At 43.7% G+C, this 143274-nt stretch overlaps 7 protein-coding genes across 17 annotated transcripts; 1 reads left to right on the top strand and 6 right to left on the bottom strand.

The window, feature by feature from the left end:
- The first annotated feature begins 32439 nt into the window (after positions 1–32439).
- On the top strand, positions 32440–38777 carry LOC128459154 (BUB3-interacting and GLEBS motif-containing protein ZNF207). 5 transcript variants are annotated; one of them, XM_053444260.1, is made up of 11 exons: positions 32440–32581; positions 32876–33002; positions 33075–33213; positions 33668–33850; positions 34102–34177; positions 34273–34343; positions 34459–34613; positions 35733–35925; positions 36177–36315; positions 36580–36767; positions 37020–38777. In XM_053444260.1, exons 1-11 carry the CDS (start codon positions 32541–32543, stop codon positions 37025–37027), a joined length of 1320 nt encoding a protein of 439 aa, XP_053300235.1. In that variant the 5' UTR covers positions 32440–32540; the 3' UTR covers positions 37028–38777. The 5 variants fall into 5 exon arrangements, with proteins under 5 accessions (XP_053300235.1, XP_053300234.1, XP_053300236.1 ...); XM_053444259.1 differs by having other exon boundaries at positions 35733–35960; XM_053444261.1 differs by adding an exon at positions 34810–34902 and having other exon boundaries at positions 35733–35960; positions 36580–38777.
- Positions 38778–41145: 2368 nt separating this feature from the next.
- On the bottom strand, positions 41146–43983 carry LOC128459108 (zona pellucida sperm-binding protein 3). The gene is made up of 10 exons (XM_053444217.1): positions 43600–43983; positions 43407–43522; positions 43232–43335; positions 42981–43155; positions 42351–42468; positions 42178–42260; positions 41923–42092; positions 41610–41765; positions 41438–41506; positions 41146–41345 (listed from the first exon to the last, which is right to left on the bottom strand). Exons 1-10 carry the CDS (start codon positions 43981–43983, stop codon positions 41146–41148), a joined length of 1575 nt encoding a protein of 524 aa, XP_053300192.1.
- Positions 43984–50328: 6345 nt separating this feature from the next.
- On the bottom strand, positions 50329–53133 carry LOC128459107 (zona pellucida sperm-binding protein 3-like). The gene is made up of 10 exons (XM_053444216.1): positions 52750–53133; positions 52557–52672; positions 52382–52485; positions 52135–52309; positions 51507–51624; positions 51337–51419; positions 51086–51255; positions 50767–50928; positions 50599–50667; positions 50329–50528 (listed from the first exon to the last, which is right to left on the bottom strand). The coding sequence occupies exons 1-10, from the start codon at positions 53131–53133 to the stop codon at positions 50329–50331; spliced, it is 1581 nt and encodes a 526-aa protein (XP_053300191.1).
- A 5423-nt stretch (positions 53134–58556) lies between these two features.
- On the bottom strand, positions 58557–60996 carry LOC128459106 (zona pellucida sperm-binding protein 3-like). The gene is made up of 8 exons (XM_053444215.1): positions 60613–60996; positions 60420–60535; positions 60245–60348; positions 59992–60166; positions 59364–59481; positions 59192–59274; positions 58938–59107; positions 58557–58780 (listed from the first exon to the last, which is right to left on the bottom strand). Exons 1-8 carry the CDS (start codon positions 60994–60996, stop codon positions 58557–58559), a joined length of 1374 nt encoding a protein of 457 aa, XP_053300190.1.
- Positions 60997–62390: 1394 nt separating this feature from the next.
- Positions 62391–66981, bottom strand: LOC128459105 (zona pellucida sperm-binding protein 3-like). The gene is made up of 12 exons (XM_053444214.1): positions 66598–66981; positions 66405–66520; positions 66230–66333; positions 65977–66151; positions 65318–65435; positions 65141–65223; positions 64887–65056; positions 64580–64729; positions 64408–64476; positions 62853–63002; positions 62681–62749; positions 62391–62590 (listed from the first exon to the last, which is right to left on the bottom strand). Exons 1-12 carry the CDS (start codon positions 66979–66981, stop codon positions 62391–62393), a joined length of 1788 nt encoding a protein of 595 aa, XP_053300189.1.
- Positions 66982–71678: 4697 nt separating this feature from the next.
- LOC128458030 (zona pellucida sperm-binding protein 3) lies at positions 71679–74492 on the bottom strand. Its single transcript, XM_053442632.1, has 10 exons — positions 74109–74492; positions 73916–74031; positions 73741–73844; positions 73489–73663; positions 72860–72977; positions 72688–72770; positions 72427–72596; positions 72108–72269; positions 71940–72008; positions 71679–71849 (listed from the first exon to the last, which is right to left on the bottom strand). The coding sequence occupies exons 1-10, from the start codon at positions 74490–74492 to the stop codon at positions 71716–71718; spliced, it is 1515 nt and encodes a 504-aa protein (XP_053298607.1). The 3' UTR covers positions 71679–71715.
- Positions 74493–83934: 9442 nt separating this feature from the next.
- On the bottom strand, positions 83935–120309 carry LOC128458029 (trinucleotide repeat-containing gene 6C protein). 7 transcript variants are annotated; one of them, XM_053442625.1, is made up of 21 exons: positions 120204–120306; positions 118053–118169; positions 114822–114924; positions 113997–114018; positions 103947–104303; positions 95031–97544; positions 92412–92606; positions 91709–91881; positions 91524–91601; positions 91159–91377; positions 90630–90779; positions 90253–90372; positions 89922–90005; positions 89537–89777; positions 89284–89448; positions 88787–88963; positions 88239–88388; positions 86773–86991; positions 85953–86026; positions 85482–85621; positions 83935–85393 (listed from the first exon to the last, which is right to left on the bottom strand). In XM_053442625.1, the coding sequence occupies exons 3-21, from the start codon at positions 114882–114884 to the stop codon at positions 85015–85017; spliced, it is 5520 nt and encodes a 1839-aa protein (XP_053298600.1). In that variant the 5' UTR covers positions 114885–114924; positions 118053–118169; positions 120204–120306; the 3' UTR covers positions 83935–85014. The 7 variants fall into 7 exon arrangements, with proteins under 7 accessions (XP_053298600.1, XP_053298599.1, XP_053298604.1 ...); XM_053442624.1 differs by lacking the exon at positions 118053–118169 and having other exon boundaries at positions 120204–120309; XM_053442629.1 differs by lacking the exon at positions 118053–118169 and having other exon boundaries at positions 89323–89448; positions 120204–120309.
- Positions 120310–143274: the final 22965 nt, after the last annotated feature.

Genomic DNA, 143274 nt, shown 5'->3' with positions numbered 1-143274 from the left:
ATATATATATATATAGTCATACAATATATATAAAAACTATAGTTTGTTGCATTTATTAAATAATAGAACGACAATAAAGACAACTGTTGACATTTAACTGCTATTTTTACCTGTTACAAAATAGGAAAACACCAAACTCTAACCATGGCGTGGAGTCAAAGTCTGATCACACGCCATCAAAACACGAGTGTCTGTATCTTGGACATATTTGGTCCAATCAACTCCAAACTAGACATGTAAGACAAGGGTCGCGACCTGATGACATCTACAAAGACATCATGACTTAAAATCCTAGCGCCACCTGCTGGCTACAGGAAGTGAAGCGTTTATTGTTGCTGCAGAGCTTAAAACGCACGCAAGGCAGAGACATGCGCTTGGTCATCGATCGTTCTCTCTTCCCCGACCGCAACAGACTTGAAATTGCCTGTGCTTGACCACTCTTCCCCCAATTTAAAGCTGTCTGGTGCCGCACAACATTATTGATAACACAGGTTATAAAGTTATATATATATATATAAAAACTATAGTTTGTTGCATTTATTAAATAATAGAACGACAATAAAGACAACTGTTGACATTTAACTGCTATTTTTACCTGTTACAAAATAGGAAAACACCAAACTCTGACCATGGCGTGGAGTCAAAGTCTGATCACACGCCATCAAAACACGAGTGTCTGTATCTTGGACATATTTGGTCCAATCAACTCCAAACTAGACATGTAAGACAAGGGTCGCAACCTGATGACATCTACACAGACATCATGACTTAAAATCCTAGCGCCACTGGCTACAGGAAGTGAAGCGTTCATTGTTGCTGCAGAGCTTAAAACGCACGCAAGGCAGAGACATGCGCTTGGTCATCGATCGTTCTCTCTCCCCCGACCGCAACAGACTTGAAATTGCCTGTGCTCGACCACTCTTCCCCCAATTTAAAGCTGTCTGGTGCCGCACAACATATTTGATAACACAGGTTATAAAGTTATATATATATATATAGACATACAATATATATAAAAACTATAGTTTGTTGCATTTATTAAATAATAGAACGACAATAAAGACAACTGTTGACATTTAACTGCTATTTTTACCTGTTACAAAATAGGAAAACACTAAACTCTTACCATGGCGTGGAGTCAAAGTCTGATCACACGCCATCAAAACACGAGCGTCTGTATCTTGGACATATTTGGTCCAATCAACTCCAAACTAGACATGTAAGACAAGAGTCGCGACCTGATGACATCTACAAAGACACCATGACTTAAAATCCTAGCGCCACCTGCTGGCTACAGGAAGTGAAGCGTTTATTCTTGCTGCAGAGCTTAAAACGCAAGCAAGGCAGAGACGTGCGCTTGGTCATCGATCGCTCTCTCTTCCCCGACCGCAACAGACTTGAAATTGCCTGTGCTCGGGCCCGTTAGTGCTACAACGTAGCCCTAGTTATTATTATTATTTTTCTTAGCTTAAATGAATTGGCTTTTTGAGGGCTTTAATGTGCTCAAAAAGTTGTAGGAGTTTGCAGTAAATTCGAAGGCGGCGAAAATTTACGTATTCTGGAGTATTTTGAAAAGGGCGTGGCAAAATGGCTCAAGAGCGCCACCTACGGAAAAGCCCCTCATTTAGCATTCACCGATCTTCAAAAAAAACAAAGACTATTGTGTATCATGACTAGATGCACAAAAAAGTCCATCAGTGCATTATGAATAACGCAACAGGAAGCCCGCCAGTTTGACTTTAGTGGCCATTTTGGTCATATTCCATATTTTTGTTTTGAAGTACTCCTCCTACAGCTTTCATCAAATCAACTTACAATTTAGACGATCGTCATCACAACAAAATGGAGATCTAAAGTTATTGAAGGATTAAGTTTTAGCAAAACCGTCTGACCGTGGTGTGGCCTCAAAGTTTGATTAAACGCCATCAAAACACGGGCTCCTGTATCTTGGACATATTTTGTCCAATCGAGTCCAAAATATACACATAACACAAGAGTCGCGACCTGAAGACATCGGTACAGAAATCGTGACTTAAAATCACAGCGTCCCCTGGTGGCAACAGCAAATGTCTTGTTTTTCTATGTGTTACAGTTTGATTCACTACTCGTAGGGCCTTCATTAAATCAACGTAAAAATTTGATGCATGTGTTCAAAACAAGATGAAGATCTAAAGTTAACGAAATTGCAACTTTTCATAATACTGTGTGACCGTGGTGTGGCTTCCAGTTTGAGGAATGAAAACATCTATATCTGGCAGATGTGCTGCAATATTTAGTCACTAGATGGCAGTGTCAGACCATGGATTGTGTTATCTATGCATTAACAGACTGTGTTTACAGGGTGGCCAACTTTAGAGGAGAATTAAACCTTTTACAGCATTGCTCAAACTTTGGTTTTAGTCTCAATCGCTAAGTTCTTCCTTCATGACAACTCTGAGGGGGGTGTATTTTATTTTAACTCCCTCGTTTAAGCGATATAGATGTTTGAAATTCACGTGACGTCACAGTGTAAGCTGTGCTGTGTGTTGTGAGTTCGGCTTCAACCAGCTACAAGTGAACGCCTCATGAAATGGCTTACACCCACATACCCGGTAAATTACACACTTTGATGTTCTGCTCCTTCTCCTGACGGTCACGGTAACGATGTCTGCGCCTCCGTTTCTGTGGTAAGTCACGTTAAGTATTTTATTTCGATGTGATTCGCAGGGTGCCTTTGAATCAGCCGTGATAGCTATGGGACGCTAATCCGGGAGCTACATACCAGCTCAGTGTATATCAACGGGTTCGATGCGAATGCCAGCTGTTACCGAAACAACCGCCATGAACCCAGGTCCACCAAGCAGAGATAAGCGTTCGTTTATAAGGATGAATCTGAGACAGGAGACTGTGTGTCGGCTTGTTTTTCGCTAGCGCCGGAGGCTAACTAGCTCGCTAACAAGCAAGCTAACAATATCTTCGCATGGGTGCAGTAACTGTCCTTCGATTCGACTGGGGTTATTACCGACAAACACCGACATGAAACGACATGAGCGGGTCCACCCAGCAGATATAAGCGTTACTTTATGCGGATGACTCTGAGACAGGAGACTGTGTGTCGGCTTGTAAGTTACTTTCGCTAGCGGGCTAGCGATGCTAACTGAAACCTGAGAAACCTGAGTGTTTAAAGTCACATCTGCATTGCAAGAGCAGCTGTTCAAAGGAGCATTACGTGTCCTAAAGCTCTTTCTTCAGAGTAGTGTTGTAACGTGTTACAGTGAAAAGTAACCGTGTCTCCCACCTTCAGTATTTAAATCGTTAATCTCAGACAGACTTCACTGAATTCTTTTGTTAAATATGAGTAAATCATAGCCTTGTAACTTTACTAGAACAGACAGTGTCATACAGAATTGTAGGCTAATATGCACTACCTATTTCCTAAGCTGAAATGATTATGATCTGATTAACTTTGAATTAATATTTTATTATTACCATGTAAAAGTCTGTTAAGCAGATAACATGGCACATGTATGACTTAACATATCTGTGTATTTGTGTTCAATGTTCCTCTAGGATGTCCAGCGTGAGACACAACTTGAATCCAACCAGACTGAACACTGACTCCAGGTACAGACCTGTTTTCATTACTTACAAAGTATTGCACATAATACATAATGTGTTAAATTATAATGCAATACTTTTAATGTGAAATAGCTCCATACTAAACATTCATTGTCATGGTAGTGCACGTTTTAATCCAAAAGCATATTCAAATACATAGTTGAATATCCACCGAAAATAAGAATACACACTTTGTTCATATGTAACTCTTATAAATACTGTATAAGTTATATTTTGCTCCACAATTGAACTGTGTTAAAGCGGTTCACATGGAAAATATATGTTCAATTATGTGAAGGGTGATTTTCATTACTATTATACTAATGGAGATTTAGCACTTGCTACACATTGTAAGAGCAGCTGTGCAAAGGAGCACTACGTATCCTAAGGCTCTTTATTCAGAGTCACGGTGTTGATGTCCTGTCACGTGTTACAGTGAAAAATAACCGTGTCTACTAGTGTTTACATCGTTAATCTCAGGCAGACTTCCCTGAATTCTTTTGTTAAATATAAATACATTATAGCCTTGTAACTTTACTAGAACAGACAGTGTTCATAGAGAATTTGAAAATGATGTACACTACCTATTTCCTAAGATGAAATGATTATGATCTGATTATTTTTATGTTTCCTCTCATTTTATTAGGGACGGACGAGCCTGAAGGACACAGCTGTGATGACCAATTGACCATGTTTTGTCTCTTATGGCAAAGCAGAAATATTAAACACTGGGTTCTTATCTAAAGTGTATCAAATCAGAAAGCAAAAGATACACATTGTTGTTATACGTTTTTATTATTTTAACCAACCATAATGAAGATAGAAATGAATTCTTATCCATGCCACTTAGCAATGACTGCCACCACCAAACAGTTGCAGGCCATCTTTATTTAAGGGAGGAATTTAGAAGTGTTGTGTAGCTTCTGATGATGATGCAGTCGTCCACGTGTTGACCACCATGTTGCTGCTGACGACGTCAGGTGCTGCAGTTCCTCATCTATGAAGAGAAGAAACGCACTGTTAAAGAATGTTTTGAGTTGTGTATGAAGCACAACAGATTTCAGATAGAACCGTTGTACTGTGGTCTGGGTTTGTATCCTAATGGTTAAATGCACATATTTTTATCCAAGTCGCTTTTGATAAAAGTACTGAAAGAAATACGACATTGTAAAAATAGATAAAATGTCTTTCTACCTCATCTGTAATATTCAAGGTGATAATCTCCCACAGAGCTATTGATAACAGTCCACATCAAGTCTCTCCACTTCCCTCAGTGTGAAAACATAATTATATAATTAATTTGAGAACTGTTTACAACACTGATGTGTGGAGATTAAAATCATATCTAAACTGTCTAATTCACTGTAAAACTCCATGACATTCGCAGGCCATCTGTAGTTAAGGGAGCAACGTATGGAGTGATGTGTAGAGGGCAGAAACTTGGACTATGGGCAGAGAAGGTCTCTGGTTCGTCTCCGGTTTGACTCCACGGAGAGACAACAAAAGACAAACCTGGATTGATCTGTCCAAAAATCCAAGAGTCTCCCTACCCTCTCTAGTGCCCCTGAGCAAGGCACCTCACTCCCCCAACATCTGCTCCGTGAGCGCCGTACATGGTCGCTCACTGCTCTGTGTGTCCTGCACCAGATGGGTAAAAAGCAGAGATTAAATTTCCCTACCTGCATGAGTGTGCCTTTGCATGTCTGTCCATGTGTTTGGGACGAATAAATGGATCTTAATCTTAATCTTTTAATCTTAATCAGTTGTCTTCCAGTTGACCAGCATGAAGCTGCAAATCTCCACCATGTTGCTGCTGAGGACATCAGGAGCTGCATTAATGAGGAGCAGAAGCGCACTGTTATGAATGTTTTGTGTTGTGTATGAAGCACCACATATTTCAGATAGAACCGATGTACTGGGGTCTGGGTTTGTATACTAATGGTTAAATGCACATACTTTAAATCGCTTTTGATAAAACGTGAGAAAGAAATACAACATTGTACACAGATAAAATGTCTTTCTACCTCATCTGTAATATTCAAGGTGATGATCTCCCACAGAGCTGTTGATAACAGTCCACATCAAGTCTCTCCACTTCCCTCAGTGTGAAAACATAATTATATAATTAACTGGAGAAGTGTTTACAACACTGATGTGTGGACATTATAATCTTATCTATACTGTCTAATTGACTCTACAACTCCATGACAGACTAAATTAACGATGTGAAAATAGTAATGGTGGATATATCAGCCTGTATCAGAATAATGGTGAAACATAGTTATTATCACATGCAACTTACACATGTAGCGTATTGATATTAACTTATTAAAATAAAACAAAGTCACAGCCAAACATACGACTCTGCAGTTAACTTGCTTCAATGTTTTCATTAGACGTGTTAAATAAACTGTAACTTTTATAATAATTTTATATTAAAAAAGCCTTGAGGCATGTAAGTATATGGTGATAGTTAAAGCAATAGGTTTAGTTGTATGGTTTCAAGGTTACTTACCTCTAGTTCATAGAGCCTCCTGCTGGCTACAGGAAGTGAAGCAATAATCCTTGCCGCAGTGCACAAACGCATGCAACGCAGAGACGAGCGCTTGGTCATTGAACGTTCTCTCTTCACCGACCGCAACAGACTTGAAATTGCCTGTGCTCGGGCCCGTTAGTGCTACAACGTAGCCCTAGTTATTATTATTATTTCCCTTCGGGGGGCTTTTTCAGGGTCTAGACATGCTCAAAAAGTTGTGAAACTTTGCAGGAAATTCAAGGTCTGCGGACAATTTAGTATTCTGGAGTAATTTGAATTGGGCGTGGCAAAATGGCTCAACAGCGCCCCCTGGAACCAGCCCCTAGGTTTCCACATAAGCGATTTTCCCCAAAATCTAGACACTGGTGTAACGTGACTAATCATAGAAAAAACTCTATTGGAGCATTATGAAAAATGCAACAGGAAGCCCGCCATTTTGGATTTAGTGGCCATTTTGGCCAAATTCCACATTTTTACTTTAATGTACTTGTCGTAGAGCTTTCATCAGATCAACTTAAAAATTAGACGGGTGTCATCACAACAAGATTGAGAAAAAAAATGATCAACGGAATTTTTTTCCGTCACTTCGTGTGACCGTGGCGTGAAGTCAAAATTTGGTTCCACGCCATCAAAACACGTGCATCTGTATCTCGAACATACATGGTCCAATCAAGTCCAAACTAGACATGTAAGACAAGAGTCCCGGCCTGATGACATCTACACAGAAATAATGACTTAAAATCACAGCGCCCCCTGGTGGCACCAGGAAATGTCTTGTTTTTTGCTTGTCTTACACTTGGATGTATTCCTCCTCATCCACTGACCTCAACCATGTCAAACTGTACCAAATGGGTCTCAAGACATTGATAATGAAGGCATAAGATAACTGTGACTTTTCGTCAAACGCCATATTAATAGCGTGGCATCAAAGTTCATCACCTCGCCGTGAAACACGAAATTGCTTTAACTTCAGTGTTCATGGTTCTATCTCACTCAAACTACATGTGTGCAACAACATCCCCCCCCTGAAGATTTTCATATGGTTTTAAGGAATGGGCGTGGCAAAATAACTGACTAGCGCCCCCTAACGGGCAGCCCGGCACTACGCTTGGCCGACATGTACAAAAATCGATTTGGGCATGTGTCTTTTCATAACAAACAAATAAGTCTCTTGGATAGATATGCTAGACTAAACAGGAAGCCCGCCATTTTGGATTTAGTGGCCATTTTGGCCCTATTCAACATTTTTACTTTGATTTACTTGTCGTAGAGCTTTCATCAGATCAACTTCAAATTCAGATGAGTGTCATCACAACAAGATTGAGATAAAAACTGATTAAGGGATTTTTTCCCCTTCACACCGTGTGACCGTGGCGTGGCGTTAAAGTTTGGTTACACGCCATCAAAACACGAGCATCTGTATCTCGAACATACATGGTCCAATCAAGTCTAAAGTAGACATGCAAGACAAGAGTTCCGGCTTGATGACATCTACACAGAAATTATGACTTGAAATCACAGCGCCCCCTGGTGGCAACATGAAGTGACATGTTTTATACTTTGATGAACTGCTCCTGGCTGCTTTAAGATATACAGCTCAAATGAGCTCAGTCAAGTCATTGAATCAAGGTCAGAATTGTGACATTTCCTCAAACCATGTAAACATTGATGTTTGGCGAAGGATCATCCTTCGCCAAAGGACACGATGTTTTCATAATTCCACTGTGCATTGTCCTATCACTACCAAACTTCTGTCACATGATAAGAGTACAAGCCTGAACAGCTCTATGTGTCAATATTTCCTCAGTGTCATAGCGCCACCTACTGATTCACCAGGAAACAGGAAGTACTTTGTTAATCCACTCTGCATTATCCAACCGGCTCCAAACTACTGACCTATGATCACAATACTGATCTGAACAGCTCCACATATAAATATTAGTTCAGGGTCATAGCGCCACCTACTGATCAGTGTGAAAATTAAGTTGTGTTAACATTGTCCAATTGACACAAAATTGCTCACGCTACATCAGAGCGCCTACATGAACAGATATATATATGTCTGTGCGTAATAATAGTGATGGCGCCACCTACTGGCAAACCTACTGCCGCAGAGCGCAAAACGCATGCAACGTGGAGAAGTGCATGCTCGATCGATGATGTGCGCTTGGTCATCGATCGCTCTCTCCACCGACCGCAACAGGCTTCAACGTGCGGGTGCTCGTTTCTAAATGCTCCTGTGAATGTAAATAATAATCAATAATATTTTATTTGAAAAGTCAAGTAACAAAGGGAACTTCATTACTAGTTGCTGTAGGCGTATGCCTTGTAAATATTGCACAATTGGGGTTCTGCATTAATTGAACTTTAACAAATATTTGAACTATGCACAGAAATAACAGCACTTCCCACTTTCATAACATTATTGGTACTTTATTAGCAGGATTTGAACAGAAAAAGTTCCACTTTGAATAGAACACTTCCAATCAGGTAATCGACTGCATTAGAGTATATTAATTGTAATTAAAACTGTTAGCATTTCAAAGAAGAAAACAATTAAATAACAATTAAAGGCTTTCAAAAACCTCATCAATTTGAGATGAGGAAACACCAAAGGCAGGTAAACAGTGAAAGATAAAGATAAATATCCAAATACCAGAGATGAGGCAAAGATAAAGATAAATAAATGTTTTTTTAATAATCATTTAAAAAAATCAAGTAAAAATAAATATAAATACAATTCTGATATTTTTAGGACTGCAAAGCAGCACTGAGCGGGCCCGAGCGCATGCATTTTGAAGTGTTGCATCGTTTTGCCTGAAAAAAATAAATAATGACTGAGGAAATATCCCCACATAGAGCTGTTCAGGCTTGGACTCTGATGAGACAGAAGTTTGGTGGTGATAGGACAATGCACAGCTGAGTTATGACAACATCGTCTCCTCTGGCGACGGATGAACCTTCGCCGTACCTCAATGTTTACACGGTTTGAGGAAATGTCCAATTCTGAGAGAGAAAGAGACGTCAACTTTGCCAGACATAAAGATTCCTTTGATCGTTGAACACTGACACTGCAGGAGGGGAGTTCTTTGTTTACGGCTCAGCATGTGCGCAATGGTCTTCTGCGCAGAAGTTGCACAATGGGCTTTAAATATATTCATTTTTTCGTTCTTTTATTTTTAAATTGTCTTAGTATTTGATATTGTGCAATGAATAGGTGGTTGAAGTCCTGCCAACACGACAGCCTGCCAAATTTAAGCAATTACATTAACATTAAGGATTGGATTACCTGCTCATTCCCATACGCCTGTAGCCGCATCAGACGTTAAGTCATCGAGTGATTTAAAAAGTCTCTGTTCCACTATGGAAGCGATCCGTTCAACCTCAAGGTGGAGCTAAGCAAGGTTTGTAATGTCGACTTATATTTGACTAAAATATCCCGGAGCACCTACGTAAATTCAGTACCGTGGTCACTGAAGAGCTGGAAATAATGAATTTCCTGCAATGGTTTCTCACTCGCAGCTTGGCAGTGCTTGAATCGAGGCTTCACTGTCTCTTCTGGGTCCATAATTAGGTTTTGAATCAAAGTGAAATGTCTGAAAAAAGGTGTCGCAGATATCAACGTCCCCCTCAAGATGGATTGGAAACAAACCAGTCCCGTTTCCAAACAAACAGCTCGTTCAGGACTTGTTTCATCCATTTCTAATTCTTGAAGTATTTTCTGAGGTTGGGATGTAGATGTTTGTATTTTCTGTATATTTTCACTCGTTGAAATGAATGGGGAAAGTGCTCAATCTCCTTCATACTTTGACGCTTCATTCAAGATTCAAGATTCAAGATTTTTTTATTATCAAATGCACAACAATAACATTAAGCAGTCGCTGGCAGTGAAATGCTTGAGTCACAGGCTCTCTTCTAGCAATGCTCAAGTAATTACAACCTAAAAAATTAAATAGAAATAGTATAAAATAGAATAAAATAGAAGATATACTTTGACACTTCATTCAAACTCTGCACAGCGGCTTCTTCAGCTCAGTTTGCCAGGTCTTGTTATTGAAGAACAACAGCCATGCTTAATGATGTGATATGATATGTAGACGGGTTGGAATCGGGGTTGGGCTTTTAGGGCAGGGTTTAGGTTTAAGTTTAGCGCAGGGATAAGGGTTGGGGAGGGTTAAAATGAGTGCTGTCCTTTCTGGGTTCGGCTGAGACCGACTGAGAGGTGGGCGGGGCTTCCCTTTTGCAGAGCTGAGCAGCTCTTGGTTGTTCTGGAGGTTGGTGGGGGTATACGCGGCTCATGGAAATTAGAATGAATTTGTTTATGCTTCCTCCCAAGATCTGTGTGTTGCCTCTGCGGGTTGTGTTGTGCACGTTGCTGCTCATTCAGCCTGAGCTCATCGGGCTGTCGGAGCTGAACTTTTGTCTGCTCTTTTTTCTGCTTCGTCAAACCTTCCTTGAGCTCAACACAGTACTTATCGCGTGTGGCCCTTTCTTTTTCTGGAGCAGAGGAAGAGTGATAGTCTTTCTCCCGTTCTTTTTCAAGAGCAGAAGAAGATTGACAGGCTTTCTCCTGTTCTTTTTCAGGAGCAGAGGAAGATTGATTGGCTCTCTCCCGTTCTCTTTCAAGAGCAGATGCAATCTGAATGGTTCTCTCCTCCAAGATTGACCTTTGTGCTGTTTCCTTATGCAGGGCATCTTCAAGTTGGGCCAGTGTTGTTGTGCTCTCTGACCGATCCTTAGCCTCAAATTTAGCCATGATGTTCTCGTTCTCCATCCTTGGTGTGTGCATGTCGTTCATCTTACTCTCTGTGGCTGTTGAGGCTTTCTTTTGCTGCTCGTTTTGTTTTATTTCTCTCAATAAGCGGGTTTTGTACTTCTGGAGTTTCTCTTCAAGCATGGTGCAAGTGTCTCGGTCCTTCTTGAGCTGGATTAGAGAAAGTTCTCTCTTGAGTTGGACATCTTCCAGTTCACCTTGCAGCCTATTTTTATCCAAAGCCAGTTGGTGATTTTTACAAGTCAGAAGCATCAGCTCCTCTTTGTCCTTCTGCTGCTGGGAGAGGGCAGCCTCATAATCCTTCTGGAGTTTATTGTATTTGCCTTGCTCCTGTGTGAGTTTCAAGGCCCACTGGTTATCTTGAGCCAGCTCTCTCTTGGGGTCATCCTTAAGTTCACCTCGAAGCCTATTTTGCTCCAATTTCTGGAGATTCCGATTTTTATAAGGCATAAGCATCAGCTTTTCTCTGTCCTTCTGCTGCTGGGAGAGAGACACTTCCAAATCGTTCTTGAGTTTATTGTATTTGCCTTGCTCCTGTTTGAATTTCAAGGTCCGCTGGATATCTTGAGCACGCTGTCTCTTGTGGTCATCCTTAAGTTCAGCTCGGAGCCTCTTTAGCTCCAAAGCCAGTTTCTGATTTTTAGACGTCAGAAGCATCAGCTCATCTTTGTCATTGTGCTGCTTGGAGAGGGCAACTTCCAAATCCTTTTGGAGTTTATTGTTTTTGCCTTGCTCCTGTTTGAATTTCGCGGTCAACAGGTTATCTTGAGCACGCTGTCTCTTGTGGTCATCTTTAGGATCACCTTGTGGCCTCTTTTGCTCCAAAGTCAGTTGCTGATTCTTACAAGTCAGATGGATCAGCTCTTCTTTGTCCCTCTGCTGTTGGGAGAGGGCAGCCTCATAATCCCTCTGGAGTTTGTAGTGTTTTGCCCGCTCCTCTTTGAGGCCAGAGGCCCACTGGTCAACCTTCTCTTGCAGCATGGAAATAGCATTGCTCTTGGCTTCGGAACTGTTTTGAAGAGTTTCGATACTGATGTGAAGGGATTTGATTTCATTGTCTTGTTCAACAAATTTCCGTTTCATCATAGAAAGATCATCATATGCCTGTTTGAGTTCCTTAATTGTTTTCTGTCCTTGAAAGATTACCTCACAATTCCCCTTCAACTCATCTTTGAATTTCTCGACCAGCTCATCTTTCTCTTTGAGATTGCTTTTTTGCTTTTGAGGCTTTGCATATCTGTGCTCCTGGTCTTTCTCTGATCGCGTAAGATGAGCTGTTTGATCTTTTTCAACTTGCTCTTTCTTCGAAAATTTTGAAAGAGCGTGGTTCTCTTTTCGCTTTCTCCTTGGGGCTTCTTTCATTTCAGTCTCCGCTCTTCTTATTCTCAACTTCTCTTCAAGAGCAGCGTTGGCAGCTTTGTCCTTTTGGAGGTCTCTGTGCAGACCATCATAAGAACTTGATTCTTCAAACTGTGAAACATAGAACAATTATTGGTTTGTTGTTCATTCATTTAACTTCCTATTGACATGTTGTTTTATACTCATATGCTTATGTAGCCTAACAAAATTAATTATTCATTTATAATATTTAATGAATTATAAAAAATGCAGTCAACTATTGAAAGGGAGTCAATAATAGTTAAAATATGAGATATTACACAAAATGTAATTATTATTACAAATATTTTGTGTATAGGGTGTGAACCTATACACACTTACCTCCTCATAATTGGGGCTGTAGAGCTCCTCCTCAATTACTTCCTGGATCTTCTGCTCTGTCTCATCCACAATCTCGTCTTCTGTCTCCTCCTCCATCACCTCCTTGATCTTCTCCTCTGTCTCATCTACAATCGACTCTTCTGTCTCAACCTCTTCAGCATAAAATGTTTTTGGCATCTTCTTTGAGACACGCTGAAAGCTGATCTCCTCTGTCTCATCCACAATCTCCTCTTCTGTCTCCTCCTCAATCTCCTCCTGCATCCCATCCTTTATCCCCTTCTCTATCTCCTGGAGTTTGAAGCAATCAATCTCCTTCTCAACCTCTCTCAGAAAGTCCAGCTCTTCCACCATTAAAACGTTCCTTGTATCCATCACTGTCAATTTCTTTATCTTTTTAAAGAGAAAAACTTGACCTGCCGATGATTGAATTCGCTGTGATAAAACTTTGTATCCACCAACCGTATGTATGGTGACCACACTTCTTCTGTTCTTTGTTCGATGTTCCTTCATAGACAAAGATTCAAGGACTGTTCTATTAAAGGCACACTGTGATGTCATCACTATCAGATGTTTCTCTTTCAACCCTGCACACACACAAAATGTGGCTCTTGATCAAAGAAGCAGTCCAGTAGATGGCGGTAATACAGCGTAGATTGGTGGCTAACGCCTGTCAACCAAAGGGAATAAGAACAACAAAACTTGGCTAATTTTTCAGATACAATTCTACTCTTTTCCTTCTATAAAAAGCCTCAAAGACTTGTTTACAGAAATAATAAATGTTCCACAATAAAATAATCAAATGTATTTAAAATGTATTTAAGTTAACATGTTAACCTATGAAATTCATAAGACGTGTACTCGTTTGTACTCGATAACTTTACGTTTCTGTCACCACCCACCTCACTGACTCTCAGGCTTTGACTAGTTGTAACATTGTGATGTGACTGTGCTGATATTCAAGAATGTATATCAGCACATATTCATATATGTACGTAGTGCTAAATTAAATGTATTCATCTGCAGCCTTTATTTCTAAATGCTCCTGTGAATGTAAATAATAATCAATAATATTTTATTTGAAAAGTCAAGTAACAAAGGGAACTTCATTACTAGTTGCTGTAGGCGTATGCCTTGTAAATATTGCACAATTGGGGTTCTGCATTAATTGAACTTTAACAAATATTTGAACTATGCACAGAAATAACAGCACTTCCCACTTTCATAACATTATTGGTACTTTATTAGCAGGATTTGAACAGAAAAAGTTCCACTTTGAATAGAACACTTCCAATCAGGTAATCGACTGCATTAGAGTATATTAATTGTAATTAAAACTGTTAGCATTTCAAAGAAGAAAACAATTAAATAACAATTAAAGGCTTTCAAAAACCTCATCAATTTGAGATGAGGAAACACCAAAGGCAGGTAAACAGTGAAAGATAAAGATAAATATCCAAATACCAGAGATGAGGCAAAGATAAAGATAAATAAATGTTTTTTTAATAATCATTTAAAAAAATCAAGTAAAAATAAATATAAATACAATTCTGATATTTTTAGGACTGCAAAGCAGCACTGAGCGGGCCCGAGCGCATGCATTTTGAAGTGTTGCATCGTTTTGCCTGAAAAAAATAAATAATGACTGAGGAAATATCCCCACATAGAGCTGTTCAGGCTTGGACTCTGATGAGACAGAAGTTTGGTGGTGATAGGACAATGCACAGCTGAGTTATGACAACATCGTCTCCTCTGGCGACGGATGAACCTTCGCCGTACCTCAATGTTTACACGGTTTGAGGAAATGTCCAATTCTGAGAGAGAAAGAGACGTCAACTTTGCCAGACATAAAGATTCCTTTGATCGTTGAACACTGACACTGCAGGAGGGGAGTTCTTTGTTTACGGCTCAGCATGTGCGCAATGGTCTTCTGCGCAGAAGTTGCACAATGGGCTTTAAATATATTCATTTTTTCGTTCTTTTATTTTTAAATTGTCTTAGTATTTGATATTGTGCAATGAATAGGTGGTTGAAGTCCTGCCAACACGACAGCCTGCCAAATTTAAGCAATTACATTAACATTAAGGATTGGATTACCTGCTCATTCCCATACGCCTGTAGCCGCATCAGACGTTAAGTCATCGAGTGATTTAAAAAGTCTCTGTTCCACTATGGAAGCGATCCGTTCAACCTCAAGGTGGAGCTAAGCAAGGTTTGTAATGTCGACTTATATTTGACTAAAATATCCCGGAGCACCTACGTAAATTCAGTACCGTGGTCACTGAAGAGCTGGAAATAATGAATTTCCTGCAATGGTTTCTCACTCGCAGCTTGGCAGTGCTTGAATCGAGGCTTCACTGTCTCTTCTGGGTCCATAATTAGGTTTTGAATCAAAGTGAAATGTCTGAAAAAAGGTGTCGCAGATATCAACGTCCCCCTCAAGATGGATTGGAAACAAACCAGTCCCGTTTCCAAACAAACAGCTCGTTCAGGACTTGTTTCATCCATTTCTAATTCTTGAAGTATTTTCTGAGGTTGGGATGTAGATGTTTGTATTTTCTGTATATTTTCACTCGTTGAAATGAATGGGGAAAGTGCTCGATCTCCTTCATACTTTGACGCTTCATTCAAGATTCAAGATTTTTTTATTATCAAATGCACAACAATAACATTAAGCAGTCGCTGGCAGTGAAATGCTTGAGTCACAGGCTCTCTTCTAGCAATGCTCAAGTAATTACAACCTAAAAAATTAAATAGAAATAGTATAAAATAGAATAAAATAGAAGATATACTTTGACACTTCATTCAAACTCTGCACAGCGGCTTCTTCAGCTCAGTTTGCCAGGTCTTGTTATTGAAGAACAACAGCCATGCTTAATGATGTGATATGATATGTAGACGGGTTGGAATCGGGGTTGGGCTTTTAGGGCAGGGTTTAGGTTTAAGTTTAGCGCAGGGATAAGGGTTGGGGAGGGTTAAAATGAGTGCTGTCCTTTCTGGGTTCGGCTGAGACCGACTGAGAGGTGGGCGGGGCTTCCCTTTTGCAGAGCTGAGCAGCTCTTGGTTGTTCTGGAGGTTGGTGGGGGTATACGCGGCTCATGGAAATTAGAATGAATTTGTTTATGCTTCCTCCCAAGATCTGTGTGTTGCCTCTGCGGGTTGTGTTGTGCACGTTGCTGCTCATTCAGCCTGAGCTCATCGGGCTGTCGGAGCTGAACTTTTGTCTGCTCTTTTTTCTGCTTCGTCAAACCTTCCTTGAGCTCAACACAGTACTTATCGCGTGTGGCCCTTTCTTTTTCTGGAGCAGAGGAAGAGTGATAGTCTTTCTCCCGTTCTTTTTCAAGAGCAGAAGAAGATTGACAGGCTTTCTCCTGTTCTTTTTCAGGAGCAGAGGAAGATTGATTGGCTCTCTCCCGTTCTCTTTCAAGAGCAGATGCAATCTGAATGGTTCTCTCCTCCAAGATTGACCTTTGTGCTGTTTCCTTATGCAGGGCATCTTCAAGTTGGGCCAGTGTTGTTGTGCTCTCTGACCGATCCTTAGCCTCAAATTTAGCCATGATGTTCTCGTTCTCCATCCTTGGTGTGTGCATGTCGTTCATCTTACTCTCTGTGGCTGTTGAGGCTTTCTTTTGCTGCTCGTTTTGTTTTATTTCTCTCAATAAGCGGGTTTTGTACTTCTGGAGTTTCTCTTCAAGCATGGTGCAAGTGTCTCGGTCCTTCTTGAGCTGGATTAGAGAAAGTTCTCTCTTGAGTTGGACATCTTCCAGTTCACCTTGCAGCCTATTTTTATCCAAAGCCAGTTGGTGATTTTTACAAGTCAGAAGCATCAGCTCCTCTTTGTCCTTCTGCTGCTGGGAGAGGGCAGCCTCATAATCCTTCTGGAGTTTATTGTATTTGCCTTGCTCCTGTGTGAGTTTCAAGGCCCACTGGTTATCTTGAGCCAGCTCTCTCTTGGGGTCATCCTTAAGTTCACCTCGAAGCCTATTTTGCTCCAATTTCTGGAGATTCCGATTTTTATAAGGCATAAGCATCAGCTTTTCTCTGTCCTTCTGCTGCTGGGAGAGAGACACTTCCAAATCGTTCTTGAGTTTATTGTATTTGCCTTGCTCCTGTTTGAATTTCAAGGTCCGCTGGATATCTTGAGCACGCTGTCTCTTGTGGTCATCCTTAAGTTCAGCTCGGAGCCTCTTTAGCTCCAAAGCCAGTTTCTGATTTTTAGACGTCAGAAGCATCAGCTCATCTTTGTCATTGTGCTGCTTGGAGAGGGCAACTTCCAAATCCTTTTGGAGTTTATTGTTTTTGCCTTGCTCCTGTTTGAATTTCGCGGTCAACAGGTTATCTTGAGCACGCTGTCTCTTGTGGTCATCTTTAGGATCACCTTGTGGCCTCTTTTGCTCCAAAGTCAGTTGCTGATTCTTACAAGTCAGATGGATCAGCTCTTCTTTGTCCCTCTGCTGTTGGGAGAGGGCAGCCTCATAATCCCTCTGGAGTTTGTAGTGTTTTGCCCGCTCCTCTTTGAGGCCAGAGGCCCACTGGTCAACCTTCTCTTGCAGCATGGAAATAGCATTGCTCTTGGCTTCGGAACTGTTTTGAAGAGTTTCGATACTGATGTGAAGGGATTTGATTTCATTGTCTTGTTCAACAAATTTCCGTTTCATCATAGAAAGATCATCATATGCCTGTTTGAGTTCCTTAATTGTTTTCTGTCCTTGAAAGATTACCTCACAATTCCCCTTCAACTCATCTTTGAATTTCTCGACCAGCTCATCTTTCTCTTTGAGATTGCTTTTTTGCTTTTGAGGCTTTGCATATCTGTGCTCCTGGTCTTTCTCTGATCGCGTAAGATGAGCTGTTTGATCTTTTTCAACTTGCTCTTTCTTCGAAAATTTTGAAAGAGCGTGGTTCTCTTTTCGCTTTCTCCTTGGGGCTTCTTTCATTTCAGTCTCCGCTCTTCTTATTCTCAACTTCTCTTCAAGAGCAGCGTTGGCAGCTTTGTCCTTTTGGAGGTCTCTGTGCAGACCATCATAAGAACTTGATTCTTCAAACTGTGAAACATAGAACAATTATTGGTTTGTTGTTCATTCATTTAACTTCCTATTGACATGTTGTTTTATACTCATATGCTTATGTAGCCTAACAAAATTAATTATTCATTTATAATATTTAATGAATTATAAAAAATGCAGTCAACTATTGAAAGGGAGTCAATAATAGTTAAAATATGAGATATTACACAAAATGTAATTATTATTACAAATATTTTGTGTATAGGGTGTGAACCTATACACACTTACCTCCTCATAATTGGGGCTGTAGAGCTCCTCCTCAATTACTTCCTGGATCTTCTGCTCTGTCTCATCCACAATCTCGTCTTCTGTCTCCTCCTCCATCACCTCCTTGATCTTCTCCTCTGTCTCATCTACAATCGACTCTTCTGTCTCAACCTCTTCAGCATAAAATGTTTTTGGCATCTTCTTTGAGACACGCTGAAAGCTGATCTCCTCTGTCTCATCCACAATCTCCTCTTCTGTCTCCTCCTCAATCTCCTCCTGCATCCCATCCTTTATCCCCTTCTCTATCTCCTGGAGGTTGAAGCAATCAATCTCCTTCTCAACCTCTCTCAGAAAGTCCAGCTCTTCCACCATTAAAACGTTCCTTGTATCCATCACTGTCAATTTCTTTATCTTTTTAAAGAGAAAAACTTGACCTGCCGATGATTGAATTCGCTGTGATAAAACTTTGTATCCACCAACCGTATGTATGGTGACCACACTTCTTCTGTTCTTTGTTCGATGTTCCTTCATAGACAAAGATTCAAGGACTGTTCTATTAAAGGCACACTGTGATGTCATCACTATCAGATGTTTCTCTTTCAACCCTGCACACACACAAAATGTGGCTCTTGATCAAAGAAGCAGTCCAGTAGATGGCGGTAATACAGCGTAGATTGGTGGCTAACGCCTGTCAACCAAAGGGAATAAGAACAACAAAACTTGGCTAATTTTTCAGATACAATTCTACTCTTTTCCTTCTATAAAAAGCCTCAAAGACTTGTTTACAGAAATAATAAATGTTCCACAATAAAATAATCAAATGTATTTAAAATGTATTTAAGTTAACATGTTAACCTATGAAATTCATAAGACGTGTACTCGTTTGTACTCGATAACTTTACGTTTCTGTCACCACCCACCTCACTGACTCTCAGGCTTTGACTAGTTGTTACATTGTGATGTGACTGTGCTGATATTCAAGAATGTATATCAGCACATATTCATATATGTACGTAGTGCTAAATTAAATGTATTCATCTGCAGCCTTTATTAGGGCCCGAGCACCGAAAGGTGAGAGGCCCTATTGAAATTGTAAGGATTTTTATTATTAGGGCCCGAACACCGAAATCGGTGAGAGGACCTATTGAAATTGAAAAGATTATTAGGGCCCGAGCACCGAAATCGGTGGGAGGCCCTATTGAAATTGAAATGATTATTATTATTATTATTATTATTATTTTTCTTAGCTTAAATGAATTGGCTTTTTGAGGGCTTTAATGTGCTCAAAAAGTTGTAGGAGTTTGCAGTAAATTCGAAGGCGGCGAAAATTTACGTATTCTGGAGTATTTTGAAAAGGGCGTGGCAAAATGGCTCAAGAGCGCCACCTACGGAAAAGCCCCTCATTTAGCATTCACCGATCTTCAAAAAAAACAAAGACTATTGTGTATCATGACTAGATGCACAAAAAAGTCCATCAGTGCATTATGAATAACGCAACAGGAAGCCCGCCAGTTTGACTTTAGTGGCCATTTTGGTCATATTCCATATTTTTTCTTTGATGTACTTGTCGTACAGCTTTCATCAGATCAACTTCAAATTTAGACGATCGTCATCACAACAAATTGGAGATCTAAAGTTATTGAAGGATTACGTTTTAGCAAAACCGTCTGACCGTGGTGTGGCGTTAAAGTTTGATGAAACGCCATCAAAACACAAGCTTCCATATTTCAGACATAGTTTGTCCAATTGAGTCCAAACTAGACACATACGACAAGAGTCGCGACCAGAAGACATCACTGCAGAAATTGTGACTTACAATCACAGCGCCCCCTGGTGGCAACAGGAAATGTCTTGTTTTTAAGACGTGTTATGTTTTTATGTACTACTCGGAGAGCTTTCATCAGATCAACTTAAAAATTAGATGAGACTCTACAAAACAAGATGAAGATCTAAAGTTATCAAAATTTAAACTTTTCATCAATCCGTGTGACCGTGGTGAGGCTTAAAATCTTGATGTGCAAAATGAAAAGACCTGTTTTCATTTCAACCATGTATGTGTTTCATGGTCTTATACTGACCTCTAGTGGCTTTATATTGCCGGCACAACCTACTTGTACCGCAATATTAAGTCACTAGAGGGCAGTGTAGGATCATGGTTTGACCAAGGCACAAATTGTGTCACCTAAGGCAGGGGTAGGCAACCTTTACTATTTCCTCCACTCTTCCCCCAATTTAAAGCTGTCTGTTGCCGCACAACATATTTGATAACACAGGTTATAAAGTTATATATATATATATATATATATATAGTCATGCAATATATATAAAAACTATAGTTTGTTGCATTTATTAAATAATAGAACGACAATAAATGCAACTGTTGACATTTAACTGCTATTTTTACCTGTTACAAAATAGGAAAACACCAAACTCTGACCATGGCGTGGAGTCAAAGTCTGATCACACGCCATCAAAACACGAGTGTCTGTATCTTGGACATATTTGGTCCAATCAACTCCAAACTAGACATGTAAGACAAGGGTCGCGACCTGATGACATCTACAAAGACATCATGACTTAAAATCCTAGCGCCACTGGCTACAGGAAGTGAAGCGTTTATTGTTGCTGCAGAGCTTAAAACGCACGCAAGGCAGAGACATGCGCTTGGTCATCGATCGTTCTCTCTCCCCCGACCGCAACAGACTTGAAATTGCCTGTGCTCGACCACTCTTCCCCCAATTTAAAGCTGTCTGGTGCCACACAACATATTTGATAACACAGGTTATAAAGTTATATATATATATATAAAAACTATAGTTTGTTGCATTTATTAAATAATAGAACGACAATAAAGACAACTGTTGACATTTAACTGCTATTTTTACCTGTTACAAAATAGGAAAACACCAAACTCTGACCATGGCGTGGAGTCAAAGTCTGATCACACGCCATCAAAACACGAGTGTCTGTATCTTGGACATATTTGGTCCAATCAACTCCAAACTAGACATGTAAGACAAGGGTCGCGACCTGATGACATCTACACAGACATCATGACTTAAAATCCTAGCGCCACTGGCTACAGGAAGTGAAGCGTTCATTGTTGCTGCAGAGCTTAAAACGCACGCAAGGCAGAGACATGCGCTTGGTCATCGATCGTTCTCTCTCCCCCGACCGCAACAGACTTGAAATTGCCTGTGCTCGACCACTCTTCCCCCAATTTAAAGCTGTCTGGTGCCGCACAACATATTTGATAACACAGGTTATAAAGTTATATATATATATATAGACATACAATATATATAAAAACTATAGTTTGTTGCATTTATTAAATAATAGAACGACAATAAAGACAACTGTTGACATTTAACTGCTATTTTTACCTGTTACAAAATAGGAAAACACTAAACTCTTACCATGGCGTGGAGTCAAAGTCTGATCACACGCCATCAAAACACGAGCGTCTGTATCTTGGACATATTTGGTCCAATCAACTCCAAACTAAACATGTAAGACAAGAGTCGCGACCTGATGACATCTACAAAGACACCATGACTTAAAATCATAGCGCCACCTGCTGGCTACAGGAAGTGAAGTGTTTATTCTTGCTGCAGAGCTTAAAACGCAAGCAAGGCAGAGACGTGCGCTTGGTCATCGATCGCTCTCTCTTCCCCGACCGCAACAGACTTGAAATTGCCTGTGCTCGGGCCCGTTAGTGCTACAACGTAGCCCTAGTTATTATTATTATTTTTCTTCGCTCAGTGAATTGGCTTTTTGAGGGCTTTAACGTGCTCAAAAAGTTTCTAAAGTGTACAGTAAATTAGAAATGTGCGCAAGTTTACGTATTCTGAAGTATTTGGGAACGGGTGTGTCAAAACCGCTCAATAGCGCCACCTACGGAAAAGCCCCTCATTTAGCATTCACCGATCATCAAAAAAAACAAAGACTATTGTGTATCATGACTAGATGCACAAAAAAGTCCATCAGTGCATTATGAATAACGCAACAGGAAGCCCGCCAGTTTGACTTTAGTGGCCATTTTGGTCATATTCCATATTTTTTCTTTGATGTACTTGTCGTACAGCTTTCATCAGATCAACTTCAAATTTAGACGATCGTCATCACAACAAATTGGAGATCTAAAGTTATTGAAGGATTACGTTTTAGCAAAACCGTCTGACCGTGGTGTGGCGTTAAAGTTTGATGAAACGCCATCAAAACACAAGCTTCCATATTTCAGACATAGTTTGTCCAATTGAGTCCAAACTAGACACATACGACAAGAGTCGCGACCAGAAGACATCACTGCAGAAATTGTGACTTACAATCACAGCGCCCCCTGGTGGCAACAGGAAATGTCTTGTTTTTAAGACGTGTTATGTTTTTATGTACTACTCGGAGAGCTTTCATCAGATCAACTTAAAAATTAGATGAGACTCTACAAAACAAGATGAAGATCTAAAGTTATCAATATTTAAACTTTTCATCATACCGTGTGACCGTGGTGAGGTCTCAAAGTTCGACTAAACGCCAATATAAGCGAGCTTCTGTAACTTAGACATATTTTGTCCAATCGACTCCAAACTACACATATAAGACAAGAGTCGCGACCGGAAGACATCTACCTAGAAATCATGACTTAAAAGGAAAGCGCCCCCTGGTGGCATCAGGAAATGTCTTGTTTTTGTACATCGTGCGCTTTGATTTATTTGTCGGAGAGCTTTCATCACATCAATTTAAAATTTAGACGGGTGGCATCACAACAAGATGGAGATCTAAAGTTATCAAAGAAACAACTTTTCGACACACCGTCTGACTATGGCGGGGCGTCAAATCAGCTCGCCATGACACACGAAAACGCTTTAAAGGGGACATATTCACTTTAAAGGGGACATATTATTTCCATTTCACCACAGTTGATATGGTTCCTTGGGTTCTTAATGAAATGTCTGTAAAATATTTTGGTAAAAATACCCCGAGGATAATTTAAAACAGCACCTTTATAATCTGTCTAAAACAGACCTCCTCAGATCAACCTGTTTTGAAGGCCCCGCCCCCCTCTCACCCCGCCCCCATCTTACCCCACCCCCTTTCACCCCTCTCATCCCTCCCCCTTCTCACCCCTCCCCCCTCTCATGGAGGTGTAGGACATGTGCTTGAATGTGTTCTCACTACAGAATGCATTCAACATCTATAGAGCAGATTATGGGCCTCGTGAAAATTTACGTATTCTGGGGTATTTGGAAATGGGTGTGGCAAAATGGCTCAACAGCGCCACCAATGGTGCTTTCCCTCATTTACGGAGAAACACCTCATTTAGCATTCACTGATCCCCACGAAATTGAAGACAGTTGTGTATCATCACCAGATGCACAAAAAACGCGCTCGGAGCAATATGAAAAACGCAACAGGAAGCACGCCATTTTCGATTTCGTGGCCATTTTGGTCATATTCCATAATCTTTTACTTTGATATACTTCTCGTACAGCTTTCATCACATCAACTGAAAATTTAGACGAGTGTCATCACAACAAGATGGAGATCTAAAGTTATTGAAAGATCAATTTTTCGCCACACCGTGTGACCGTGGCGAGGCGTCAAAATGTGACTAAACGCCATCAAAACACAAGCTTCTGTATCTTGGACATATTTGGTCCAATCGAGTTCAAACTACACATGTAAGACAAGAAGCGCAACCTGATGACATCAACAAAGACACCATGACTTAAAATCACAGCGCCACCTGCTGGCTACAGGAAGTGAAGCGTTTATCTTGCAGCAGTGCGCAAATGCATGCAACGCTGAGACGAGCGCTTGGTCATAGAACGTTCTCTCTTCCCCGACCGCAACAGACTTGAAATTGCCTGTGCTCGGGCCCGTTAGTGCTACAACGTAGCCCTAGTTATTATTATTTCCCTTCGGGGGGCTTTTTCAGGGTCTAGACATGCTCAAAAAGTTGTGAAACTTTGCAGGAAATTCAAGGTCTGCGGACAATTTAGTATTCTGGAGTAATTTGAATTGGGCGTGGCAAAATGGCTCAACAGCGCCCCCTGGAACCAGCCCCTAGGTTTCCACATAAGCGATTTTCCCCAAAATCTAGACACTGGTGTAACGTGACTAATCATAGAAAAAACTCTATTGGAGCATTATGAAAAATGCAACAGGAAGCCCGCCATTTTGGATTTAGTGGCCATTTTGGCCAAATTCCACATTTTTACTTTAATGTACTTGTCGTAGAGCTTTCATCAGATCAACTTAAAAATTAGACGGGTGTCATCACAACAAGATTGAGAAAAAAAATGATCAACGGAATTTTTTTCCGTCACTTCGTGTGACCGTGGCGTGAAGTCAAAATTTGGTTCCACGCCATCAAAACACGTGCATCTGTATCTCGAACATACATGGTCCAATCAAGTCCAAACTAGACATGTAAGACAAGAGTCCCGGCCTGATGACATCTACACAGAAATAATGACTTAAAATCACAGCGCCCCCTGGTGGCACCAGGAAATGTCTTGTTTTTTGCTTGTCTTACACTTGGATGTATTCCTCCTCATCCACTGACCTCAACCATGTCAAACTGTACCAAATGGGTCTCAAGACATTGATAATGAAGGCATAAGATAACTGTGACTTTTCGTCAAACGCCATATTAATAGCGTGGCATCAAAGTTCATCACCTCGCCGTGAAACACGAAATTGCTTTAACTTCAGTGTTCATGGTTCTATCTCACTCAAACTACATGTGTGCAACAACATCCCCCCCCTGAAGATTTTCATATGGTTTTAAGGAATGGGCGTGGCAAAATAACTGACTAGCGCCCCCTAACGGGCAGCCCGGCACTACGCTTGGCCGACATGTACAAAAATCGATTTGGGCATGTGTCTTTTCATAACAAACAAATAAGTCTCTTGGATAGATATGCTAGACTAAACAGGAAGCCCGCCATTTTGGATTTAGTGGCCATTTTGGCCCTATTCAACATTTTTACTTTGATTTACTTGTCGTAGAGCTTTCATCAGATCAACTTCAAATTCAGATGAGTGTCATCACAACAAGATTGAGATAAAAACTGATTAAGGGATTTTTTCCCCTTCACACCGTGTGACCGTGGCGTGGCGTTAAAGTTTGGTTACACGCCATCAAAACACGAGCATCTGTATCTCGAACATACATGGTCCAATCAAGTCTAAAGTAGACATGCAAGACAAGAGTTCCGGCTTGATGACATCTACACAGAAATTATGACTTGAAATCACAGCGCCCCCTGGTGGCAACATGAAGTGACATGTTTTATACTTTGATGAACTGCTCCTGGCTGCTTTAAGATATACAGCTCAAATGAGCTCAGTCAAGTCATTGAATCAAGGTCAGAATTGTGACATTTCCTCAAACCATGTAAACATTGATGTTTGGCGAAGGATCATCCTTCGCCAAAGGACACGATGTTTTCATAATTCCACTGTGCATTGTCCTATCACTACCAAACTTCTGTCACATGATAAGAGTACAAGCCTGAACAGCTCTATGTGTCAATATTTCCTCAGTGTCATAGCGCCACCTACTGATTCACCAGGAAACAGGAAGTACTTTGTTAATCCACTCTGCATTATCCAACCGGCTCCAAACTACTGACCTATGATCACAATACTGATCTGAACAGCTCCACATATAAATATTAGTTCAGGGTCATAGCGCCACCTACTGATCAGTGTGAAAATTAAGTTGTGTTAACATTGTCCAATTGACACAAAATTGCTCACGCTACATCAGAGCGCCTACATGAACAGATATATATATGTCTGTGCGTAATAATAGTGATGGCGCCACCTACTGGCAAACCTACTGCCGCAGAGCGCAAAACGCATGCAACGTGGAGAAGTGCATGCTCGATCGATGATGTGCGCTTGGTCATCGATCGCTCTCTCCACCGACCGCAACAGGCTTCAACGTGCGGGTGCTCGTTTCTAAATGCTCCTGTGAATGTAAATAATAATCAATAATATTTTATTTGAAAAGTCAAGTAACAAAGGGAACTTCATTACTAGTTGCTGTAGGCGTATGCCTTGTAAATATTGCACAATTGGGGTTCTGCATTAATTGAACTTTAACAAATATTTGAACTATGCACAGAAATAACAGCACTTCCCACTTTCATAACATTATTGGTACTTTATTAGCAGGATTTGAACAGAAAAAGTTCCACTTTGAATAGAACACTTCCAATCAGGTAATCGACTGCATTAGAGTATATTAATTGTAATTAAAACTGTTAGCATTTCAAAGAAGAAAACAATTAAATAACAATTAAAGGCTTTCAAAAACCTCATCAATTTGAGATGAGGAAACACCAAAGGCAGGTAAACAGTGAAAGATAAAGATAAATATCCAAATACCAGAGATGAGGCAAAGATAAAGATAAATAAATGTTTTTTTAATAATCATTTAAAAAAATCAAGTAAAAATAAATATAAATACAATTCTGATATTTTTAGGACTGCAAAGCAGCACTGAGCGGGCCCGAGCGCATGCATTTTGAAGTGTTGCATCGTTTTGCCTGAAAAAAATAAATAATGACTGAGGAAATATCCCCACATAGAGCTGTTCAGGCTTGGACTCTGATGAGACAGAAGTTTGGTGGTGATAGGACAATGCACAGCTGAGTTATGACAACATCGTCTCCTCTGGCGACGGATGAACCTTCGCCGTACCTCAATGTTTACACGGTTTGAGGAAATGTCCAATTCTGAGAGAGAAAGAGACGTCAACTTTGCCAGACATAAAGATTCCTTTGATCGTTGAACACTGACACTGCAGGAGGGGAGTTCTTTGTTTACGGCTCAGCATGTGCGCAATGGTCTTCTGCGCAGAAGTTGCACAATGGGCTTTAAATATATTCATTTTTTCGTTCTTTTATTTTTAAATTGTCTTAGTATTTGATATTGTGCAATGAATAGGTGGTTGAAGTCCTGCCAACACGACAGCCTGCCAAATTTAAGCAATTACATTAACATTAAGGATTGGATTACCTGCTCATTCCCATACGCCTGTAGCCGCATCAGACGTTAAGTCATCGAGTGATTTAAAAAGTCTCTGTTCCACTATGGAAGCGATCCGTTCAACCTCAAGGTGGAGCTAAGCAAGGTTTGTAATGTCGACTTATATTTGACTAAAATATCCCGGAGCACCTACGTAAATTCAGTACCGTGGTCACTGAAGAGCTGGAAATAATGAATTTCCTGCAATGGTTTCTCACTCGCAGCTTGGCAGTGCTTGAATCGAGGCTTCACTGTCTCTTCTGGGTCCATAATTAGGTTTTGAATCAAAGTGAAATGTCTGAAAAAAGGTGTCGCAGATATCAACGTCCCCCTCAAGATGGATTGGAAACAAACCAGTCCCGTTTCCAAACAAACAGCTCGTTCAGGACTTGTTTCATCCATTTCTAATTCTTGAAGTATTTTCTGAGGTTGGGATGTAGATGTTTGTATTTTCTGTATATTTTCACTCGTTGAAATGAATGGGGAAAGTGCTCGATCTCCTTCATACTTTGACGCTTCATTCAAGATTCAAGATTTTTTTATTATCAAATGCACAACAATAACATTAAGCAGTCGCTGGCAGTGAAATGCTTGAGTCACAGGCTCTCTTCTAGCAATGCTCAAGTAATTACAACCTAAAAAATTAAATAGAAATAGTATAAAATAGAATAAAATAGAAGATATACTTTGACACTTCATTCAAACTCTGCACAGCGGCTTCTTCAGCTCAGTTTGCCAGGTCTTGTTATTGAAGAACAACAGCCATGCTTAATGATGTGATATGATATGTAGACGGGTTGGAATCGGGGTTGGGCTTTTAGGGCAGGGTTTAGGTTTAAGTTTAGCGCAGGGATAAGGGTTGGGGAGGGTTAAAATGAGTGCTGTCCTTTCTGGGTTCGGCTGAGACCGACTGAGAGGTGGGCGGGGCTTCCCTTTTGCAGAGCTGAGCAGCTCTTGGTTGTTCTGGAGGTTGGTGGGGGTATACGCGGCTCATGGAAATTAGAATGAATTTGTTTATGCTTCCTCCCAAGATCTGTGTGTTGCCTCTGCGGGTTGTGTTGTGCACGTTGCTGCTCATTCAGCCTGAGCTCATCGGGCTGTCGGAGCTGAACTTTTGTCTGCTCTTTTTTCTGCTTCGTCAAACCTTCCTTGAGCTCAACACAGTACTTATCGCGTGTGGCCCTTTCTTTTTCTGGAGCAGAGGAAGAGTGATAGTCTTTCTCCCGTTCTTTTTCAAGAGCAGAAGAAGATTGACAGGCTTTCTCCTGTTCTTTTTCAGGAGCAGAGGAAGATTGATTGGCTCTCTCCCGTTCTCTTTCAAGAGCAGATGCAATCTGAATGGTTCTCTCCTCCAAGATTGACCTTTGTGCTGTTTCCTTATGCAGGGCATCTTCAAGTTGGGCCAGTGTTGTTGTGCTCTCTGACCGATCCTTAGCCTCAAATTTAGCCATGATGTTCTCGTTCTCCATCCTTGGTGTGTGCATGTCGTTCATCTTACTCTCTGTGGCTGTTGAGGCTTTCTTTTGCTGCTCGTTTTGTTTTATTTCTCTCAATAAGCGGGTTTTGTACTTCTGGAGTTTCTCTTCAAGCATGGTGCAAGTGTCTCGGTCCTTCTTGAGCTGGATTAGAGAAAGTTCTCTCTTGAGTTGGACATCTTCCAGTTCACCTTGCAGCCTATTTTTATCCAAAGCCAGTTGGTGATTTTTACAAGTCAGAAGCATCAGCTCCTCTTTGTCCTTCTGCTGCTGGGAGAGGGCAGCCTCATAATCCTTCTGGAGTTTATTGTATTTGCCTTGCTCCTGTGTGAGTTTCAAGGCCCACTGGTTATCTTGAGCCAGCTCTCTCTTGGGGTCATCCTTAAGTTCACCTCGAAGCCTATTTTGCTCCAATTTCTGGAGATTCCGATTTTTATAAGGCATAAGCATCAGCTTTTCTCTGTCCTTCTGCTGCTGGGAGAGAGACACTTCCAAATCGTTCTTGAGTTTATTGTATTTGCCTTGCTCCTGTTTGAATTTCAAGGTCCGCTGGATATCTTGAGCACGCTGTCTCTTGTGGTCATCCTTAAGTTCAGCTCGGAGCCTCTTTAGCTCCAAAGCCAGTTTCTGATTTTTAGACGTCAGAAGCATCAGCTCATCTTTGTCATTGTGCTGCTTGGAGAGGGCAACTTCCAAATCCTTTTGGAGTTTATTGTTTTTGCCTTGCTCCTGTTTGAATTTCGCGGTCAACAGGTTATCTTGAGCACGCTGTCTCTTGTGGTCATCTTTAGGATCACCTTGTGGCCTCTTTTGCTCCAAAGTCAGTTGCTGATTCTTACAAGTCAGATGGATCAGCTCTTCTTTGTCCCTCTGCTGTTGGGAGAGGGCAGCCTCATAATCCCTCTGGAGTTTGTAGTGTTTTGCCCGCTCCTCTTTGAGGCCAGAGGCCCACTGGTCAACCTTCTCTTGCAGCATGGAAATAGCATTGCTCTTGGCTTCGGAACTGTTTTGAAGAGTTTCGATACTGATGTGAAGGGATTTGATTTCATTGTCTTGTTCAACAAATTTCCGTTTCATCATAGAAAGATCATCATATGCCTGTTTGAGTTCCTTAATTGTTTTCTGTCCTTGAAAGATTACCTCACAATTCCCCTTCAACTCATCTTTGAATTTCTCGACCAGCTCATCTTTCTCTTTGAGATTGCTTTTTTGCTTTTGAGGCTTTGCATATCTGTGCTCCTGGTCTTTCTCTGATCGCGTAAGATGAGCTGTTTGATCTTTTTCAACTTGCTCTTTCTTCGAAAATTTTGAAAGAGCGTGGTTCTCTTTTCGCTTTCTCCTTGGGGCTTCTTTCATTTCAGTCTCCGCTCTTCTTATTCTCAACTTCTCTTCAAGAGCAGCGTTGGCAGCTTTGTCCTTTTGGAGGTCTCTGTGCACACCATCATAAGAACTTGATTCTTCAAACTGTGAAACATAGAACAATTATTGGTTTGTTGTTCATTCATTTAACTTCCTATTGACATGTTGTTTTATACTCATATGCTTATGTAGCCTAACAAAATTAATTATTCATTTATAATATTTAATGAATTATAAAAAATGCAGTCAACTATTGAAAGGGAGTCAATAATAGTTAAAATATGAGATATTACACAAAATGTAATTATTATTACAAATATTTTGTGTATAGGGTGTGAACCTATACACACTTACCTCCTCATAATTGGGGCTGTAGAGCTCCTCCTCAATTACTTCCTGGATCTTCTGCTCTGTCTCATCCACAATCTCGTCTTCTGTCTCCTCCTCCATCACCTCCTTGATCTTCTCCTCTGTCTCATCTACAATCGACTCTTCTGTCTCAACCTCTTCAGCATAAAATGTTTTTGGCATCTTCTTTGAGACACGCTGAAAGCTGATCTCCTCTGTCTCATCCACAATCTCCTCTTCTGTCTCCTCCTCAATCTCCTCCTGCATCCCATCCTTTATCCCCTTCTCTATCTCCTGGAGGTTGAAGCAATCAATCTCCTTCTCAACCTCTCTCAGAAAGTCCAGCTCTTCCACCATTAAAACGTTCCTTGTATCCATCACTGTCAATTTCTTTATCTTTTTAAAGAGAAAAACTTGACCTGCCGATGATTGAATTCGCTGTGATAAAACTTTGTATCCACCAACCGTATGTATGGTGACCACACTTCTTCTGTTCTTTGTTCGATGTTCCTTCATAGACAAAGATTCAAGGACTGTTCTATTAAAGGCACACTGTGATGTCATCACTATCAGATGTTTCTCTTTCAACCCTGCACACACACAAAATGTGGCTCTTGATCAAAGAAGCAGTCCAGTAGATGGCGGTAATACAGCGTAGATTGGTGGCTAACGCCTGTCAACCAAAGGGAATAAGAACAACAAAACTTGGCTAATTTTTCAGATACAATTCTACTCTTTTCCTTCTATAAAAAGCCTCAAAGACTTGTTTACAGAAATAATAAATGTTCCACAATAAAATAATCAAATGTATTTAAAATGTATTTAAGTTAACATGTTAACCTATGAAATTCATAAGACGTGTACTCGTTTGTACTCGATAACTTTACGTTTCTGTCACCACCCACCTCACTGACTCTCAGGCTTTGACTAGTTGTAACATTGTGATGTGACTGTGCTGATATTCAAGAATGTATATCAGCACATATTCATATATGTACGTAGTGCTAAATTAAATGTATTCATCTGCAGCCTTTATTTCTAAATGCTCCTGTGAATGTAAATAATAATCAATAATATTTTATTTGAAAAGTCAAGTAACAAAGGGAACTTCATTACTAGTTGCTGTAGGCGTATGCCTTGTAAATATTGCACAATTGGGGTTCTGCATTAATTGAACTTTAACAAATATTTGAACTATGCACAGAAATAACAGCACTTCCCACTTTCATAACATTATTGGTACTTTATTAGCAGGATTTGAACAGAAAAAGTTCCACTTTGAATAGAACACTTCCAATCAGGTAATCGACTGCATTAGAGTATATTAATTGTAATTAAAACTGTTAGCATTTCAAAGAAGAAAACAATTAAATAACAATTAAAGGCTTTCAAAAACCTCATCAATTTGAGATGAGGAAACACCAAAGGCAGGTAAACAGTGAAAGATAAAGATAAATATCCAAATACCAGAGATGAGGCAAAGATAAAGATAAATAAATGTTTTTTTAATAATCATTTAAAAAAATCAAGTAAAAATAAATATAAATACAATTCTGATATTTTTAGGACTGCAAAGCAGCACTGAGCGGGCCCGAGCGCATGCATTTTGAAGTGTTGCATCGTTTTGCCTGAAAAAAATAAATAATGACTGAGGAAATATCCCCACATAGAGCTGTTCAGGCTTGGACTCTGATGAGACAGAAGTTTGGTGGTGATAGGACAATGCACAGCTGAGTTATGACAACATCGTCTCCTCTGGCGACGGATGAACCTTCGCCGTACCTCAATGTTTACACGGTTTGAGGAAATGTCCAATTCTGAGAGAGAAAGAGACGTCAACTTAGCCAGACATAAAGATTCCTTTGAGTTGAACACTGACACAGCAGGAGGCGAGTTGTTTGTTTACGGCTCAGCATGTGCACAATGGTCTTCTGCAGTTATACAAGTCCTGCCGACACGACAGCCTGCCAAAGTTAAGCAATTACATTAACATTAAGGATTGGATTACCTGCTCATTCCCATACGCCTGTAGCCGCTTTCACAGCGCTTCTACCTCCCGTGCGTCCCGGGGTTAGAGGATGATGGTGTGACGTTACTGTATTGTTTTACATTGCATGTGTCACGTCATGATAAATCAGTCTCTTGTACCGCCCTCTCGGCATTTAGCGCCCTAGGTAACCGCCTATGTCTCCTGTACCAGGACCCGCCCCTGGTTGATCCCTCATCTGAACCACAGAACTGCACCAGTTCTGATGTAGGCGGTTGGGTTTGCACCAATAGGGGGCGCTGTGGCGGGACCTCGGTGGGAGGAGGGAGCGACCATAGTAAGCGACGCCATCTTGCTCCCTCCGTGTTTCCCTCTCAGCCCGAGGTCCGTGTGGATGTAGCTGCTGTCAGCTGCTGTCTTGTCAGGTACAGGAGCCATGGGGAGGAAGAAGAAAAAGCAGATGAAGCCCTGGTGCTGGTATCCTTCTCTCACAGCCTCCATGTTACTGCCCTGTCTTGTTCTGAAGGAGTTGTGTTTTTAGAGCTAACCCGAGCCTCCATGGAGACGTGGACCCTGTGGAGCAGCTTCTCTACAGCCCCACCACGACAGTTGTAACTCGAGTCGAACCAGCTGGGAATAGAAAACATGGCGTTATTATGTCAAATCGCGTTGTCATAAAAGAAACCAAACACACGTCGTTGCGTGGTGTCCTGCGATGTGCTGCCGGGACTCGACCCTATGTTTACGTTTGCTTCCTTAAACTAACGTCAGGTACTGCAACCGAGATTTTGACGATGAGAAGATCCTCATCCAGCATCAGAAGGCTAAACACTTCAAGTGTCACATCTGTCACAAGAAGCTGTACACGGGCCCTGGACTGGCAATCCACTGCATGCAGGTGAGGAGACAACGAGAAGGCAAAGTGACTGAGTAGAGTTTGAGCTAAAAAAGCCTCTCATTTCTCGCATAGGTGCACAAAGAGACCATTGAGGGGGTTCCCAATGCAATCCCTGGCAGGACTGATATTGAACTGGAAATCTACGGCATGGAGGGAATTCCAGAGAAAGACATGGAGGAGAGAAGGAGAGTGCTGGAGCAAAAGAACCAAGGTATTGTCACCAAAATAGCCCATTATCTACTCGCCACTATGCCGACGGAGGGGTGGGTGAAAGATTTGAGTCCACAAAACACTTTAGGAGTTTCAGGGGTTAACCGCATTGCAGCCAAGTTATCACTTCTTCCGTGGCTCCAGGTAGGAGGATAACATTATTCGGTGAACTATCCCTTTTAGTTACCAGGGATGGCAACAGTTTATATGAAAAAAAGTGTTTATACATGATGATCACATAAATGTCATATTATTACTTCTATCAAGTTTAAAGACTGATGTATTTTGCCCCTAAGTGAAGGACATTACATCAATCTGCATTGAAACTTTGTATTACAACTAATGATTAAAGTTACATGGGAATAACAATTGAGGTTTTTGATCACCCTGACCATACATGTACTGTCCAGATATGGTCTATTCTGCCGATTGATTGTGCTGCTCCTTATTTTCAGAGACTCAGAAGAAAAAGCAGAACCAGGATGACTCTGATACGTTTGATGAGGATGACGAGCCTGGTCCCTCCTTCCAGCCGCCTGCTGCAGGTCAGACCCAGGCAGGCTACATGCCCCCTATCACCCAACACGGCATGCCTCCTGGCGCTGGTTTGACTGGGCTACAGCCTGTCAGCTACTCAGGTGAGAAACTTGGAATTAAGCAAATTATGTTGTGATTGTACAGATACAACATTCATGTTTGTTCTTACATGTCTTTACTTGACAAAGATTCCGATATCGTGATCTAAGAATCTGTCTTTCTGTTGCTGATGTGGAGCCATGTTTCCCATCCACTGCTCTGAACACTCCTCATTTTAGATCTCCACATGAGATTCACACATTATCTGTCATCAAGCATCAAACTTTTGTTAAACTGAATCTCTTTGTTATAGGAATGCCCCCTATGATTCCTGGTGGGCCACCAATGATGCCAGGAATGCCACCTATAATGCCAGGAATGCCTCCAGGGTAAATATTTGGCATCATTAATGAGGACTGTAATAAATAAACGTTTCATTTCCACCATGTATTTTAAACATACCCCCCCACACACACGTATTTAGGATGATACCAATGGGTGGGATGATGCCTCCAGGTCACGGGATGCCTCCAATGATTCCAGGCATGCCTCAAGGTAACCAATGCCCTGCCATTATACATCTTCATAATCACTCCATGAAATTTGCTCAATGGGAGTGATTGAAAACTGAAATACTGCTGTGGTAAACCTCCATGTTTCCCCTGGTCAGGTATGCCTCCTCCTGTGGTCCACCGTCCAGGAATCACACACATGGCTCAGGTCCCCCCTGCTGCAAACATGCTGGTCAGACCTTCTGTTCCTGCTGCCTCTGCCCCCTCAGCTCAGCCTGATGGCACCAAGCCTCTGTTCCCCAGTGCTGGACAGGTAAAATCTTTTTTTCCATCTTGTGTAACACTTTGATGCAGCAGAACATTAACTTCTCCTGCTCAATACAGGATGTTTGATTAGCCTATCTGTGCTCATACAGACTGATATAAAGAAAACTTAACCCCAAAATTCCTTTATCTAAAGGATAAGTTTATTTTTGTTTCTTATTCTTTACTTGTTTCCTGTACTACAGATGGGCAGTCGGGTTGCAAGTACAAGTACAGGGTCTCCAAGTGCAGACTCAGAGTCCGCCTCCCCAAAAGCTCTGTTCACTATCACAGCACAAGTACGCAGCTGTTTCCTCTAGTTTGAAATCCCGCAGCAAAATAGTTTGCCTGTGGTGTCTATGGGCAGATACATTATTTTTTTTTTTTTTGCCATAAAATCTCTTTATGTGTGTAGAAAATTCTCATTTAAGGTTTGGTAATTTCAGACACATTTATTTGCTTTTTCATTTGCTACAAATCTGCATTCATAAAACAGTACTGGCACTAATTTGCTTTGATAATTCGGCAAAATCTGTTGCATTATGCAGATTTGTAAAATGGGCTTCATTTTTCAGCAGGGCTGTTGGGCAGCACAGCACAGCATCCAGTTGTGTTATATACCTTTTTTTTTTGCAGGCTGAAAGAAATACGTTTTACGTTGGTCGTACATTACAGGGTTACCTTCCCATGAGTGGTGTGAACAACGTTTGGCCATAGATCGTACTAAGAACCTCTTTAATAGACTTTCAACAAGTTGAAAGGTGATGATAGGATCTAATTCTGGTAAAGAAACAAAAGTGTGAAGTGAGGATGTGAAAATCCAAACTGATCCACCAGTGGAAGAGGAAATACAAATTGCGCCCGACAGATCTCGAGTCATTCTCAACTGTCTATCATGATGTTTCACATTGACCTACTGCAGCCAATCACCAGGGGGATGAAGACACTTTGAATTCGCTTCTGAGGAGCAGTCATGACATCCTTCTTTATATACAGTATATAGTACAAACTATATCAATACCAAGCCCAAAGGGAACAACTTCAATCATGGGAGTAACCTCAAAGTATGACTAAAAGTTTCGTTTAATTTCAGCAGAGTCTCATGTGTTTTCCTCTCTCCCTCCATCAGAGTCAGCAGACAGTGTCAGGGTCCCCCCATCCTCCCCCGTCTACTTCCTCTGACCTCTCAAAGCCCACATTCCCCGCCTACACTCAGGCCACTGCAGCTGTGTCCAGCCCCAGTGGTGGCAGCAGCACAGTCTCCAAACCTCCCTCTACCTTGACCAGTAAGCCTGCCACCCTCACCACCTCCAGTGCTACCAGTAAGTTGATCCACCCTGATGAGGATATCTCACTGGTAAGTAGTCGTTGCTAGAACTGTCTCTATTTATTCTGTTAACAGTAGCTATTCAGTTTGAGCACCTGTTAATCATAGATGAAGCTTCTGTCAATATCACAGTGTAGAAAATATCACTTTCTGGAATTAAAGTCATTGATTCATTGACTGTATTTATTTATTACTCCTGGTTTGGTTAATTATCAAATTATTTCTCCTTGTTTTTGTTTCCTGTAGGAAGAGATAAAAGCTCAGATGCCCAGATACCAGCGCAGTGTTCCCCACCAAGGCCAGGCCACTGCTGCTGCCCCGTCAGCAGGTCCCATGGGTGGCATGATGGCCTCTCAGCAGCCCGGCATGAGGCATCCCATACCAAGTATATACACTTCTGTCTTAAGATCAGGAAAAACTTTTAGTTTTACATTTAGCTGTTGCTCCAAACTAAGGTTTATCTCTTTCTTGCATTGTTTACATCTGATCAGGTTAGATTTTGTTTCACATTGCAGGTTAGGGCTCGTAATAAAGAGTTTTGCCTGACATGCTTACCTCCTGTCTTCATCAGTTTTGTAGGCTGCCTCTACCTAAACCTTGTTTTCTACTAATGTTTGATTCAAAAGCCAACAAACCTGTGTTTCTGCAGGCCAGTATGGTGGTCCACCACAGGGGATGCCAGGGTACATACCAGGAGGAATGCCTCCATATGGACAGGCCCCTCCTGTGGTTCCCCCAGGGTACCAGGGAGCCCCTATAAGGCCGCCCATGGGAATGAGACCCCCTGTCATGTCTCATGGAGGCCGCTACTGAAGCCTGCCCTCCTCTCTTCTATAGGTTTGGACACTCAACCCTTTTCTAATGTCCTCAACTGCTAGTAGACAAACCAGTATTGGTATTTTTGAACCACGACGTACTGTGTATTCTACTACTGAGCTATGAAGAAGAGACACTGAATAAACAGAAATCAAAAGAGCTTAAAAGCATCACTGAGCGCATGGGAAAACATTTACACTGTATCTAACCAAGACTATTAACTGTTGTTTTAAACCGTCTCTGAGGCTTTTTTTCTTCTCATGTTTCATTTAGGTGTATAGAAGTGTAATAGATATGGTTCGTAGTGTTGTGAAGGCGCTGGAGTTACATGGGCAGTACCCATCATTTATCAAGGCAAGTTTAATGTACAGACATTTCTGTTCTAAGCTAAACAATGAGGCCTTCACAGCACATTGTGCTGTTGGACTTTACGTCCCCAACTTTGTTTGGTGAGGGCTTCAATTTACTGTCATGCATTCATTCTGTTTTGTGCTAATAATTTAATGAATAACTACCACCTTAACTTTAAATAGATAAAATAGTATATGTATCGTTGAAATACTGTACTGTAATAAAATGTGGTAAAAATGTAAGACTCTTCATTGCGGGACGTTAGTGAGAAAAGAGACGTCACAGCAGGTTTGTACTTCAACTACACAGTAACTGTTTTTGTTGTCCTGCAGATGAACAATGAAAACTAATAGAAATGCTTCATTGAGTTGCCCTGAAAATGCTGTTAAATGTTATCCTGTGACAATGAGCAGTGCATTGAAGTTATTTAATTATGCTCTGTACACGGCACTGGCAGACCGGCCTTTGAAACCCAGAGTGCATTGTACAGCTGCATAACTTCCGGGTCGCCATTGGCTCTAGTGCTAAAACCCAGATTTCTCTTCTCCCTGTAGCAATGCCATGGGGGACTGGCTGAGGCCCTGTCTCAGTGTAGCCCTGTTTCAGCCTGAGGCAAGTCTCACCATTTTCTGTCTTCTTACTCATTACCAGGGGCCCTCACAGCTTTCATGCTGTTGGATCTCTATGTCCCCAAACTTGCAGCAAGTTTGGTGAAGGCCCTTGTTTGTGTTGTTGCGTTCAGGTACCATTTCCTCCAGGCATGTTTGCTCATGTGGATTATAGTTTTTTTGTGCCATTGAACCTGTATCTTCATTATTTACCGGTGAGAAGCTCTGTTTGTATTTAGAAGCTATTTACTGAATGTGTAGAGCTTTTTAATGAAACCACTTCTTTTGATATTAACTAGTCCTACAGTCCACTGCATTTTACAGTCTGAGATACTGATGTCAAACAATTTGTGAGGTTGTCGAACACAGAAATAATCTGTCACCTGCAGCCATATGTTCATTAATGTGTTTTGGGGGAGTTTGTAAAATGGCTTTACCACTTAATCCTGTTTGTTTCATCAGCTTTCCCTACTTGATCATTTGAGTTAACTTCTTGCATGAAGGCGAATCCCTGCCAGTAACAGGTTAGTTAAAGCTGTAAGTACCACTGCCATTCATTTAATTACGTCAACCTGTGTTTTGTCTGCGTACATAATATGACATCTAAATGCTTCCTCGGTTCTTTTTGAAAAACAAGCCCACAATAATCAGTTAGCAGTTTACACGACTGGCAGCCAATTTTTCACTATGATGTCAAGGAATGTCTAACAAATCCTATTTTTTGCTGCAAATAACTTCAATTCAAACCAATAATTTGATTTATTTTACATAAGTTGCACAGGAAGTCTTCATCGGTAAGTATGGGCTCATAAAGATTCCCATATCGCAAGGAAAAAAGATCAGATTTTACCTGCTCAAGAATTTTTCTCCTTTTTTCTACAATTCATCTATAAACACGATAGCAGACTGTCTGGGAAGCTCTGGAAGAGTTAATTTAAAAACTGAAACTTAATCATGACTATTTGTTGTAGGATCTGTGCTGTGAAGCGATCTGCAAAGTTGTATTTCTCGATTTATGTGCCGATGTCTGTTTACTCATTTTCTTTGAATAAACCAGCTCCTTAACTCTGAATGTGTTTTTGTGATGTTTCCCCTCCACATTGTTGTTTTAGGGGGTCGTGAGGCTGTCAAATTTAGCGACAGACATTAATAGATGTAGTGTCTAAGTCCAGTGACTATATTACTAGTAAGCCTAGCTGAACTAGTTTTAATCAAGTGTCACGCTTTTGCTGAACAACTGCATTTTCCTCAAACTCCTCATGTGCAGAGATCTGACTCAAATCCAACACCTCGCTTTCTGTATCGGGACAATTTCCTCTATTTCCTAGAAATTTTAAAACATGACCAAGTATTTATGTTAAGTGGAAACATACAATAAAAACTGAACACTAACAGTGAATATTGCAAGATGTCAATAGATATTTATATATTATCAGAATGGTCACTTAATTTATTTTTACAATTCTTAATAGATTCTCTTTTTAGATCAAATGATAAATTAATTAACTTATTATAATTAAATGATCACCAATATTAATTTAATTTAATATAAATATATTAATAAACAACTAAATTCAGGTTTTTAAGGTTCATAAAAAAAATGGCTCACATCGAGATGAAATCTATACACATTAAAACGTATGCATCCACGTGACTCAGTGGTATTTCTTCAATGCTGGTTTGCTTGAGTGTTGACATATCACAAGACAGCTTGGCAAGACTTGATCATCTTTTGTAAAATTCCTTAGTCCCTGATATGACTTTAAAAAGTCAGGTCCGTTCATCTCTGCATAGAATTCCTGGAAGGTTTAAACAATTGGCCGCTCAACATCAGACGTGAGAAGGAAGAGGACAACAAATGATCCCCTGGGAAGGATATGACTGCAGATGCATGATACCACTTTCTGCAGTCGACTTTTTCTTGTTTTTATCCAGGTTTGTTCATCACAGGTTCGATCCCCACCTGGGAAATTGTTTTTGTAAGTTACGTGTTTATGTCGTAAGTCAATTTCATTTAACACAATTGTCTGATGTATTTATGGATTTTTGTTCATCCGTTTTGAAAAATATGACTGCAAATGTGAGGATTAAATTCATAAAACCATCCCCTTGAATTAATAAATCATGCATGTTTGGTGTCAAAGTACATTATCGCTAGGAAATGAAGTTGCAGGTCATTGTGTCCCTATTCTGCTGCCTGATCAGAACTTACAGGTTTGGTTAAGTTACTGTTAGACTGAGCAAAGCGGCGAGAAGGATATAAATGTGTTTCACATCTAGGTGGACACATATCGACATGTAAAACTATAGTTTAAAAAGGGACCAAATTGTGTAAAATGCATTTTCTGGGATTTTACTATCCGTAATGACTCGAGGGGGTCAGCAGGGAACCTCAAGGTATGAAGACAGTCACTCAGGCCATTCGAAGAAATATATTATTGAAACCTCGCGTTTCGTACTTCCTCCCCTGTATGACGTCATATGGGTTTGCACTGGCCCCATCCAGCCGATACCAGTCCAGGCTCCGAACTCAGCACCATCCGAAACAAGACACCAAGCAGACATGCAGCCGAAGAATCCCTGCAGCGTGGAGAACTGTGGTCAAGCCAGCCGACACTCGCAACTCTGTGGTCAAATCAGCCGACACAGAAATTCTACTGCACTCACTGATATGCCTGTGTTCAGGACCTCTCCGACTACCTACATACTCAATATCAAACATTTTTACTGAATAGATGGAGATTTTTCAGATTAAACTCCAACATTTCACTGTGGAATAGATCATTTCAGGATACTTCAAAGTTCTATAAAAGCACTTTGCTCAATAAAATCAGAGTGAGACGGATATGCCTGTTCAGGACCTCTGACTACCTACTGATTATCAAACATGTTTACTGTATAGATTGAGATTTTTCAAAGTAAAGTCAGGTGGATTGTTTTCTTAGTGCATCACTGAACATCCTCACTCAATATGAACCCTACAAAAGCAAAATAAGTTTCAATAATTTCCCCTGCATTAATAACCAAGTTGAGGCTCTGCATGCTTTACAGATTTTGATTTGGTACAATTTGAGCAACCACTGCTCCAATTTTACTAAATGGGAGGTTTTAGTCCATCAACATTAAGTTTACTATGCTGCGTGCGCTAAAGGAAAGTTTTGCACAGCAACAAACCCACTGAACACACCTCTAAACCTTTGGTTAATTTTTAGGATTATGCAAAAACTACTGGACAGAACCATCAAGTTTGGAAGAATGTTGAATGAGTCAAGTTGGATCCAGGATTGTTTGTCGATATAGTAAGAGGCGTTGTGACCTCTGATTTCCTGAGTATTAACTTTACCTGCCACAGAAAAAAAGTTTCAACTGAACACCTCTGTAAATCTTAAACTAAACATTAATACATCCAGAGTCAAAGCAAACATTTAGTAAGTAATAGTTTATTTTCTCTTTGGGTAATTCGTGTCAGATTCTGTAGCAGTTGCATTGGACAGAGTCACTTCCAGTTTAATCAGAGCGGTGGGGGGGACGTCAGTGGAGTCTGTTGTGGAGACGTTGTCCATCGCTGCACCGTTTGATTTCATCGTGATCTCAGGAGCAATCCTTTCTAGAGGTGCCATCTCATTTTCTTCATCTCCATCTGTAGGAAGAGAAGACTTGTCATGTTTATAAAAAAAAAAGAAAAAAAGAAAGGGAAACTTTGAGATTTAGTCAAGTCTCTTCAGGCTTTACCTGTTCCAATTTTGTCTTCTCCTTCCTCCACCAGGTCTGGTGTAGATGGACCACGGAGCGGCTTCAGATCTAGGATTAAAGTGGTTTGTTTTTTTAGCCATACAAATCAAACGTTGTGGCCCAACAGCTCAACATTGGTAAAGATAATGTTTTGATTCAGACACGCACCAACTCTTGTCGGTCACTCCACCTCTCCACCGGCTGCTGTAGAGGGAAGGTCTGCTGATTTGATTGAGAACAGGAGGGAGATCTTCCACAGGGAGAGGCCCACTCCTGGGTTTAGCAGGTAAGACCAGCATTGGACCCACACTTGCCTCCTGTTCCCACACTAAGAGCACAAATCCACAGTTTTACCAATGATGGAGGACCAAACCAGGGGAAAGCCTGACATCTAGTGGTAAACTCGATTATAGTGTCATCACAGGGGGAACCAAAACCAGCTAAGATCTGAACAATATGCCATTTTCCATTATAAGAGATCTTACCTATATTGGCCTTCAGTGGACTTCTCCATGAGGGTTTAGGTTCAGTTGGCTTCCCAAACCCACGGGGACTATACTTGCCGGGGCTGCTCGGCTTACTGAGGGTTTGGCCAGCTTCATTTGGGGTTTGACATTGTCCACATAGGAAGTCATTACTGTCAACTGAGCGCCATCTGAAAAAAAAAAAGAAGATTTGAGATTCTCAGCACACCCGCTGAACGCATTTGACATTTTCACACCAGAGCAGATATCACTTGCCTTCCGTTTATAAGAGTGCAGGCCTTATTCAGCGCTTCTGCGTCATTGACCGGTACGACATTCAGGTGACAGGTGACGTAGAGCTATGTGAAGGGGGGGGGGGGGGGGATAACAGTATTGAACAAACAATACGAGCGGTAATGTCTTACAACAGTTTTAAAATGTGATCTCACCTCTCCTCTGTCCTCATTATGAAACCTAAAGGCATCAATGACCATGCGGAGCTTGTCATCTTGCATTCTGGGTAAGAAGTGGGACCTCGAATCAGGAAGCTGGGAGTCAACCAAGCAACTAAAAGAAATCAATCAGGTCACCACACAAAAAAAGCCAAAGACAAACTTTTACATCCAGAGATCTTATGTTCAAACAAACATTGTTCCTACATTACTAAACTGCAAACATTTGAGGTTTAGGATTCAGTCCGGACACATCTAGTTAAATTTCAAACTGTGTTTGGTGGTTTGGCTGTTCCGGGACCTGCCGAAACATCATTTGTTCATTCTACCAGCACAATAATTCACCGTTTGAGGCCCTTAAAAAAAAAAACATTTAGTTTAAGAGCCTGCGAACTCCAAATGCACTGCACTAGCTGCTGTGTCATGCCTCAAACAGATGAAGGACGGGTTCCTGGAAACGTGCTTCACCTCATATCCAACTGACACTTTCAAGTACGTCACTAGATCTGGTGTCAGACTTCAGCTTCCTGTAGAGCCACAACAAGCTTCATATACCTTCTCACTCCAGACAGGACTGGAGAGTTCATCCTCCTTTTAAAAAATAGATTTTCTAATTAATGTGCTTACCCGTTATTAACGAAGATGTATCTGGGCACGGAGTAAATGTCCGGGTCAAGTGTAGCAACACAGCTGCTCACAAACACACGCAGCCCCATGTGATGTCCAGCTCGGACCGAGGCCTCGATGCTGATGGGCTCGCCGAGGAAAAACACGTTAGAGCCCCTTTCATAAAGCCAGTCATCTGCACAAAAAGAAAAGAAAAAGAAAGTCAGCATACAAGAAAAGGGAAAAGGTCACGTTAGATTTAAAAAACCCACTGGTCATGATTCTCAGGTTGAAGTTCAGGGTCTCCACTGCAGCTTGTGTCGACATGAAGGGGATCCAGGTGGGTGTGAGGGAGGAACTGGACAAACTGTACTTCCTGCAAAACGAAAGACGAGTTTTAGAGCGACACGTTGCACGGTGAGGTTGTAAGAGTCGCTGTAAACAGACCTGTCATAGTGACACTCAATCGGAACGACAGCGTCCTCCATCCGAATCAGCCCGTCCGGAGAGGCCTCGGGGGAGTATATGAGGAGGTTTGTGTAGACCAGGTTGTCGTCAGTCATCTGTGGATCAGAGATGTGTTGAGAAGCAGAAGGTCAAACATGTAGAGCTGCCTGAAATGCTACAAACTAACGGTTACCCAGTGTTTGGTGCCGCAGTCCATGAGGCTGACAAAAATCCTGTACTCTTCTCGTGAAATGCCCACAGCTCTACAGTAAGCATTGTTCTCCACCCCGAGGCGCAACTCGTGCCCTTGAACAGGAGCTCCGACTCCAAACAGGTCGGCTTGGATGGTGATCTCCATTGAGTCCGGGTGGCAGGTCACTCGGACGGTGTTCACCTGCTCCGGTTCCTCAGCTGGAGCCTTCGAATGCTCGGGCCCAGTGAGCTGGGAGCTCTGGCTCTTCGTGAGCTCGGGGGTCTGAAGCGAAGCAGCATGCTGCGTGTGAAGTGTCGGTGGGAAGGCCACAGACGACTGAACGCAGAGGCCGGACAGGAGGAGCACGAAACACAAGGACGCCATGGAGGTCACTCAAAAAGGGGCAAACTAGCTCAGACTGCACACACCCACCGCTCTCACCCACTGAGCAGCAGAGGAGCCTTTTAAACCTCCTGCAGACAACGAGCCTCAGCACGGCACACCTGCAGCCACTCATCCTACAATCAGCTCTCAGTCACTCAGGCCTGAGACACAACATCTGAATGGAGTCGAAGGGGAACCACACTTGATGTATACATTTAAAAATCTACAAATACTTCCTCCCCTGTATGACGTCATATGGGTTTGCACTGGCCCCATCTAGCCGATACCAGTCCAGGCTCCGAACTCAGCACCATCCGAAACAAGACACCAAGCAGACATGCAGCCGAAGAATCCCTGCAGCGTGGAGAACTGTGGTCAAGCCAGCCGACACTCGCATCTCTGTGGTCAAATCAGCCGACACAGAAATTCTACTGCAGTCACTGATATGCCTGTGTTCAGGACCTCTCTGTGCTCTCCTACATATTGAATATCAAACATGTTTACTGTATAGATTTGGAGATTTTTCAAAGTAAAGTCCAACATTTCACTGTGGAAGTGATCATTTCAGGATACTTCAAAAACACTAGGCTCAATAAGCTCCGAGAGAGACTGATATGCTGTTTTCAGGACCTCTCTGACTGTGGTATGATGGAATAATAGTGTAAGGGATGCTTTTATTTTGTAGTAACAGGATGTGAAGGAAGACCTGGGTGAGGCTGATGGACAGACCGGTAACATGCACACGGGTGTTCTGCTGTTAATAAGGTTTAATAAAGACCGACTTCGAATACGTCGCTGTACGAACCTCATTATAACCATAACTTGACATGGTGTCAGAACTGGGCGACTTGTAAGCAAAAAAAAAAAAAAAAGAAGGCGAGGAGAAAGTATCGTTTTGGCGGAGGAAGAGGAGCCGACCCGGCAGATATGGCGCAACCTACACCAACTGCTACGTTCACAATACAACCTCCAGAGCCATTCGACTTTACCAAGCCTCAAGAATGGGAGCGTTGGATTAGGAGATTCGACCGCTTTCGGCTTGCAAGCAATTTAAACGCGACGTCGGAGGAAAACCAGGTAAACATGTTAGTGTATTGCATGGGCGATGAAGCTGAAGAGGTGCTAAGGGGGCTAACGCTAACTGCAGATGAGAGGAATAAGTACACGGATGTCAAGGCGGGCTTTGATACATTTTTTGTGCCTAAAAAGAATGTCATATACGAAAGAGCCAAGTTCAATCTGCGTGTGCAACTGCCGGGAGAAACGGTGGATTCCTTCATCACTGCACTATACGGATTAGCTGAACACTGCAACTATGGACTGTTACAGAAAGAGCTGATCCGCGACAGGTTAGTGGTCGGGCTGAGAAACGTCTCATTGTCAGAAAAGCTACAGCTAGACAGAGACCTAACACTTGAAACTGCTATAACAAAGACAAGACAGTATGAAGAAGTTAGAAGACAGCAGTCTGACTTAAGAGGAGAAAATGGCGGTGCTAGCCAGTGTTCAAATGTTGACGCAGTGCATGCTAAAAGCTACAGAAAGCCCAAATTTCCCTTTAAGCCTCAGCCACAAGCACAAACACCAAGCAGCTATAAAGCTAATTCATGGCCACAGCCAGGACCAGAATGCCCTGCTACAGATGCTGTGTGTCACAACTGTGGAAAAAAATGACATTATGGCAAAGTGTGCAGAAGCAGTGCAACATCTCTGAATGCTGTCACTACAGAGGAAGAAGAGAGCTTTTTCCTGGGAGCCGTGGATACTGGAAAAGACCCGTGGACAGTGCAGCTACAAGTACGACAAAAAAACGTGTGCTTTAAAATAGATACTGGTGCTGATGTCACCGCCCTGCCAGCCAAGGTGTACCATGACCTTACAAGGGAGCATGATGTGAGGCGTCTGGCAGTGCCGACACGCCCATTGGTTGGGCCAGGTGGCAATGTGCTCTCTGTCCTAGGTGTTGCCAGAGAAACACTACGCAGAGGCAAAAAGACAGCCACAGAGGACATTTATGTGGTAAAAGACCTGCACACTGCACTGTTGGGAAGGCCTGCCATAGAACAGCTCCAGCTTGTGTGCAGGGTTGACAGCATCACCATGGACTCAGTGAAACATCTGTATCCGAAACTGTGTAGCGGCTTGGGTCTTGTTCGGAGGCCATATGCAATTAAATTAAAGCCAGAGGCTGTGCCCTTCTCTCTCCACACACCACGCAGAGTTCCTCTGCCGCTTATGGGAAAAGTTAGGGAGGAGATAGACCGTATGGAGAAGATGGGCGTAATCACCAAGATTGAGGAGCCGACTGATTGGTGCGCCGGGATGGTGGTGGTGCCTAAAAAAGCAGGCAATGTCCGCATTTGTGTGGATTTCACAAGGATGAATGAATCAGTATGCAGAGAAAAGTTTATCCTGCCTTCTGTCGAGCACACTCTGGGCATGCTAGCTGGGGCAACAGTTTTTAGCAAATTAGATGCTAACATGGGCTTTTGGCAAGTACCACTGACAACAGAGTCTGCCAAATACACCACCTCATCACGTCTTTTGGGCGCTACTATTTTAACCGGCTACCCTTCGGCATAGCTTCAGCCCCAGAGCACTTTCAAAGGATGATGATAACAGAAGTGACCGGTGGCCTGCAGGGGGTACTGTGTCACATGGATGACATCCTAGTCTGGGGACAGACACAGGAGGAGCACGATATGCGGCTGCATGCGGTGCTAAAGAAGGCACAAAAGGCCGGCATTACGCTCAACATGGACAAATGTGAGCTCTCACGCCACACAGTCAGATTCCTGGGTCATGTGATTTCAGCAGATGGAGTGAAACCAGATCCTGAGAAGACGAGAGCAGTCCAAGAGATGGATGCACCCAAAAACGTCAGCGAACTCAGGAGTTTCCTGGGTATGGTCAATCAGCTGGGCCGCTTCTTGCCTAACTTGGCTGAAAAAGACAAAGTGCTACGAGACCTGCTGTCCAAGAAGAACCACTGGTACTGGGGGACAGAGCAGCAGGCCGCCTTTGATCAGTTAAAAACAGAGCTGTCATCCACACCGGTGCTCGCACTATACAACCCAAACAGTGCACTAAAAATCTCTGCTGATGCCTCTTCCTTTGGCCTGGGGGCAGTCCTGCTGCAGAAGAGCGATGCCATGTGGTCTCCTGTGGCATATGCGTCCAGGTCAATGTCACCAACAGAGCAGCGCTATGCTCAAGTAGAGAAGGAGGCATTGACTGCAACATGGGCTTGTGAAAGGTTCAGCTGTTTCATTCTGGGCAGACCATTCGAGCTGGAAACTGACCATAAGCCGTTGCTGAGTCTCCTGGGAGGGAAAGCTTTGGATGACCTCCCACCAAGAATTCAAAGATTTAGGATGCGACTCATGAGGTACAACTATACAGTCAATCATGTCCCTGGCAAAAGCCTGTGGACAGCCGACACCTTATCTCGTGCTCCTATGAGAGCCGCAAGAGCACACACAGATGCAAGCCTACTAGAGGACACCAACATCTATGTAGACTCTGTCATCAGCAACATTCCTGTCAGTGGAGATTATCTAAGTAGCCTACGTGAGCACCTGAAGGTAGACAGCACATGCTCTGCTCTGATACAGTACTGCACAGACGGCTGGCCAGACAAAAGCCAACTACAGGGAGAGCTGAGACATTACTGGGCTGATAGAGCAGTGCTGACTGTGCACGATGGACTGCTGCTGCGGGGCACGAGGCTCGTCATTCCATCAGCCTTACAAGGTGCAGAGACTACATGAGGGACACCTGGGGGTTACAAAGTGCAGGTGCCGGGCCAAACAGACAGTATGGTGGCCAGGACTCAGCAGCCAGCTGAATGACATGGTGCTGAAATGTAGAACCTGCATTCAAGAGAGACGGAACGTCAAAGAGCCACTGTTGCCAACGGAGATGCCAGACAGACCCTGGCAATCCTTGGGAGCTGACCTGTTCACGCTGAAAGGCAAGTCCTATCTACTAGTAGTAGATTATTTCTCAAGGTATGTGGAAATTGCGCTGTTGGCACCCACAAGGTCCACAGATGTGGTAGTGCACCTGAAGTCCATGTTTTCTCGTCATGGAATTTGTGAATTTCTTAAAAGTGACAATGGGCCCCAGTTTTCTGGTAGCCACTTTAAAGCCTTTGCAGCAGACTATGGCTTTGTGCACATCACGAGCAGCCCCAAGTTTCCTCAGAGCAATGGGGAGGCGGAACGTGCGGTGCAAACCGTGAAAAACCTGCTAACAAAGGCATCAGATCCATATCTTGCCTTGCTGGCCTACAGAGCAACCCCTCTACAGAATGGCTATAGCCCAGCTGAGCTGTTGATGGGGCGCCGCCTCCGCACTACAGTTCCTGCCCTTCCGACCCTGCTGAATCCAGTTTTGCCTGACTACAACGCACTGGAGACCAAAGAAAGGGAGAAGAGGAGGAACGACGCAAGATCCTTCGACAAGAGACACAGAGCGAGAAACCTGGAGCCACTCGTTCCTGGGGAAGATGTGTGGATCACCGATGCACGAGTCCAGGGCACAGTGCTATCTACACACAACACCCCTCGCTCTTATATCGTCCAGGTGCCTCAGGGCACATTGAGGAGGAACCAGCATCACTTGGTGCCACTGCAGACCAACAGTGGGGTAGTCGACGCTGATGAGTCACCGGGGGGAGAAGATTCACTCACACCAGAGCCAGCTCCACCAGTGACAACATCTCCCAGCAGAGAGGGCCCCGCCACAGAGACTGTGCGGACCAGGTGTGGGAGAGAGGTTAGAGAGCCACAGAGACTTGATTGGTGATGTATTGATTTGTTTTCAAAACAAAAAAAAAAAAAGAAAAAAAAAAAGAGTGAAATGTGATTGTGAAATTTACCTGAAACCTGAGAGTTTACGTTTTGAAGAACTCAGCCTGCTAAAGTAACAGTTCATAGTATAGTAAAGTGTAAGTTACTTATTTCTATTTTACATGCTTGATACAGGGACAGATCAGGGACAGGTCTTCCAGCAAAAGGGCACAATAAACCCCTTAAGACCTTCAGAGACAAAGGTAGTCCACCCTTTGTTCTCAAAGAAAGGGAGATGTGGTATGATGGAATAATAGTGTAAGGGATGCTTTTATTTTGTAGTAACAGGATGTGAAGGAAGACCTGGGTGAGGCTGATGGACAGACCGGTAACATGGGGTGTTCTGCTGTTAATAAGGTTTAATAACCTTATTAACGAGGAGAGGCGGTGGTCGAGTGGCAGAAACTTGGACTATGGGCAGAGAAGGTCTCTGGTTCGTCTCCGGTTCGACTCCACGGAGAGACAACAAAAGACAAGCCTGGATTGATCTGTCCAAAAATCCAAGAGTCTCCCTACCCTCTCTAGTGCCCCTGAGCAAGGCACCTCACTCCCCCAACGCCATACATGGTCGCTCACTGCTCTGTGTGTCCTGCACCAGATGGGTAAAAAGCAGAGATTAAATTTCCCTACCTGCATGAGTGTGCCTCTGCATGTCTGTGCATGTGTTTGGGACGAATAAATGGATCTTAATCCTAAAGACCGACTTCGAATACGTCGCTGTACGAACCTCATTATAACCATAACTTGACTACCTACTGATTATTAAACATTTTTACTTAATAGATTTGGAGATTTTTCAAAGTAAATTCCAACATGTGTACAATCCAATCAGTTCATTTCTTGATATTTCAAAGTTCTATAAAAGCACTTTGCTCAATAAGTTTAGAGTGAGACTGATATGCCTGTGTTCAGGACCTCTGACTACCTACATACTGAATATCAAAAAATGTTACTGTATAGATTTGTCAAAGTAAAGTCAGGTGCATTGTTTTCTTAGTGTATCACTGAACATCCTCACTCAATATGAACCCTACAAATGCAAAATAAGTTTCAATAATTTCCCCTGCAGTTATAACCAAGTTGAGGCTCTGCATGCTTTACAGATTTTGATTTGGTACAATTTGAGCAACCACTGCTCTAATTTTACTAAATGGGAGGTTTTAGTCCATCAACATTAAGTTTACTATGCTGTGTGCGCTAAAGGAAAGTTTTGCACAGCAACAAACCCACTGAACACACCTCTAAACCTTTGGTTAATTTTTAGGATTATGCAAAAACTACTGGACAGAACCATGAAGTTTGGAAGAATGTTGAATGAGTCAAGTTGGATCCAGGATTGTTTGTCGATATAGTAAGAGGCGTTGTGACCTCTGATTTCCTGAGTATTAACTTTACCTGCCACAGAAAAAAAGTTTCAACTGAACACCTCTGTAAATCTTAAACTAAACATTAATACATCCAGAGTCAAAGCAAACATTTAGTAAGTAATAGTTTATTTTCTCTTTGGGTAATTCGTGTCAGATTCTGTAGCAGTTGCATTGGACAGAGTCACTTCCAGTTTAATCAGAGCGGTGGGGGGGACGTCAGTGGAGTCTGTTGTGGAGACGTTGTCCATCGCTGCACCGTTTGATTTCATCGTGATCTCAGGAGCAATCCTTTCTAGAGGTGCCATCTCATTTTCTTCATCTCCATCTGTAGGAAGAGAAGACTTGTTTATAAAAAAAAAAGATTTATAAGATAGTCAAGTCTCTTCAGGCTTTACCTGTTCCAATTTTGTCTTCTCCTTCCTCCACCAGGTCTGGTGTAGATGGACCACGGAGCGGCTTCAGATCTAGGATTAAAGTTGTTGGTTTTTTTAGCCATACAAATCAAACGTTGTGGCCCAACAGCTCAACATTGGTAAAGATAATGTTTTGATTCAGACACGCACCAACTCTTCTGTCGGTCACTCCACCCCTCCACCGGCTGCTGTAGAGGGAAGGTCTGCTGATTTGATTGAGAACAGGAGGGAGATCTTCCACAGGGAGAGGCCCACTCCTGGGTTTAGCAGGTAAGACCAGCATTGGACCCACACTTGCCTCCTGTTCCCACACTAAGAGCACAAATCCACAGCTTTACCAATGATGGAGGACAAAACCAGCGGAAAGCCTGATATCTAGTGGTAAACTCGATTATAGTGTTATCACAGGGGGAACCAAAACCAGCTAAGATCTGAACAATATGCCATTTTCCATTATAAGAGATCTTACCTATATTGGCCTTCAGTGGACTTCTCCATGAGGGTTTAGGTTCAGTTGGCTTCCCAAACCCACGGGGACTATACTTGCCGGGGCTGCTCGGCTTACCGAGGGTTTGGCCAGCTTCATTTGGGGTTTGACATTGTCCACATAGGAAGTCATTACTGTCAACTGAGCGCCATCTGAAAAAAAAAGAAGATTTGAGGTTCTCAGCACACCCGCCGAACGCATGACATTTTCACACCAGAGCAGACATCACTTGCCTTCCGTTTATAAGAGTGCAGGCCTTATTCAGCGCTTCTGCGTCATTGACCGGTACGACATTCAGGTGACAGGTGACGTAGAGCTATGTGAAGGGGGGGGGGGAAATAACAGTATTGAACAAACAATAGGAGGGGTAATGTCTTACAACCGTTTTAAAATGTGATCTCACCTCTCCTCTGTCCTCATTTTGAAACCTAAAGGCATCAATGACCATGCGGAGCTTGTCATCTTGCATCCTGGGTAAGAAGTGAGACCTCGAATCAGGAAGCTGGGAGTCAACCAGGCAACTAAAAGAAAGCAATCAGGTCACCACACAAAAAAAGCCAAAGACAAACTTGTACATCCAGAGATCTTATGTTCAAACAAACATTGTTCCTACATTACTAAACTGCAAACATTTGAGGTTTAGGATTCAGTCCGGACACGTCTAGTTAGATTTCAAACTGTGTTTGGTGGTTAGGCTGTTCCGGGACCTGCCGAAACATAATTTGTTCATTCTACCAGCACAATAATTCACCGTTTGAGGCCCTTAAAAAAAACCATTTAGTTTAAGAGCCTGCAAACTCCAACTGCACTGCACTAGCTGCTGTGTCACGCCTCAAACAGATGAAGGACGGGTTCCTGGAAACGTGCTTCACCTCATATCCAACTGACACTTTCAAGTAAGTCACTAGATCTGGTGTCAGACTTCAGCTTCCTGTAGAGCCACAACAAGCTTCATATACCTTCTCACTCCAGACAGGACTGATGAGTTCATCCTCCTTTTAAAATAGAGATTCTCTAATTAATGTGCTTACCCGTTATTAACGAAGACGTATCTGGGCATGGAGTAAATGTCCGGGTCAAGTGTAGCAACACAGCTGCTCACAAACACACGCAGCCCCATGTGATGTCCAGCTCGGACCGAGGCCTCGATGCTGATGGGCTCGCCGAGGAAAAACACGTTAGAGCCCCTTTCATAAAGCCAGTCATCTGCATAAAAAGAAAAAGAAACAGTCAGCATACAAGAAAAGGGAAAGGTCACGTTAGATTTAAACAACCCACTGGTCATGATTCTCAGGTTGAAGTCCAGGGTCTCCACTGCAGCTTGTGTCGACATGAAGGGGATCCAGGTCGGTGTGAGGGAGGAACTGGACAAACTGTACTTCCTGCAAAACGAAAGACGAGTTATAGAGCGACACGTTGCACGGTGAGGTTGTAAGAGTCGCTGTTAACAGACCTGTCATAGTGACACTCAATCGGAACGACAGCATCCTCCATCCGAATCAGCCCGTCCGGAGAGGCCTCGGGGGAGTATATGAGGAGGTTTGTGTAGACCAGGTTGTCGTCAGTCATCTGTGGATCAGAGATGTGTTGAGAAGCAGAATGTCAAACATGTAGAGCCACCTGAAATGCTTAAAACTAACGGTTACCCAGTGTTTGGTGCCGCAGTCCATGAGGCCGACAAAAATCCTGTACTCTTCTCGTGAAATGCCCACAGCTCTACAGTAGGCATTGTTCTCTACCCCGAGGCGCAACTCGTGCCCTTGAACAGGAGCTCCGACTCCAAACAGGTCGGCTTGGATGGTGATCTCCATTGAGTCCGGGTGGCAGGTCACTCGGACGGTGCTCACCTGCTCTGGTTCCTCAGCTGGAGCCTTCGAATGCTCGGGCCCAGTGAGCTGGGAGCTCTGGCTCTTCGTGAGCTCGGGGGTCTGAAGCGAAGCAGCATGCCGCGTGTGAAGCGTCGGAGGGAAGGCCACAGACGACTGAACGCAGAGGCCGGACAGGAGGAGCACGAAACACAAGGACGCCATGGAGGTCACTCAAAAAGGGCACTCTAGCTCAGACTGCACACACACACCGCTCTCACCCACTGAGCAGCAGAGGAGCCTTTTAAACCTCCTGCAGACAACGAGCCTCAGCACGGCACACCTGCAGCCACTCATCCAGCAATCAGCTCCCAGTCACTCAGGCCTGAGACACAACACCTGAATGGAGTCGAAGGGGAACCACACTTGTTGTATACATTTAAAAATCTACAAATACTTCCTCCCCTGTATGACGTCATATGGGTTTGCACTGGCCCCATCCAGCCGATACCAGTCCAGGCTCCGAACTCAGCACCCTCTGAAACAAGACACCAAGCAGACATGCAGCCGAAGAATCCCTGCAGCGTGGAGAACTGTGGTCAAGCCAGCCGACACTCGCATCTCTGTGGTCAAATCAGCCGACACAGAAATTCTACTGCACTCACTGATATGCCTGTGTTCAGGACCTCTCTGTGCTCTCCTACATACTGAATATCAAACATGTTTACTGTATAGATTTGGAGATTTTTCAAAGTAAAGTCCAACATGTGTACAATCAAATCAGTTCATTTCTGGATATTTCAAAGTTCTATAAAAACACTTTGCTCAAAAAGTTCAGAGTAAGACTGATATGCCTGTGTTCAGGACCTCTCTGACTACCTACATACTGAATATCAAACATGTTTACTGTATAGATTTGGAGATTTTCAAAGAAAAGTCCAAAATTTCACTGTGGAAGTTATCATTTCAGGATACTTCAAAGTACTTTAAAAACACTAGGCTCAATAAGCTCCGAGAGAGACTGATATGCTGTGTTCAGGACCTCTGACTGCCTACCTACTGATTATCAAACATTTTTACTGAATAGATTGAGATTTTTCAAAGTAAAATCCAACATGTACAATCAAATCAGTTCATTTCTGGATATTTCAAAGTTCTATAAAAGCACTTTGCTCAATAAGTTTAGAGTGAGACTGATATGCCTGTGTTCAGAGATGGGCAAAAATACATCAAAATGTATTTTGATACAAAATACCCCTCAAATAAATGTATCAAAATAAAATACAAAATACTGGTGCCAGAAAATGTAACAAAATACAATACATGTATTTTGTAATTAAAATATAGGAAATACTTTTTCTGAATTTTTTGTTTCCTCACAATTTGGTATAGCAGAGCATTCAGGTTTGGGCTGTATAATTTACACAAAGCTCTGGTGAACCCCACAAAAAGGAAGAACAGTCACGGAATGTCAGTGTAACTAAGCAGAGCTAATAAAAGACAACAACTTGATTGATTATGTATATATATATACAGTGGTGACTGAAATTATTATAACACCATTAGGATCTGACAAAATTTACCTTTTTTTTACCTCCAAAACATGATAAACTGGACAGATCTATTGTACATTCAAAGGAAAGCCTTTGGCTTGAGTTGCAGAAGGCATGGGATAAAATTAGGGTTGAAGTTCTTAGGAAATATATTGACACTATGCCAGAGAGATGTGCTGCTAAAAGGTGGACGTACCAAATATTAAAGTTAAAAGTGGATAAAAACAGTAGGACTCACTTCATCTGTTATTTGGTTGTGCTCCGAGCGACCATCTGCGTGTTTCATGAAGATTATTACATTAAATCATGATTTGGAGGCAAAAAAAAGTCAATTTTGTCAGATCCTAAAGATGTTCTAATAATTTTGTCCACCACTGTATATATATACAGTGGAGGAAATAATTATTTGATCCCTCGCTGATTTTGTAAGTTTGCCCATTCACAAAGACACAAACAGTCTATAATTTTAATGGTAGGTTTATTACAATAGTGAGAGATGGAATATCAAAAGGAAAATCCAGGAAATCACTTTAAATAAAATATATAAACAGACTTGCATTTTATCGAGTGAAATAAGTATTTGATCCCCTGCCAACCATCAACAATTCTGGCTCCCACAGACTGGTTAAATACTCCTACTCCTTAGATACACTGAAAAAAACATGTTACCTGCAGCAAAGACACCTGTGTGTCAATCAGTCACCAATCACCTGTATAAAAGACACCTGTACATGCATTCATCAGTCAGACTCCAAACTCTCCACCATGGGCAAGACCAAAGAGTTGTCTAAGGACATCAGGGACAAGATTGTAGACCTGCACAAGGCTGGATTGGGCTACAAGACCATAGGCAAGAAGCTGGGTGAGAAGGAGACAACTGTTGGTGCGATCGTTCGAAAATGGAAGACGCACAAAACAACCATCAATCGTCCTCGTTCTGGGGCTCCTTGCAAAATCTCACCTCGTGGGGTATCACTGATGATGAGGAAGGTGAGAAATGATCAAAGAACTACACGCGAGGAGCTTGCTAATGATCTCAAGGCAGCTGGGACCACAGTCACCAAGAAAACCATTGGGAACACACTACGCCGCAATGGATTAAGATCCTGCAGTGCCTGCAAGGTCCCCCTGCTCAAGAATGCACATGTACAGGCCCGTCTGAAGTTTGTCAATGATCACCTGAATGATTCAGAGAAGTCTTGGGAGCAAGTGCTGTGGTCAGATGAAAACAAAATTGAGCTCTTTGGCATCAACTCGACTCGCCGTGTTTGGAGGAGGAAAAATACTGACTATGACCCCAAGAACACCATCCCCACCGTCAATTATGGAGGTGGAAGCATTATGCTTTGGGGGTGTTTCTCTGCTAAGGGGACAGGACGACTTCACCGCATTGATGGAAAGATGGACGGGGCCATGTACCGTAAAATCCTGAGTGACAACCTTCTTCCCTCCGCCAGAGCACTGAAAATGGGTCGTGGATGGGTCTTCCAGCAGGACAATGACCCAAAACATACGGCCAAGGCAACAAAGGAGTGGCTCAAAAGGAAACACATTAAGGTCATGGAGTGGCCAAGTCAGTCTCCGGACCTTAATCCCATCGAAAATCTGTGGAGGGAGCTGAAGCTTCGAGTTGCGAAGCGACAGCCTCGAAACCTTAAGGATTTGGAGATGATTTGCAAAGAGGAGTGGACCAAGATTCCTCTTGATACGTGCACAAACCTGGTAATTAACTACAAGAAACGTCTGACCTCTGTGCTTGCCAACAAGGGTTTTGCCACCAAGTACTAAGCCATTTATTGGCAGGGGATCAAATACTTATTTCACTCGATAAAATGCAAGTCTGTTTATATATTTTATTTAAAGTGATTTCCTGGATTTTCCTTTTGATATTCCATCTCTCACTATTGTAATAAACCTACCATTAAAATTATAGACTGTTTGTGTCTTTGTGAATGGGCAAACTTACAAAATCAGCGAGGGATCAAATAATTATTTCCTCCACTGTATATATATATTTTAATGGGTAAACAGCCCAAAAACAAATATTCATCACATATGAATAGCATCACCCATTAGGCCTATGTATACTATAAAAGCAAAAAATAGAATTAAAACTAGTTTTACACAGGTAAATAGCCTAAATAAATTACTGTACATAAAGTTCTGCACAGAAAAATAACTAAACAAGTGAGTAGCCTACTTACTTCTCTTTTACTGAACCTTGGCCAGTGACATGGTAGCCTACTAATTTCTCTCTTACATTGAGTAGTGGCATGGTAGGCCATAGTTATATATTAGTGTTAAGTGTAATATTCACACTGACATATTTATGACATAATAATCCTTCCATTTTGGTTCTTGAGACCCAACAACTGATATGGCATTATGACATTCACATTGAGAAGATAAAGCAAAACTTGTAATACAGTGCAAGATTAGATGGGCAGACGTCTCTAGATAAGGTTATCATGAACATACAAGCTCCCAATCTCCCTCTTCCTATAGCTAGCTACTCAACTGATAAATTAACTTGCTAAACACTAGTTATGCACTAGCATAGCCAGCATGCTAGCTTCATTAGCATGTTAGCATCGATCACTACGTTGATATTAAAACCATCACCAATAGGCTATATAATGTAGCCAGACCCTGAAATAAGTTATACATCCAAGCTAGTTGACATGTCACACTCAGATAAAATGTTTACCTTGCAAGACCATCTGCTGCACTTGAAGATCTGAAGACTGAACTTGTGAACTGCTTTTTGATTATTGGAGAAAGTATTTTGAATATTTAAAATACTAAATTACTCAACTCTATAGTATTTTGTTACTAATTACATTTGATTTTTATCGGCAATATCAAATACAAATTACAAAATACGTATTTCAAATACAAGTAATTGCAATACTGCCCATCTCTGCCTGTGTTCAGGACCTCTCTGACTACCTACATACTCAATATCAAATATTTTTACTGAATAGATTTGGAGATTTTTCAGATTAAACTCCAACATTTCACTGGAATAGATCATTTCAGGATACATCAAATTTCTATAAAAAACACTTTGCTCAATAAGTTCAGAGTGAGACTGATACATCTGTGTTCAGGACCTCTCTGACTACCTACATACTGATTATCAAACATTTTTACTGAATAGATTGAGATTTGTCAAAGTAAAGTCAGGTGCATTGTTTTCTTAGTGCATCACTGAAAATCCTCACTCAATATGAACCCTACAAATGCAAAATAAGTTTCAATAATTTCCCCTGCATTAATAACCAAGTTGAGGCTCTGCATGCTTTACAGATTTTGATTTGGTACAATTTGAGCAACCACTGCTCCAATTTGACTAAATGGGAGGTTTTAGTTCATCAACATTAAGTTTACTATGCTGCGTGCACTAAAGGAAAGTTTTGCACAGCAACAAACCCACTGAACACACCTCTATAAACCTTTGGTTAATTTTTAGGATTATGCAAAAACTACTGGACAGAACCATGAAGTTTGGAAGAATGTTGAATGAGTCAAGTTGGATCCAGGATTGTTTGTCGATATAGTAAGAGGCGTTGTGACCTCTGATTTCCTCTGTATTAACTTTACCTGCCACAGAAAAAGTTTCAACTGAACACTTCTGTAAATCTTAGACTAAACATTAATACATCCAGAGTCAAACCAAACATTTAGTAAGCAATAGTTTATTTTCTCTTTGGGTAATTCGTGTCAGATTCTGTAGCAGTTGCATTTGACAGAGTCACTTCCAGTTTAATCAGAGCGGTGGGGGGGACGTCAGTGGAGTCTGTTGTGGAGACGTTGTCCATCGCTGCACCGTTTGATTTCATCGTGATCTCAGGAGCAATCCTTTCTAGAGGTGCCATCTCATTTTCTTCGTCTCCATCTTTAGGAAGAGAAGACTTGTCATGTTTATAAAAAAGAAAAAAAAAGAAAGGGAAACTTTGAGAATTAGTCAACTCTCTTCAGGCTTTACCTGTTCCAATTTTGTCTTCTCCTTCCTCCTCCAGGTCTGGTGTAGATGGACCAAGGTGCGGCTTCAGATCTAGGATTAAAGTTGTTGTTTTTTTTTAGCCATACAAATCAAACGTTGTGGCCCAACAGCTCAACATTGGTAAAGATAATGTTTTGATTCAGACACGCACCAACTCTTCTGTCGGTCACTCCACCCCTCCACCGGCTGCTGTAGAGGGAAGGTCTGCTGATTTGATTGAGAACAGGAGGGAGATCTTCCACAGGGAGAGGCTCACTCCTGGGTTTAGCAGGTAAGACCAGCATTGGACCCACACTTGCCTCCTGTTCCCACACTAAGAGCACAAATCCACAGCTTTACCAATGATGGAGGACCAAACCAGGGAAAAGCCTGACATCTAGTGGTAAACTCGATTATAGTGTTATCACAGGGGGAACCAAAACCAGCTAAGATCTGAACAATATGCCATTTTACATTATAAGAGATCTTACCTATATTGGCCTTCAGTGGACTTCTCCATGAGGGTTTAGGTTCAGTTGGCTTCCCAAACCCACGGGGACTATACTTGCCGGGGCTGCTCGGCTTACCGAGGGTTTGGCCAGCTTCATTTGGGGTTTGACATTGTCCACATAGGAAGTCATTACTGTCAACTGAGCGCCATCTGAAAAAAAAAAGAAGATTTGAGATTCTCAGCACACCCGCCGAACGCATTTGACATTTTCACACCAGAGCAGATATCACTTGCCTTCCGTTTATAAGAGTGCAGGCCTTATTCAGCGCTTCTGCGTTATTGACCGGTACGACATTCAGGTGACAGGTGACGTAGAGCTATGTGAAGGGGGGGAAGAAATAACACAAGTATTGAACAAACAATACGAGCGGTAATGTCTTACAACAGTTTTAAAATGTGATCTCACCTCTCCTCTGTCCTCATTTTGAAACCTAAAGGCATCAATGACCATGCGGAGCTTGTCATCTTGCATCCTGGGTAAGAAGTGGGACCTCGAATCAGGAAGCTGGGAGTCAACCAAGCAACTAAAAGAAAGCAATCAGGTCACCACACAAAAAAAGCCAAAGACAAACTTGTACATCCAGAGATCTTATGTTCAAACAAACATTGTTCCTACATTACTAAACTGCAAACATTTGAGGTTTAGGATTCAGTCCGGACACGTCTAGTTAGATTTCAAACTGTGTTTGGTGGTTAGGCTGTTCCGGGACCTGCCGAAACATAATTTGTTCATTCTACCAGCACAATAATTCACCGTTTGAGGCCCTTAAAAAAAACCATTTAGTTTAAGAGCCTGCAAACTCCAACTGCACTGCACTAGCTGCTGTGTCACGCCTCAAACAGATGAAGGACGGGTTCCTGGAAACGTGCTTCACCTCATATCCAACTGACACTTTCAAGTAAGTCACTAGATCTGGTGTCAGACTTCAGCTTCCTGTAGAGCCACAACAAGCTTCATATACCTTCTCACTCCAGACAGGACTGATGAGTTCATCCTCCTTTTAAAATAGAGATTCTCTAATTAATGTGCTTACCCGTTATTAACGAAGACGTATCTGGGCATGGAGTAAATGTCCGGGTCAAGTGTAGCAACACAGCTGCTCACAAACACACGCAGCCCCATGTGATGTCCAGCTCGGACCGAGGCCTCGATGCTGATGGGCTCACCGAGGAAAAACACGTTAGAGCCCCTTTCATAAAGCCAGTCATCTGCACAAAAAGAAAAGAAAAAAGAAACAGTCAGCATACAAGAAAAGGGAAAGGTCACGTTAGATTTAAACAACCCACTGGTCATGATTCTCAGGTTGAAGTCCAGGGTCTCCACTGCAGCTTGTGTCGACATGAAGGGGATCCAGGTCGGTGTGATGGAGGAACTGGACAAACTGTACTTCCTGCAAAACGAAAGACGAGTTATAGAGCGACACGTTGCACGGTGAGGTTGTAAGAGTCGCTGTTAACAGACCTGTCATAGTGACACTCAATCGGAACGACAGCGTCCTCCATTCGAATCAGCCCGTCCGGAGAGGCCTCGGGGGAGTATATGAGGAGGTTTGTGTAGACCAGGTTGTCGTCAGTCATCTGTGGAATAGAGATGTGTTGAGAAGCAGAAGGTCAAACATGCAGAGCTGCCTGAAATGCTACAAACGAACGGTTACCCAGTGTTTGGTGCCGCAGTCCATGAGGCCGACAAAAATCCTGTACTCTTCTCGTGAAATGCCCACAGCTCTACAGTAGGCATTGTTCTCCACCCCGAGGCGCAACTCGTGCCCTTGAACAGGTGCTCCGACTCCAAACAGGTCGGCTTGGATGGTGATCTCCATTGAGTCCGGGTGGCAGGTCACTCGGACGGTGTTCACCTGCTCCGGTTCCTCAGCTGGAGCCTTCGAATGCTCGGGCCCAGTGAGCTGGGAGCTCTGGCTCTTCGTGAGCTCGGGGGTCTGAAGCGAAGCAGCATGCTGCGTGTGAAGTGTCGGTGGGAAGGCCACAGACGACTGAACGCAGAGGCCGGACAAGAGGAGCACGAAACACAAGGACGCCATGGCGGTCACTCAAAAAGGGGCAAACTGGCTCAGACTGCACACACACACCGCTCTCACCCACTGAGCAGCAGAGGAGCCTTTTAAACCTCCTGCAGACAACGAGCCTCAGCACGGCACACCTGCAGCCACTCATCCTACAATCAGCTCTCAGTCACTCAGGCCTGAGACACAACATCTGAATGGAGTCGAAGGGGAACCACACTTGATGTATATATTTAAAAATCTACAAATACTTCCTCCCCTGTATGACGTCATATGGGTTTGCACTGGCCCCATCCAGCCGATACCAGTCCAGGCTCCGAACTCAGCACCATCTGAAACAAGACACCAAGCAGACATGCAGCCGAAGAATCCCTGCAGCGTGGAGAACTGTGGTCAAGCCAGCCGACACTCGCATCTCTGTGGTCAAATCAGCCGACACAGAAATTCTACTGCACTCACTGATATGCCTGTGTTCAGGACCTCTCTGTGCTCTCCTACATACTGAATATCAAACATGTTTACTGTATAGATTTGGAGATTTTTCAAAGTAAAGTCCAACATGTGTACAATCAAATCAGTTCATTTCTGGATACTTCAAAGTACTTTAAAAACACTAGGCTCAATAAGCTCCGAGAGAGACTGATATGCTGTGTTCAGGACCTCTCTGACTACCTACCTACTGATTATCAAACATTTTTACTGAATAGATTGAGATTTTTCAAAGTAAAATCCAACATGTACAATCCAATCAGTTCATTTCTGGATATTTCAAAGTTCTATAAAAGCACTTTGCTCAATAAGTTCAGAGTGAGACTGATATGCTGTGTTCAGGACCTCTCTGACTACCTACATACTGAATATCAAACATTTTTACTGTATAGATTTGTCAAAGTAAAGTCAGGTGCATTGTTTTTAGTGTATCACTGAACATCCTCACTCAATATGAACCCTACAAATGCAAAATAAGTTTCAATAATTTCCCCTGCATTAATAAACAAGTTGAGGCTCTGCATGCTTTACAGATTTTGATTTGGTACAATTTGAGCAACCACTGCTCCAATTTTACTAAATGGGAGGTTTTAGTCCATCAACATTAAGTTTACTATGCTGCGTGCGCTAAAGGAAAGTTTTGCACAGCAACAAACCTACTGAACACACCTCTAGTTACCTTGGGTTAATTTTTAGGATTATGCAAAAACTACTGGACAGAACCATTAAGTTTGGAAGAATGTTGAATGAGTCAAGTTGGATCCAGGATTGTTTGTCGATATAGTAAGAGGCGTTGTGACCTCTGATTTCCTGAGTATTAACTTTACCTGCCACAGATAAAAGTTTCAACTGAACACTTCTGTAAATCTTAAACTAAACATTAATACATCCAGAGTCAAAGCAAACATTTAGTAAGCAATAGTTTATTTTCTCTTTGGGTAATTCGTGTCAGATTCTGTAGCAGTTGCATTGGACAGAGTCACTTCCAGTTTAATCAGAGCGGTGGGGGGGACGTCAGTGGAGTCTGTTGTGGAGACGTTGTCCATCGCTGCACCGTTTGATTTCATCGTGATCTCAGGAGCAATCCTTTCTAGAGGTGCCATCTCATTTTCTTCATCTCCATCTGTAGGAAGAGAAGACTTGTCATGTTTATAAAAAAAAAAGAAAAAAAGAAAGGGAAAATGAGATTTAGTCAAGTCTCTTCAGGCTTTACCTGTTCCAATTTTGTCTTCTCCTTCCTCCACCAGGTCTGGTGTAGATGGACCACGGAGCGGCTTCAGATCTAGGATTAAAGTCGTTTGTTTTTTTAGCCATACAAATCAAACGTTGTGGCCCAACAGCTCAACATTGGTAAAGATAATGTTTTGATTCAGACACGCACCAACTCTTCTGTCGGTCACTCCACCGGCTGCTGTAGAGGGAAGGTCTGCTGATTTGATTGAGAACAGGAGGGAGATCTTCCACAGGGAGAGGCCCACTCCTGGGTTTAGCAGGTAAGACCAGCATTGGACCCACACTTGCCTCCTGTTCCCACACTAAGAGCACAAATCCACAATCAGCTCTCAGTCACTCAGGCCTGAGACACAACATCTGAATGGAGTCGAAGGGGAACCACACTTGATGTATATATTTAAAAATCTACAAATACTTCCTCCCCTGTATGACGTCATATGGGTTTGCACTGGCCCCATCCAGCCGATACCAGTCCAGGCTCCGAACTCAGCACCATCTGAAACAAGACACCAAGCAGACATGCAGCCGAAGAATCCCTGCAGCGTGGAGAACTGTGGTCAAGCCAGCCGACACTCGCATCTCTGTGGTCAAATCAGCCGACACAGAAATTCTACTGCACTCACTGATATGCCTGTGTTCAGGACCTCTCTGTGCTCTCCTACATACTGAATATCAAACATTACTTAATAGATTTGGAGATTTTTCAAAGTAAAGTCCAACATGTGTACAATCAAATCAGTTCATTTCTGGATGTTTCAAAGTTCTATAAAAACACTTTGCTCAAAAAGTTCAGAGTAAGACTGATATGCCTGTGTTCAGGACCTCTCTGACTACCTACATACTGATTATCAAACATTTTTACTGGATAGATTGAGATTTGTCAAAGTAAAGTCAGGTGCATTGTTTTTAGTGTATCACTGAAAATCCTCACTCAATATGAACCCTACAAATGCAAAATAAGTTTCAATAATTTCCCCTGCATTAATAACCAAGTTGAGGCTCTGCATGCTTTACAGATTTTGATTTGGTACAATTTGAGCAACCACTGCTCCAATTTTACTAAATGGGAGGTTTTAGTCCATCAACATTAAGTTTACTATGCTGCGTGCGCTAAAGGAAAGTTTTGCACAGCAACAAACCCACTGAACACACACCTCTATAAACCTTTGGTTAATTTTTAGGATTATGCAAAAACTACTGGACAGAACCATGAAGTTTGGAAGAATGTTGAATGAGTCAAGTTGGATCCAGGATTGTTTGTCGATATAGTAAGAGGCGTTGTGACCTCTGATTTCCTGAGTATTAACTTTACCTGCCACAGAAAAAAAGTTTCAACTGAACACTTCTGTAAATCTTAGACTAAACATGAATACATCCAGAGTCAAAGCAAACATTTAGTAAGTAATAGTTTATTTTCTCTTTGGGTAATTCGTGTCAGATTCTGTAGCAGTTGCATTTGACAGAGTCACTTCCAGTTTAATCAGAGCGGTGGGGGGGACGTCAGTGGAGTCTGTTGTGGAGACGTTGTCCATCGCTGCACCGTTTGATTTCATCGTGATCTCAGGAGCAATCCTTTCTAGAGGTGCCATCTCATTTTCTTCATCTCCATCTGTAGGAAGAGAAGACTTGTCATTTTTATAAAAAAAAAAAAAGATAAAAAAAAGATAGGGAAACTTTGAGATTTAGTCAAGTCTCTTCAGGCTTTACCTGTTCCAATTTTGTCTTCTCCTTCCTCCACCAGGTCTGGTGTAGATGGACCACAGAGCGGCTTCAGATCTAGGATTAAAGTGGTTTGTTTTTTTAGCCATACAAATCAAACGTTGTGGCCCAACAGCTCAACATTGGTAAAGATAATGTTTTGATTCAGACACGCACCAACTCTTCTGTCGGTCACTCCACCGGCTGCTGTAGAGGGAAGGTCTGCTGATTTGATTGAGAACAGGAGGGAGATCTTCCACAGGGAGAGGCCCACTCCTGGGTTTAGCAGGTAAGACCAGCATTGGACCCACACTTGCCTCCTGTTCCCACACTAAGAGCACAAATCCACAGCTTTACCAATGATGGAGGACCAAACCAGGGGAAAGCCTGACATCTAGTGGTAAACTCGATTATAGTGTTATCACAGGGGGAACCAAAACCAGCTAAGATCTGAACAATATGCCATTTTACATTATAAGAGATCTTACCTATATTGGCCTTCAGTGGACTTCTCCATGAGGGTTTAGGTTCAGTTGGCTTCCCAAACCCACGGGGACTATACTTGCCGGGGCTGCTCGGCTTACCGAGGGTTTGGCCAGCTTCATTTGGGGTTTGACATTGTCCACATAGGAAGTCATTACTGTCAACTGAGCGCCATCTGAAAAAAAAAAGAAGATTTGAGATTCTCAGCACACCCGCCGAACGCATTTGACATTTTCACACCAGAGCAGATATCACTTGCCTTCCGTTTATAAGAGTGCAGGCCTTATTCAGCGCTTCTGCGTTATTGACCGGTACGACATTCAGGTGACAGGTGACGTAGAGCTATGTGAAGGGGGGGGGGGGGGGAAATAACACAAGTATTGAACAAACAATACGAGCGGTATTGTCTTACAACAGTTTTAAAATGTGATCTCACCTCTCCTCTGTCCTCATTTTGAAACCTAAAGGCATCAATGACCATGCGGAGCTTATCATCTTGCATCCTGGGTAAGAAGTGGGACCTCGAATCAGGAAGCTGGGAGTCAACCAGGCAACTAAAAGAAAGCAATCAGGTCACCACACAAAAAAAGCCAAAGACAAACTTGTACATCCAGAGATCTTATGTTCAAACAAACATTGTTCCTACATTACTAAACTGCAAACATTTGAGGTTTAGGATTCAGTCCGGACACGTCTAGTTAGATTTCAAACGGTGTTTGGTGGTTTGGCTGTTCTGGGACCTGCCTGCTTGTGTGGAAAAGAATGCAGACAACGAAACATCATTTGTTCATTCTACCAGCACAGTAATTCACCGTTTGAGGCCCTTAAAAAAAAAACCATTTAGTTTAAGAGCCTGCAAACTCCAACTGCACTGCACTAGCTGCTGTGTCACGCCTCAAACAGATGAAGGACGGGTTCCTGGAAACGTGCTTCACCTCATATCCAACTGACACTTTCAAGTACGTCACTAGATCTGGTGTCAGACTTCAGCTTCCTGTAGAGCCACAACAAGCTTCATATACCTTCTCACTCAGACAGGACTGATGGGAGTTCATCCTCCTTTTAAAAAATAGATTCTCTAATTAATGTGCTTACCCGTTATTAACAAAGACGTATCTGGGCATGGAGTAAATGTCCGGGTCAAGTGTAGCAACACAGCTGCTCACAAACACACGCAGCCCCATGTGATGTCCAGCTCGGACCGAGGCCTCGATGCTGATGGGCTCGCCTAGGAAAAACACGTTAGAGCCCCTTTCATAAAGCCAGTCATCTGCACAAAAAGAAAAGAAAAAAGAAACAGTCAGCATACAAGAAAAGGGAAAGGTCACGTTAGATTTAAACAACCCACTGGTCATGATTCTCAGGTTGAAGTCCAGGGTCTCCACTGCAGCTTGTGTCGACATGAAGGGGATCCAGGTCGGTGTGAGGGAGGAACTGGACAAACTGTACTTCCTGCAAAACGAAAGACGAGTTATAGAGCGACACGTTGCACGGTGAGGTTGTAAGAGTCGCTGTTAACAGACCTGTCATAGTGACACTCAATCGGAACGACAGCGTCCTCCATTCGAATCAGCCCGTCCGGAGAGGCCTCGGGGGAGTATATGAGGAGGTTTGTGTAGACCAGGTTGTCGTCAGTCATCTGTGGAATAGAGATGTGTTGAGAAGCAGAAGGTCAAACATGCAGAGCTGCCTGAAATGCTACAAACGAACGGTTACCCAGTGTTTGGTGCCGCAGTCCATGAGGCCGACAAAAATCCTGTACTCTTCTCGTGAAATGCCCACAGCTCTACAGTAAGCATTGTTCTCCACCCCGAGGCGCAACTCGTGCCCTTGAACAGGTGCTCCGACTCCAAACAGGTCGGCTTGGATGGTGATCTCCATTGAGTCCGGGTGGCAGTTCACTCGGACGGTGTTCACCTGCTCCGGTTCCTCAGCAGGAGCCTTCGAATGCTCGGGCCCAGTGAGCTGGGAGCTCTGGCTCTTCGTGAGCTCGGGGGTCTGCAGCGAAGCAGCATGCTGCGTGTTAAGTGTCGGTGGGAAGGCCACAGACGACTGAACGCAGAGGCCGGACAAGAGGAGCACGAAACACAAGGACGCCATGGCGGTCACTCAAAAAGGGCAAACTGGCTCAGACTGCACACACACACCGCTCTCACCCACTGAGCAGCAGAGGAGCCTTTTAAACCTCCTGCAGACAACGAGCCTCAGCACGGCACACCTGCAGCCACTCATCCTACAATCAGCTCTCAGTCACTCAGGCCTGAGACACAACACCTGAATGGAGTCGAAGGGGAACCACACTTGATGTATACATTTAAAAATCTACAAATACTTCCTCCCCTGTATGACGTCATATGGGTTTGCACTGGCCCCATCCAGCCGATACCAGTCCAGGCTCCGAACTCAGCACCATCTGAAACAAGCAGACGTGCAGCCGAAGAATCCCTGCAGCGTGGAGAACTGTGGTCAAGCCAGCCGACACTCGCATCTCTGTGGTCAAATCAGCCGACACAGAAATTCTGCTGCACTCACTGATATGCCTGTGTTCAGGACCTCTCTGTGCTCTCCTACATACTGAATATCAAACATGTTTACTGTATAGATTTGGAGATTTTTCAAAGTAAAGTCCAACATTTCACTGTGGAAGTGATCATTTCAGGATACTTCAAAGTACTTTAAAAACACTAGGCTCAATAAGCTCCGAGAGAGACTGATATGCTGTGTTCAGGACCTCTCTGACTACCTACCTACTGATTATCAAACATTTTTACTGAATAGATTGAGATTTTTCAAAGTAAAATCCAACATGTACAATCAAATCAGTTCATTTCTGGATATTTCAAAGTTCTATAAAAGCACTTTGCTCAATAAGTTTAGAGTGAGACTGATATGCCTGTGTTCAGGACCTCTCTGACTACCTACATACTGAATAAACATTTTTACTGTATAGATTTGTCAAAGTAAAGTCAGGTGCATTGTTTTTAGTGTATCACTGAAAATCCTCACTCAATATGAACCCTCTCATCTCATCTCATTTTCGTCCGCTTATCCGGGGTCGGGTCGCGGGGGGAGCAGCTCAAGCAGGGGGCCCCAGACTTCCCTTTCCCGGGCCACATTGACCAACTCTGACGGGGGGATCCCGAGGCGTTCCCAGGCCAGTGTTGAGATATAATCTCTCCACCTAGTCCTGGGTCTTCCCCGAGGTCTCCTCCCCACTGGACGTGCCTGAAACACCTCCCAAGGAAGGCGCCCAGTGGGCATCCTTACCAGATGCCCGAACCACCTCAGCTGACTCCTTTCTAAGTAAAGGAGCAGCGGCTCTAATCCGAGTTCCTCACGGATGGCTGAGCTTCTCACCCTATCCCTAAGGGAGACGCCAGCCACCCTTCTGAGAAAACTCATCTCGGCCGCTTGTACCCGCGATCTCGTCCTTTCGGTCATCACCCAGCCCTCATGACCATAGGTGAGGATAGGAACGAAGATCGACCGGTAGATCGAGAGCTTTGCCTTGCGGCTCAGCTCTCTTTTCGTTACAACGGTGCGGTAAAGCGAACGCAATACCGCCCCCGCTGCTCCGATTCTCCGGCCAATCTCACGCTCCATAGTACCCTCACTCGCGAACAAGACCCCGAGGTACTTGAACTCCTTCACTTGGGCTAAGGACTCATTTCCTACCCGGAGTAAGCAATCCATCGGTTTCCTGCTAAGAGTCATGGCCTCAGATTTAGCGGTGCTGATCCTCATCCCAGCCGCTTCACACTCGGCCGCCAGCCGATCCAGTGAGTGCTGAAGGTCACAGGCCGATGATCCAATGAGGACCACGTCATCTGCAAAAAGCAGTGACGAGATCCTCAGACCACCGAACTGCAACCCCTCCCCACCACGACTACGCCTCGATATCCTGTCCATGTATATCACAAACAGGATTGGTGACAAGGCGCAGCCCTGGCGGAGACCAGCACCCACTGAGAACGAAACTGACTGGCTGCCGAGGACGCGAACACAGCTCTCGCTTTGGGAGTACAGGGATTGGATGGCCCTGAGGATAGACCCCCTTACCCCATACTCCCGCAGCACCTTCCACAGTTTCTCCCGGGGGACCCGGTCATACGCCTTCTCCAGATCCACAAAACACATGTAGACCGGATGGGCATACTCCCAGGCCCCCTCCAGGATCCTTGCGAGAGTGAAGAGCTGGTCCGTAGTTCCACGTCCGGGGCGAAAACCGCATTGTTCCTCTTCAATCTGAGGTTCGACGATCAGCCGAACCCTCCTTTCCAGCACCCTGGAGTAGACTTTACCAGGGAGGCTGAGAAGTGTAATACCCCGGGTATTGGCACACACTCTCTGGTCCCCCTTTTTGAACAGGGGAACCACCACCCCGGTTTGCCACTCCTTTGGCACTGTACCCGACTCCCACGCGATGTTGAATAGGCGTGTCAACCATGACAGCCCCTCAACACCCAGAGCCTTTAGCATTTCTGGCTGGATCTCATCAATCCCTGGGGCTTTGCCACTGCGGAGATGTTTGACTACCTCAGTGACCTCCACCAGGGAAATTGACGACGAAACACCATCAACCTCGAGCTCTGCCTCCAACATAGAGGGCGTGTTATTCGGATTCAGGAGTTCCTCAAAGTGTTCCTTCCAACGTCCGACGACCTCCTCAGTTGAGGGCAACAGAGTCCCATCCTTACTGTACACAGCTTGGATGGTTCCCCGTTTCCCCCTCCTGAGGTGCCGGATAGTCTTCCAGAAACACTTTGGCGCCGACCGAAAGTCCTTCTCCATGGCCTCTCCGAACTTCTCCCACACCCGCTGCTTAGCCTCCGACACGACAGCAGCTGCAGCCCTTCGGGCCTGTCGGTACCCTGCAACCGAGTCAGGAGTCCTCCAGGATATCATATCCCGGAAGGCCTCCTTCTTCAATCGGACGGCTTCCCTGACCACCGGTGTCCACCAAGGTGTCCGAGGGTTACCGCCCCTTGAGGAGCCTAAGACCCTGAGGCCACAGCTAGCCGCTGCAGCTTCAGCAATGGAGGCTTTGAACACCGCCCACTCCGGCTCAATGCCCCCAACCTCCACAGGAATGCCAGAAAAACTCCGCCGGAGGTGTGAGTTGAAGATACCTAGGACGGGGGCCTCCTCCAGACGTTCCCAGTTCACCCGCACTACTCGTTTGGGCTTACCAGGTCTATCCGGAAATTTCCCCCATTCCCTGATCCAACTCACAACCAGATGGTGGTCGGTTGACAGTTCCGCCCCTCTCTTTACCCGAGTGTCCAAAACATGCGGCCTCAGATCAGATGACACGATCACAAAATCGATCATTGATCTTCGGCCTAGGGTACTCTGGTACCAGGTACACTTATGAGCACCCTTATGTTCGAACATGGTGTTTGTTATGGATAATCCATGACTAGCACAGAAGTCCAATAACAAACGACCGCTCGGGTTCAGATCAGGGAGGCCGTTCCTCCCCACCACGCCTCTCCAGGTGTCTCCATCGTTGCCCACGTGGGCGTTGAAGTCACCCAGCAGAACTACGGAGTCCCCTACTGGAGCCCCATACAGGACTCCATTCAGGGTCTCCAAGAAGGCCGAGTACTCTGAGCTGCTGTTTGGTGCATACGCACAAACAACAGTCAGAGTTTTCCCCCCTACAACCCTTAGGCGCAGGGAGGCGACCCTCTCATCTACCGGGGTAAACTCCAACACCGTGGTGCTCAGCCGGGGATTTATGAGTATCCCCACACCCGCCCGGCGCCTCACGCCCTTGGCAACTCCGGAGAAGAATAGAGTCCAACCCTTATCCAGGAGTACGGTACCAGAGCTGAGACTGTGCGTGGAGGTAAGCCCCACCAGATCTAACTGATAGCGCTCCACCTCCCTCACAAGCTCCGGTTCCTTTCCCCACAGCGAGGTGACGTTCCACGTCCCCAGAGCCAGCTTCTGCCGCCCGGGTCTGGTCCGTCGAGACCCCTGACCTTCGCTGCCACCCGACCCCAACGAGTCTTCCCACAGGTGGTGGGCCCATGAGATGAAGAGAGGGGGGGTGCCACGTAGTTTGTTCGGGCTGTGCCCGACCGGGCTCCGTGGCAAACCCGGCGCTCGCCATCGAGCCCTCCCCCCCATCTCCTCTTTTTTCAATATTCATTGAGGATTTTTGAACCATTCTTAGTCTGGCCCCTCACCTGAGACCACTCTGCCATGAGACCCTACCAGGAGCACAAGGCTCCAGACAACACAGCCCTCAGGTTCACGCAAACCTCTCCACCACGATAAGGTGACGGTGTATGAACCCTACAAATGCAAAATAAGTTTCAATAATTTCCCCTGCATTAATAACCAAGTTGAGGCTCTGCATGCTTTACAGATTTTGATTTGGTACAATTTGAGCAACCACTGCTCCAATTTTACTAAATGGGAGGTTTTAGTCCATCAACATTAAGTTTACTATGCTGCGTGCGCTAAAGGAAAGTTTTGCACAGCAACAAACCTACTGAACACACCTCTATAAACCTTTGGTCAATTTTTAGGATTATGCAAAAACTACTGGACAGAACCATGAAGTTTGGAAGAATGTTGAATGAGTCAAGTTGGATCCAGGATTGTTTGTCGATATAGTAAGAGGCGTTGTGACCTCTGATTTCCTGAGTATTAACTTTACCTGCCACAGAAAAAAAGTTTCAACTGAACACCTCTGTAAATCTTAAACTAAACATTAATACATCCAGAGTCAAAGCAAACATTTAGTAAGCAATAGTTTATTTTCTCTTTGGGTAATTCGTGTCAGATTCTGTAGCAGTTGCATTTGACAGAGTCACTTCCAGTTTAATCAGAGCGGTGGGGGGGGACGTCAGTGGAGTCTGTTGTGGAGACGTTGTCCATCGCTGCACCGTTTGATTTCATCGTGATCTCAGGAGCAATCCTTTCTAGAGGTGCCATCTCATTTTCTTCATCTCCATCTGTAGGAAGAGAAGACTTGTCATGTTTATAAAAAAAAAAGAAAAAAAGAAAGGGAAAATGAGATTTAGTCAAGTCTCTTCAGGCTTTACCTGTTCCAATTTTGTCTTCTCCTTCCTCCACCAGGTCTGGTGTAGATGGACCACGGAGCGGCTTCAGATCTAGGATTAAAGTAGTTTGTTTTTTTAGCCATACAAATCAAACGTTGTGGCCCAACAGCTCAACATTGGTAAAGATAATGTTTTGATTCAGACACGCACCAACTCTTCTGTCGGTCACTCCACCTCTCCACCGGCTGCTGTAGAGGGAAGGTCTGCTGATTTGATTGAGAACAGGAGGGAGATCTTCCACAGGGAGAGGCCCACTCCTGGGTTTAGCAGGTAAGACCAGCATTGGACCCACACTTGCCTCCTGTTCCCACACTAAGAGCACAAATCCACAGCTTTACCAATGATGGAGGACCAAACCAGGGGAAAGCCTGACATCTAGTGGTAAACTCGATTATAGTTTTATCACAGGGGGAACCAAAACCAGCTAAGATCTGAACAATATGCCATTTTCCATTATAAGAGATCTTACCTATATTGGCCTTCAGTGGACTTCTCCATGAGGGTTTAGGTTCAGTTGGCTTCCCAAACCCACGGGGACTATACTTGCCGGGGCTGCTAGGCTTACCGAGGGTTTGGCCAGCTTCATTTGGGGTTTGACATTGTCCACATAGGAAGTCATTACTGTCAACTGAGTGCCATCTGAAAAAAAAAAAAAAAAAGAAGATTGGAGATTCTCAGCCCACCCACCGAACGCATTTGACATTTTCACACCAGAGCAGATATCACTTGCCTTCCGTTTATAAGAGTGCAGGCCTTATTCAGCGCTTCTGCGTTATTGACCGGTACGACATTCAGGTGACAGGTGACGTAGAGCTATGTGAAGGGGGGGGGGGAATAACACAAGTATTGAACAAACAATACGAGCGGTAATGTCTTACAACAGTTTTAAAATGTGATCTCACCTCTCCTCTGTCCTCATTTTGAAACCTAAAGGCATCAATGACCATGCGGAGCTTGTCATCTTGCATCCTGTGTAAGAAGTGGGACCTCGAATCAGGAAGCTGGGAGTCAACCAAGCAACTAAAAGAAAGCAATCAGGTCACCACACAAAAAAAGCCAAAGACAAACTTGTACATCCAGAGATCTTATGTTCAAACAAACATTGTTCCTACATTACTAAACTGCAAACATTTGAGGTTAAGGATTCAGTCCGGACACGTCTAGTTAAATTTCAAACTGTGTTTGGTGGTTAGGCTGTTCCAGGACCTGCCGAAACATCATTTGTTCATTCTACCAGCACAATAATTCACCGTTTGAGGCCCTTAAAAAAAACCCATTTAGTTTAAGAGCCTGCAAACTCCAACTGCACTGCACTAGCTGCTGTGTCACGCCTCAAACAGATGAAGGACGGGTTCCTGGAAACGTGCTTCACCTCATATCCAACTGACACTTTCAAGTACGTCACTAGATCTGGTGTCAGACTTCAGCTTCCTGTAGAGCCACAACAAGCTTCATATACCTTCTCACTCCAGACAGGACTGATGAGTTCATCCTCCTTTTAAAATAGAGATTCTCTAATTAATGTGCTTACCCGTTATTAACGAAGACGTATCTGGGCACGGAGTAAATGTCCGGGTCAAGTGTAGCAACACAGCTGCTCACAAACACACGCAGCCCCATGTGATGTCCAGCTCGGACCGAGGCCTCGATGCTGATGGGCTCGCCGAGGAAAAACACGTTAGAGCCCCTTTCATAAAGCCAGTCATCTGCACAAAAAGAAAAGAAAAAGAAACAGTCAGCATACAAGAAAAGGGAAAGGTCGCATTAGATTTAAACAACCCACTGGTCATGATTCTCAGGTTGAAGTCCAGGGTCTCCACTGCAGCTTGTGTCGACATGAAGGGGATCCAGGTCGGTGTGAGGGAGGAACTGGACAAACTGTACTTCCTGCAAAACGAAAGACGAGTTATAGAGCGACACGTTGCACGGTGAGGATGTAAGAGTCGCTGTAAACAGACCTGTCATAGTGACACTCAATCGGAACGACAGCGCCCTCCATTCGAATCAGCCCGTCCGGAGAGGCCTCGGGGGAGTATATGAGGAGGTTTGTGTAGACCAGGTTGTCGTCAGTCATCTGTGGAATAGAGATGTGTTGAGAAGCAGAAGGTCAAACATGTAGAGCCGCCTGAAATGCTACAAACTAACGGTTACCCAGTGTCTGGTGCCGCAGTCCATGAGGCCGACAAAAATCCTGTACTCTTCTCGTGAAATGCCCACAGCTCTACAGTAGGCATTGTTCTCCACCCCGAGGCGCAACTCGTGCCCTTGAACAGGAGCTCCGACTCCAAACAGGTCGGCTTGGATGGTGATCTCCATTGAGTCCGGGTGGCAGGTCACTCGGACGGTGCTCACCTGCTCCGGTTCCTCAGCTGGAGCCTTCGAATGCTCGGGCCCAGTGAGCTGGGAGCTCTGGCTCTTCGTGAGCTCGGGGGTCTGAAGCGAAGCAGCATGCTGCGTGTGAAGTGTCGGTGGGAAGGCCACAGATGACTGAACGCAGAGGCCGGACAAGAGGAGCACGAAACACAAGGACGCCATGGCGGTCACTCAAAAAGGGCACACTGGCTCAGACTGCACACTGGCTCAGACTGCACACACACACACCGCTCTCACCCACTGAGCAGCAGAGGAGCCTTTTAAACCTCCTGCAGACAACGAGCCTCAGCACGGCACACCTGCAGCCACTCATCCTACAATCAGCTCTCAGTCACTCAGGCCTGAGACACAACATCTGAATGGAGTCGAAGGGGAACCACACTTGATGTATATATTTAAAAATCTACAAATACTAAATAAAATTGTACATATTGTAATCAGGCGCGTTGCATTGACTGGACATGTTTTCTGTTTAGTTGCGAAAAATAGTCATTGCATTTATTTATGGGGGTGTTCACACTATAAAGCCCCCATTCATTGGAAAGTACCTAGTGGCGTCACGGTTTCTATAAACCACAGAACTGTTCACCTGAACTTCTGACACATCCTGTGATACAGAAAGAAGAAACTGATAATCAGTTGAAATGTTTCACCCAATCTGTGACAGAGCCCTCAATACAGAGATAGTTTTATTGCAGGAACAATGTTAATACTTAAAACTTAAACTTTTTTAATGAATGGGGTGTGTTCACAGTGGTTGGAAGCCTTTTGTATCTCAAGCCCGACATCCTGATCGTGTCTCAGACCAACCCCAGTGCCGTTACTGCAGTTGAACTCTTCCTCTTCCTGCTCTGAGGCAAAGAACAATAAATAGAGTGAGGTTGACCCCAGTCAGAGGAGCTGGAGGAAACAGACGGGGCTCATTATGACTTAGCTCCGGTGCGTCTCACTGCTTTCTCAACTGAAAAGGGCTGTAAAGATGAATTTAGCATGCTCTCTTATTTTCATGCAGCTCGTTGAAGGTAAGAGAATTTTCTTGTTATAAAATAATGTAAACAGATTTACTCTGTGATATGACACAAATTATATTCATCAACAAATGACAATTCACCTCATAGGGTTTAACAATCTGTACAAGGTGTGACGTCCTCTGTCCTGAACTCGACAAGAGTGAGGAAAGACTACGACGAACCCAGGGGCCCTAATATTCTTAAAGGGTTGAATCTTCATCTTGACTTTAAAAACATATTCATCAATTGCGTTTTATCTACTGGGAGACAACTTTTTTTCAGCACTATGCATTATTGATCTTTAACTAAATGTAGATGCCCTTGAGTTAGTCTAAAATGTTTTAAATACTAAAACAACAAAGCAGCGGGCAAATTAAATTCTGAACTGATGATGGCGCTAAAAGGAAAAGTCAGGTTGTAAACAAAATATATTACAACTCATCCTCTTGGGACCATGAACACTGTTGACAGCATTTGATGTCGTCCCTGTAACGTAAGCATTATGCAAAAAATTTTTTATGGATTATCATTCCACTTTATGTGTCAGGGAAGAACTAGTTTTTCAACATTTCCCTTGATTTCTTAGACAATAATTCATACTTCTGAAGTACCATCATCAGTGTGTGTAATTTGTTGCAGATCCAAGTAAAAATCTGGATCTAGAGACTTTAAACATGTTTGGTAGAGGTTTCCATTCTTCTAGTTTTCAAACTTTGACCTACTGATGGTTCGAGAGGAAATAAACTGATCACCAAAGTGAGAAGGTGCTGAGAGCAAGTCTCATGGACATCGATCTAATAGATGACAAAACATTTGACTTTCGGGCCAGCGAGTCTTGGTCAATGAGTGACCAGAGCTTGATTTGGATTACTCTTTCTCCTCCAGCCTCTGCAGAGCTGATCTTCAGGCGTCTCACGGAGAACCAGTCACTGGAGCTCTCCTGCCCCCTTCAGCGGGACCTCGGCAGCCTGAGGGGCCTCCACCTGTACCACCGCGGGGCCCAGAGCCAGACCACCCTGCTGTCCATGGCAGAGGGCGGCGAGCTCAGGGTGGACCCAGAGCGCAGGGGTCGTCTGCAGCTGGGTGGAGGGCTGGACTCCCCGCGGGTCAATGTGACCATCATCCACTTACAGCCTAGCGACACGGGACTGTACATGTGGGAGCTGAGCTTCAGGGGGGAGGACCTCTTGCTCAGTAACACACAGCTCTTCTTGCTGGTTGAAGGGGGAGGTAAAACATCACAGTACTCACACACTGCTGCGCTTCAGTTGAACTAAACTTAAACTACCCCCTTGTACTGGTTTGTGCTGCAGGGAGGCCGTGCCAGTGCTCTCCCAGTTACCCCCCACTGCTCCTCACCATCTTTGCAGCAGCAGGACTCATCGGGCTCACACTCAGTTGGCTGGCCACAGACAGATGTGTGAGTATTTACACTTTGGCTGATATTTCACAAATCCTGAGTGTCTTTGTGAAGTACCACTGCTGAGTGTGTGTCAGGTTCCACTTATACTTTATTGTCTTATTTGTGTTTGTTGTATTTCCTCATTTAGATTTTTATGTTTTAATTCAAAGTAATCATGAATTTACTTAGTCTGCTAAACTGGAGGTTGGATTTTTATTGAATATGATTCAATGTTTTGCTCTGGGTTGTTTAGCTGTTTTATTCCCATGCAATCTGTAACTTTGTTTAAATGAGAAATAAAAGTTTTATCGGGAACCTTTCAGGTTCTTCAAAATGTCTCTTATCTACTCCTGATAAAAAGGCTGAGCTCAAACTTCAAAGTAATTATTGCCAGGACTTCAATATGGAAACAATCTATTAAACATGCACAGCCATTTGCAGAAATCTAAGTTAAATTAAATGAATGCCCCGTGTTCTAACTTTTTTAGTGATTGAAAACTGATTAAATTAAACACCTGGGTCTCAAACTCACCTGTCAGTTACAACAGATGAATCCTCTTGGAGGTAAAAGATCTTTAAGCATCTATTCAAACAATACACAAAAGTCCAACTTTATACTATAGTATATATTGTAGTACTTTCTGGGTTTGGACTATTTGGTCAATTGGACTTGAATAAACAACTTTGGGGTTTTGGGGAATATGTGATGGGTATTTGTCACAAATGTCTGACTTAAAAATTTGATAGACCACAGGAGGAGACAGCAGTAGGTGGATCAATTAATTCACATGAATGTTGTCTTTCATTATTCAGCTGAGTGATGAAGAAGTGCCTTCTAGAGTAAAAACTCACAGGAGCTTGAGGCCCTGATCAGAAATACACACACAATTTAATAAATGAATTACAGAAGCTTGTAAGTGTTCCACAATGAGCAATAATGTGTTTCTGACCATGAATGAAATAATGTTGTTTGTAGCTGAAGGCGAGGCGTCATCACAGACCACAACCTCCCGCTCCCATCTATGAGGAAATGGCCAGGAAGCAGCAGAGCGCCGCGGTGCCCCAAAATAACCAGGAGGACCCGTCCCACCTGGAGGAAGACAACTTCCACTTGTACGCTAACCCCAACATCCGGCAACCACAGGACAACTACTACGCCTGCCCGAGACAGCTCTCCCTCAGAGCCTGAGCCTACTGAAGGCTTTGAACTAATGGTGCGGTACAGGAAGTGACACGTGACCCGAGAGCTGCGGCCCGTGCAGTGGTCCTCCCAGTGCGGAGCAACAAAGGAAAGAGAGACGAGAAGGCAAATAACCAGATGTCACGTTTTTTAACAGCCAAGAAAAACGATGCTATTTTATTAATATTTGAAAGAAGCTCCATAGTTCATGAAAACATTTGTTTCGGTGCATGTCATTTAACAATCACATTCTATGAGGAGAAAGAGATATACAGAGAGAAAAATAAAACATTACAAGCCACTGATTTCTCATTAAATCTCAGTACAGACATTTTTACTTAATATTTCAAAAACAAAAAAGGCAAAAAACAAAAAAAAATAGCCCTAATCCCACCCTCTGAAAAACCTTGACAACTGAGGAAACAACCAAAATAGAAGGTTGACAGGATAGGATCGAATCCCACAGTGCTAACGAGTGAGTCGCTCATTGGTTTTAGGAATACACAGCATGGCAATGTAGCGCTAGATCGATCTGAATCAGGGGGAAGGAAGCTGGAGGCAGAGAGCTCGACATCCATCACCGCTCCACCCACCTCCCTGCCTCCACTTCCTTTAAAAAGAAATAAACAACTAAATAAAACCCCACATTGGTTCCTCAAAACCCCTGCGATAGATTCGGCCCCTTAAGAAGTAAGCCTGGAAACCCCCTATCTTCCACCCCCACCCCCCAAAACACTTGTGCATAGTTTCATGATCCTTTTACAACCAGCTCATGTTTTACAAACATTCTCCGAAAATGTGAAAAGTTCCACAAATGTCTGATTTATCTATTAATAATAATAGTAATAATAATAGTTATACCCGCTGTGGGAGAATGAAAGAGAGACAAGAGAGAGAAAGAAGAAAGGTTAATGCACAATGTTCCTGATTCAGTCAGGACGGGACCTCATAAGAAAACACAATAAAGATTCAAACATACAGCATTTTGCATGTAATTCACTGTCTCTTTTTTTAACAATCAAAATCATTGACAAAATCATTTTTTTTAAATGTAAAGCAATTTTTATATATAGTTTTATATATAAAGCACTCCATTTTCATTTAAAGTCCATTATTTGGTTATTATGTAACTGCTACGGATTTAGAAACAAAAGGTATTTTCTCTTCTTCTGAAATCCATAACTTTCAGTGCTTAAAATTGTTTCTTTTAAATCATCCTTTTCTTTTAACTCATCATAAAAATGTACATTAAAATGGCGTGGAGTTGGTACTCTGGAACCCTGGCCTTCCTGAGACAAGATCCACTTTTTCGTGTGTGTGCAAGATAGTGAGCAATTATGTCATTTTTTTTTTCTTCTTTTTTTCTTTTCTATAAAGGAAAACAAAAATATATATATAATCAACATAAAACATACAGGCTTGAGACAGTCCATGAAATCAAACATCGACACAGAACAAAGAAGGTTAAACAAAACAAGACAACACTGTTCAATCCCAGAGTTCTGAAAGTAGCACAACACACCTTCATTCTGTGAAGTGTTGTGTTGCTTTTTTGTTAGTTTTTCCCCCGTTTTAAATGGAAGCATTTGTCCTTTTGTTTTTCCAACATTCCCATGGTTTATCTCCTTTCTGTCGCAGGTTTTTCTTTTATTGAACTCCAGAAAAAAACAAAGTGTTTGTAAACTGTCAGTGGCCTTGCAGTAAAAAAAAGAAAAAAAAGACGACGACATGAGTGAAAACAGAACAAAAGCTAACAAACCAAAAAGGTAGGCACCTCTGAAGTGAGCCCTAGAAGCCAAGGCTCAGTCTGATGTCTCGTCCTTCACTCTCTCCGTTGCTCAGATTTGGGAGAGGTGAAGTCTTTCTACCCCAAACAATGGCCACAGGTCTGCAAAATACTTTTTTTGCTGCTTTTTTCTTTTTTATACATATGTGATTTTTTTTTTGTCTTTTTCTTTTTTTCGGTTTATTGTCTGAAAAATGGTGCAATACTCAATAATGATCCATACTTTCTTGGATTACTCCACAATGAAAGCCACTAAGGTAGATAAACATTACATTTTAAAAACACACTTATTTTAGTCCTTGAGTAAACATTTACACGTGAACTGTCCCCGTCCCCCCTCAGTACTTGTATCATGTTGTTCGTTTAGCTGGATGAGGGGTGAGGCCGACGCTCAGTGCAACGCTAGAGGCTAGTAACAATTAACATCAGAATATATTTTTGACGAGCAAAAAGAAAAACAAACAAACAAAAAAAAAATCAACAACATAAGTATACTGAATTGAAAAGAAACACGAGGCGGACATTTCCTCCGCTGTAATCACAAGCTCTCACACGTTTTTCACCTCACGCTCCGAACATTCATACAACATACAGTACAAGCAGCCTTGTGCAAACACTCAAATACAACAGATGTAAATTTGCCTTTATAATCGATCTTTGTTTTCAACAACACTTGTATTTCAAATTTGATTCACTCTGAACCGATGTTATCAAAAATCTCTTTGAGTGTATGAATGAGACAAAAAAACCACTAGAAAAAGTGTTCACATTACATTATTGGCGCTTCTTTTGATTCAAGTATTTGTTTTCATTATTTTGTATTACTCTGATATGTTTATGATCTTGTTTTCTGGGAAATACAATGTTGAGGAGGATACACAGGGTAAGGGCTGAAGCCAGGGCGGGGGGGGGGCTTAGGTCAAATGGAAAACAGAAATCTAGTCATACACACACATACACCCATTATACACATTATATGGTTGTATAGCGTATATGAACTAGCATGTGCATATTCAACCCAGGCCTTTGTTTTTTAAAGAGATTTGCTAATTCAAACCCTTTTGGGGGCCCTGCCCCAGAACCCTTGTCTGATCTATGATTGAGAAGCATATTTTGCTCAAGCTCCAGTTGCCTTTGAGTCAATGTGACTTTAAAAAAAGGGAGAGCGTCCGGTTTCCAACACTACACAGGTAGATAAGGGAGCAGCCGAAGGGTGTGGGGAGGGGCAGGGCTCTCAGTGCTGGTGCTAAGTCAAGAAATCCAGGGCACGTCTGAGACTCGACCTCCGTCCCGGTCACCCATCGTCCGTCTCTATTCAACTCCGCACTTCAACGCCAGTTCCTTGATTAAAGTCCAGTGTGGAGTAAATGCAGGAACAGACAAATACACAAACAACACAGGCAATAGTGATTGTTTTGTTGAATGACGCGAGTCTTAAGCAACTCTGGAAGAGGGCGAATCCCCTAAGTTTTAAGACTTGGTACCGAACTTGAGGTTTGTCGCTGTTTCTACTGATACGCTGGGTCCCTGCTCGGACCCTGACCCCAAAGCCAGATGTGCAGAGATAACCTGTTATATATTTGCTGGAGCGACCTTCAGGTTGGAGGTCCAAAACGAAACCTCCCGGATACAGCTTCCCCACGCGAGGCCCAGACGGCGAGCCTCGACGGGGGGAGAAGGCGGCAGCTTGCAGAGACACAGAACACAGACATCTCAGCCTCAAAGTGCACAGCTGAAACAGACCACTTTTAGTTTTAGTTTTTTTTTGTAGTTTCTAGTTTTTGCGAAAAACCTTGATGCTAAAAAAAAGATAATGTTTTTGGTTTTTAAAGAGATGTACCCGATGTGACCCATATACAGTGCACAGACACATACAGGGACCACCCCACCCCCTCCTCGTACTCTTCTTGCAGCCTGGTTCTCCCCTATATTTCCAGTCCCCTATTGGTGAAAGACCAGCACCATTCTTCTGTCCTGCCCTTCTACTCCTCAAGACTCCTACAGCTGGAGATTGTGGTGCACGTTCCGCCAGCGATAAGAGGAACTTCAGTCTCATCACACTAAAGATAAATTAGGATATGGCAAAGTGGAAGTAGATATTGGAAAAATTGGTTGGCACAAGACTGAAGAAGTGACTGTTTGCCAACCACTTGTGCCTCCAGCAGGTCATTTAGTGTTATCGAGTAGCTCTGTCCACACAGTGGGAGACTAAACCCTTGAAGAGTGGTGGTGGGGGTGGGGGGTTTCAAGGGAAGCTGCCTGGTAGTAAAGGTTGAGAGATAAGTGAAGATTGGCAGATGTGGGCGATGGCTGTGATTTTCTAGATGGCTGCGAACGAACACCTCCTTGTCTTTGCATAGAAATGGAAGGCTGTTATCAGTTGAGGTGGTTCTAAGCATAACTGAGTGCTCCCAGAGTTAAACATAAAGCACCAGCGTGAGTGAGGAGCGTCAACATTAAAAGGAAGTGTGTGTGTTTTTTTAAAAAGACGACAGAGTCGAGGTTTGGTGCCCCAGGATGGACGGGGGAAGTCGGCTCACCATCCTGGACAGAACCTTTGATTACACAACCTTTCCCACTTGATTTGACTCGCTCCAACATTAAGACCTCCCCCCACCTTGCTTTTCCACTGATATCTGCAGTGTTTTGTACGGCCCTGCTGCACGACTGAGGTGTACCTCTGATCTACACACTGGCTCTGCCTCTGAGGCAGTGGGAGGGGCAGGAGAGAAGCTGAACACTGCATAAAGACCAATATTAAAAAGCCATGAATTATCATCAGAAGACAATCATTAACTATATCATCAATTATAACAGCAACAATATCAGCAAACTTCTTAGAACAATAAAATCAAAAAATGCACACTGGCAATTCTATAAGTGAAAACCAAAAAGAAAATAACACAAACACATCAAGCGCCTCCATCTCTGGCTAAAGTGAACTTTGCAGGAGAGACAGAGAGAGTGGAAGTGGAGGTTGCTGAGGACAGACTGGCGCAGTAGTAGTAGCAAATGTAATACATGTGGGCCAGTTCTGAAAGAGCTGCTCTTGGCCTGGAGGCCCGAAGGGTGGGGAGGGGGGAGGGGGAGCGGAAGAGGAGGGAAGCCAGTCTGTAGGGACCCGCAGGGAGGCAGCGCGCAAGGGTGCAGGGGGGGGTGAGGGCTGCCGCAGAGTACTGCGCTCTGCAGCAGGCAGGCACTCAGTGGCCACACTATCACACAGGTTGGCTCCCTGCTGGACCCAGTAGAACATTAACACGTTGAGAGTTTCCAGACACCAAGGCTAAAGAGTTCGATGCAACAGTATGCAATGTAACAGTGATATTTACTTTGATAGAGAGGGTGAGGATGAGCGCTTCAGGGTCTGTCCCTGCTGCAGCCATCATCGGTGAGTTAGTTCTTTCTTTGTATTTTCCCTTCACTTTGCTACTTTGCTGTGTTAAACATCCTTCTTGGTCCCACGACTTGAGGGGAGAAGGACTGACCAAAAAAAAATCTTCACATCCATGTTAAGTTAAAAAATAAGTATATCGAGAAGCCACTGAGCAGATTTTTTCTTTTTTTTGTCTTTGTTTTTCAGTTTTTACATGCCAGTGTTGCTTCTCCTTTCTTCTATTCGTTGGCATTGAGGGTGTAACGAGCTGCGGGGCTCTTGCTAAGTGCTATGATAGACCAACCAATTCACAAAATCTTTGCTTGATCCTCTTATACCGATGCAAATTTGGGCGAAAAGAAAAAAAAAGGTCTTCTGGGTAAAAAGAAAAAAAAACAGGCTCATCTCATTTTGGTTTGATGCCTTCTCATCAAGCACACACACCCACGCACGCTCACACTAACACACACACACACACACACAGTCACACACACACACACTCACACCTGTCCCTCCCTCTCCCCAACATAGTCACTGGCATAAGTGTGGAGAGTAAGCTGGCTGAAGAAGTGCTTTTGGGTACATGTCTTTGTGGTTGAAGATGGTTCAAGACCAGCTTGCTACTCTCCTGAGTTCACACACTCGTGGGAGGGGGGATGAAGGTGAGTAGTGGCAGTTTTGGGGTGGGGAGGGTCGGGAGTTGCGGGGGGCAGATACAGCTTTTGCAGTTCGATCATTCCTTATAGTCTCCCCTCTTTCCGAGAGAGGCCACGCTAGGGTGCTTGGACGGTAGAGTCTGTGGCTTATATTGCACATCACTTGAAATGGTTGTTTTTGCGGGGTCGGAGTGGATGGGGGGTGGGGGGGTTGGGGTGGGGTCGTTGATTACACACCGTTTTTGATTTTTTTTTTTTTCTCTCTCTCCACTACATCAGTGAGAGGGTCAGAGACAAACTGCGAGGTTTCCCCACAGATGAGTTGAGGTGCGCTGAAGTGTTTGTCTTTACAGTTCCATAGTAATAGCAGTGGTTCATTGTGTCGTCCTCCACGTCCATAACTGTCTGTACAAGCGTTGACCCCCCCCAAAAAAAAACATATGCCCCCCACCGAGTACGATTGACAGACACATCTGAATAATTTCATTAGCTTTGTTTGCAATGGTTCAAGAAGAAGAGAGAAAAAACAATACAAAAATAAATGGCTTGAACAAGGCGAACAGAGTTGCATCATTCCCTTTGAGCGAACTGAGGAACTCAATCTGCTTGCAAAAAAATGCACTGAAGTCGTGAGCTGTGGTTGCTTACGTTAAAGAGCAGCAGCAGCATGTACTTTCCACTCAGGTTTCACTGGCTCAGAAATAAGGGTGTGCAAGTGTCCGTATGCTTCTTCACCAAGTACAGAGTGAATGAGGATAGCAGGGCAGGAAAGAGGTTAAGGCTAATATTAGTGCTGAGAGGAACAAATGTGTCGAGTCTGGACCAGCTGAAAGTTCGACCACCACTCTGATTGAAGGGTTTTACTTTGGGAATGATGCCTTTTCCACGGATCTCTGAGGTGCAGTATGATTCGCCTCAAAAGGCAGAGAAGGATTACGCAGGTCTAAAGATGGCGGCGAGATCTCGAAAAAGTTCATGTCTGTAAAAAGTACTCTTTCCTCGTTGAATGAAAAGACTTCTTGTGTCTCCAAAAGTAAAAGCTGAACACTGTGACCAAAATCCCTCGCTGAGATTCACATAAGAACTGCAACTGAAATGTCATTCAAAACTTAAAGGAGAAGAGGAGGCTGACGAGGGTGAGCAGCGAGGATGTAGCCTCGTCCTCCTCTTGTCTCTCCTTTTCATTTTTTGCACCCACACTGATTATCTCCACATTGATTTGAAAGATTTTTGCTCCTTGCTGTTGGTGTTTGTTTTTTCGCCCGGGATCTTCCGTCCTACATGGACTCTCCACTCAGCAGGTCCCCAGGCAGCAGCGTATTGATTGGTGTGGGACTCCCCATGATCCGTCCATCCTCTCCACTTGGGGGTCCCCACAGGTTAGAATACTGTGGCACGCCACCCCAAAGCAACTCCCCGCCTGTCTTTGCTCCGCCTCCAAGGCCACCGCTGCCGTTGTTGTTGTTGTTCCAGTGGGGCGAGTGACCGATAGGATGAGGGGCTCCGGACCCGGTCCCACCCATCCTTGTCTGATTGGAGCCTGGAGTGGCCTGCCAGCTGGTTGTTACGCCGAGCGACTGGCCCTGTGCAAAGAAGCGGTTCACTTCCTCCTCCCCAGCAAACTCTGCCAGGATGGTGGTGTTCCCGAGCACGCACCTAGAGAGTGATAAGAGGGAAAACAACAAATAAATAAAAGTTGAAAATCCCACAACCCAAATTTGAGGCAATGCATTGGTGAACTTACATGTGCAGGGACTTCTGAGCCTTGGCAGCCTCATCCTTGGAGCTGTAGCGCACCACAGCGTTGCCCTGTGTTAGGTTGAGGTGGAATGTGATGAGGGGGCCGTGCTGCATGCACAGTGTACGCAGTGTCGAACCATCAATCTGAAAAACAAGGATCATACCCGTCAGTGACAGATGCAGTTGAAAATGCTTAAAGGCTAATTTATGTTCAACTTTAGATACAAATAAGGAAAAGGACAGAAGGATTCCTCTGTGTTTTCATTCGCATGAAACAGAAACATAGAAAACCAGAAATCCAGGGGTGCAGTGGAGGTAATAGTTCAAACGTAAGAACCATAGGAGACAAGGAAGGAGTTTCACCAAAGAATTCAAATGTATTTAATGGCTTTTCAGACCACTGCGGTTTGGTTACATTGTTCAAAAGGCAGCATAAATGAGCTTTAAGGAAGAGCATCGGATTGTACACTATTACCTGTGGAGTGAGGTTCCTCAAAACCAGCCAGCTACTGGTCCTGGTGGAGCTGTCTGTACTCCACGTGGTACCTGCTGTGGATCAAGACATAAGGTGGAAATTTGTTAACACAAAGTTTATCATCTCCACGAATCGCTGAAACAAAAAATCTGTCACTAAAACTGAAATTGAGGTGTTGATTTCCACTGAGAAAATAAAAAACCACAGAGTGTCAGTTGACACTTCTTCACCACAACATGAATCTTACTAGGGTGTCGGCAATACTGTCTAGGCTACACATTGAAAATCAGCGTGTGGTCGTACGCCACATCAAAGTGCTGCTCACTCTTCGAGTGTGTTCGCACTGTTAACTTCATAACCGTATATACAGACACGCCATGCCTCCATTATACGACCTTAACGCATTAGGTGAGTCCATAAGAAAGGTCTTACGTGTTGTGTCTGAGCTATGCAGTATGCTTCAACTCGTTTCAGTTTTAGAAATGTATTTTTACATGTTTTTATTTTATCATCACCATATGTTAAGTGTGTCTGTAAGTCTTAGCTGCCACATTGTGGAATGCCAAAAAGTCCCTCAGAGTTGCAAAAATGTTGAATCTAGTAAAATAATGAATAAAGTTTTATAGATTCCATGAGTGATCAAGTGATTATTAAATTTAAAATTAATAAATGCAAATGTAAGATTTTGGCAAAAATGACAAACGTATCTTTGATAATGGAGCCTTGTTAGATTGTTCTGCTAACTGAGAGATAATGAACCCGTTTCATTATATTATCAGTCTTTCAGTTGCTACAACTAAATATTTCACAACATTAATACCTGAGGTGTAAGAGCTGCTCCAGCCTTGGGCCAGACCCAGGGAGTTGCCCCCCCACGTTGAGGAAGGCTTGCTGTGGGTGAGGCCAGGTGGGGGACGTGAAGGGGCTATATTGCTGCTCCGGGGCCCCTGAGGGACCTTCCACAGCTCGTGGGACAAGGAGGCCTGGCTATGAGAGACAGGGCCAGAAGACCAGGTAGATTTCATCTCTGACAGTTTTCCTGGTTGGAAAAAAGGGAGGGAAACGTTGGCATTCAGAACTAAGTGACAAAAGCATGCATGCACAAAAAGGACACACGCACGCACGCACGCACACACACACACACACACACACACACACACACACACACACACACACACACACACACACACACACACACACACACACACACACACACACACACACACACACACACACACACACACACACACACACACACACACACACACACACACCAACCAAGGGAGAGCGTCCTGCAGAGCAAAATAAGTGCCTCAACAGCAGGGATACATCAAGACGGATTGACATATCCACTTCCCCCCACTATACAGAAATGAAGCTAAAATATGACAGCAATAATAACTAAGTCCTATGAACTGCAAAACAGGTTTCTACTATTCTTCAAAATATGTCACTAACAGAAATTTGATTCACTCAGACTGGTGTCATCAATTTCAGTCCACATCCAACAGTCACAGTAAATCAAGGAAAAACAACAAGCTACACCCTTTTCACACTTTCCATGCCACACACAGGGAGGAAGGAGAAACACCAACACCATGTGGGGAAATATCCACGAGGGGCAAAGTTCACTGGGAGAAATCTCGAATGAGGGTCAGAATTAATCAGGAGCATTGGATTGAATGACTTGAGGCTCTGGGTTTGACAGTAACAGGAGGGAGAGGATTTGCAGCAATCGAGCCACTACAATGTGGGGGGGGTTACAGCTTGACCGTGTACCTTCATCGTCCATCTCCGGGGACGACAGACTGAACGAGCTAGTGTAGGCACTGACTGGCCAATCAGTGGAGGGAGGCAGAGCCTCGATCTGAGATGAAGTGGGAGAGGAGCCTAAGCCGATACCAGCCACACAAAAAATAGACAGACACAAACAAATAAGGAAAAAATAGCAGAGAGAAAATGGAGTAAAGAATAAAAGACACTACAAATGATGATAGTCAGCTCATTAAAAAGAGAAGAATATAAACTGGAAAATGACAGTGACCACAGAGGAAGTTAAAAGCAGGAAAATAAAGAACAAAACAATAAGAAGCAGGCCCTCTCTGTAGGCAGCAGCTACATGGTATTGTCACTTACAATACACACGGACACACTTTTCTTTAAATTTATTTTTAGATTATATTTCCCTCCTGTTTGACATGGTGTGTTGCTGTGTTGTGACATAAGGTGTGACTTATCACACCCTCTGTCACTTTTGTCTCTAATATACTTTGGTTCTGCTCTCACCTCCACTCCTGTCCCGTAGCAAGTAGCGGTTGACATCTTGGATATTGGTGTTGATGGTGGGCCCACTGGGGACACTGCCAGGGGTCATGTTGGGGTCATTCTCAGGGTCGATATTCTGCAGACCCTTCCAGGGAACACCGGGGCAGAACTCTGAAGATGAGAATTAAAGTGTTTGCTGAAGTTTTACAGTCAGGACATAAATAATAACCTGACAAACCAGAGTGTAAAAGTAAAGAGCACCCATCAACGTGATGTATATTATTATCAGTTAGTGACCAGACATCCATCTTTCAGTTAACTGGATCATTCACATATATTTGTAAAACCATTAAATGTTCATAGACTGTGTCATTTTTAGAATCAAACTTACACGTTTCAGTATTTATGACAAAGTAAATCAATAAAACAGCGAATTGACCCAGATGTAACACTTCACATTGGGAGCAAGGAACACAGCAGTAACTATTGCTAACATAGCTTCCAACTCGGCAAACCACATTAAACAGCATCTGACATTGATCCACATCCGACTCCCTGAAGTTACTAACCTGGCGGCCAGTTGATATTGGTCCCATTGGCCATCTTGTCATTGTTACTTTTGCCCTGTCCCCAATTGTCTGCGGGGACCAGGGGGCTGGTAGGAGAGTCTGAGCTGGACATGAGGTTGTAGGGACTGTAAGAGTCCTCCAGCTGTGGGGGTTTACCCGGGGGACCCAAGTTGGCACCTGAGACAAGTGAACAAACAAAAACTTTAAGAAGCTGATATGAGTGAAATATTTATGGATTTTGTTACCCATCAAGAAAGAAAGATCTATAGAGCTGTATGTTAAGTTTGTGATGCTTCTCTGGTCTGGGTCTCCTGGGCTGAAGTGGGCAGACTTATTGGCTATGTGGCTAACTTGAACTGTAAAAGGAGCTTAAGATTTCAATTAGGAATAAAAATGAATTTACCAAACATAGCGTTTTAGTTTTGGTTTATTGTAAAAAGTCCTGTCTACATAAATGAAAACTCTTTAACTACACAGGACTCCCTCTGCCCTCTCACCATGCTTGCCCAGGCTGGGCTCTAGAAGAGAGGAGTTACCAGAAAGGCTTTCGATGGAGTTCGGGTGCGTCCACTGCGACAGGCGCGATTGGGGTTGGTGGGGTTCCTTCATAGCCAGACTTCCCACCTCCATACAGTTTACATTCATGTTTGGATTCAGTCCGGCTGAAGAGAAGACACAACAGTGAACTGTTACTACACATGTGCAGCATTGTCAATTTCACATCCAAAGAGCAAGGCTAATGCCACTCACAGAGAGAGTAGGGGCTGTAGGTGTTAGGAGATGAGTGCAGCTCTTTGGTCTGCAGGTCAGGGAGGCCTGGAGCGTGGGGGTGACCTGGAAATGAATCCAGGGGGGATTTGGTCCCACCAGGATGCAGGCCCGAGTGGGAGGGAGGCGGCTGCTGTTGCTGATGCTTCATCAGCAGGGCCTGGGCCAGCTGACGCTGGTGCTGTTGGATCTGCTGCTGCATGTTATTGATTGTACGTGCAACCTGCGGCACACATGAGATCACAAAGGAGAGAATTTTAGGAATTAGAATGAAATATTTTCACATTATTATTAAGTCAGGTTTATTTAAAGAAAGTAACATGTGACAGTGAGCTGGATAGGAGTGAAGGTTAGGAGGGACACCTACTTGCTGCTCTTGTTGTCGAATGGGACCAGAAACATTGCGCTGCGCCTGCAACATCTGCTGCTGAATTTGTAAACGCTGGTATGCCTGTGTATCAGGTATAAGCACGGTTTCAATGTCAAAACATGTCAGCATATCTGTGCACCCAGATTCTAACGCACACAAAAACAATAAATGGTTTAATCTAAATGTAGTTTGGAAAATTGCTCTTAATGCATTCAGGGCTAATCACTCAGGGTTTGTGTTCAACGTTATGCACCATGTGCCATATCTATGCTAGTTAAGATAACTGTTCTTTCTCAACTAAAAGCAAACAAGGTTGAATGAAACTCACCAGTTGCAGCTGGTAAAGTTGATTCAGAAGGGTCATATGTTGAGGGTTTATTGGTGAGGTTAAAAGTGCAGGATTGAGACCAATGTTTTTTGCTGCAAACTGTAAGAGCTGTGCTTGAACCTGTGGGCAAACATTAAGAACAGAATCTTAACTAAATTAAAACGTTACAGAAAATGCCTGTTTGCTCGTGTTTGGTGTTTAATCTGCCCCTTTACTGATGTGTATTAAAAAGGTCTAAATTGATATATAATAAATGGGAAACTCAAATCAGAGAGGTTTTTAAAGACCGTAATCTGATTATAAAATATTCATCCTTGTCACATGTTCACGAGTATCTATTTCTGTATTTGTGTGTTGGTGTGTGTGCGCGTGCTTACCTGAGGGGAGAGAAACTGAGGCACTTGAGCACGTACACTAGGCTGAGAGGAGCTGAGAGGCGGCACTGGCGGCTGAGGAGGCTGCTGCGTCTGCTGCATGGTCCGGGCTTGTGCTGCTCCACCGCCGCCAAACATTCCACTCTGCATCTGCTGGATGAGGGTAGAGAGACTCTTAACTTCTGCCTCAGTCACACGCATAAGCTAGGTTCATTGCGATTATTTGGGAAAATATGAAGAGATTTTGACTTCTCTTTAAATAAGGAAAAGATTTATATTCATATTCTTAAATCCTTTTCGTGTAAAATAACGACAGCTTGTCTCATATGTTTTTATGACTTAAGATCTTACGTTTGTACTTGGCGTCTCTCTTTATTGAATAATATTCTCAGGGATCCCATTCAAAAAGACTCATTTAATATATTCTACAGTGCTTGTGCTGCTATTCTGCATCAAAAATTAAAAACTATTTCAATGTGTAGTACATATTTTAAGCAATTATTTATTTTAAACCGATGAGTGCCCTGCTCACCTTATCCATGAAGGGCATGCGGGGGTCTGCGGAGGGGTCTTTGGAAAGAAGCGGGGGCCGAGGGCAGCTCATGGGCTTGTTGATGAGCCCGTTGTTGTAGTCGTGTCCGGCCATCCCCATCCCCCGCTTGTCCAGCTCCGTCTTCTTCTCCAGCAGGGCACTCATGGCCTGGTCTAGGTTCAAGTTGTTGCTCTTCAGAGCCTCCTCTGCTGGATCCCTCTGTAGAGAAAACACAGAAAGCTTCAGTGTTAGGAGAAGACGAAAGCAAACATGACAGATATTTTTAAGTGCCAGAGGGCTAGTTTGTTTGTCCAGTAGTTGGTACTAGAATAGATTAACAGCAGTTTATAGTCAATTCAACTCACAGGGAAGCCCATGTCTGTCAACTGTTTGATGAGACGATTCATGATCCAGGCCTCTTCTTGCTTTCCTGGGACCTTCACCTGGAGGAGATGATGGAAAATGATTATTACCACACTCATAGTACTTCACAATGAAATTCTTTCCCCCATACAAGACCATACAATATGCAATTTGCTATGCTTCACACCTTCTGTGGGACCTTTTTGGATGTATTGCCCCAAGAGTTGCAGGAGGAGTTGCTCTCCTGGGAGGGAGCAGTATTCCACATGTCTCCCTCCTCAGCATCCCACTGACCCCCTGACAGGCTCAGCTCCTCACCTCCACCTCCACCTCCCCATCCGTCTTGCATAGGTTTGGGGGCTAAAAAAACACACGGGAAAATTTGTAGATCAACCAATGTAAAGAACAAATATGTAGCTGTACTTTAACTTTACAAATGATAACTTATAATGTTAGCTTTTACTTGGAATAAACTTTTGAAGCTCAAGTTACTGTTATTGCAAAACAAAATACATCGTAAACTTATACAAGTATAAACTTATCCAACATAACAGTGATTCTCAAGTTCTCAAGCCATCTTGCCTTTTGGGTGAAGCCTTGAGTTTTAACATTTTAAAACATAATAAAAAAACAAACATGAGATTAACACCAGTCTCTGATGAAAAAGAAAGAAAGTCATAAATCCAAGGGGAAAATGTAATTTGACTGAAATATTTGACAGCCACTAGGGGTCAGTGTAGATTTCGCTGCAAAATCTTGCTTCCCCTGTGCCAAATTGATGTCCTTGACTTGACTCATCAGGAGAGAATACGTGTTTTAAGCAACAGAGGCTCCATTATTCATCAAGAGGTATACATAATCATAAAACCATAAAGGGTTCAGCTATCTACCAGGTTTGCAAGATGCAGATGTCATTGCTGGGTTGCCCCTGCCATAGCTGTCCTGGTTACCCTCACTCCAGCCTCCACAGCTACCAGTTTGTTTGTTCCAGGCAGACGTCCCATTGTCCATGCTGACCGGAGGAGGTGCAGGTTCCCCCCAAGTGCTCTCCGACTTTGTGTGGGAGCTTGGTATTTCTCCCCAGCCTGGAGGAGAAACAAGGACAATGACTTGTCAGTTAAAAATACTTAATCATACTTAAACCAATATTAAAAAACAATCAGAAAAAGGGAAGCTTTATGTATAATCAACTTTTTATATGAATTCTGGCGATTCTTGTGTGACTAATTTCTCATAAAAGGGCAGAAGGCAACATTGGGGGAAGATTGAATGATTGGGAAACTATAACAGTAGGGAAAACTATTTTGTTATTATTGTTAAATCTATCATTGACTGCAACTATCTAATAATTATATAAGTCTGTCTGTATGTGGAGTTTCACTTATGAGATTTGTATTCATCATATCTTGATATCCGTTCATATTAATACTACTTATATTTGAATAAACTTTGAATGAACAGGTGACAAGTGCTGTAGCAGTGGTGGCTGGGATTCTCTCAAAGCAAGTTCTTTCATGACAACAAAAATAGTTCTCCTGTTGTATTGAGCTTCTTCAATCTTTGAATAAACAGGTGACTGGTTATACGGACTGAGTCCTGCAGCAGGTCTTTAGTTGCCTCTGCTCAACTACTGCACGTCAGTCTCACAGTGTCAGAAAGAAAGCTGCAACCAGCATCACCACAGCCCAAACAAACAGCCCCTTCCAAATGGGCATGTTTACAACGGGCACTGCACTAGTTTACTAGAAATATCCGGAAAACGAAATAAACAGCAATTTCTTTTCAGAACTACAAATCAAGTGCCATTTCTCAATCTAATGTTGCAGTGCTTCCAAAGTGTTAAATTGACTACAGATAATTCAATATCAATACCAGCATTGGAATGCCTCCGATACTGCGGAAATTGCCTGGCGAGTACGTGAATCTTTGTATAGATCTGATACCAAGTCTTTAAAAGTATTACCTTTACCCAGAAGGTCAATTTCCGCTACAAAACAGTTAGAATGAATGCCATAGAACTTCCTTTTACTATGCCTGTATTCGTTTTTCAAAGGCTTAAACCTGAGCCAGGCCATACAACAAACAAACACATCTCAATGGCAAAGTATAAAAAAATGGAGTCAAGTTGTTTGTGCCGGCTCATGTTAGCATACATTTCTGCTTAATAATAGTATGAGTCGCTCTCTTCAATTCAAAATTCTGCAGCAATCAATCTAAAACAAACCGTCTTCATCACGGCCCTTCATTAATGAAAGTCCTTCTCTGTTGCTAAATGGCTGTCTACTCACTAAGGTTATCTCTCATGTGTGATAAGATGTTTCCTGTTTAGTTGATATAAACTGGGCCTCAAGTCTAATTGTGCCACTGGTAAATACCATCTCCACATCTATCCTCAGCTTGTGAGTGTGAAACAGCAGTCGTGCAGGGAGGCAGAGACCTGGGCTTGGCATAGAAGGATGGCTGACAGAGGGAGGAGATTCCCATTTAAAATCTGGCACAGCCTGGACCCTTTTGGTGTTGGTGGCAAAGTGGTGTCTCCGGGCCTGTTTCAGTGCCAGACTCAGTTTACACCTCAGTTTACACCTCTCTCTGGAGAGGTCAAGTCGAAAACACTGCTCAGAAATTATTTAATTAACTTCACCCCGTTTTGTAGGACTACCTGAAGTGCCACACTGACACACTTGCACAAACAAAATTTATAATTTTCTCGTTTGTTATCTTTAAATGCCATTTTTCTGCCCTCAATGATGAATATTTAAGGGTTGTGCTTATTTATTTTTCAACCGGCTATATATGCACAACATCCAGCAAATATGAACTTAGCATGCAGGGTCAAGTGAGGGACAGCAGGGGGCGTCTGAACCCTCTCAGTTCTCAGGGGCTTGCTCCAGCCCCTCCCCTCAACTACTGACAGATGGTGTCTCCCATATAATCACACACTTCCGATCCGTCTCAAACTGTTTGTGGTGAATCGCTATTTTCACAAGGTACTTTGTAAACAGCATTCTTTTTCTACCTATGGGTGCCCATGTGGGGTTTCCAGGGTGACCTGCACACAGACGTGCACGGTGTTGTGAAATGTGAGGAGCCTCGTGGAGGAGGCACGGCTGGCACTGCTTAACTAATTTGGATAGTCGCTTAGAAATAAATCCAAGGAGGGCAAACTAGGTCAAGAATTTACCTTTAAGTGGATCAACGGCTTGGAGCTTAACAGTGCAGTGTGCAAAAACCTAACCAGCTTTCATGTTTGACACCTTTATTTTAACAATTAAAAAGAAAAGAGAAACTGAGATATACATACTAATATATAGTCCTGATATAATTAAGCTTGAGTTACATTGATCTGAAATCTAATGGCCTTTAAACTGACCGGTATGAACAGTGAAAAATCTGTGTCTGTTATAGCCTTTGAATCTGACCCATTTAGCCATGTGGTACTGTTAAATCAAAATAAAATGAGTAAATTACACAATTACACATAACACAGTCACACAATTTTGTTGTTTTACCTTGAGTTATCAGGGGAGCCCTGTTATGAGATGGCCCAGGCTGGTGTGGCACAACAGGGTCCATTGGCCCACTGGTGGGCCCTGGGTTTAGAGAATTTTGACTGTGATTCTGTAAAGGTGCAGGTGGCCCGTGATATGGGTGATTCTGAGAGTGGTGATGGTTGTTGTTTGGAACTGGGGGATTATTGCCTCCAGTGGGAACTTTAGCCTGGGAATTTCCTGGATTATTCTTGTCCCACAAGTTGACAGCCTTGTTGTAGACACCAGGGTCACCCCAAGCTGAGGTCCCATCATCTATCTCCATTTTCCGTCGGATTGAAGGTGGGGAGGGCTCTTCCCAGCCTGTAGGATCAGCTGAGGATTCCTGCTTACTGCCACTCCGACCTGCAGCTTGCTTCACTGAGTTTGAGCCACCCCAAGAGCCTACGCCCCCTCCTCCACTATTACCACTGGGCCCATCCTGAGGCTTGCCAGCCCATCCTTGAGGAGGGCCACTGGGTCGCTGGGAAACTGGTTCTGCCCAGCCACCATTTCCTCCAGCTCCAGATATCCCTGATCCTGAAGCTGGCATTCCCCAGCCTCGTGGCTTTTCCTTCCAGCCTGCTGCCTCGCCTTCCCAGGCAGGGTTGGTGGGACTTTTTTTGCTCTCTTCTGGTTCTCCCCAATCACCAGTGTTATTGCTGCCTCCACTATTGCCCCAGCCGTGGGAGGCTTTTTGTTGCTCTCCCCAGCCTTGGGATGTTGCCTTGATGTGAGCATCGTCCCACCCACTTGGCTTCTCCTCTCTCCATGACTGACCACCATTCTTAGGTACACTGGTGGTGGGGCCTCCTGCTGGAGAGTTCCCCCAGCCACTGGGGGCAGCTGGGGGCTTAATGTTGTTAGGTGGCTCTCCCCAACCAGAGTTGGGCTTGTTGGTAGCTGCTATGCTTCCACCCCAACCTGAAGCTCCCTGAGAACCAGGCACATCATTTTTGCTCCCAGGGTCACTCCTCTGAGTGGGGCCCATGCTAGTGTTGGAGGGCCCCTGGGAATTGTTTGGAGTGGTTGGGCCAGAGCCCCGTGATTCAGTGGCTGCATCTTTCTTGCGTTTACTCTCAACCATATCCCACGAGGTGTGCTGGCGAACAGGGGTCTGTCCCCACCCAGTGTTACACAACACCCTGGGGTCCAGATCCTGTGCAGGGGGCAGAGGAGCTGGATTATCTCTGGATGAGTCTCTGCATGGGGGATGTCCTTCCATGCTGTCACTGCTCCCTTCACTGGCAACAGCTGTGCTCACAGCTCTGCCCCAAGGACTAGCCTTTGTCTCCTGCGGAGGAGAGCTTGGGGTATCCCAGCTTCCCTGGGCCTCTTCAGTGTGCTGTTTCCCCCAGTCTCCACGGGACTGGTCACCCCATCCTCCAGTATTCCCTGCTCCACCTCCTCCATGGCCCCAGCCAGAGTTCCAGCCAGGTGCCTCCTTAGATGAAGGTGCCTTAGAGTCGCCACTGTTACCCCATACTGAGCTACTATCTTCTCCATTGACCTGCGGGCCCCCTTTTGGAGGTTGGCCCATTGAACTCATCCCTACAGGTGCATTACCCCAGCCAGGCAGGCTGTGTATAGGGCTTGACGGTTCCTGCTTATTAGTGTGATTTGGTCCATCAGTTTTAAGGTTCTGAGGTTCTGAACTGAAAGACACATTCGTGGATGGGGAGGGGTGTGGCTCTGACATGTCAGAGGTCATTAAACCTCCCCAGGCGCTGCCAATCCCAGAGGAGTTGCTGTTAGTGTTGGCTCCAGTACAGGTGCTGGTCTGGGCTGGTGGAGGGCCAGGCTGATTACAGAGGTTTGGTGTAGGTTGAGGAGGTGAAATGGTGTTGGCTCCCCCTGAGCTGCCTCCCCCTGTACCAGGTCCATCATGCCCCAGCATTGGCCAGGCAGATGGGTTGGCATTAGGGTTTAGGTTCAAGTTATAGTTGGTGGTGGAAGATGATGAGCCCCAGCCCCTGCTGCCTGCTCCCCCCACTGGACTGTCACTCTTTACTTCATTCCCCGCTGAGGACTGAGGGGGGCAATGGGAGGGTCCAGGTCCAGAACCCCAGCTGCGATTGGCTGCAACCTGGTTAGAGAGCATGCTGGTTCCAGTATGACTGGCAGGACTGGTTCCACTGTTGGCCTTGCTGCTAAGGTTGGCAGGGAAGTGGCCTGTCTGGCTGTTGGCCCCTGTGGCCATAGTAACTGTACTACAACTACTACTAGTACTGCTGCTGCTGCCGCTGCTGCTGCTGCTGCTGCTGGTGCTGGTCAAGCGACCAGGGTCAGTATCCAAAGGGCATCCTCCAGGAGGGGCCTGGCTCTTGCTGAGGGTAATCGAAGACCAAGCCTCTGTGTCCTTCTGGTTAATACTCAGTTGGTCCCAACCACTGAGATTGGTGGAAGAGGCAGCACTTGTGGCACTCCTATTAGTTGGCAGGTGTCCCCAGAGGGGATTATCATACTGGGCTCCCTGGCTGCTCTGGGGGGGCAGTTCTGTATGGGAGGAAAGAAAGAATATATGAGCTATGTACTGTACGTCATCACAACCAAATATGCTTAGTAACGTTGGAATACCATGACAGCAAGTGCAGTGTCTATGCATACACTGAATTTAATAATGAAAATTGGAGTGAAAACAGAGAGGAAAATGACTCATGTGCTAACATAGCAACCTTTACAAAATAAATGTTATATCTATGTACTTTAGTGCATCCTGGCTCCTCCATTACAAAATGTCCATCAGCAAGATACTGAACCCCAAAACTGGTGATATACCATCATTGTATTAGTGTAAGTGTGATTAAGAAGCGTGCTATGATTGTGTGTGTGAATGACTGAACGTGCCTCATAATGTAAAGTGCTTTGAGCACTAGTCATTGAGCACTAGTCATTTAAAATAATAAAGTGCAAAAATAAATGCAGTATATTTACCATTAACACTTTCCACTAAAATAATATTTGCAGTCTACAACAGTGTATTTGAAGCATATCACCGAAATAAAGCAGTCATGGAGTTATAGAGGATTTGTCACATTCTCATTAGATTTGTTCTATTATCCAACTGTGAAGCCTTAAAACATCCATGAAGCTATTTTATAGTCACAGTAGATAATATTCAAACTGAGAATTGGCTTCTAGCCAAACTGCTTGTGCTCGTTTCTGTCTAGAGAAATATAACAAATTAAATTGAACACCTAAAGTGAAAATAGAACATTTACATGTTACAGTACTACTAAATAAATGTATGTTTAGAAAATAGCATAAAAATTAACCAGATGGAAAATTGTATCAGACGCAAAATCATGAAATCATGCATTTCCCACAAATGAAACGATAGACTGTTAAACATTGCATTTTCCAGATAGTTCACCCCAAACAGACGCCAGATTTGAGGATGCAATCAATGACAAAGGTCATGCAGAAGTCATCCTTAACTTTTGACCTGCTAACTGTAACAGTTATGACCTCTGCTTGACATGAAGCACAAATACTCTACACTCGCCCGAGGCAACGAGTCTCCTCACAAACACGTCAGCCTCCATCTGCTGATACAACTACTCTGACAGCGCTTTGAGTTTCTTTCACGCTGCCTGAAGTTCCAGTGTCGTAAGGATTGTTTTGGTACAGTGCAAGACCAGCTGCAGATCATGATCGCGGCACTGATCAACTGGCACCACCAGATCGCCCATTTCCACCCTCTATTGTGCTGCAGCTGCTGTTGTTTACAAATACCTTCACATGCATACCGCATTTGTTTTCATAGACTGACTGTATCATGACGATAAGAGGGAAGTGACAGTATTTGTATACCATCCCATTTTAATTCAGTGCTTGCAACTACAGCAGAGAGAGAGAGATAGAGAGAGAGAGAGGAGGCAGTGAGAGCAGGGGGGAAAAGAGGGCACTGTGTTTCTGACACACACAGCACTGTCGTTCTGTAGCGTCACTCCACTGAGAAGTGCAGGACCGCCATTTTCTCAGTCCTGAAATAGTGCCAAAAAGGCTCCGAGCTACCGTCTGTATATCCACCATCGCTGCTTCAACAGCATGCATGTCTCGTTCAAATTAATAAACAAGACACAAGACGTCAACACTGTATGCGTGCACTACCCTTTTGCTGCAGTGTTTAACGCGCTCATTTGCAAAGGGAGTAAATACGAGCCATCAAAACAGTGCAATAGAGCCAGACAAAAAAGAGAGAAACGGGGAGACAGAAAAAGAAAAGAGGGGGGTGAAATACCTGTGGAGAGGTGCCTCCCAACCATCCTGTTAAGAGCTAGGTTTTGTGCAACGCAGCGGCCATCCTTGTCTCAATATGTCTGCTCGGCTCGCCAAGCTTCTGAGGCTCATTTCTGAAGTGCTGCCAAGAAGTTGCACAGCTCTTGCACGGCATGAGACAACACCCCCACCCCCCCCCCCCCCTCCTTCCTCACCCCTTATGCTCTGTCCCTCCCACCAACACTGCTTTGGCTGGGTTTCTCCTCTTCTATCTATTGCCTCCCTCTGCCTTTATTTATATCGTGCCCTATTCCTATCCTGACGGAGGATATTCTCTCATTCTCTCTCTCTCTCTCTCTCTCTGGTAAAGCACCGAAAGAAGGCATGTTGGGGGAGGGGACGGGAGTGTTGGAGAGATGGGGTGGGGAGGGCTTGGTTAACAGCTAAACGATAATGCCTGGAGACTTTCATTATGCACTCATGAGGCATACGGTAAAACAAAAACAAATGGGGTTCTTCCAAAATCACCCCGTCCTTGCATCTTTCAACCTTTCAAAACTGTCATTAAATATTTAGCCAAGACCACTCCATCCGCAATTAGCACTGCCTCCCACAATGGAAAACATCATGAACAGCAGCGGCGGGCGAGAGAGAGCAAGAAAAAACCCACAAAACCCAGTCAGAACCCCTCTGCTGCTCGGATGGCAACTTTCTCACACATGTAAGCCCATACCATCAGATCGCACGTGATGCATAATGTCAGTTTTTTTAAGTCACTACCGGCCAGAAATGATGATGAGCAGCAGGACCATCTACTCATATGGGTGCTTTTGGGGCACAGGGCAAATGAACAGGTTCATATGGATCTGTCACGGTGAGCTATGATGGCCAGGTGATCTTGTCAAAAACATGGAGGGTTTTGGGAAGTCAACAAGAGCTTGGGGAGCATGGTAATAGAAAAAAGAAAAAAGAGCATCATTGGCCTGGATCAGGGCTGGTATTGTTTACAAATGATCCCAACACCCACCCAACAACACAATAAGTCAATGTTTGATAGAGAACAGAGTCCCTTTATGGACGAGGCTCAGCCCCCTGTGCCTCTCCACTGTGAGGACCTGACATGCGGTGAGGTCACACCATACTACTAGATGGCCACTTGCTCATTCATGTGTAAAAATACGCACAGTGACAACACTGCATCTCCTCTGTGGAAGCCAACACGCTGCTGGCAAACTGAAAAAGAAAAAAAACAATACTTCCTGACTACTCCAAAAGTAGAAAGGCCCCTACTGCTGCCTTCCAGCATTTTACATAGAAAATGGACATGTACGCACAACATGTTTTGATGGTGTGTGTGGTGCACAAAGGGAGACAGAAAAATGACAGACAGAGATGGATGTTAAGAGATGGAAGGAAGAAGTAATCTGGGAGAGTTGTGTGTGTGCCTCAGGTGGACTGATCCTGGCTTAATGAAGTCCCTGAGGGGCAGAGAGACTTGATGGTACAGTGCTGACAGTGCACGCTGCCAGCCAGACGAACAAGCTCTATGACGGGCACACCCAAACACACACAAGCCCCATTCCCCAGGAATATGCTACCTCTGCATTTAAAGGCTATATATGACATTCACTGCCACTAGATGTCGCACTAGTACCTGCATCTCAGACCAAAACAAAATCGGCCACAAGTGCTCCTATCAGTGTGAGATACTTTGTGTTGGTAAATGTGTGTTTTTGGCTTTCTCTCTGGGGGCCTGCATGGCGCCTATCTGCTACTTAGCATGGCCAGCATTGTTAGTGTGCTCTGCTGTCGGGCAATACGCTAGACTGGCACAGAAAGTTGAGTTATATCAATGCAGAAAGAAACTGGGAATGACAGGGATAGTGCAGAAATATATGCATCAAATACTGTGGATGCATGTGTGGATGCTTTCTGTGCAGCTGCCTTGCTGTCCATGCATTCATGTTTTCATCTTAATATTCTCTCAGGGGGAAAAGACTAACAGAGGGACAAAACATGGCTTTTGAAAAAAAAACTTCTCAGACATCTGGCCGTCATGTTTGCCTGCGAGTATCCTCTTTCTCTTCCTCCTCTAAAGGATAAACCAGGTCAAGGGCTTTCTCCAACATGCCAGTCTTAAAATAGCTAGCTCTCTCACGCCTCCTCCACATGAAAGGGCCTTGGGATATGGATTGTTAGCCAAGCAAAAGGTAGCATTGGGAGACGGCTTTCATAACGGTAAGATTGACAGACATACATATAGTTTGTGCAGCCGGAACTAAACCTGGGCGCCCTACGGCCAGCGAGGGTTATGTGTGAACCGAGGTGTTGGTTTAGCGGAGGTGGAGGAGATGAACACATGAGCATCAGAACAACAAGCTCTGCAGAGAAAGTCAGAGGAGCAGAGGCACAGAGCGGGTGGAGCGAGATAGAAGGAGAGTTCGAGCGCTGAACATTTGTGGTTAACAGAGAGCTGATGTTTAATCACATCACAAGACGTCCCAGTCCTCTTTGAGGGGATTCCCAAGGCTCTTTTACAGCATCAGCAGCAGGCTTAAAGAGCAAATCAAGTTTAACCTGCACACACACTCTATTCTCCATGAGACGACCTATTAGAACGTTAGGTACAGTGTTCTCTCACTTGACGAGGCCCGTTTGCATTATGATGTTTTTTTGTTAGTGTCCGCCTCTGCTGTGAGCACACTGGCACATAAAACCTCGATCATTACTTTACGGACAAGGGAGTAATTATAAATCCTGAGTGATTTCACTAGCACATTATAGGACTACATAAAATCAGAGGACAAGACCGTAAGGAAAGAGCCATAAATGTGGGATTACCAGTGGTGTTCTCATATCGTGTGATAAGTCACACACTGCTGCATACTTTACAAAACAGAAACTAGGCTAAGAGGTTTGTGAACTGAGACAGTAGATGGTGAAGGAGACGCGTGGAGAATTGTGAGTGGGAGGTTCCTGACTTGTGTTGAATGTTTAGCAAACAAGATCTGTATTGGTGTATATGAAGCCCTCCCACTGGACTCCTATTTGACGTTCAGTCTTGAGGGTCCTCCTGTCTGTCTGTCATAAGGCAATCAGTCAGCTCAGAGACACACAGGAAGCAAACCAAAGCAGAGCAGGCCTGCCAAAGAAGGGCGGAGAGAAGCAGCAGCTTTTACCGTAAGCCATGAGTCACTGCAGCCCACAGTACTGGACCTCTGCCATGCAAGCTCTCTCTTCATTTCTTTCTTTCCCTCTCACTCTTTCTATCAATGCCAGGTCAGGCCCACTGAGGAGCCCAGCCAACGGACTAGCTCCATATTGCTCCTCCTCCAAAAAAACAGTTAACACTGTATAGCTGGTCTGCAAAGCCTGACGAAGAGTAGGAGGATGACGAGGACAAGGAGGAGGAGGAGGAGGAGGAGAAGACGAAGACGGGATAAACATCTCGTCACCAGGGAGACAGAGCTGTATTCAGACATCATCAGAGGGGTTGGGTGATGCTCAAACGTACACTTCTAAAACCATTTTCTTTCCCAGACAATTAAAAGATGCCAAGTGTCCTAGAAATGTCTCATCAGCATTATCAAAGAGCGAATAATAATTTATTACGAAAGAAACAACCTTTACCACTTTGAAATACACAAGAACCCAGTTTACTGTGAAATGCAGAGATCCAGGAAAGAAAACACATATACAGAGATAGCCAGCTGTGTTTACTCTCCATCGTCTACCCCTGTACGCCTCTGTCCCAATTTCGAATTCCCAGCCAGGAAGAGGCAAAGTGAAAACAAACAACAGTCAGCAGCTCCTGTGATGCAAGTGTCTTTGTATTGCTCTTCAGGTACACCACGCTGTCAGCACCACCCTGCCAAACAACGACAAAAGTCTGCATAGAAACTGTCATTCAGGGAAACAAAAAACAATAAAAAAGAAACACTATTTCAGATTGTGATCGATCGTCAAGACGTCCACAATCTATTTGTCAAGTGAATCGTACAGATTGTGACATTTTGTCCTCCCGCTAGATCCAGTGTACGTTCACAAACCAAAAGAATGATTGCCTTCAAGATTGCTGTGCCGATGGCCAGATTATATCACGTCTCTCTTTTCCAGGGCCTCTTGCATGTATGATGTCAAACTAATTCAACATCAGTAGTTTGGCAGTGGCTCAGCTATGTAGTCAGAATTTCTCAAGGCAAGAGCTACCTAAAGCCAGGTAGACACTATAGTGGATATGCCTGATTAATCAGTGAACTGGTCAGCCACACTTCATTACAGGACCGAACTAAATAACTCCCAAATCAAGTGAGATCTTTGTTTTTTGTAGTCTGAACAGTTCCACAATCTGATCTTTCACATGCCTGATCTTTAAGATCGGTTCAATGTTAAGTAAACTGGTATTAACAAAGCTTTGTTTGAGACAGCTGTGATATAAAACGGAAATTCACTGAAGAACCCACCATACCGTTTGCGTCTTGCAACCATCTGCGGCTCCGTATGATTTTCTCTTTACTTTCCATTCAGAATAAAACTTCAGGAAAACTCAGCTTTTCTCTCTTTGTCAACACAACCAGGAGTTCTGTGCTTATGTTCAGTGTGAGCAGCAACGTTGGGGTCAGTCAACTGAAATTGGAATAAGACAGGGTGAGTTGCCAACTGAGTGTCTAGGCTGACCTGTAGGCAGGCTGGCTGTGGAGGAAGAGGAGCAGGAGGGAGAGGAGTTTGCGGGTACAGCTGCTGCTGCAGGTTCAGTAGTGCTGGGACGTGTTGTGGCGGTGAGAAGCAGGCTTCCAGAGGGCAGAGGCTGACCCCTCTTCAACAGCTGCTTGTGCTCCTGCTGGCGGAAGCGAGGGGGCACCTCTCTGGGTGGGTAGCGCTGCTGGAGCAGAGTCTGGGGCTGTTGTGCTGTCTGTGGCTGACCTCCGGAGGGAGCGCGCTTGCCATTGCCACTGCTTGGGGCTACAGACGGGGCGGCACTGGGGTTGATGGGGGGAAGAGGAGGGGCGGGATCGAGCTTGGCAGAGTCTGGCACTGTGGAAGTTGGAGAATGGTGAAGGGGGGTGGGTGGGGGGTAATGGGGGAGCAGAGATGCAGGGATGGGGAGGTGGTGGGGTGGAGGTACAGGAGAATTAGGCAAAAGCAGAGTTGTTGAGCGCACAACAATGGAAAAGCATTTGATTGACTAGTTAATCATTATAAGTCAATAAGTCCATGACATTGTTGTTTAGGTTGCATTTCATTATAATGATGATAATAACAACAATTGCAAACACATATGGATACAAAATGTAAACATGTTCAAATGTAATTCAATCAATAAGGAGCTGATTTTAGGAAACATGTAAAAATGACATTGAAAATAAAATAAAAAAAGAAAGAAAGAAAATTTCAAAAAATGATAAAAACTAAAAAAAAAGTTAATTATAAAATATTTAAGAGCGCAGCAGTTAGAATGTATTAATTGCTGTCCTTGCACAAACACACACAATTACCAGTAGAGCTGATCTCTAGTCTGTAAAGCTGCTGTGGCTGAGCATTTCCACCACTGCCTCATTTGAAAACCATGGTCATTTTTGGATGAAGACAAAAAGTCAAACAAGGAGAGGAGTCTATAAAATGCACCAGATTCACCGTCTCTCCTGCCTGGCTGAGCCTTGGATTCAAGGCAGTGGTCAGACTAAACACAAGGCTGCTCTTTAGAGGACCAGAGGGCCGTAGTAATCTCAGGGTTGCTCTGTAGTAAACCTTCAGCTTCCAGTGATAGCCGAACAACACGGCTCTCAATGTCTGCCACGGTGCATGGTCACAGATTAAGTGTTGAAGAGATCATGGACATACACTGCTGTGGGCTGCTGTTTCCATCAGGACAGTAATGCAATGAGTGCTCTGCTCCATTAACATAAGGATTTCATGGTTTGTGGCTGAAATAATCACCTCTCAGTTCTCCACCAAAGCTGTATTAGCTGCTTGTAAGGCTTCAGAAGCCAAGTGTTCATGTCTACTAGCTGTATTTACCCTCAGCAACATAGCCCCTCTTGCTTTCTCACTTAACACACCTTGGCTCTGACCATTCATTTCCCCTTGGAGGATTTTTTGCTTGGATTCTCTGTGTTATCTGTTTTGTAACATTTCAGCCATGCAGCCATGCAGCCAAGCTTAAGCGATGTGCTATGTTCACCAGCTAGTCGTTAGCTGTGTCTGTCTAATGAGAGGGAGGGAGTGTACAGTGGGGTTTAAGAACAGCTGCTGCTAAAACCAAGCCATGAAAGTGAAAACAGTTAAGTTGTAGGTCTGACTGAACAATGACCTGAAATGTATTTGAAGCTTTGCAAAGCCGAAGGGACAATTCTCACGTTACATCCCGTCATTTTATACTATCTGCTGTCATGATTGTTTCAATTAACCTGTATTGATTCAATCCTGCCGAGCTGGAGTTATTAGCATCCTCAGCAGGCAGGCAGACCCGACACAACACACGTGTGTCACCTACATGTCTGCAGGTTTACACGAGAGCGAGCATCCTCAAGCTCGTAGTTGCAGATTACCCCCTTAATAATATTAAGTTTCCATTTGGGCATTCAGGTTGAATACAAAATATGGATATGTAAGTGCTTTTGATTTTCAATTTGATACCAAATCCTCTGTGTTGTCTCTGTGACGTCCCCGTCTTAAAAACAACTCAAAATGCAAACATATTTAATTTGCTACAATAGAGAACTAACAAAAACAGAAAATATATAGAGCACTAAGAATATATACATCCTAAATAAAGAGAGGCTAAAAACATTGATTTACAGTTAATCATTATAGCCCTATTTGAAAAACTGTAAACGTGTAAACCATGACAAGAAAAGAGGAGGAAGCCAAAGCTGTGAAACAAGAAGTCCTCAGGAGGCTAATATACTGTGGCTGAATGTGGAAGTGTGAGGTTAGAGGTCCCCACTAAGTCAAACAAGATGATCAGCTCAGGGTCAAAGAGCAAATGCAGGGTGCGTAATGGGACACAAAGCACACTGGATAATCGCCTCTGTACATTTCATTACATAACAGAATAAGCCGGTAAACTAGATTGTAAGCAGGATGCAAAAAATGTGTTTAAAACCTAAACATGCTGTACAAGAACAAACATCAGCTTATCGGATATAATGTGCACTAAGCATAGATGGTGTTTTGAGTTCTCGCTGGTAAAACAAAAAAAATAAGCAAGGCAGGAAGAGAAAAAATAAACTGTAAAGGCAGCGAGCACAAGAAGAAGAAAATCTTTGTGTGGCCTAAATGAGTTATAAAGAGCAGTGCTTCGCCATTGGCTGCCATCCCGAGTGTGTGCAGTGAAGCAGTGAATAACTTGCGGCCAGCCCGACACACTGAAAAACAAAGAGTTATGTAATGCGGAGGCCCACACTGAGGGGAGAGGACAGGATGGTGTCGTGGAACATACACTCGCACACAGCCTTGTAAATACTGACAGACGTGTTCACTCCCATAACGAACTGCTTCTCTGCCTAGTTTTACTGTGTATGTTTATGTCTGTCACAAGTGTGTATGTGTGCGTGGGGTGTAGCGGTCTGAGTAATTTATGCCCCCACTGCTGCAGCCTGTGTGAACTACGACCACTGACTGCACAGTTTCACCCGTATCTGTCTGAGGGGTCTCACTGCAGGAATCGGGGGGGAACTCTGGAGCTGGAGCTCGCGTCTGCTCAGATTTGTCTACATCTGCTCCACTTCCTCCCTCTTCTCGTGCTTCACCCATCCCCACCTATGTTCGCTACGCTTTCACTTTCCCCCCCCATTCAGTGTGATCTACTATTCTTCTCTCGTCATCAGTGTGTTAGGGCTGGAAGATGCTCCCAATCATCAATTCCCCGCTGATTTTAAGAGGTAATTCCTTAGTTAAAAAAAACAGACATTTGTGGTTGTGCCTCAATGTATAAAAATAGTTATGGAGGCGATCGTTATACAGTTGGGACTCTCTGATGTGTGACGTCGGTTCTTCTCGGGGCTGGGGGAAGGGGGAAGCTGGCTGGCTCCTCCGTCAGCCAATCAGAGGGAAGAGACGAGGAGGGAGCGGGAGGGAGAGCGAAAGAGAGAGCTGAATGTACCAGAGGATAGGAAGGAGGTAGAGCAGGGAGGGTGAGGGATGAAGAGAATGGTGTGTGTGAGAGTGTGTGTGTGTGTGTGTGTGTATGTGACTGGGTTTGTGTGTAGGACAGTCTCCACCCCCTTGTGCGATCCACTGTAAGATCGAGTCTGTTTGAAACCAGCTTTGGTCTAAATCCGCTTACAATTAGACCACTATTTTGCCCACAGTATTCCACGCATTTTTTTATTCTTCCTCTTACAAGAGCGACCTAAACCCTGTAAATTCTCAAACACCAATAACAACTAAATGACAGATGCAGTAAAACTGTCTAATATTTATGCGATTCTGGGTCAGAAAGGGGATTAGGAGTAAAAAAACAACAACTAGAAATTACCTCTGGCACTGGCGAGGTTTATTAAGCCTCATTAAGTCGTACATGGCAGTGCTTTGCAGAAAAAAGTGTAAAAGAGTAAAAAGAGATCAGAGTCACTCTCTCTGACAGCCTATTTGCAAAAACATCATCCTCAGCTGTGCGGGCACACCGGAGAATTCCCACTTCATCAAAGATGCACATCAGACTGTGGCTTCGGGGCTGTGTGCGCTTCACGGGGAGGAAGACATCCCATTTTCCACTTTAAAAGGAGTCTTAATTTTCTGAGAGAGAGAAGATGATAGCATGCCTGCCTGGCTGTTTAAGACCTAGAGGTTGGGGGGAGGTTGTCTGGAACGATATCAGAGAGTTGAGGGTATGTGGGGGAGAGGAAACTGAGTGGAAAGCATCAACGGTCTCTCTCTCTCTCAGGTAAAAGCAGAAAAACAGCCACATGACCTTGAAGATAAAGGATCCTTCTGTGTACTAGTTGTATAAGTGGAGGTGCACAGATAGTTACTTATCAGGACCCACAGGCAGGGGCGCAGGAAGAAATGTCAGCCCTATTAGGAAGATCAGTAGTTCAATAATAGAGAAAATTAAAACAAGAATGAAAGGAAGAAAACTAAAATGGGCCCTAGCACAGCCCAAAGTGAGCTAGATAACCACTCTATATATTTTCAATGCGTATTATGGACTTTGATTTGTAGTAGAGATGGACAATATATAAAAGGTTTTTTTAAACAAAAAACAGAATTTTAAATCAATAAATTAGTCAAACTTGCTGCCTGGAGATGGATGCATAAAATCAGAGACGGGTAGTTAGTTTAACCTGCTAGTCAATGTTTCCTAATTTCGAGGGGGTATTATTTTAGTCAAATAGATCAGTTAAGTTACATTGCTTACACTTTCAGCTTCTTAACTTTTTTCTCCCAGCTGTTGTGCCAATGACTTACATGTTAAAAAAACAAACTTAAATGTTTGCCACACTTCCTGTAACTGTTTCAAAATAAAAGCTCTCAAGTGTTTCTGTATACTGAATCCATTCATTTGTTTTTAAAAAGCTTTTATTCTGAAATATTTGTGGAAAAAGCACAGCTTCATACTGTATAGTACTGGTGATTATTTAAGTATAAAGGACTAGTTTTATAGAAGGAAATACGTCAGTCACAGCAGAAACCTCACAAAGGCTGTTGTTATGGGCTGTTAAAAGTCAACATTAAGAACTTCAGGTGATGGGCAGTAGGCTCTGAAGATAACAAATAAAAGCTAGATTTAATTATAAGCATTATTTTTATGATCATGGGCATCGGGACTTTGAAAAGACATTGCAGTTAATTTGGCCTATTCAGGTGAAATGAAATCACAGATTTGGATGAGGTGACAAAAAATGTGCATCAGGAATGCAACCCCCTATTCATTTTTAATGTACAATTGACTTCAAACCTCCCTTCTAAGTGTACCATACTGCTGCTGTTACTGCCAAACTGTCTAAGTAAACTACTCCGATTTGAGTAAATCCAGAATCATAGAAATTACTAGGACTTTATCAAATGTCTAATTAAGAGAGGCGGCAGGAGAACACCAGAGCGAGATCAAGAGGAATGTCTTCAGGCTCCTCCATCGTGTTCCTCCACTGGGCTTTAAAATGTGAGCAGTGCACCTCATACGAGAGGCTTAATTAGAAGTGAATAAATATGACACTGTAGTTAAGAGGGAAAACCCTCCCTTGCTGATTCACACACAACACAGATAAAAAATGCTATTTAAAAGCATTTAATGTCTGACAGCACGGGGTTTAGTACACTTGTAAGTCAAGTCTTGTCTATTAATAGGTCTGTTTCTGAGACAGACAAGCTTCCCTGGACTTATTACTATCATGTCCCTGAACCTTTGTGCCAACAGCTGCAGCCAGACAAGATTCCACTGCCTGTCACAATTTAGAGGAAGTGATGTGTGAAAGAGAGTGCTAGTCTTGTCTGCCTGACCTGAGTAGCGTCCACTGGACCAACACAAGTCACTGTGAGCCAAATATTCGCTTCGCACAGAAACTGCAAGAGGCATCAACCAACACCACTGTTGAAAAATATTTTTGGAGACATTTCACAAACCTAGCTTATTTTTGAAAATACCAAAACAGCACATAATCCTCTTTTTCACAGCTCCCATAACAGCCAGTTGCAGAAATTCTCATAAACCCCAATTTACCCATAATAAAACTACACCCATTTCTGACCTGCTAACCTCTTCCGAGTTGAGTTTAAGATAATTCAAACTACTGAAGTATCTATACATTAACTGGCAATAGGCTCATATGCATAATTTATAGTGCATGACACTCCACAGCAGCACAATCAAGCCATTACCTCTGTTGCTCTTTAAAATGTAGTTAATCATCACTGCTGCTGCATCCGTTTTAAACCGTGCTCACTGGGATACGACATGTAAAAGAGGCTGTGGCGATGACAAGAGGCACACTGGTATAAACTCCCCCCTGATCGCACCACAATTTATGACTCTCCAACACAAAGCGCTGGGCGTAATTAAGGGAATGTGAAACGGCAAATTAATCTGTTATGAAATTACTGCCGCAGCACTACTTTATATTGTTATCTTTCATTGCACTGTGTAAATGTGCGCCTTGATTTGCATGTTCGTTGCCCCCGTGTCTTTTGATAGGGATGAAAAACGCACAGTGGGAACAGAAACACAATAGCTCATTAACCCGTGGACATCAACTCAAGTGCAGCTCGTCGATGGCAGACGGCCTCTGTTGTGGGACACAGTAACTGTGATGGGGCTGATGCTTAATACTATTACTCTGTTATCGGGTACTTTCCTAAGGAGGGTTGGTCCGTGTTACAACACAGGAGCTGACTATTCAAGGTTTTGAAGTTACAACTTGTCACAAACACACAATTGCACACAAAGGTTAAGGTGTAGTTTTACTGTGATGTTGACTTGAACTGTGACACAGAGGTGACAGACAGCATCTCCACTACACTGAAGATTCATTGGACGTATAAATTAATGTTACAACACTTAAGGGTCGTAAAATATGTCAAGTGACAGGTGAAAGAAAGCTTAAGAGCCTTTCTGTGACTCTTCTTCAGAACACTGAGTTCTGATTAACAAGCGAATGACACTGACATTAATAAGTGTGGAGTTTAAGTAATATATTTGTATCAATAAATACAAATTAAAATACGTTTACATTATCTACCAAAACCTTAAAAAAAGTCAACTGGTTGGTACATCCCTAAAAGCAGTGGAAAGCAGATAAATGGATTGAACAACTAACGACAATTAATCTAACGCAATATAATTTTCATACAAAAACCCTGACTTGTCTGCAGATATGCATATTTCCATATGTGCAAAGCAGGTCAGATCAATACCATTTTTAATTCATAGATACATAAATACTGCTTTTACAGATCATGTATAAAATCCCTCTCATCCCTGTCATTTTGTGAGCCGCAGAGGGAATCAATGCAACCGTTTTGAGGTTTTGAAATCATATAATGTCAAAGATCACACAATTGCCAACTTAAAGTCCTGTGGTAGATTTGTTTCACTTTTACTTTTTCACTTCCAGAATTAACTTGGAAGCAAAGTGAGACCCCCGCCCCCCCGCCCCACTCTCTGCTCCGCTGTTCGGTCTGCAACAGAGAACATTGAACAGTGTTCACTCCGGCCCACACAAACAACTCCAACACACGAAGTTTGAATATATAAAACATGTTGGGAATAAAAGCCCCCTCACAGGTATTTTTGTAATTGGAAGTGAATGAGCTGCATTTGAGAATGAAGAATCAGAACCATGTCAATGTGGGCTAGTGTGGCAGAGGGGTCAGTGTAGTATTTGTGAGATTAAGCCAAAACTATGTGTGTGTTTGCAGTGGCACATATGCTGTTAATGTTTGCCTGTCACATCAGGGGACAGGGAGACTGAGTGTGTGACACAGACGCGAGCCAGTAGAAATATCCTACAAAAAGGCCCCTGCAGCTGTGCCGGCAAACAGGAAACTAGATTCCATGCTGTCTGTTTCTTCTGCTAACGCAAGCAGGTCTCTTTAAAATCGAGTGAAGGCACCCTGTTTTAGCAACCCCCCCCCCCCCCCCCTTAAACTTTGCACAAATGTAACCTTGGCAGCTTGTCCCATCTCCTTCCTTACAGCCCACCTTATGCTGCTACCTATTTCCTCTGCTCATTCCTCCTGTTGGTCCCAGGGTGGGATTCTCCATCAGGCCAGACGGGAGGAGGTGTAGTGTTACTATGGTGCTCGGGGTCTTCCTGGAGATCTCCAGTGTATGGATGCCTGTTTATTCAGCACTGTTTTCCTAATTAGTTCCCAGTGTACCCTGCATTAGCATCACAGACAATCTGCTTTTTTGTTATGGTCACTGAGACACTAGTGTTTCTACATTAATGTAAAACAACAGTCACATATTTTCTAATAATAACATTCATACATATGCTGAGATCTTTAAACCATATAGCAGGTTTTTACCCAAAGACGACTCATTCATATCATTTAGAAATCCACTAACTATTATCCTCTTTCTTCAGTTAAGAACAGCCCTAGGGAAAACTGACCACACATATTCAGAACACACCAATAAATAAACTGTGTTTAAAGTCAACAGTGACATTTAAAGGGAGATACGATCACAGTAAATTGAGGTCAAGGCACGTCGCTGTTAGGGGCCGTAGCCAAGAGAATAATTGTGCAAATCACAGCCTGGTCTGCAGATGAGGAGAAAAGTGTGGTATATAGGTCAATTTGCAGATGCAGCAAAACAACACAAAGTAGATAAGAGACAAAGGGAACGCTTACATGGCTAATTCACATCACATTCATTAGGGCAGCAAACAGTGAGGGGCTAAGGGTGACTCAGACAAGGGGTCCGAGGGGAGGGGGGGTACCTCAGTGACCGTACAGTCTCATTAACTCATCTTTCAGGAAGAGAGTAGGAGGTCAAGGCGCTGACCCCTGAATTCACGGTTATACGCAGCCACAGGAGGAGAACGACTTACTCCTTCTTTGTAACAAAAATAAGCGGAAAACACAACACACTGGTGTTTATTTCAGTACCCTGAGGGGACGACTCACTGACATAGTGCACTCACGAGCACCCTTTCCCAAACGTTAACCATCGGCACTTAAGTCGTTTTCAGGCATGAAATATCCTTATGATGAAAAGAAACAGTCAATGTCCAGAACATTCGGGTGAGGGGTGGCGCCTGTATAGAGCATGCAGGAGGCAGGTCATGCCGTATAAAACATTTCGACAAAAGCTCTCAAATCTCTTCCTCTGCTTCTTTTATATGTATTTCTCTTTTTTTCATGAGATATTTGTATTTTTTTTTAAATAAATGATCATCAACACACCCACTCACTTGCTGTGAACTGCCGAGACTTTTTCTTGCTGTGGTTCTCATTCGTCCATTCTTTAGCTGACAATAAACTGCTGTAAGGTCAATAAGCTGATGCCCGCCAGAAGTTCTAATCAGATCAGCCCTGACTGCCCCTTGAAAGACACTACCCTCCCACTCCCATCTGCCTGCTTAAAGCAGCAAGGGGATCTGCTGCTTACTGTCCATATCTGCCGCTCTCTGGTCGTTAAGAGCATTGGTTTGGGGGAGACAAAATGCAGAGAGTGGGTTTGCAGCTGCCACTGAGGACGAGTTAAAAACCTGCAGGCTAAGCATACTCCTTCCTACAGAAATCCCTTTTTAGTCCAGTTTACTTGAATCTCTCTCTCTTGTTTGTTTGGTGGGTTTTTCCCTCTTGTTTTCTTCTCCTCTGATATTCCTCCTCACCTCTTTCCTCCCAGGTATGCCCAAGGAGCCAATGGGGAGGCCTCAGGAGGAGCTGCAAAATCCCCATGTTCCTTATTAGTCTTGTATGGGCACCTGGACTCTTTCTTGGCTCTTGTATTATGGACCACCTGGCTGCTGCTAATGCATTCAGTTGAAGATGTTTGTATGCCTCATACACAAACTGCACAGCGGCGAACAGGGGGTAAATTGAGTCTCAGTGGAAGAAAAGCAATCCTGTAGAAAATCAGCCTCTCTGTTTGAAAACCTCATATTTTAGATTCATGGAAAAGACAGACAAACCTTTGCCTGCACAGAGAAACCTGGTGTTAGCATGAACACACTAAACAAAGGAAGATCTACACTTGGAAGGCAAAATAAACATACTAGAAGAAATGATGATGCAAAATACTTCAAACAAACAACTTAATAAGTAACCACAACTCACCTTTGGTTATCTGTTCTGTGGCCTGAAAAGAAGAGAGAAATAAATTAGTAATAGAAAGAAAGAAAAGCATTAGATTTTGCAATAAGCATAGTTTCTACGTATAAGTGAAAACTGTGGGAAATCCCGATCGAAGCTTTCTATCAACCTGCATGACCAGTCAGGAAGACATTTTTAGGGGCTGGTGTCTCTCATCTGTTGAAATGCTACGAGGTTCCTGTTCATTCATAATGCTTGATGGGATAAAAGGGTTCATTTGGCTAGTACCTACAAAAATAGATAATACAAATGTTCCTCTCATAAGATACACAAACTCTATTTTGGCAGCACTGACAAAAATATTTCAGGGCTACAGACAACTTAGAGGAGCAGGCCAACCCGTTAAGCCAACAAGGAAAACAGACACACGGAAGGAAACAGTGAAGAGGAGCAGTGGAAGTGGGAGCACGCAGGGTAAAGATGAGGATAAGGATGACATAATGTATGGCTCGATGTGCATGTGACTACTCATCTCTGCAATGTGCTTTTAAAGCAAAACAATGAATACAGGAAGTGGAGATGAGAGGTGGGTACAGGTAAGAAGTGAGTGGGAGCAAGAGAGCCACGTTTTAGATAGATCATTATTACTTTTAGATATTCACTCTGACAACCCCATTCCTCTCTGTACCCTCCCGATCTATGGGTCTGTCATTCATTTGTGTGTGAGCATGCTGCGTCTTCCAGGACTGGTGCCACTGGGATGTTGGCCAGAAATAGGACAGCACTGGAATTATGATATCAGACGAAATCAAAGGTGAGTGAGTTTGTCAAGAGAGGCCACAGGCTTACCTTTTTCTGAGCGGCTTCTTTCTTTTTCTTCTCTTCTTGCTTTTTCTTTTTCTTATCTTCCATCAAATGGTTGTCTTCTCGTGAGTTTTGCTTCTTCTCACAGCTTAAAACCCAAGAGAGAAAGAAAGAGATAGACATCGTTTTTATAACCAAACACCAGCAAATGAGAAAGATACTATGGCTCATCAGGTGATGCAATTTCTGTTGTTGTAGGAGTCTGTGTTGTCAGTGGCCGCTACACAAAGTCACATGTGTAGCAGTAATACAACAGCCAGAGAAAAAAATGTGGGTTTGTTTTGCACTTGACTCCCAAGTTGCACATTTCTTGACTAAGTGTAATGCCTTGAACCTTGTGTGTGCACACATGTGCTTTAGTTTGGTGGTGTTTGGGGTTGGTTCTGGAAACCATTAAGGAAGCCTTGCAGGTTTAGATGGGACCAATGAGACGAGGCTCCCATTCTTAAGTCTCCTCCCCCGGCCAGTGCAACAGATACAACAACAACTAATCTGGGAGCAGACGACAAAAAAACTGCCTAACGGTTGTTTGCCTCTGCTAACTGGTCAAGCAGCAGGAAATCTGGTCAAATCCGATTCTCATAGCGTTGAATATCGGCCAGTAGAGGCTAATTGTATATAAACGTCATTACTTTATCATTTTATCCCACGAGACATTTGTGAGGTCACAGTGGCCTTGACCTTTGATCACCAAATTCCAATCAGTACATCGTTCAGTCCAAGTGAACTCTGCACCTCCACCTCCACTAACCTGTCATGAGAGGAAAGATGTTCACAACAGACACAGAAAATAACCCTTAGTTTCACATGCAAGTGCTGAGAGGTCAGATTTACTCTTTATAAATAACCCTTTACAGAGAAAAACGGATTTAAAAATTAGAACTAGTTACTAAGTTTTTAAGGGCTCCACACAGACGAACTAGTCTGGAAGAAAGATTACATACAACACAAATTGTTCCTTTAAAAATTGCACATAAAACCATAAAACCATCAACCTTATTCTACTTCCAAGCTTTTAATGCTGCAGGCAACAGAGGTGTGTGCCATCTCCTGGCAACAAGCGCTCCCTGAGGCCCCGCTGAGCAGTCAGGTGGAGACAGACTTGTGCCCTTAAGCAATCGGTTTGGTTATGGAGGTTCAAGGATGGAACTGGAAAACCGAAAGAAAAGGAAAACTTGGACATGTTAAAGTACAAATCTTAGCTTACAGTTAAGAGCCTTAGTCAGTTCTTTGGCTCATAACTCTAACTGACAGTATCCTTTTACCTGTCCCGGCGACTTTTACTTGACCTCAATGCTAAATGTCAACCAAAACTGTCCAGGAACTTCCCCCCCCCCAAAAAGTTAACAAGCAGGTGACATATAAGGTCACCATGACAAAGCCGCCCATTGGCCTCAAACATCAGGCCACCGCCCCCATTGTCTGTTCTTTACATCATCTTTTACGCTGCTATCACATGTGAAGACACCGATTATGTCTACTTGCAAAATGGCCAGAAGTTATCCTTTAGAGTTATGTAATGTGAGTAATCAAACAAACAAACAAAACACAACCTGTGTCATGTGTTTTTTTTTTTATTTAAAATATTATCAGTAAGTTTCAAAAGTAAAAAACTAACTACCTTTCTAGACAATATCCCTCACTCGCACAGCAGACCTGCTGGCTACCTCAGCACTGAAAGGTGAATCTTGCAGCATGACAGGCCTGATGGCTCAAAGGAGCTGAGATGAAGAGGAGCTTTAAGATAGATGGAGACTGTATCCCAAATTCGCTTTGACACAAAAACGTCTCGCAACTATTCACCTATAGACAGATTTTTACCTCCTAGGGACTGGTAGGAGCCTTCTGGTGCAGCTGCAGTTCTAAATATATCGGGTGCTGCTCTTTTCAAAGAAATCACCGGGCTTGTGTTATGAAGGATCAGAGGATGAGAGAGATGCTCCAGTTAATATGAGCTGCTGTTGGCCTCCGACCCAGACGAGGAGAGCGTGTGCTGAGAGATGCGTCAAAATGATTTCAGTTTAAGAAACATTTGGTCCCTGAGCTGGAAAGAGAGAGTCTCCCTCAATGAAAGCTGCTGTTTCATTTCCAAACATGTGCTTGGCTTGGACAGATATGTGTCCCATGGGCTCTAAGTGCTAACTGATGGTGAGGACACAGAAATGGAAACTCCTGCCCACCTGCTGTTTCACCTCTGATAATATAATGGTGCTATATTGATAGGCAGAACAAATAACTATAAACTACTATTTAAAGATACAGACTCCACCATGGATCACTAAAGATGCTTTAAAAATAAAAACATTTCTACGGGTCTTGCTTTCAGATATAAATGAAACATTCACAATAATAAAACAGTTTGTAAATCGATGAATCCGCCAGAGAAGCTACACCAATGTTTTTTTATTTCATTTACATATTCTCGTAGTAGCGGGCTAAGCTACATCGTGAGCAGCCGTTTGTTGGAGTGAGGCAGGGTGAGTGTCGACATGAAAGACACGGGCCAATGAGCTCGGCCGTGTTGTGGAATTAAACCGTCCTGTCAGAACAACAGGATTAGAACCTGGTGTCCGTCTCAAAACCAGACACTCACTTCACCAAGCAAAACAAAAAGGACGAAAAAAACTGGGGAGAGCCCAAAGACAGAAGAATGACAACCGGCATAAAGCTGGTAGAGAACCACATAGAGAAGGAGAGGAAGAGGGGCCACTGTCACAGCCAATGGTAATGCTGTAAGTGCTAAAGCTTGGAGGATGAGGGTGCTACAATTGATGGGGCTGGTTTGTGTGTTTGTGTGGGCGATGGGGGAAGGGGTGGTAGACGGCCGTCGCTGGGCACATAGCCAGGAATGCCATCGCAAGCCAAACAAGAGCACGGTGAGCCTTTGGGAGATGGCTTGCTAGCAGCCACAGCCACGGCAGGATGATCAGCCCCTTTTGCTCGTCCGCACGAACGTACGTTAGGGGCGACACCGCTTTTATGCTAACTCTATAAAAATATCCGATATGCCGCTTTGTACAAAAAGCTAAAAGACCAAGCAGTCACTGCCACCTTTCAATTTGTGTGAAGGTCTAAAAACTGCTGGGTAAGCACTGACAAAGTCCTTGTGCTCTGCAAAGAGGATTGCAGTCTCTTAAGTACTTGAGGCTATTCTCAGTGTGGTCATGTTAATGCTTTCTGACCCGGGCTAACGACAAGCGAAAAAAAGAAACTTACTCCGCACTCCTAGTGTTCGGAACTGGCCCCGAAAATAACTTGTGTGGCTGCACTCCAAGGGGGCTGCCTCCAATCCCAGTTGTCTGCGCCAAATGTAGTGGGAACACTTTCACAAGCCTGCTTGACCATTTATTGGTCCAAGAGACAAAAAAAAACACAAACAAACAAACGTCTTATTAAATTACAATCACGTAGCGTTGCCACCATTTTCATATTTGTATGCGAATCAAGTAAAAGCATGTAAGAGCTCGTGTTTTTAATTTCTGCAAAGGACGATTAAGAAACTGTCTTAGAGTAGCATCTATTAAACAGACGGCTCAACTCCTTTAATACTGAATATGAAAGGAGCAGCACCATCACCCTTGAAGGAGCAACCTCTACAAATCTGCTCTACCTGTGCAGTATTCGCAGAAATTGAGCGAGCAACAGCTTCTTCTTTTTTACATTGAAACAACAGAAACGTTTCTTCGACCACAATATATCGCCCTCGCAGAATGCAAGCTCATCATTTCCACTGAGAACTCCAAAAAGGCATCTGATCATCGAAACCATACCGGCCGCCAAACCAAATGACACAATCTGGCAAAGTGCCCCTCGGTCCTCTAGTCCAGCAGTAAGTAAAAGGCCATTGAGAGTTTTTAACTGAAAGAAGGGCTATGACCTAAGCTGTATAGTAATCACAGTATTTAGTGGCCTGTTTTTGTTATCAAGCCCCCTTTGGCGCCTCTTTACACACTGCCTCTTTCAGAGGCTAGGGTGCTGACTGGGGCCCCTGACCTGGCAGGGACAGAAAATACCCCCCCCCCTCCCTTTACCGCCACCACCGCTTCATCCCTTGCCAGGCCCGGACCCAAATTAGGGACTCTAACACATCAGTAAGACCAGCAGGCCTCACCGCTGACGTCATCCTGCCCTCTACATGCACGCACACAGGCATTCCCAGTCTGCACACAGACACACTGCCCTCTCCATGAAGAGTGCATGCCACTGCAGGATGTGGAGCTGCAACAGGAGCCGGCCAGCGATGGCCTATACTCACTATCAACATTACAGCAGGTCATGGGCTTTTAATGCTGTGGGAGATCAGCGTCTTTATGACTCAGTCGGAATTTAATGCTTTATTGTCCAACAATGCAGGAATTAACAGGAGTTTATCTTCTGTTGATGTATGGGACAAAATATAACTAGGTAATAAACATGAGAACACGCATACACACATTACCTAGACTACAATTTCGGGAAACACTACATACTGTCCAGTAACAAGAGGTTAATAAGCGTTAAAGTCCTGGGAATTTGACAACAGGAACTACTAAATAAAAATAACAAAAAGTTCAGAATTGACTCAAACTTTAAAAAACAAGCCGTGGATCAGCTGGGGTTTGTCAAGGGTTTGCACAGCTGACGAGATGCACCTCAACCACATTACACTGAATCAAACCCCGAGCAGCCTGGGTGCAGCTTCTACAACCAGCCCCGAGGGGATGACACGTCTCCAAACTCACTATTTAGACTTAATGCATGAAAAACAAGAACTGTCTTTTAAAGCGAGGGGCCACAGACAACTAGTGTCAGTGAGCGTCTCCCTGTGATGTGCACTGATGCAGAAAGCTGCACATATTCTCAGTGGAGGCAGCTGGAGCGGCTCGTGAGTGTTGCTGGGGGAGCTCAGCCGGGGCAATGCGAGGTGTTCCCCGGGTGGAGATGCTCGGTGGGTCCGATTCGAGCAGCGTCTGGACCGAGCTGCAACGTACACAACAAAGTCCTGCCAGCGGTGACACAGCCCGGGTTGCCCTTGACTCACTTGTGCTGCAGGGTGAGTTCGAGTTAGCTCTGCAGCGTGACCAGCGTCAAATCCCCCAAAACAACAACAACCCGTGCTAAGGTCGTCTAAAAACAAACATGCCCGTCAACAAGCGACGGCAGCACGGGATGTCAAAGTGGGCTGAGCCGGAGACGTTCTCCGCGCTCCTTCTCCCAGCTGCCATTTTTTTTTTTCTTAGCCTCTTTCAAAACAACCCCCCCCCCCTTCCCCCCCCTTCCCCCCCTCCAAACACACACACCCCCTTGCGTGTTTCCACGCAGCGCGGAGCTGCAAAGCCGTCGAGCAGGAACCACGAGCCCGCACAGAACAACCCGCCTGGGTCCTACCGTGAAGCGTTCAGCGGGACCTCGTCGGCGGCGGCGGCGGCGGAGCCTCTGCAGCCATTTTGTAGTTACTGACCGGAGCAGGGAGCTCGCGACGCTTGAATCCGTGGTAATGGGAGGAGGAGGGAGGGGGGCGGGGATTCACCCTGCCACGTGACCGTCAATAACAAAACAAACTGTGCCCCTCTCCCCCCTCCTCCTCCCCACCACCACCACCATTACCCCCCCTCCTCACTCGGCGTTTCCATGACAACTGCAGCCCCTCCATCACTGCCCCTCTCATCACATGCCGCACACCATCACCCCCCCCCCCCCCCATAATTTACGTTAAATACGTAGCGACACAGCAACGTAAGCAAGTGTGCAGCAGAAACACGATCTGTGGGGATCAAGCTCTAGGGAGTCTGAGGGTCTATCTGAGTTTTCAACTGCATTTAATTCAGCTCCTTAGGAAGGCCTTAGAATAAACCAGTCTACTTAGTATTTTTATATAAATAGGATTTGTGAGACGCGGTGGACTAGTGGCAGAAACTTGGACTATGGGCAGAAAAGGTCTCTGGTTCGACTCCATGGAGAAACAACAAAAAGACGAACCTGTATTCTCCCTACCCTGTCTAGTTCCCCTGAGCAAGGCACCTTACTCCCCCAACATCTGCTCCCCATGCGCCGTTCATGGCTGCTCACTGCTCTGTGTGTCCTGCAACAGATGGGTAAAAAGCAGAGGTTAAATTTCCCTACCTGCATGAGTGTGCCTGTGCATGTCTGTGCATGTGTTTGGGACAAATCAATGTATCTTAATACAAGGATCTCACTGTGGCTTCCACCAATGAGTAGTCCATTCAAACGTTAATAAAACTGTAATTGAAATGATGTGCAAAAATGTGCACTGGCGATCCCTTGAAAATGGTCTGAGGTTCTAAACATATCTTTAAAAAGTCGCCAGGTGTGAGTAAATGCAGATGAAATTAAGCATATAGCATCTTCTCCTACTACTACTTGTTTTTCTCTCTCTCTCTCTCTCCCCTCCCCCCCCCCATGGAGAAAAAATAAAGGTGAATCTTATCTTACCTTACCTTTTTTAAACTTAACTAATCTTAATTTATCGTCCCTCTTCTAAAGACCTTCAATATTACCTCTGATAATATCCAGAGAACGGCTGCTTTTCCAACGTTAGGGACATTTTTTGACTTCCGTTGTAATGTATGTAATGATTCCACTGGAGCCACAACTTAAATGATAAACTTTATTTATTCATAAAGCACCTTAACAACATAGCTATTAGGTGCTAATTGAGCACAAACAATGGGAAACAGTTATAACACTGAAATAGGAATTAAAACTTGAATTGGTAACACACAAATGAATATAGTTCTTTCAAATTAAGGTTAAAAATTGTGTTAAGGGGCTTTCTCACCTTGTTTAGTCTGACCATAAGAGGACATTCCCATTTTTTTCTATGACACAATGCAAAAACATATTGAGAATTACCTCATAGGTCCTAAAATATCTCCTCATGATTTCCATCGGATCTTCCATCTTTTCATCCCATTTGAAAATTTGCATCAGGTCACCGCTAAGATCCATACACAGCAGGAACAGAATATGATGTTGAACTCCAGTCACCAGGGAGTTAGGTTCTGTCAAGACACAAACAAGAAGTACCATCCCACGTTTTCCTTAATCAGAAGTGTTGTTGTTAATTCTCAGTGGTCATCATGCTTGTGTGAAATGTCTTTGTGTTGTTGTGTTTGGACCCTCAGGGCCACCGTCTTTATATACACTCCAGGTGATAAACCATGTCTATATTCTGGCTACTTTACAATTCGAAATCCCCATCGGAAACCTTATCGCCGCCCTAGAATCGAAGAGAAATAAATATGACTGGAGTGCTTTCGAGGCCAATATGTCACCACTCAATGAGCCGGATAGCTGAATAAATACCCTTGTCTGCATCTCATTAAGAGCCAATGAGGTCCACTGTAAATGAGTCTCCAGTGGCGTCTGATAAGGAAATGAATCCGGGAGAAACATCAAACGGTGAATGCCCACAAGAAATAACCAAGAATCTGATTACGAAACAGGATGATCAGCACCGTGTGCTCGCAATTACGGACCCGTCTGAACCGGGTGTATTTTACGCTATCCCCCCCGACATCTGGATAATTGCAGAAGTGTGCATTAAAGTGATGGTGGCAAAACACAATTATTCAGCCTACAAGATGATGGAGTGTGAGCGGGGACATGTGCGTACAGAGGAGGGGAGGTGAGACACTAATCACGCACCATGGTGATGAATCTTCCAGGAGATATAAATAATCTATTGCCTGAGTCCTTTTCAAACTTTGTGTGTGCGTTCGCGTGCGTGTGTGTTTGTACATGAGCACTGTGTAGATGCTCCAATCCCAGAGACTGTGTTTTTGACAGGCACATGGATGGAGTAAGGCTAGCTGGAGGTAAATGTCAGTGAGCTAGGATATAAATGTAGATTAGTGAGATGGATATTTGGCAGCATGGTAACTGTTAGTCCGATATGATTGACAGGTTTGCAAAAAATAGACAAACAAAAAAGTAGTTTGACATTAGTCTTTTCCCGAAATTACTAAATAAATCACAAGTAAATATTTTGACATTCACCAGTCTATGCAGTGAGTTAAATAAAGCCTCTGTGTGGAAGACTGGGAGTGACTGGGATCCACACCAAAGAAAAACGTTTGTACCCACTGTGAACGGTAGCAGCATTGATTGGTGCGCCCGGCCAGTCAATGAATATGTGAGGAATTAAATGATGACCCCCACCACGCTGACCTGTCTAGTCGAGGATAGAGTTCAGCGGGGAAGTGCAGCGGGGTCGATCAAAGTGTCATCTCACACCAAGGACGGGTGGGGCTCCTGGGAGAAGAGAGAGAGAGAGAGAGAGAGAGAGAGAGAGAGAGAGAGAGAGAGAGAGAGAGAGAGAGAGAGAGAGAGAGAGAGAGAGAGAGATTTTCATGCTCGTTGAAAATAGCATATGTGCAAATGCCAAGCTCATTTATAGGATATATGTTAAATATCAGTTGTAAACTTCGGGTACCTCTTTACTTAACTTTTTTTATTTTATGCTATTTTATGCCATATTACATGTTTTTGACAGATATAATTATATGTTACAGATGATGATTTTTGCACTGAAATTAAATGACAACTTTATGAAATAAGATCCACTGTTACAGATCCAACCCTCCAACATTAGCTTATAGCCAAAGCTAAGGTTAGAATAAGAGAAATCACAAGGGAAATCTTTAGTTTACCTTTGATACTTTTGATAATTTTACATGCATGACTGCATATGTTCATATTGCAGTATAATATTTATTTATTTTTATATATTTTAATGTATTCAGATGTGCAGACTGTGTATTTGCCTTGAGAATGGTCTGAAGGTACAGACAGTGAGTATGGGTTTTCAACATTAATCTAAATAAACTGTTCTGAGCGTATTCAATGCTATCACCTGGATTTTTGCTAACATTGGTAACTCAACATGTTCAACCATAGAGTTTAGAGAGTAGAGCTCAGCCATATATAGGGTGGTGTTCTCAAAGAGCAGCTGAGGCAAGTTAGGAAAAGGTAAAAATATCCAAGATGGTAAGAAACACAACATTACAAGTGTAAAGAGTTTTCAGACAAGCATGACAAATTGGCCCGTGCACAGTCTGAAAGCCTCTCTTTCGGTTCTGTCACTGATGTTTGCTTTCTAAATAAGAGAAGTCTGCACAATTAGTTTGAGCGATACATCATCACACTACGTTTCATAAATTGTGTGGTAATAGAAAGAGAGATAAGTGACGGTGCTTCGCAGCTAATCAGACGTGAGCTGTGTGGGTGGGCATCAGCCCCCCATTCAGCAGACTGCCCAACGATTGCAGAGCGGCACTCTGTGCTAATCAGATTTATCGGATGCATAAACATAATTGTGAACCTTTAGGGATTCAAATGATTCAATTGAACAATTAAGCTCCAGCAAACATTAATTTGCATTCTCAATGTATTTTGTTTGCCTCCTGTCTCAGTTTGTGTCATATGTATAAGATCATTTATCATTCTCTAACAGTATGATGAGTCTGTCCTTCCTCTTGTCATCAGTATAACGTCTTCTCAATCATACTCAGTTAAACACACACAGACACACAAACACCCACACACACACAGACACACACACACACACACACACAAAGCACAACATCTCTCCCACAGAGAGAAGACAGCGGGAGGAAAAGATGGTGCAGTCACATGCTATGAAAGCTGGTCCGCTCGTCATCCTTCAAAGTCAGCGCATCCCATCACTAACTATGTCTGCCAAGGTCTCTCTCCTGTTTGGGGTGGGGGGGTGCTGGAGAGTGGCAGGTGTGCTACAGAGCTAAAAGTGTCACCCCACCAACAGCCATGATTGTTTCTATTTTCATTTGAGGAGAGATTCAAGTCCTTGGGGGCAGAGATATCAATCTGCTGTAACATAATGAGTCTTTTCTAGTGAGCAAATAGACACTTGGGCCAACAATGGCCATGGTCGATATTTGTCTGCCACTCATGATTATATTCACATAAAGAAGAAGAGAAACTGAGACTCAGCACAGAGAGACAGAGGGGGAGAGGGGGAGAGGGGGAGAGGGCTAGATGAGAGGAGCAGTCTTTCACCAGAGACAAAGAATGTGTTTATTGTAAAATAATCATATCACTAACTAATTACAAATTAACAACAGCATCACACAGAATGCAAAATGAGCTGAGCTGTTCGTTGCAGCGCAGGCAATGACGTATACCCTGCATATCTTCAGTTGGTGATTTCATACTATTAAGAGCACAGACATACTGCATGGAATAATAATGCAGTATAGTTGCCCCCCCCCCCCCCCCCCCCCCCCCCCCCCCACACACACACCATCTTCTCCCCACAGCATCCATGTGTCAGAGTGATGAATGTCTCCTTCCTGTGAGTGACCTTCAAGGTCAGTGGTAGTGGGGCAAATGCAGCCGAGCTGCCTCATTTCCCCCAGCAGCCTCAGCAAGGTAACAGCTCAGGCATAATTCACCATCCCCTGGCCGCGGCTTTAATCGCAAATGTAATCCAACTGGCCGAGGTGCTACAGGCTCCGCTGGGCTGGGCTGGAGAAGTGGAGGGTGGTGGTGGGGGGGCCGGGGGACGACAAGGAGGGTTTCAATGTGTTTGAAGCTGAAGCATGCAAGTGTCCGATGCAACACATTCTTCTTAATCTGCATTCACATCTGCACGGAGATGCCTCAAAAGTGATCATATACACACGTCGCTACACAAGGTCTAACACCTTCGATACCAGTGCACCGTGGTGCTGGGCATTTCACTTACTGTTTATTTGGCAGACCACACTCCGGCAGACTCTGCCATAAATACAGATATGAATACACGCTGGACATGCTCCATGCTTCAGTACACACACTTCAGAGAGTGAGAGAGAAATAAAATAAAAAATGCAGGAATCGATCAGGCCCAACCAACAGCACAACAACACCGTAGCATTTTCAAACCTAAAACTCCACATGCCCTGTGCCAAGAAACCCATTTGCTCCATTCTGTCATGTATGCCACCTCTGCTTTGGGATGTGCCTGTAAATTATACATAAGTATGTCATTACGCACAGAAGCCGGTGACAGTGGCTTAATGAATATGGGCAGCGTCGCAGTCGGCAACATCCCCTCGCTGGAGAGATCCTATCTGGGCCACGGCATCAATCTTCCTGTCAGCGCCGCCGTAAACCGCCATCTACGCCTCCCCATCATAGACAGATATATTATTCATGAATTGGCATTATTGTCCACTTAATTATTCAGCAGGTCTTAATTATCTGGCAGATAATCTATTCCAGGTCGTGGGAAATTAGATAAGGAAAGACAATGTTGTTTCAAGTGTCGGGTCGAGTGCCGAGTGTTTTTCTGCTCGAGTGCTTATAAATTCACGAGAGGTTACAAGTGCATGATGGGAAGGGTGTTTGTGAGAGAATTATTTACATTTTTGGAAAAACTGGGAGGAAAGAAGGGAGTCCCGGGCTTTATCAACAAGGCCCGGGACTCCCACCTGACTCTGACTTTTATTCCGCCGCCACACCTCAAGGATGTGTTAAATTAACACATTATATCATATTATATTATACTGCATTACATTGCATATTGCAATCTGACACTGTTCACTGTCTTGCATCTTGCATTTCACTTTTTAATTCACTTTTTATATATTTTATCTATTTTATCTATTTTATTTAGAAATGTTACTTGTATAAATATTAGAGAAAGGGAGTCAACAGTGAATAAATAAATAAACATATATTGTTTCTTTTTATTGCTTTTCTTATGTGTGTTTTTATGTTTTTATGTTTCTATGTTCATTGTATGCACCAATAACCAGAGCAAATTCCTTGTAGGTGTAAACCTACTTGGCAATAAATACTTTCTGATTCTGATTCTGATTCTGATAAAGTACACGAGACACAGAACTTAACAAATGTACTGTATTTAGATGTATTTAGATTAATGGGACAAGAAGAGACGATTCTACAACGATGATGAATTAGAATTACTGCCCCGAGGACTTTGTACCCCAAAGTAGTAATGAGAACATTCATTCCAGAAATCTTCTATCAATTAAGGTAAAGACCGTACTTAAGGCACGATAAACTTAATTTAAAAGAAATAAGATAATGCTGCTGCATGTTCACATTGACATGTAGATTCTGACAAAATAAGAAACCTCAAAGAAAATCCTGTATGTGTTGTTTAACCCAAAGCCTCATAATGTGCTTTCTCTTTCATATAGTCCCCACTGCTGCTGCTGCTGCTGTCCTCCACCTGAGGCTCTCTTTCTCTCCGTCACCTCATCTTCCCCTCCTGCAACCACCTACCTTACCCTCGCTTTCCCTCCTTGTTGTCTAGTCCGCGCACATACACACCACAGAGGGCCATGAATCATTCATAGCAGCACATTATGCCCTCAGCCCCCCTCCCAGGGGAGCGAGAGACAGACAGACAGACAGACAGTGAGTGTAACAGAGACAGAGGCAGACAGGGAAAGAACAGGGAGGCAACAGAGGAGCGAGGAATGAAACAACACGCGAGGCAACACTGTGTGAAATAGATTAAATAGATGTAATAGATTAGAGTAGCATGTAAGTGGCTGTTAAAGATATCTGACAATTTAATAAGGTCTGACTCGGTGAGGTAGACGATTTTCATAAAGCTCAAGCGGTGCAGCTGACCTGAATTTATGTGTTTCATAATGCTGCGAGTCTAAGCACTTTACCGTTTTATTGAATGAGATGTGTATCTGATGGAGAAAATGCAGGGTAATTGCAGATCTGGGTTAACAAGATAATACTGTTTTGACCATAAACTGTAAATAAAGATGGAGGACGCGTCCCCACTTCCTCCCACGATCCAGAAGTGAAGCCAAAATATCATCGACCAATCATTTGGCGCATTTGGAGTCTCAGCTGCCAATCATGACGTTTCACCTCGTTTTTTATAAACATCAAATAACAAATGTTCTTTTCATACAACTATCCTGAGGCTTATCTTTTCAAATCTATTGAAGCAGTAAGACTGAGGTAATAAAATGATTCCTAATGGCCAAAATAACAGTCACAGCAGTAAGTGTGAATATGGAAATGCTGCTCTGGAACCACAGTGAGACCACAGATACCAGTTCTGGCACGCAGCAGCCGCCCAGTGTGTACTCGCCAGCATCTGCTAAGTGCAGTCTAATGATATCTATTCCTCTAACTCTGGTCAGAAGGCCTGTAAATCACACAGCTAGTAAAGCACTTATCGTCTCCTGAGACCGCCCCATGTGGAGCAGCAGGGGAAGAGAAACAACACAACGACCCACTGACAGAAGTGAACACAACCACACGAGCCAGGCGGGGAGGGGGTCTTCTTTTGGAGATGGGTCCTGTAGGACCAGGAGAGGGGAGCTTGGCAGGTGGAGACGCGGAGGAGAGGTGGAGGAGGAGAGGTTGGATAAAGCCTTCCAAGATCTCTTTCTTTTTAATTGGCCGTGTATGGATTTTCCATTCACCCAGTGTGAAATCCCCCTGTGCTCCTCTCTACTTCCCTGTGCTCTCCACCTTAACCTCATTTACCTATCACAACAACAGAAATCAAAATGATCTGTTTGACTGTGCGGTATCAGAGGTTCACCAGCTCCTTTCCCTCAGGGCAGATTCAGCGGAATCAGCTGCTGCGCTGTGTGGTTGGAACAAGGAGCCGAAGACTCTCGGGTGATGACGGGACACAGTTAAAAAACACTGCAGGTCCATTTAGAAGAGCACAAAACGCTCCTAATGGGCATGATTAAAAAAAGCTGTTAAGAAGCGCCCTGGCAGCAGCCCGGCAGATCGTATATCTCTGTCTGCGCCCTTCAGATTTTAAGAGCCATGACGATCTCACAGTAGAAAACAGAACTATCCACCACACAGACTCACTATGGCTGATTTATGAACTAACACACTTGTTGTGAGGCAATGAGCAGTAAACCTGTTTGTCGTATTAAATCACATTAAAGACGTGTTTGTTTATCAGCCTGAAGAACCTCCTCAGACTGGTTGTGACCTCCGCCAAGGAAGTTGAGTTTTCATTTGTGGATCTAAAGTTTCCAAAAAGAATAATTTAGGGGACTGAAGTCTTTGTGTGCGTGCAATTTGGTGCAGAAAACTATGATTACGCAAAAACTGGTATGAGTTGGGGTAGAGACCACTAAATGATGGTGTGGCTCCAGATCAGTGGACAGATCCAGGACTTGTTTTCCACTTTCTTTTAAACTGTGACATGACTCATCATCGATAGGATTGAAATAACATTTCTCTGTGATCCCTAGAGAAATAAACAATAAACATAAGTTACACACTTATTAAGTACTCTCTGAGTGCCATACTAGTTTTTCACATGGCATGTAAGTATCCATTTAATGAGGAACACCTCAGCAGCCTGAGTGATGACGGAGGTCACATGAGTGCAGGAAAGTACCAGAGACTTACAAGGAAAATGGAAAAGTCCTCTGGATTCCACAGTGATTTGATGATGACGGGTTGGTTGTCTGGTTGCACAGGTAATGATGAGCTTGCAAGGATTTTTTGTGTTGTTCTTCTGTGTTTGTGTGAATTTGTGATCGCAGCCTGCACAGCAATCACACATCCACATTTACAATCCATTCTGTCATGGCCCTTTTCATATCAACAGCCTTACATCATACTAACAACAACCGCTTGTTTTATTGTTTGCTGCATGTGTCCTGGATCGTGTGTCTCCTGCTGTGAGAAAGACAGAAATGTGAAACACAAACTGAAAAATACCGCGAGTACAAACTCAAAAGGCCACAACATGACAAGCCGTGCATACACGAGAAAAGGAACAAGTGCTGTTAAGTCTTCCATTATCCTGAAACCTCTGCAACCTACAAAAGCTCATTTTTACATCTCAAGGACCCCGAGTGTTTTCCTTTTGATGCATCCACTTGACCACGTCCTCACCCCTTCCTCTCCGGTCCTCCCCTCTCTCTTACATTCAAATGCTTTTGATGTCTTCGCTGGGAATCTGTGTGTGTGTGTGTCAGTGAGTGTGTGTTTGTGTGTGTGTGTGTGTACGTGTTTTAGTTGCCCCTGTTATCTCCACAAACTCTCCAGCTACTAATTGCTGCACTTCAAGCAAGGCTGCTGGGACAGCCCCCCCCCCCCCCCCCCCCTCACCCTGTTTTCACCCAGTACATTCATGGTGGGAAAGAAGGGGAGACATATGTAATGTGAGAGAAGCAGTAATTAGTATCAATTTGCAAAACAAACTCTTGAGCATCTTGTCTCCATTTCTCTGCAGACAGATTCCTGAGATGCTCTGCTGTTGCTATACATTATAATATGTTTTATATGATATTTCCATTTCAGCATGAAATAACTTTCAAAATGAACTTGGTCTATCATCTGGGTGTCATGTGTGCCATCAATCTTCTGACTTGTGTATAGAAGGAAAGTGGTAATCACCTGGAGGACGTGCAGATCTTTACACTGAGTGAAAACTAAAGAGGCTAATCATCAGGACCAATCTGCACAATGTGGGCAAAGTGATTACTTGCTCGGCTCGTGTAATTTCCTCACAAGCGGTTTGGCACATTAGTTCTTCTACTGATGGGGAAATGAATGAGAATTAGTTTCATTAAACCCAGATGTGTGCAGGTGGGACAGCGATTGTCCAAGTGTGAATTTTCACCAAGTAGCTTGCTGGCTGGTGATCAGAGGCCGAAATAGAATTAGTTATTATTACCGTGTCTATTTACCTGATTAAACGGACAGTAAGGAAATCCCATGTGCTCTCTTGTCAGCTTTCAGGAGCAGGCAGCCGGCTCACTCGGCTCGGGCCCTCACTACCCGTGGCCATGGAAATAACGGGAAGGAGATACAGAAGCCGCCAAAATGGAAAATGTCAATTAGTGTAGATATGTAGATACAGGCAGGGAGAGAGGTGCATTCAGGTGGAGGGAGGGGGGAGGGCTGGAGGAGTGGCTGACTAGACGCTGTGGTGCACATCTTCATTTAAACATCACTCATCAGGACAGGGCCTGTGTCAGACGCACACATACACACACACACACACACACACACACACACACACACACACACACACACACTCGGGCCTCTCTGTCCTTCTCTTCCCTCCCACACAGTGGTGATCAGGGCCCGGGTGTAAATGCGAGAGGTGTCAGAGATCTGGGGGCTTTCTGGGGGAAGCACTGTGGAGTGAACTCCCTCCTATAATCCACGTATTGATCCCTCAACTCAGCCTGAGGCCAGATCGATACTGGCAATAAACCCAAACCAAGCAGCTTCAGCAGTGACAGGCCCTCAGGCAAGATATACGTGTGTGTGTGTGCGTGCATGTGTGTGTTTGTTAGAAAATTGTGTGACGTGGTAGTGTGTGTCTATATGTGTGTTTGTGTGTCCCAGCATAAATCAGTCAACTGCACAGCCCTTGATGGCTGCCATGGCTGCTTCCCTCTCGGGATACTCTGAACATTCAAAATGACAAAACAGTCATTGTGCTTCATAAATGATCTGAAGCTCCGACCAGAGAGGAGCTGCTGTACAGCTACTCATGCACACACACGCTGTGTATACACACGTGGATAAATGTGTGCGTGTGTGTGTGTGTGTTTGTGTACACATGCTGATACACTGCCACCTGCAGGTGATTCGTAAATTCACTACTCACAACATCCAAATTATCATTGTGATGTTTGGTCACAAATATGCTCCCAGTCTGGACATTTTATTTCCCACATTAACTTATATGAAGACGTCCATGGACTGAGACAGGCAGGGGGAAGCAAACACACAGGGGTCATGTACATTCACATGCAAATAAGATATGTATAAAGTCATGCATGCAACAATATAAAAAAAGAACTAGTAGACACAGTATCCATTAGAGAGAGCGAGAGATAGATAGATAGAGAGAGAGAGGGCGAGATAATTCTCCTAACCCTGAATGAAAATATGAATTAACTACGAAATGACATCAGGGAGGATCTTTATAATTTACTACACATCTCAGGGTTTGTTATTGTTACCAGCACCCCCACCCCGGCCCCCCTAGTAATCATCATTACTTTTATTGTGGCTGTTAGCGGGGAGTCATTAGCATACTGTACGGCTGTGGGCAAGAGGAGACCTGAGGTGAATAGCGCTGCAAACAATATTGTCATCATGGGCTCCAACTATTGTTACTCAGGCAACACAATCACAAAAGTTTGCATCTTTTAATATCGGCTGGAAATTACACAGTTTCAGCTTAAATCAAATTCATGAGGTGTGCGCGGGAGCATTGGGCCGAGTGGGTTATAGTTATGGAAATCAGCTCATGAAAATCACACGTGATTAGACGTCTCCCAGAGCACAGTTAACACCATTAGCAGCAAATATTATGCATCAGTGGAATGTGGAAATCCCATTAAGTGAGTTCAGTCTGGGGAAAGACTTTTGCAATTAACACACGAAAAGACAAGGGAATGAGATTTAACCCGATGGTGGGTCCCTGGTCGTCTGTGATCGTCAGGAGCAGCAGAGAGACAGAGGCAGGGAGGGAGAGGAGGGTGCACACGAGGAAGAGTCAGAACTGAAAGATGGACAGTGAGACGTATACAATCGAACGTGAACAAAACCAACTTGAAGCTCAGATGAATGTTCACACAAACTGAGCTGTGACATCAAAGAGCTGCAGAGCTGGGCCGACGACCCAAGCCTGCGATAACTTGACAAATCCCAGAGCTTGAGCTCTCGGGACGATTGTGCTTCATTATGAGATAAAGAGCAGGAGCAGACAGAGGGGGAGAGAGAGAGGGAGAGGGGAGACGGCTTCGCTCTTTGTTCCTCAGTCTATTATCTCGTTTCACTGCTATCGAGCTCAGGGAGATTTATTTGATGGCGTGACCTTTAAGTTGCAGGAACATGAATTGACGAGGAGAACAGGTTTCTAACAGTATGCTGATCCGTGTCTCATCTCCTACTAGGATGCTCCCTTGTTACACACAGACACACAAACACAGAGGCACAGATTGGCTGAGGTAGGTGTGTGTGTGTGTGAGAGAGAGAGAGAGAGAGAGAGAGAGAGAGAGAGAGAGAGAGAGAGAGAGAGAGAGAGAGAGACTGAGAGATAGACTGTGTTTATGAAACAAGGCACTCAGCAGAACAGAGACATTGTTGAAAAAAGAGAAAAATATGGTTCCTGGATCCAGCCCAAAATTCAATGGGTCCTTCCCTGACCCATATCCCATCCTTCCACCAAGTTTCCTTTGGATCCTTCTCGTAATATTTGCGATATCATGCTAAGTAACAAGCGTAGATGAAAACATAACCTGCTTGGTGGAGGTATAACGACAGCGTGAAAGTGAAAAAATCATACTTCCCAAAATGTTGACGACCCTCTAAATAATGATAATTAGCCATTAGTTGTACATGGGGCACTTTCCCCGTCCACCTCTTCAATCCCCCAGCCTCCCCAGGGAATCCCTGAGGTCAGAGGTCAGACAGCAGCAGCAGCCCAGACACGAACCCTGACCTTTGAACCTGCAGCTGATCAATAGGGGAGACAAGCGGTTGGTGCTGGGTTGGGAGGGATGATCACAACTGAGGGGAATTTCCTGGGGAAATAGGGAGTCTCAGTTGTCTTCACTTCTCTTGCTTTGAAAGATTGAAAGACCGTGGTGTTTTAGCCCAGCAGATAAATATACATGCACGGATTGTAGTTTTCCCGTTGTGTAAAGTTGTGTAAGTGAGCTTAAATTTTTGTACCGAAAAAATTTGAAAAAGCAGGGAGGGTTCTTGAGAGGATGAGGAACAAAGAGAGTCACCACCTCGGATCAATGGCCATTACAATTTTAATTTTGTTGCAATCAGGGAAAGATTGTGTGTGTGGCGGGAATATTTGGTCCAAACACACACACACACACACACACACACACACACACACACACACACACTCACATTATGCGTGTGTTAATTTCCAGCACTGTGCAGCCTTTCATTTTGGTGATGAATGGGGGGCTGGGGTCTTTCTATTAAATCAGCTCTCAGGTGATTGAGCGTTCCTCTGAGAGATTTAGATTGATGTCATCTGAAGGCAGGAGCAGACGTAGCTGCTGCTCAAGACACGTGTATGTAGCGTGCTAACATGCTACATCAGGCTGGTAAACCTGCTGAGCATAAGCATGTTAGCATGTTGGACGTTAGGAGTTTATGTTGGAGTCTCATGTCGATGCAAAGAAATGAACGTCTGTTGATTGTCTAAACTGCTTCCAGGGGTCAGGTCTTATTTCTGCAGGGTGTTGGGAACAGCCGATGAGGTCCTCTTGTATCTGCCGCCATCAACAACTCCTACTTACTGAGCGTATGTTTGACCACTTAGCCTCCAATCAGCCCCACCATGATCCCGGCCGGGCAGCGGGTTAATTGCCATATTGTTTGGCACCGCGATGGAGGCTGCATGCTAAACAGAGCAGTTTCCCTGAGAGCCGCTTCCACCACAGGTTATTTCAAGGGCTCTGTCTTGCAGGTAATGAAATATGTTTGATGGTGGATTGCGATGGTTGGTGTGAACATCACGCGTCAGACTCAGTTTCCCCCAGTGAGCTCAGAAATGTCTGGAAAACACCTGAGAGCCGCGGCCCTGCAACCTGAGGAAGTCGTGGTTTAGCGACACGTTTGCCTGCAGACAGAGAGTAATCAGTTATACTTCATCTCTGAGTCTCTCTCATTCTCTCCCTGATCAAACATGAACTCCACCGGGAGCGATAGACACACACCGAGCAGCCCACCTGTTCTCCATACACAGCACAGTGTGAGTGTGTGTGTGTGTGTGCTCAGAAAAGAGGCGGAAATCCACTCTTTGTCTTTGCAATCAAGAGAGAAACACACACACACACAACTCGCAAAGTGATGGAGCACAACGCTACACAACGGCACAAAAGAAATAGTCACGTCCACCAATTTAAAAGGATAAACCCCGCTGACATCTTGCTGGGACTGAATCTGTGTCCGGCTGAGTCCAGACACAGGCTGAGGTTGGAGAGAGGATTATTACCCAGCAGCCTTTTCTTCTCACCGCAGCAGTGAAGCCAGGCGGTCGGCCGGCCAGTCCAGATGAGCTCTTCACCATTCCTATCTCGTAGCCGCAGCCCTCGCAGGCTCATCCATCTCCATTTCCCCTCTCCCTGTCGGCACGTCTCCACCACCAGCTCAGCCTTAATCAATTTAATTACCCGGTGCAGCAGAGAACCAGGACCCGTCTACCTGTCTGCGAAACCTGCCAGGGCCTCTCCACGCCTTCGCTCTACACAACCCCCCCCCCCCGGGGTCGAGCTTCATTAACAAGAACCTGGTTATCTGATGGTTTGGAGCAAAAGAGACAGAAAATATAGACGGGGAATATCAGCAGGAGTTTTAAATAGGAGCTTGATTCATTGTTGTAATCGCTTATGAACAATCGTAGGTTTCAGTTTTTTTAATATCTGCACAGGAATTGATGACAAAATGACGAATTCAACAATTTACAAACATTATTTATCGTTGCATTGTGTGGTTTTGTGTGTAACATTTGGTTTTTATCATAATATCTTTTAAGTAGTAATTTAAAAGTTTCCAGCAATTTTATCATCCAATCTTTGAGATTAATAATTGACAATTACTTAAATTAAATATTAAACAGAACATTTGACAAATATTAAAAAAACTGTCCTTGTTAAATATTCAGTTAGAAGAGGACAATGATCCTGCAAGTTCTCTCCTGCAACTGATCAGCACAAAGGACCAAATCACATTCCTACCAGGTCTTTAATATAAAGTGTGGCCGAGCAAGGAGAGAAAATTAATGTGTGATCTCTCTCTCTCGCTCTCTCTCGCTCTCTATGACAATGGCGAGCTAATTAAAATCCTGGCATTTCATATTCATGACTAATTAGCTAAACGAGATGGCAGCTCCAAAGTGGGCTGCTCTTAATTAAGCTGAGAATTTGAGTTACACCTTGGTGCGCGGGCTTAGTGTATGTGCAGTATGTGTGGATGTGTATGTGCAGTATGTGTGTATGTGTATGTGCAGTCTGTGTGTGTGTGTGTGTGTGTGTGTGTGTGTGTGTGTGTGTGTGTGTGTGTGTGTGTGTGTGTGTGTGTGTGTGTGTGTGTGTTCATCTTGTCGAGTGCTTCCAGAAGCTGTCCCCTGTCTCAGAGGAGGCAGAGGTTGTTTAATGCTGTCTGGTTATACTGTTTATTATGTTGTTCTATAGGATCTGCAGCTCTTTTTCATGCCTGGTTGATTCTCAAGGTGATTTCATACAGTTAGTTTTTACTCGACAGTTAAAATGACCTCATGGGACAAACTATGGAAAACTTTGCAGTTTGTAGTGACCATTGTTAATCTACAGTTACATTTTCATTTGTTATGAAAAGAGGATTAAACACTTACACAAAACAACAAACAGCATCAATACGTTAAACGCTTATACTCAAGTCATTAAAGCACCAGTAAACCAAGTGCACTCCCAATTCCAATTCCAATAAAGCCAGGATCTGTATTTGTCATCATTAATTTTTAATACTCAACAGTTTACCGTTACTAACCCAGTCACTTTTAAACCCTGATTCCTGTGACGTAAAATTGTCAAGAGTGTAGAATAAAGGGAGCGACGCACACAGGGTGTCACCAAAGTGCGACAACAACAATTTGCCTTTTCCCGGGGGTTACACAACCTCAGGGAGTTTCACTGGTTGCCTGGCAACAGCGCGACAAATTGTAATTCTTCCCTCTTTGTTTCGAGCGTTTTGAAGCACACACACACACACACACACACACACACACACACACACACACACACACACACACACACACACACACACACACACACACACAGCCTTTATTAACTTACACTTGGGTGCTAAGGTCTGACTTCACTTAAGGTTTCTCAGACATGTGGACCCACTGGGGGGGGGGGGGGCGACAGGTACAATCAGCTTTTCTCTCTCTTCTGATTCTGGAAAAGAAAAATCCTCAGATCCTGGATAAATCCTGAGACATGAGAGTGATGCAAAGCTCTCTCTGCCTTTGAGGAGATTTGTATTCTTTAAAGCTCTCACAGGCTGACTACCTTCATGTGCTACTGTTTCGCAGATGATGAACTACACTTCTGTGAAAATGGCATCAATGGTAAATGTAAGAATTCACCAGGTGGTCATACTGATTTGCATATTTGACGCGTCAGCCGATGAAGGAAATGAAATGCTGTGTCGCTCAAGACAGATATCAGAGCTTCTTAGTTGGCACAATGAAAACTTTGGTACGGATCCATCTTCTATGTTTAAAACAGAAACAATAACATTCCTCTTCCAATATGTTTTCATCTGTTTATTTGTTTGTTTGGGAACAGACTACCTAGTTGGAAGAATTTGTTTTCAACATTTCTTTTGATTTCACAAAGCATAAGTCACGGATCTTGCATGTCTAAAGGAGTAATATTTATGAATGCATGCAGATCTACTTGAAATTCTGTATCTAGTGGATTTAAATGAGGTGAGTTTAATTCAAGTTACATATGGTATTTTGAAACTTGCAAACAATAAAAGCCACACAGAAGACTGCTCTCACGCATGCAGCTTTCTTCAGCACCGGATGAAAAAGAACTGAACACATGCATCGTTTTGTCTGGTGACCTTTGTCGTGCCAGATAAACACTAAAAACGTTTCAACACATTGCACGTGGGTGTTTGTGTTTTCAGAGGAAAGAGGCCTAAGCAACTAGACAGCTTTTATTCATGGTCACTTATATCCTTTGTGTCACAGTGTCGCTACATCGATTCCAACAAATCGTTACAGCCTGACTTAATGGATGAAACCTTCCATGGGTCCTCTGTAATGAATGGAGCCTGAGCTGGGGAGCTGTAAACAGTCCAAAATGATAAAACCACTTACTCCTTTAATAAAGCAGCTTCATTATAGGGACGGTGTTTCCTCCTCCTACGTCTCTCATGGCATTAGCGCGGCTGCAAAAAACTTTATTGAGGCGAGAGAAGACAAACGAGGTTGGCTGGTACCGTTGAGACAGACTGTCACAACAACAGCAACAGAGTCAAACACGTCCCCATAACCAGGCGTCTGGGCTCAATGTACACAATCCACACACACACACACACACAGAGATATGCAAGCGACTGCTCTGACTCACAATACATAACTCTAATTTCATATACTCTGTAATATTGTTACAGCACAAACCTACAGACCGGTCGGGGCGTGAATGTTCGTGTACGTGCAGTGCCTCTGCATGTGTGTCTGTGTGTGTGTGTGTGTGTGTGTGTGTGTGTGTGTGTGTGTGTGTGTGTGTGTGTGTGTGTGTGTGAGAGAGTGAAAGGTATTATCCATCAAATGTTATTGGCTGCTGAGGCTGGTGGGCTCTAATCCACTTGTTTCTGCAGTGTGTAGATTAGCAGCAGGTTAATGGATAGGCTGCCAACGAGACCCCCCCCCCCCCCAGTGTTCGCACCCAGGTTCTTTTGGCTTCATTACTGGATAGTGGCAGGAAGTGAGTCGTCCATCTTTATGTATATGTCTATGATGCGGACACACATAAACTCTGACAAATATTAAGCCTCTGTCGTCTTACTGTCTGCAGAATATCAGGGGATGTAAACACAAATTACTGCTGAATTCAGTGATCGATCAACAACATCCAACAACAAGCCAACACAAAACAACTGCTTCTGTCGTCGGCTGTCGTGGGAAGAAGCGGCTCAAACCTCACAGCCTCACACGGGAGCAAGAGAAAAGAAGTCCACGTGGTACACCAGGACGACCATCAGGGACAGTATCAGAGCGGAGACGGGGACAACGTGGAGGAGAGGAGGCCGAGGATCAACAGAGCAGCTCAGAGAGACTTCACCCAGGGTCTCTCTCCTCTAATGAAGACCACGCTCTCCCTCGGCCTCTCGCTGAGGGCTCAGAGACGCCCGGCTTTATTGGTTCATATCTGACTGAGTGAGTGAGGGACTGCTGCAGCCACAGGGGGGGGTGTGTGTGTGTGTGTGTGTGTGTGTGTGTGTATAGGATGGTCACTCAGCATTAACACAATAATAAAACCCTCGCAATATCCAGTCTGTCATAAAAAACAGGGGAAGGGAACAGAAAGTTGAGGGAGTAAAAGCCCGGAGGACACACGTGCACGCGACAATAAAGAAGTTCACTTTTATTCCCATCTTCCAGCCCCAGGGAGGAGGAAGTGGTGGAGTTCACAGTTTGGGATTAAAGTATAATATCTCCATTACCCGGGTGACACAAAGACGGACACACAATCAGCCAGGACGTTGTGTTACCAACTCACCTGGGCTGTTAGGGGGTCAACAAGTGGGAAATACATGACCTGGTTTTCTTCCACACACTGTCCTGGATCCAATTACTGTGTCCACACGATGTTTTTACACTTTCACTGTCACACTGTCCTCTCCTGCACGTTTCTTTTATACGCCAATGTACCTTTGTGTGTGTGTGTGTGTGTGTGTGTGTGTGTGTGTGTGTGTGTGTGTGTGTGTGTGTTCAGTCGAGCGTCCACACCTCTCTCGTCCGCTCCAGCACTGAAACCGATGTGCAACCATGGGGAAAATTAATCTCTTATTACATGACCCTCCTCTCCAACCCACTTCCTAACTTCCTCTACCTTACCCGACAAAACACGCCCCTTTCTCCTCCCTCTATTTACCAACCACCCCTCTGCCCCGGCTCCAATCACTCCTGTCCTTAACCTCCGTTGCTATTCGCCTGCAGTCTCCCCCTGACTGCCTGAATCCACAATTCCACTGGCTGGATTTCCCCCACCTCGGGCACATGTACGGTGATTGGACCTTTTAGGGTGTGCGTGGAGTCCTGCACACAGATGACACATACAAAAAAACACCAATAAAACACAATCCAGGCTTTTTCTTTCTGCGTTCATTTTATTTACCCTAGATTTGGCCCTTTATATTCAACCTTCAGTTGTCACAAACTAAACACTTTTTGAGTTTTAGAGACAACTGAAGGCTTCCACTGGTTGTTTCATGTTTAGAAGTTGAGGTTGAGGTCAGTGCTGTTCAGCTGCAACACGCAACTTCACCACTAGATGTCACTAAGTTCTACACGCTGAACCTTTAAGACATCGGCACTCGGAAAATAATATCAAACCCATCAGCGTTCATTGACTTGTGGGTAACTAAACTATTCATTCCAACTGAGGATGGAACAAATGAGCGTGTGGAGGTGTTGCATGTGCTGAGGTCAAGATGATGATGTCGGCAGGTGCAACACACGGGTCACAAACAGATTTCAATTCAAGGAAAACCTTTAAAAATCTTTGCTTCGATCTCGTTCGTCCAGTTTAGTGAATTGACCCAGACACTATAATCTTCTCGTGATACAAACACCTCAGACCGTACAGAACACATGGTCCACACGCTCGCCCGTGTTCGTTTCCTTAAAATCTGAATTATCGCTGACTTACATCTGTGACTAGTTTAATTACTCACAGTAATTATCCAGAGGCAGCGGCTCCTCTCAGCCTCACCTCTCTCCTGCTCTGTCTGGATCTTTCTCTTCTCGTCTACAGAGATTCGTACAAGGAGCACTCCTACATTCTTATTCTACCACCAGTGATTTCAAACAGCTTGAGGAGTGTGTTCCTGTGACTTTCAAACCTTGAATTGAACATTTTTAATCTCTCCAAACCCCCAAAAGACAAATTCTTTGTTTTTCATCAGTCCTCACCCACACACTGTTTTGGGGGAACGTTGTCTTTTGAAACCCGCAGCTCACATCAGTGTGAGCAACCCCCCCCCCCCCCCCCGTCTGCTAATTGAATTTGCAGCTGACTTTTAATTAACAGCGGATCAGATTTGCATAAAGTCGGATCATTTGCATGTGGCTGGCAGCCCCTCCCCCCTCCCCTCCCACGTCTAGATGCCTGGCACAGTGCCAAGTGAGGGGCTGCAAACTGACAGAGGCATGAAGAAGGAAGGAGGGAGGAGAGAATGGAGGAGGAGAAGGTGAGGTGGTCGCCAACAAAGGAGAGGAGGAACAGCTGATATGGGGGGGGGGGGGCAGAGACAAATGGGGGGCAAACAACAGCTCATGCCGTGAGATGGGGGGAGTAGAAAAGGTAGAAACGTACACACTGAAACAATCGAGGGCACGATACGCTCACCAGGACGAGCACACACCCACGCACATGGCATCGCACAAAATGTACTAAATAAAGTGGAAAATAACACAATGCATAGTTTTTACTCATCTTGCAACCAGGTGTTAATTGGAGACACACGACGGCCTCGATAACGAGACGTAGCTACAAGTTGAAATGCATTCGTCAACCAGCACCTACGAGGATTCACCTGCACGTACAATAGTGTCAAATAGTTTACATTTCACAAACCTGGACAAAAAAAACTAGATAAATGTGACGACGATGCTGGAACCACCTCTTCCATGTTCCTGCAGCAACACATGAACTAGGATGAGCATCCGTCAGAGAGCTTCCTGTTGATAGGTCCCATCCATCACTTAGTGCCAGGTCTGACCAATGAGCATGCCCGTACCTATTGAACCCATCCCATAATGCATCATTTGTCTGACCTCTACAGGCAAAACTTTTTAAGGTGTGTACGGGTGAGTTTGAATTCTCACAGGCGGATCGACACAGACTTAAATTCCACGTAAGCAACCCCTGTGCCGACCGAACACAGGTCCTGTCTCCGGCTTTGTTGCCCGACTTCATCAGTATCCAGAAAGAGCACAAGTCATTAATGAGAGTCATAAAGACTGGGCGGAGGGGCGGAGGAGCGCTGGGCGGCTGCCAACAGGAAGGCGGCTGGGCGGGGGTGCAGGGTGCAGGGAGGGGACGAGCAGAGATGCAGCTGCTTTCTCTCTTGGTCGTTTCCTGGAGGAGATGGAGGGAGCTGCGGAGGAAGAGAAAGATAATGTGGGGGGTCTCAACTCTCCTGAGTAAAGGGTTTGCTCGAGGGTCAGGTTCATGGGTGACACATCTGAATACTGGGGCGTGGGAGACGCCATTTTGAAGAGGCAGCGAGACGCCATTTTGAAGTGCTCTGCATGATGATTATGGGAAATTATTAAAACAATTAAGAGGAAGTCACAACTTCTGCACTTCTAAATTCAAAAGGTTGATTGATGACTCATCAGACCACATGACTGAGGATTTTTACCCCAGACCATCAGCCACCAGACAATTAGCACTCGTTTCTTTTAGTTCATGTTGCTTTACTGATTTACTTTTTATTTAATTCAGAGATTAAATCTAATTACGCCTTTAAATGGGATAAGTAACTAAAGGATTATTTTGCAACTGAAAAATATGAACCCCTTTAACTCTATGCTTATGTAAAAAACTGCCTTTTGATAAATGTGAAATTCAGACATGAAATAAAACTGCAGCCTCTTTCCCTTGACACCTGTTGGTTTGCTGTACATTCTGCTGATTCGGCACCGAGGCCTTGACTGGAGCTCAGGACTCGTCTCCTCTCATCTCACCCACTGAGGAAGAATACAGGCACTCAGGCATTCAAGTAATTAGTGCTAATCAGCCATCCACTGACCGTGCAGGCAGCCATATTGATTTCAGAAGCTAATCAAGGGAAAGCTTAACGGCACGACACTTAACGAGCTCAACGATGTGAATTACAACTGCGATTGTAATGAGATGGGATCCAGTGTAGTAGAATTTAAAACATATATATTATTCTGAGCTTATGAAAGGTGGCAATCTTTACCTGCTCTGCAGATTGTGCAAAGTGTTCAATTTGGAAAATTAAAAAATATATAAAGTAGTTTTGAAAGATAAACGTTCAGAATTGCAGGAAACTGAAGAAAAATCTAAGAAAGTAAATATTTACAACTTTAATCTTTATTTCTTTAAAATAAGATAAAAGGACCATTTTTGTTAATAATACAAGTAAAAAAATGTATCAGAACAGAGAAGAATATACAGGAGAAAGCATGACAGTGACAGCTTAGAGAATTACATATGCTTCAAACAGACAAAGATCCTTGGTATATTATAGAAAACAGAAGAAGTGGGTCGATTTCCCGCTGCAATAAACGAGGGAGAAGGACTGAGTGTCGACTGTAGAAGAAGTTAACTTGGCACCAACAACCTGCTCCGTTTCCAGTTTCAGCCAACATGCGAGCAAACACCCTCCAATAAATAAGGCACTGGGATGGGCCCCAAATGCAGGAAGAGTACGAGTCTGTGTGTGTTTGTTTGCGTGAAGTATTTGAATAAGTGGACCACAACTAATGGCATATGTTCACATTTCATCTCGTGCATAAATACTTATTCATCTTAAATCACTCTTAAGATATTTCTATTAATAAACGAAGACAAGTATCACCGGGAATTTTAAAAGAGACGTCCAGGACCTGACATCCATATTTACCATGGATACACATGTATAACAAAACAGATAAAGCAAAACATCTTGTGACAAAAAAAGAAAATCAAAC

Source organism: Pleuronectes platessa, chromosome 16, assembly GCF_947347685.1.
Source record: "Pleuronectes platessa chromosome 16, fPlePla1.1, whole genome shotgun sequence".
NCBI classification, from domain to species: Eukaryota; Metazoa; Chordata; class Actinopteri; order Pleuronectiformes; family Pleuronectidae; genus Pleuronectes; species Pleuronectes platessa.
The sequence above is the reverse complement of the archived record's forward strand: the minus strand, read 5'-3'. Positions and strand labels throughout refer to the sequence as shown.

Coding starts and splice junctions, on each gene's coding strand:
- LOC128459154 (XM_053444261.1), top strand. CDS start 32,541: ATGGGGAGGAAGAAGAAAAAGCAGATGAAGCCCTGGTGCTG. Junction 34,903..35,732: donor TGTTCACTATCACAGCACAA/GTACGCAGCTGT, acceptor TCCCTCCATCAG/AGTCAGCAGACAGTGTCAGG. Junction 36,316..36,579: donor CATGAGGCATCCCATACCAA/GTATATACACTT, acceptor GTGTTTCTGCAG/GCCAGTATGGTGGTCCACCA.
- LOC128459108 (XM_053444217.1), bottom strand. CDS start 43,983: ATGGCGTCCTTGTGTTTCGTGCTCCTCCTGTCCGGCCTCTGCGTTCAG. Junction 42,469..42,980: donor TACATCTTCGTTAATAACGG/GTAAGCACATTA, acceptor GATTTCTTTTAG/TTGCTTGGTTGACTCCCAGC. Junction 41,766..41,922: donor TCCACTGAAGGCCAATATAG/GTAAGATCTCTT, acceptor TTGTGCTCTTAG/TGTGGGAACAGGAGGCAAGT.
- LOC128459107 (XM_053444216.1), bottom strand. CDS start 53,133: ATGGCGTCCTTGTGTTTCGTGCTCCTCCTGTCCGGCCTCTGCGTTCAG. Junction 51,256..51,336: donor TGCACTCTTATAAACGGAAG/GCAAGTGATGTC, acceptor TTTTTTTTTCAG/ATGGCGCTCAGTTGACAGTA. Junction 50,929..51,085: donor TCCACTGAAGGCCAATATAG/GTAAGATCTCTT, acceptor TTGTGCTCTTAG/TGTGGGAACAGGAGGCAAGT.
- LOC128459106 (XM_053444215.1), bottom strand. CDS start 60,996: ATGGCGTCCTTGTGTTTCGTGCTCCTCTTGTCCGGCCTCTGCGTTCAG. Junction 60,167..60,244: donor CAACCTGAGAATCATGACCA/GTGGGTTGTTTA, acceptor CTTTTTGTGCAG/ATGACTGGCTTTATGAAAGG. Junction 58,781..58,937: donor TCCACTGAAGGCCAATATAG/GTAAGATCTCTT, acceptor TTGTGCTCTTAG/TGTGGGAACAGGAGGCAAGT.
- LOC128459105 (XM_053444214.1), bottom strand. CDS start 66,981: ATGGCGTCCTTGTGTTTCGTGCTCCTCTTGTCCGGCCTCTGCGTTCAG. Junction 62,750..62,852: donor GTGGAGTGACCGACAGAAGA/GTTGGTGCGTGT, acceptor CTTTAATCCTAG/ATCTGAAGCCGCTCCGTGGT. Junction 62,591..62,680: donor AGAAGACAAAATTGGAACAG/GTAAAGCCTGAA, acceptor CTCTTCCTACAG/ATGGAGATGAAGAAAATGAG.
- LOC128458030 (XM_053442632.1), bottom strand. CDS start 74,492: ATGGCGTCCTTGTGTTTCGTGCTCCTCTTGTCCGGCCTCTGCGTTCAG. Junction 73,845..73,915: donor ATTGAGTGTCACTATGACAG/GTCTGTTTACAG, acceptor TTCGTTTTGCAG/GAAGTACAGTTTGTCCAGTT. Junction 72,009..72,107: donor AGTGACCGACAGAAGAGTTG/GTGCGTGTCTGA, acceptor CTTTAATCCTAG/ATCTGAAGCCGCTCCGTGGT.
- LOC128458029 (XM_053442624.1), bottom strand. CDS start 114,884: ATGGAAGATAAGAAAAAGAAAAAGCAAGAAGAGAAGAAAAAGAAAGAA. Junction 90,780..91,158: donor GCATGCCCTTCATGGATAAG/GTGAGCAGGGCA, acceptor ACCCTCATCCAG/CAGATGCAGAGTGGAATGTT. Junction 89,449..89,536: donor CTACAGCCCCTACTCTCTCT/GTGAGTGGCATT, acceptor TCTTCTCTTCAG/CCGGACTGAATCCAAACATG.